This window comes from Dendropsophus ebraccatus, chromosome 2 (assembly GCF_027789765.1).
Source record: "Dendropsophus ebraccatus isolate aDenEbr1 chromosome 2, aDenEbr1.pat, whole genome shotgun sequence".
NCBI classification, from domain to species: Eukaryota; Metazoa; Chordata; class Amphibia; order Anura; family Hylidae; genus Dendropsophus; species Dendropsophus ebraccatus.
This window is the reverse complement of record NC_091455.1, coordinates 28413823-28558001: the sequence shown is the minus strand read 5'-3', so window position 1 is coordinate 28558001 and position 144179 is coordinate 28413823. Positions and strand designations below refer to the sequence as shown.

Below are 144179 nucleotides of genomic sequence, written 5' to 3'. Positions count from 1 at the left end.
GCACAATGTTGGCTGATCCTTGTCTTTCAACTTGTTGCCTCCCTCACCTTCCTGTATCCCCTCTGCTTTTACATGCCCGTGGGGAATGAGGAGCAAGTGAGCGCTGATCTGACAGGTCGGCACTCGCTTATGCCTCCTGATCAGCCTGATCCTGATATAATAGGGCCTTAAGCCTTTTGAGACGTGGAGAAGACAGCTGTATACCCGATGTTGGGGTGACGTTGCAGAGCTATTGGACATCGAAACCACACCTGCCCATGATGACCACCATATACGCTAAGTAAAATACTTAGAGATGGGCGAACCATGAGCACGCTTGGCTTTGTCCAAATCCTAACGTTCTGCATTTGATTATCAGCAAGTGCTGCCAAGGCAAATAAAACCTTAGGATGTATCAAAAGAGGAATAGATGTTCATGGAAAGAACTTTCATCGTTATACCTATCAATACTCAGATGGAGTTTATGTACAGTAAGAAACAATGGTGCCGAATGCCGCTGTGCATCATCAAGTCCCGTTCTTGACATAAGGAATCTGGGTTCTGAGGTGGGTCATCTGAGCACCTCCTTGTAGTAGGAAGGCCTGGGGCAGCAGGGCCAGCCACTGTTAAAAAAACAGGGGGTTAGGGGGAGGTGGACAGGACAAGAGTGCATATTTTTATTGTTTTTTTCCGTGACCGTTTAATTTTGTAAAAACCTTTAAAGAAGCATTCCACATTGAATTGGCAGCATGCGGGCATATATATTTACCAATGATCATCGGTGTCCTGCGTCATGGCTTCATTCCCGTCCTGTGGCGCCTTTCAAATCCTGCACGTGGTGAGGTCACAGCTATTCTGACCCGCTTCGTTCTCCAAGGTAAGGGTACGTGCACACTACGGAATCGTAAAACCTGGAAACCTGTCACGGATTCCGCAGCTCGCACCCGCTTGCAGACTCTAGTGGCCAGGCAAGTCTCCACCTGTGCCATAGACTCCATTCTATGTACGGGCGGATTCCGCTGTGTGTTCAAAGAATGTGTTTGGACGGACGGCAGAATCCACCCGTGCATAGAATGGAGTCCATGACATGGGCGGAGACGCGCACTGCCGCCAGAGTCCGCAAGCGGGTGCGAGCTGTGGAATCAACGACGGGTTTTCCATCGCGATTCTATAGTGTGCACGTACCCTTATTGAAGGCCAGACGCCGGTCTCTATGAGAGCACTCTCATACATTGGAGATGCATAGGAGACCCTAACTTCCAGTCTCCTTAGCTTCAGCCCAATCGGCAAAGAGGTCACATGGGCACCCACCGAATTTGAATGGCGCTGCTGGACTGGAATGAAGCCGCGCCACAAGACACCGATCATCATTGGTAAGTATATGCACCAGCCTGCTAAGGACAAACAAAATAATAATGTGGAATCCTTCTTTAATTCAGTGATAGAGTCTAAAAGGGACCTGGAAGTCTTTCTTGAAAGAGTTAAAGATGAACTGTCATGAAGAATAACTTTTGACGTGTCAAAAGTTATTGATCGCATCAGGTCTCACTGCTGACATACTGCGCAGCAGCATTGCCATTCACCCCCCGTCTACTTGCTCTGTCCATCTAGGTAGTCTCATAGTTATTCAATTACATAGATACAGACGGAGTGAATGGCACAGCTGCTGCTCACTCTTTTCCCATCTACCGTATATCTCCTAATCACAGCCAGTCTCAGTACCGTGAGCCGGGTTGCTAGGTGGTAACAGTAGTGGGCTTGTTGGTGTTTTACTAGGGCACTTGTCAGGGTGGGCAGGAGTAGTGATACCCACCCCCGGACACACTGGCACTGGTCTTTGTAAAGGTATCACAAATGTGTGGGTGCAGATGCAGGTGCATTTCTCTGGATTAACATAGTTTGATTAGCTTGTGCTTCTTTTAACATTCAAATACTGTCAAAGTAGTGCAACTCCCCAGATATATTCTTCCTTCCTTCTCTCATGTATCATGTATACACTTAGATCCCCCCCCCCCCAAGGGACCCCCCCCCCCCCCTAATAGTTTTACCCAGGAGCCTCCACCAGTCTTAAAGCGGTACTATGGGGAACAAAAAAATTCTAATAAACTGGGGTCAGAAAGTTGTAAAGATTTGTAAACTACTTCTATTTAAAAAGTCTTTCAGCTACTGTATGCCCTGCAGGAAGTGATGTATTCTTTCCAGTCTAACATTGTGCTCTCTGCTGCCACCTCTGTCCATGTCAGGAACTTGGACAGAGGTTGCAAGTTCCTGAGAGGTATTTACTCCTGCTCTGGACAGTTCCTGACATGGCCAGAGGTGGCAGCAGAGAGCAGTGTGTCAGACTGGAAAGAATACACCACTTCCTGCAGGACATCCAGCAGCTGCTAAGTACTGGACTTCAGATTTTTTAAATAGACATAATATACAAATCTGTATAACCTTCTGACAGAAGTCGAAACTGGTAAAAAAATTCCCCCTCCGGAATACCCCTTTAATCTGGAATTGCATGCCTCTAAGCCTTCCTATGAAGCAGAAGACAGACAAAGGTACAGCAGGAGACAAAGTATTTCCATAGGCCCCATTGTAGATTTGTACACTTTAGGTGGAGATTTATCAAACATGGTGTAAAGTGAAACTGGCTCAGTTGCCCCTAGCAACCAATCAGATTCCACCTTTTATTTTCCAAAGAGTCTGTGAGGAATGAAAGGTGGAATCTGATTGGTTGCTAGGGGCAACTGAGCCAGTTTCACTTTACACCAGTTTGATAAATCTCCCCTGTACGGTTACGTGCATCAGCCTATGTACTATATATCACAATTGTGTTGTTTTTATAATAAGGAATAAATAATCTTTATTGTTTGTGACTATTGAACCATCTTTGGTCCCTAACGCAGACAAGGCCATAAACAAGCCGTAATATTAATATTATGGGTTAGGGCCTGGAGAGCCATAATAAATGATTGAAACAGAGTTTTCTATACACAGCCCATATATGTCAAAAAAGCAAAACTTTATTAGTTTCTGCATATGAACGATGAAACATGAGCGGGTCAATTGTGGCCATAAGACAGCAGGAGTGGGACGTTGGCCATGAGGATTGTTAATAATAAGGAGAGGGGGGGAGGGGTGTATAGGTGTTTCCCACCTGTTATTTTTCATCCATTTCCCCATCAGGTGATCAATTCACCAGACTAATGCTGCGTTTACACAGAACAATTATCGTTCGAATTTTCGCAATAACAATCGCATTTGAGTAATAATCGTTCCATGTAAACACAGCAAACAATCAAGCGATGAGCGAAAAATCGGTCATTTTGATCTTTCAGCATGTTCTCAAATCGTCGTTCATCGTTCGCTAAAAATTCGCAGATCGCTTCGTGTAAACAGTCTTTTACCGATTTACCTTATGTATGGGCTTAAGCGATGTTAAAAACGATCGCAATAATGATTTTTCTTACGAATTTTCTAACGTTTTTTCTAACGATTTATTCGTCTAAATGCTGATTGTTATAAAAACCAAATCGTTGCTTCAAAATCGTTAAACGATCGATTGGGCGAATTATCGGTTCATGTAAACCCAGCATTAGGTAAAAGCATTGAGTTTCTTATAGCACAAGGAGCCATAAGATGAACTCTTTTCAGCGGGCCGATAAATTAGTCCCCAGCATCTGCGGTAGCTTTACCAAGGGGGAAATATTCTCTCAAATGAAGGTGAGCCCCATGGGCCGCACATCTGTAAGCACTTTCCCAGGCCGCTCTGGACTTATTGCTCTGCTAAAAATGGAATACCTGTAACATCTGTATGGCACATTTTCATATTTGCGGAGGTGAGATTGGCTCCGACGTGTAACGGCCGGCCCCAATTTAGGATTAAAGGCTGCGGGTCATTATAGTTAGGCGTCACCTTTGGAGTCAGGGTAATGAATATATTAGGGGATTGCATTAATATTCATTCCCTGAACATAATGGGGGGTTTGTGAAGGCGGCTGTACGTGACCACATGTGTCTGGTTACAGAGGTGAGCGAGGGCGAGCGAGGAAGCTTTTCTGAACGAACATTTTATAGGGTTAATATTGCAATTTATGACGACACGGGTCTTTAAAGTCACAAGGATGGTAATTAGACAGGAGCAAAATTTTATATTTTTGGTTTGGCAGAATTTGATGAACTTTGTAGAAAAGTTCGGGGTTGAATGAACCGAACCTTAAACGGACCGCACTATGGGTTCACACTGAGCAAAACTAGCAGAATTCCGCCGCGGAATGCCGTTAGCCTCCCTCTCATAATGGGAGTCTATCGGAGGCGCGTACTCCTGCTCTGTCCGCGCTGAAGAATGAACTCCAATAGACTCACATTATGAGCGGGAGGCTAACGGCATTCCGCGGCGGAATTCCGCTAGTTTTGCTCAGTGTGAACCCGGCCTAACAGCTAAATAATTGCAGGTAGAGATGCGCAAAATTACAGTAATATTGAAGTGAAGCGCTGTCCACCTCTGTCCATGTCAGGAACTGTCCAGAGCAGTAGCAAATCACCATAGAAAAACCTCTCCTGCTCTGGACAGTTCCTGACATGGACAGAGGTGGCAGCAGAGCACTGTGTCAGACATGAAAAATAAAACACCATTTCCTGCAGGACACACAGCAGCTGATAAGTATGAGAAGACTTGAGATTTTAAAATAGAAATAAATATAACTTTCTGAAACCAGTTGATCTGAAAGAAAAAGTTTTTAGGGGTAGCACTTTTAGCTGGTTTAGTGCAGTTCAACAAGTTCACTCATAAACTTACCTGTCCCCATTCCTCCTGGTGTCCTCCTTCTCCAGTGTCTCCTGCAGCCACATTCAGCCCACTCAGCTCCACAGGCGGTGATTGGCTGAGCAGATTGTCATTCGCGTCTCAGCAAATCGATTGCCGTGGCGTTGTGCCATCTCAGTCAGTGATTTTTTTTTTTTTATCCCTTTTTTTATCCCTTTTTTTATCCCTTTTGTATACGCCGAAAACCTACTCCAGTCCTCAGCTGGCGTAGGTTTTCGGTGGTGCGCACCAGAGCGCACGGCAGTCCGCCTCTACATAAGTCCCCGTAGCGCCGGAGATACGGGGACATTTATAAGTCCGGCGTAAAAAAAACGCTGGACTTAATAAATGTCCCCCATAGTATACACTCCGGCCGGCATCCCTAGCGACGCTGCAAAAAACTGACATTCAGTGAATAGCGGCCGCAGAGAACCTGTCAGTTCACACAATGGAGCGTGCGTCTCTGGCAGAACACTCCATTGTGTGCAGGGGGGAATTCAGTTGAGGGCACGCACTGATGCAGCAGTAGTGAAGATCGTTGGGATGATCTTCTCTGACACCGGCCGTTCCGTGACCCAGCCGAGGGCACGCACTGATGCAGCAGCAGTGAAGATCATTGGGATGATCTTCTCTGACACCGGCCGTTCCGTGACCCAGCCGGGTCACGGAACGGCCGGTGTCTTACCCATGTCAACATGGCCTTATAGTGTAAATATACTGTGTAATATATATAAATATGTATATTATATCTATATACATACCACCTAGTCCTAGATCACTCCCTTTAGAGCAGAGCGGTGGTTGATAACCTAAACAACAAGCTGTCAACAGAGACCGGAACAGAAGTCAGAACTGCAGACACCGGGGAAAGTGGTAAGGTGGGTTAATACTTTATTATTTTACACTAAATGCAAGGGCTGCACAGACATCACTAACGATGTCCGGGGAGCCCTAAGCGCTTGTTTACAGTTTATTATCGGGCCATCTAATAGGACCCTTAGTCTATGTGTGACTCTATTACTGTAGCCAATAATAATCTTAGCTGTGTCAGTGGTTTTTATAATAAAGAACTGTAGAGTTCAGCAAAGATCCTATAGTCACAGTTAATCTCAAATTGACCAAATTGATAGAATCAAACCTTGTCTCCTTCTCCATTGTACTGCATAGTGATCTCATCATTTTGGAAATATTTCCCCTCCTTATCTTTGCTGAATCCATTTAGATCACCCAAGATTGTCATCGGTGAGTATTAATCGGACATTTCTGCTGCCGAGAATTTTAATAAAGTGTAAAGTATACGGCCTCCTGATAAAAAAAAAAGAGAGAGAGAAAAGCAAGTTCCTTCCAAGCCATCTGCTCCCCACATGTGCAGGGATGACAGGACGCTGCTAACGCGTTTTCACCTATGCCCGTCTTAGGTCATTTTTATCCATTATCCATAATGAAATGACATAATTAAAAAAAGAAAAAGAAAATCCCACACCATACATATGTGAAGCAGAACATAAAGCAGCGCAAAAATCACCAAGTAGGGGAAAAAAAAAACCTTAGTGAATTGTTTGCATTTGGTGCCACAATGTTGCATTTAACGTGTTTCGCATTCTGCGAATCATTCTTGGCCGTCTGATCAGATAAACCTCGAGTAATTTCTTTAATATTGTTCAAATAATAATAAAAGAAGAAAAAAAAAAAGTATGAAAGAAAGAGAGTAAGGTAGAGCGCTATAAATAACCAAAATGAAACACATTACTTGAGATATTCTTTTCACGTGAACTTGTTTAGCTGCCGACTTTAACGTGAAACATCTGGCTGCCCTCGAAAAGCATAAAGGCGACATAAATAATCATACAAATAAATGTATCTATACTGTGTGACCCTGTGTGGACATAAATCAGAATGAGGCAATGATACTAATACAGTAACAATGGTAAAAGTATAATTACATAGCCATAATATACATCAATGAATCATCACAACCATACCATATAATAATAGATTACTGCGCCAAAGACATACTAATGCGTTACATCCTATGAACTGACCCTAACAAAAACTCTCCAAAAGACCACCCCCATATCCAGACCTGGAGTGATGGGACATATCCAGACCTGGAGTGATGACTACGGGCCATGAGAAGCCCACAGTAACGAGTTCACAGCAATCTCCAGCTATGTGGCTTCATTATAAGTTTATGGGGGTCACTGGATGGAGCTGATAGACAGTAGGAAAGTGCTATTGCATGCTTCTCCCTGCCCGTTCCTCTCCGCGTTGGTGGTCTCAGCAGACCCTAACCAACTTTTCCTATATCTCTTGTCAAGTTACATTCAAATACATCCTGATATGCTGCTCCTTCCTTCCTATTGACAGTTGTCTAGGTTACCGACCATCACTCTGCTATTAAAGCAGTGGTCTGCCTGGTGTATATATGGCTATAATGTAGATGTATAGAGATACAGTGTAAATATACTGTGTGATATATATATAGATAGATAGATAGATAGATAGATAGATAGATAGATAGATGCATTATATCTATACATATCTCAGCCAGACCATTGCTTTTATTTAGAGTGGTGGTCTGTAACCTAGACAGCAAGATGTCAATAATATATGTATATTATACAGTCTACAATATGGAGGGATTTATCAATCACACGCCTATCTGCAGAATAGACCATCAGTTTTATAAGACCAGATAAACCCTTTAATGTGTTAAATTTAAAGATGACCGAACTTTTCAAAAGTTCAGTTCGCCAGGTTTGCCAAACTTGTAAGGTTTAGGTTCTTCTGAACCGTAACTTAAATGAACTGCGGTAAAACCGCTAAACGATTTGACTATCTATACTTACCTGTCCACATTCCCTCAGTGTTCTTCTTCTCTGATGCCCAGTGTCCCTTGCAGACGCCAAAATGCCATTTTGCCCATCAGTGACTGAGATGGAACGCGCCACAGCCAGTGATTGGTAGCCCACTCATCCAATCAGAGGCTGCAATGCTGTCCTGTCTCAGTCGGTGATTGGCTGAACGCAGGGGCGTAGCTAGAAATGGCTGGGCCCCATAGCAAACTTTTGATTGCTCCCCCCTCCTTCCTGAATGTCCACTAAGCCATCAAGTGTAGTCATAACTAGAGATGTGCGAACCTGCCGAGGTTCAGGTTTGTATAAACCTGAACTCTCGGCGTCTGATTCCCGCTGTCTGCCCGCTCCGTGAACAGGGTGGATACAGCCGGAGGACCGCCTGGAAAACATTTTTCCAGGCGGTCCTCCGGCTGTATCCACCCTCTTCACGGAGGCTGCAGACAGCGGGAATCAGATGCCGACAGTTCAGGTTCATACGAACCCGAATCTTGGCAGGTTCGCACATCTCTAGTCATAACTGCAAGCGCTGGGCAGGAGTGCTTTAAGATCCTGAGAGGCCACCCGGTGCTGCAAATGATAACAGCTCAGGGGGGCCAGTGTATGTGTAGGGTCCCCATACCAGTCGCTATGGCTGCTACATTGGTAGTTACACCCCTGGCTGAACGGGCTGGAGACATGAAAGAAAACAGTAGGGGAGAACAGATAGGTGAGAAAACTTTTTTTTTGTTTTTTAAATGTGCGTTCATCATCTTTCCAAACTTGTTCCGAACTTTGCAAAAGGTTTGGTTCAGTACCGGACCAATTTTTTTGCAACTTCGCAACGTATCTCACTTCAGTAAATTCGGTTATTCAGTTCACTCATCTCTAGTTAAATTGAACGGAGACAAAATTCAATACCCCACACAACCTATGCACATGTATGGCAATGGAAGAAAAAGTCTAGATTTTTTTTTTTATCTTTCAAATCCCCAATGGTAAATAATTCTACAAATTAAGAAGAATTCACGAATTCTCAATGTCTACCGCGACCCCATTGGGGAACTGCTCGTGAAACCTTATCTGAGTAAGTTATCAAAAGGAACAGGTAAATGACAAATCCAGCTCTGCTACATCTGTATTTGTTTTCCATATTTACCTTCCCATCTAGCCGAGCGCCGCTTATCTCAAGGAGGCTTTGCCAGTCCATACACAATGGAAGCTTTTGTGGCCATCCCTCTAATTTGTAAACATCTAGTAAAGTAATAGGCTGAGAACGCTAAGCTCGTTTCGCTTATGACCTGAGGTGTGCGGTGAATTTGGTCATTGATACTTTGATGGCTATTTACTGGCAGCCTTCATCCATTCCAATTCCTGTAAACATTTTCATCTCGGATATTAGCACGCGCGGTAATGCCAGCGGCCATCTGCGCCCACTTTATGAAAAGATTCATAAGCATAACTTGATCTCTCGCTCGGTGAAAACATTTTTGTGACTCGGAGTAACCCCATGATTTGTTTGATGGAAGAAATTAAAATATGTTTTACTTTCTTGCTTTGATATAGAGTGTGCGTTACAGAAACAACCCAACGAAAGGAATACTAGATCAGCTTTGAACATGGTGAAAATACTGTAGGGCATATAAGAGAGTGGTCTAGTGGAGCCCTCCGCCCAGTTTATGGGGGCGGAGGAGTCGTGCTCCATGGGCATTTTTAGAGTAATTCAATCGGGTCGGAACTTCAAGCTAACATTGCTCGAAATAGCCGAAAACAACAACATACATGTATAAAAACATAAAAACTAGATAATAACAAGTTTCAAAGGGGTAATGCAGAGAAAAAAAAATTGGTTCCAGCAAAAAGTTATATAGATTCTGTTTAAAAATATAAAGTCTTTCTGCTGCTGTATGTCCTGCAGGAAGTGGTGTATTCTTTCCAGTCTGACACAGTGCTCTCTGCTGCCACCTCTGTCCATGTCAGGAACTGTCCAGATTAGTAGCAAATCCCCATAGAAAGCCTCTCCTGCTCTGGACAGTTCCTGACATGGACAGAGGTGGCAGCAGAGAGCACTGTGTCAGACTGGAAAGAGTACACCACTTCCTGCAGGACATACAGCAGCTGATAAGCACTCGAAGGTTTGGGTTTTGTAAACAGAAGTCATTTACAAATCTGTATAACTTACTGGCCCCAGCTGATTTGAAAACTATTTTTTTTTCTCCAGGGGCCCCCTTTCATTAGAGCAATGCTCTGCTGTTTGGGCAGATTTACTATTGCAAATGCACTTAGCACCCAAAGAATCTAACCTGACATGAACCCCATTTAGTACATGTTTTCATTTTTTAGACACATTTAACACATGTACGAAATGGGTGGTGGCCTTGATATGTGTTGCTTTGGTAAAGGGGACATGGTCCAATATACACTTGTAGGCCATGTTCACACAACGTAAGTTCCGTACTAATCATGGCCGTTGTTGCAACGGCCGTGATTAGTACAGAACTTACTTTGTACTGCAAGCCAAGGAAATCCCGGCTGGAGAGTATACACATAGGGGGACATTTATGAAGTCTGGCGTTTTTTACACCGGGCTTACGCAGCTCAGGGGATTTATGCAGAGGCGCATTGGCTCTACATAAATCCCGATCGCACGGAGCCAGTCCGCGCGAAAATTTAGAAACATACGACAGTTCAGAGCCGAACCCCCCCCATAACGCCGCCTCTCCACCCCACTGGCGAAGGTGGTGCAGATGGGGCAGATACGAATAAAATATTTGCAAAAATACCCTTTGCAAATATTTTTACGTCAATCTGCTCCATCTGCGCCAAAAAAAAGGCATTTTCATCTTTTAATACATGTCCCCCATAGTATCATGGGGTCAGTTTTCTGCGACCATTATTCATTGAATAGCGACCGCAGAAATCCTGTCAGTGCATACAATGGAGCGAGCGGCTCTGGGCGCACGCTCCATAGTGTGCAGTGTGGAGTTCTGAAGCGGGCGCGCATGGATGCGCCCGCATCAGAACTCAGCGGCATAAAAGATTATCCGACCGGTACTGCAGTACCAGCCGGGATGATCTTTTCTGAGTCCGGGAGTCTGAGTCATATCAAATGTGAACATAGCCATAACATACATATAGTTTTAGAAGCTAATAGATACAGGTGCCGGCACTGCCTGATCGCCAACCAATGTGTACAAGGCTATCACAGTCCCGGGAGTGGATCTCCGTGACCACACGGATCTATGCAAGGGGTGCTCGGACGGAGCGGAGACAATATAGTGTATCAAATAAGAATAAATCCAAGCACTCACCCCGATAGTAGATCTTCGGTGGGTTTATTTGCACATAACAGGGAGGGAGTCTACTTGACAAAGCGCCGAGGCGCGAAACCGTTGTCTGCTGCGCTCCCGCACCGCTACTATCTCCCTCCCTGTTATGTGCAAATAAACCCACCGAAGATCTACTATCGGGGTGAGTGCTTGGATTTATTCTTTTTTGATATACATATAGTTTTGCCATCAGTATGGGTTGCATGAGGCTCCTCTGACCGTCCTCCGACAAATTAACTTTGTGTTCTCTGAGAGATAAGCCGCAGTGGAAGTAGTCTTGCTGCTGCTTAAGGCCCCCTTCACACGTCCGTGTCAGTTTTTACTGTCAGGAAATCCTGATCAGGAGACCTTAAATGTCATCAGGATAGTATCAGGATTTCCTGACAGTAATCCGTTTTTACCATCAGGAAACCATCAGGAAAAACCTTCAGGATTTCCTGATGAGATAATATTGTCTAGTATGCCAACATAAATCAGGCTGCAGAACTACAACTCCCATCATGGCCTACCAGCAGAGCCATGATGGGAGTTGTACTTCTGCAACCTGGATGGCCACAGGCTGCAGAACTACAACTCCCATCATGGCCTGCCAGCAGAGCCATGATGGGAGTTGTACTTCTGCAACCTGGATGGCCACAGGCTGCAGAACTACAACTCCCATCATGGCCTGCCAGCAGAGCCATGATGGGAGTTGTACTTCTGCAACCTGGATGGCCACAGGCTGCAGAACTACAACTCCCATCATGGCCTGCCAGCAGAGCCATGATGGGAGTTGTACTTCTGCAACCTGGATGGCCACAGGCTGCAGAACTACAACTCCCATCATGGCCTGCCAGCAGAGCCATGATGGGAGTTGTACTTCTGCAACCTGGATGGCCACAGGCTGCAGAACTACAACTCCCATCATGGCCTGCCAGCAGAGCCATGATGGGAGTTGTACTTCTGCAACCTGGATGGCCACAGGCTGCAGAACTACAACTCCCATCATGGCCTGCCAGCAGAGCCATGATGGGAGTTGTACTTCTGCAACCTGGATGGCCACAGGCTGCAGAACTACAACTCCCATCATGGCCTGCCAGCAGAGCCATGATGGGAGTTGTACTTCTGCAACCTGGATGGCCACAGGCTGCAGAACTACAACTCCCATCATGGCCTGCCAGCAGAGCATGGTGGGAGTAGTAGCCCTAATCTCACCTGTCCCGGATCCTGCTCTGTCGGGGCCGCGAGGTTGGGGTCCGGGTCAGAGTGCAGTGCTGAGGTCCGGGCAGCGGCGGCGGTGGTGAGTTCCCGGGGGGGGGGGGGGGGGGGGGGGGGGGGGGGGGGGGGGGGGTCGCGGCGGAGGTACTGGAGCATCCGGCGGCCGGCCCGGTGGTGAGTTCCCGGGGGGTGGGGGGGGGGGGTGGGGGGGGGGGGGTTGAGAGGGTCAGATGCGGCGGCGGCGGCGGCGGGGGGGGGGATCTGTAGTGCCGGGCAGCGTGTGCGGTGCGGTGCGGGGGGGATGGGGGTGTGCGGGTGATCGGACGGCGGCCGGGGCTGGCTCTCTACCAGTCCGGAATCGCGGGCACTTTCCTGATATACATCAGGAAAATGCCCGTGATTCCGGCGCTCCCATAGACTTCTATGGGGGCGTCCGTGCCGGATTTCCGGACGAAAATAGGACAGGATCTAAAAAATCCGGTCCTATTTTCCGGAACGGACACCCTTCCGGAAAAATCCGGAAGGGTGTCCGTGTCTAATGTTAGTCTATGAGTCCGGAAATCCGTCCGGATTTCCTGATAGGAAATCCGGACAGATTTTCCGGACGTGTGAAGGGGGCCTAACCCTTCCCATACACAACACAGTAAGGCTTGGCTGTGCCCAACATTCCTGTATATGGGGAGGACATGGAGAGGATGGATAAGATAACTGATGGTTGAACGATTGTTCGGCCATCAGCTATTAAAGATCTGGGGCCACCTTTAAAGGAGAAGTCTGGTGAAAATTTTTATCAAAGTATTGTATTGCCCTCCAAAAGTTATACAAATCACCAATATACACTTATTACAGGAAATGTTTATAAAGAGCTTTTTTCGCTGCACTTACTACTGCATCAAGGCTTCACTTCCTGGATAACATGGTGATCTCACTTCCTGGATAATATGATGATGTCACTTCCTGGATAAAATGGTGATGTCACGACCTGACTCCCAGAGCTGTGCGGGCTGTGGCTGCTGGAGAGGATGATGGCAGAGGGATGCTCAGTGTCCCTCCAGTGCCCAGTGTCCCTCAGTGTCCCCCTGCCATCATCCTCTCCAGCAGCCACAGCCCGCACAGCTCTGGGAGTAGGGGCGTGATATCGCCTTGTTATCCAGGAAGTGACATCACCATGTTATCCAGGAAGTGACATGTGATGCAGTAGTAAGTCCAGGGAAAAAAGCACTTTATAAGCATTTCCCGTAATAAGACCATTATTCTGGACGCTTGACACTGGTCAGAATTTTAATTTTCATTTACCCAATAGATTGGCATTGGGAAATTTTCACTGAACAAAGCAACGGACTATGTAAGAAAATGGAGAAATCTGAGAAATCATCCGTTATAAACTCTAAGGGGGGCATTTATTAAGTCTGGCGTTTTTTACGCCGGACTTATAAATGCCCCCGCAGCTCCGGCGCTACGGAGATTTATGTAGAGGCGGACTGCCTCTACATAAATCCCGTGCGCGCCGGTGTGCACCGCCGAAAACCTACGCCAGCTGAGGACTGGAGTAGGTTTTCGGCGTACATTTGGGCGGAACGGATGGTAAATCGCACGGACTGAGTCCGCGCCCTCCGTTCCGCCCACTACATGCCCCCTTTCCGCCCCCCTGGCGTACTCGGCGGAAATCGGCCATTTGCGAATAAATAAATACGCAAATCGGCACTTTCCGCCAAAAATCATCCGTTCGCCGGATGATACATGTGGCCCTAAATGTGATTGCAACATCAGAAGAAATGTTTTCCTGGAACATCTGGCTGATATGATATTGCACTTCTACTCAGCAGCCGCAGCCGCAGCTCAGCTCTGTCATTGAATAATCCCTTTACCGGGAAGTTTTTCTCTTTAACATGGGGTCCAATAGGTGGAAACGATGCAAAATAAAAAATAAATAAAAAGAGTACTTTAGAGACAAACAAAAATAGTTTTTAAATAAACTGGTGCCCGAAAGTTAAACAGATTTGTAATTTACTTATATTTAAAAATCTCAAGTCTTCCAGTATTTATCAGCTGCTGTATGTCCCGTAGGAAATGGACAGAGGTGGCATGACTGGAGAGAACACACCATGTCAGGAACTGTCCAGAGCAGGAGAGGTTTGCTATGGGGATTTGCTACTGATCTGGATAGTTCCTTTTTTTTTTTTTTTTTTTTTTTATAAATTGTTTATTTTTGGGGTTTTCTTAATACAAAAAAAATATACATGTGAAATGGTATACATAGGTTTATCACAAAGGCAAGTAACATATTGCATTGGGTGAGCTATTGCATGGTAATAGGGCAGAACCTATCATGGGTTGGCCTCAGTTAAGAAACAACAAAATTAGCTAAGAGAGCAGGAGGCTATCCACACAGCACTTGTATTAGCCATAGTATGAAACAGTATAAAGCTTTCAGCGATATACGAACCCATGGAAAATAAACCATGTACAATGAAACTATAAAACAAGCAACATCAAAACTAGGGGGGGGGGGCAGACAGGGCAAGACAACACAGACACATCAGGGGGACACATGAGCGCGTACAGTAGTTGTAGGGGTCCGACCGGCAGCATGAAACTGTTCATAGTAGGTATCCCATATCCCATAACCAGCTACACAGCAGAAGGAATGAGGGTTTGTTTCCAATATCTGGTCAGTAAACACTTTGCAGCCGTTAACAAGTATAGGAGCAGCCTGGCCGAATGTTTGCGCATAGTTTTGGGGGGTACATTAAGAATGTAGGCAAGCGGATTTAGGGGAATGTCTTGGTGAAAAAACCCTGGACAGTGGGTTTTGAATGCCCGACCAGTAGGGTCTCAGGACAGGGCACTCCCAAAAAATGTGGGGCAACGTCCCTTCGGCCGAACGACATCTCCAGCAAATCGAGGGTGTCGAAGGAAACAGTCGATGGAGGAGGGCAGGGGTGTGGTACCAATGAAATAGAATTTTATATTGGTTTTCACGATAGGTGACACACGAAGAGGACTTGGCTGCCTGGGACCAGATTATCTGCCAGAGGCTATGAGGGATAGGTCTGTTAATGTAAGCTTCCCAATTGGCCATGTAAGGGTGGGGTTGGTCGAGGTCGTCTGGGGGGTATTGAGGATGGATTAGATAGACGAGATAAGTCCCCTGGTGGAGGATGAGTTTCTACACAGTAATTCAAACATTGTGGGCCTTGCAAAAGGTCGGTGCCCAGTAATCACAGAGGCAAACAACGAGATTTGTTCATGGAAGGCAGCTGCACGGAGGGGGAGGTCGAACCGTTCTCTGAGGACCGAGAAAGGCAGGACCCTCCTCGAGAGGGGGCAGGAAACGTCTGCAAAATTAAACAAGCAGGAGGTCTGCCAGGGCCACATAATGTCCCGGTCATAACTCACCTGTAAGAGGTCAGTGTAGAGAAATGGAGTGAGGAGGGGGGGTTTGGATTTGAGAGAAAATAGCTTATCACTGGTAAGCCAAACCTCTCTGGTACAGTATGTCTCATCGGCCCAGGAGCCAGTTCGTCGTGACTGATTAGTCGGGAGACCATATCAGCTCACTAGGATGGATGGGCGCCTTCCAAAGCTTTTCTATCTCGGTCCACTTGTTGAAAGCCTGTAGGGAGGTCCAGGACGGAATCTTTTGCAAATGGACCGCAAGGTAGGGCTGAACTCGTGATGGGGATCGGGAGGGTGACATGGACAGAGCTAGCAGCAGAGAGCACTGTGTCAGACTAGAAAGAATACACCACTTCCTGCACGACATACAGCAGCTGATAAGTACTAAAAGAGGTAAGATTTTTAAATAGTAGTAATTTACGAATTGACCTCCACAACTTTGTAACACCAGTTGATTTGAAAACATTTTTTCTCTAGAGCATCCCTTTAAATATCATAGACAAAACTATTAAAAAAAAAACAATATATGAAAATTCAAAGTCCCTTCCATATATATTGTATCAACAAATTATACCAAGCTGTTTAGCAGATCTACTTTTTTTAAACAAATACGTGATTTCAAAGCCAATTAGAGAAATTTTTAAACATGTATTTTTTATTATGTTCCCCCCTGCCCCTGTCTGAACCAAATTTATTATTCGATTGACTTCTCATTTAACAGCATGGGACGAGACGGCAATCATACTGTTAAGGAAGTAGATGTGTTCTGTCTCCTGAAGAAAAACATATTTTGGTGCTAAAAATACAAATCAATTGAAGAACAAGAGCCAACGACTGTCAGGAACGTGCAGTAGCCTGGTGTGAACTGGGCCTGGTTTTTGCTTTTGTGTGACACGCCCGCTTGCTTCTCAGCTTCCGGCAATGCAAGAGTTACACTTAGCTCTGCTAGACTTGATTGCTGCAGCTGAGCAAGTCTTTTTGATTGACGTTTTCCTCTGCATATCTGGAACCTCGAGGATCAAAGCACCGGTCCAATGGGGATCCGGACCGGGCTCTTCATCCTCATAAAAGAAAGCTGAGACAGTCTCTCAGCGCTGGCTATTAAGGTTCATACCCCGATCCCAGCTCCCCCTGTCTTTTCCTGTGATCCCCGTTCCTAATTCCTCTGCTTGCTCAACCTGTTATCTGACCTCTCGCCTGACCTTTGACTATCCGATTGTTTACTGATTTTGTACTCCGTTGCCCGTTTGGTTTTGACTTTGTCTTGTTGACTATCCTTTGTGTCTGTTTCTCTGTCTTGTTTTGTGTTTCACTTACACCAGAGCAGGGACCGCCTTCGTGGTTGTCCGCGGCTACCTAGGGCCGTGTGAGGCAAGTAGGGACAGTGGGTGGGCTCAGCTGTAGGGCTCACTGTTGTGTCTTGTCCCTACCTCATCTGTCTTGACAACGACCTTGTGAACATACGAGAGGAAATGGGTACAAAGTTATCTAGAAGAACAGTAAATGTGTCAACATGGCCCCTGCTACAAAACCACCCCAAAAATGTATATTTTAATTACATTTGCTTTGGATTCAAAAACATTTGTGAAAGATAAATAATAATTTAAAGGGTGACATACACAGTTACATGAGCACCACAGTCTGTCATTGGATTCCTAAAACTCATAATGGGGTCATGTTGGCTAAAGCTTGTTGTGTCATAAAGCTAAGTTGGTAAATGCCCCCCATGGATCTAATCACTTCCTGGTTTCTTCAATTGCCATGGAACAGTGCACACACTTTCCCACAAAACCCTCGGCTTGCAGGCTCAGTGGAGACCAACTGCCAGTACTTCCTGGAGATTGCAGATGAACTGAGCATGCCTTACCATTCTTAGGCTACGTTCACACAGAGCAAAAGGGTCAGATTACGCGAGGAAATATTTCCGCCTGAAATCAACTGACGCTGAATTTCGAGCAGAATGTAATCAGAATGTAAGCAGAATCCCTGCGTATTCCGCTAGGAAAGTGTTCAGCTCGTAATCAGCTCTTGACAAATTCAGCGCGGAATACTCGAGGAATCCGCGCTGAATCCGCATGCATTCAGCGCTGAAATTCAGCGAGTATTTGGCGAGTAAACTAGACTATACCAGAATATATACTAGAATCCTCCTCCCCCCCTTTTTTCTCCATTTCCGCGCTGATTTAGTGCATAATTTCCGCTTGTATTACGCTTGTATTCCGCGCTGATGACGCGCGCATTCCGCGCTGAAACAGAAAATCAGAGCCCCATTGGTTTGTATAGGCTTCCGCTAGCGGAACGTTCACACAAAGCAAAAGCAGCTGAATTTCTGCGCTGAATCAGCGCTGAAATTTCAGCCGTTAAAATAGGTGCAGAGCTAATTTCCATTTTGTTGAATGGAAATTCTGCTCTGCAGTTCACACAGTGGAATTTCCACACTGAACTAATCCTCTTTCCGCCAGAAGAATGAACATGTTCATTCTTCCGCTAGCGGAAGCTTATACAAACCAATGGGGCTCTGATTTTCTGTTTCAGCGCGGAATACAAGCGGAATACAAGCGGAAATTACGCGCTGAATCAGCGCGGAAATGGGGAAAAAAGGGGGGGAGGAGGATTCTAGTATATATTCTGGTATAGTCTAGTTTACTCGCCAAATACTCGCTGAATTTCAGCACTGAATGCATGCGGATTCAGCGCGGATTCCTCGAGTATTCCGCGCTGAATTTGTCAAGAGCTGATTACGAGCTGAACACTTTCCTAGCGGAATACGCAGGGATTCTGCTTACATTCTGCTTATATTCTGTTTGGAATTCAGCGTCAGTTGATTTCAAGCGGAAATATTTCCTCGCGTAATCCGCCCCTTTTGCTCTGTGTGAACGTAGCCGAAGAATGAACATGTTCATTCTTCTGGCGGAAAGCGGATTAGTTCAGTGCGGAAATTCCACCGTGTGAACTGCAGAGCAGAATTTCCATTCAACACAATGGAAATGAGCTCTGCACCTATTTTAACGGCTGAAATTTCAGCGCTGATTCAGCGCAGAAATTCAGCTGCTTTTGCTCTGTGTGAACGAGCCCTTAGTGGGTCATAACCAAGGACAACCGGTTACCAAAACAATGCAGACACATGGGGCATCAGTCTTTATCACTCAAACAGCACTTAAAGGAGAAGTCCGGTGAAATTTTTTTATTAAAGCATTGTATTGCCCCCCAAAAGTTATACAAACCACCAATATACACTTATTACGGGAAATGCTTATAAAGTGCTTTTTTCCCCCTGCACTTACTACTGTATCAAGGCTTCACTTCCTGGATAACATGGTGATGTCACTTCCTGGATAACATGGAGATGTCAATTCCTGGATAACATGGTGATGTCACTTCCTGGATAACATGGTGATGTCACGACCCGACTCCCAGAGCTGTGCGGGCTGTGGCTGCTGGAGAGCATGATGGCAGGGGGACCCTGAGGGACACAGGGCACTGGAGGGACAGTGAGCATCCCTCATCATCCTCTTCAGCAGCACAACTGCAAGGAATCCAATCCTGCAGGCCCTTCAACTGTGTGCCAATTTCTATGGTGGATTGTAATACATTGGAAATTGAGGGTAAATCAAATGGGTTGCAGAAAATCTGTTTCAGCCATCTAAATGGGGTTTGTATTGGTGGCAAATGTGGCGTATTTCTCTCAGCCCCAGATAAACTATACAGTCAAAGAAACGGAAACAAATCTGTTATATGTGAATGTACCCTAAGAACAATGGCAATATTTAAACCGGTTATGCAGCATTAGAAAAACAAGGCCACTTTCTTCCAGAGACAGCACCACTCTTGTCTCCAGTTTGGGTCAGGTTTTGCAACTCCGTTCTATTGAAGTGAATGAAGCTTAAAGCGAATGTACCATCAGGTACATTCACTTTAATTTGACCCACGGATAGATCGGCGTCAGTCCATTTTTTGAGTTGTGGCCCAGTTCCCGTGTACGGCGCAGTTCTATCCACGGGTATCGGGCCAGGGTTGAAGCACTGGAGGCAGGCCTGCCCCTAGTGGGGGATTCTTCCCACTGGGGGCGGGCCGGCCTGCCTCCAGTGCTTCAGCCCTGGCCCGGTACCCGAGGTTGGAACAGCGCCGTACATGGGAACCTGGCCACTATTCAAAAAATGGAAAGCGGCACTGTTGTCCCTGCGACGATCTATCCGTGGGTCATGTTAAAGCGAATGTACCTGATGGTACATTTGCTTTAAGTGCAAATCACACCTGACCAGAAAACAACAGTGGTGCTGTCTCTGGAAGAAAGTGGCCATGTTTGTCTAACGTTGGATAACCCCTTTAACTTACATACCATATCGGCAGTGACCTCTTTGCCCCCAAGGCCTCAATGGTATACCTGCTCCTGGCAATCTGCATCTGCCTTATTTCCCAACTCTGCTGTAAATCTTACATAGGAACTAGAGATGAGCGAACCTGGAGCATGCTCGAGTCGATCCGAACCTGAACTTTCGGCATTTGATTAGCAGTGGCTGCTGAAGTTGGATAAAGCCCTAAGGCTATGTGGAAATCATGAATATAGTCATTGGCTGTATCCATGTTTTCCAGACAACCTTAGAGCTTTATCGAAGTTCAGCAGCGCCTGCTAAACAAATGCCGAACGTTCGGGTTCAGATAGACTCGAACCCGAACCCGGTTCGCTCATCATTAATAGGAACCTTAATACATCAGGTTAAAGTTTATTTATTCTTCAATAAATCATATAAACAATATTTCTCCAAAAATTTGAGATTTCAGTGACACCTTTTAAAAAGACTAAATGCAACAAAACTTGAGCTCCTGCTTCAATAAACTTATTTAACAGAACACAGAGGGGATATATCTATGTTATTGAGAACAAAGAGTCAAGTCGACACTTCATGAAAGAAAACGTAGCCCCTCATTGGTAGAGTAAGGCTGGCAGGGAGGGATCGTCATGTATGGTTTTCATCAGTCCTGGAAATGTAATGGGTGCACAGAGTCAAGAACACAGCACGAGTACACCCTTTTTGGAAGGACAATTATGTAAATCCTAACAAGTATGTAGTGGAAATTCTTGCAAGTATTTAATGAGACACCTGGTGACGCCGATTTATTAAGGGGCGGAAAACAGAAGATCTGTCCGGATGATGAAGCTTGGACTTGTGAAAGTTTACATAGGCTTAGCAGATCAAAAAAGTAATAATCAATCCTCTCTTGAGCTACAAAATGACTAACAAGAATTCTGTGAAAACATTGGATCAAACATTGTGTAATATTGGAGCGGTAATCCGCACAATACACCCAAAATCGTAATCTGATGGAAGATAACATCCAAGACGGGTTTATAAGCTTGGGCCGCCATCCACAATGTAGATGTCACTAAGAGATTTCAGGGTCTTCCAACAAAGGTTGAGCAGTAGTGTTGAGTGAGCACTAAATGTACGAGTACTTGTTACTCATGTCTAGCATATTTCAATGCTTTAGTGTTCCATTAAACACAATGGTAGATGCGAGCATTTAACCAGGTGCCAACTATTTTGGATTAGGGGCTGTCTGGTTTACCTTCTATATGTCTTCCAGTAAGGTATTGTGTTTTTTTATTCCAATTTTTGTATATTTTATCCCCTGAAGGGATGTATAATAGAAATATACAAAAATTAGAACAAAAACATTCAATATCGTACTGAAAAACGCATTAGAATTCTGGCAGTATGCTGTCAATTGATGTCTTACCGCTGGAGTTCTAATGTGTATTAAGGTGCATGTACCAGCATTAATAGGACCTGGTCAGGGCAATCCAGCAGATTCCGATGGTGCTGTCCATTTTTCAAAATGCTGCCTGTTTGGGTCCTTATTGGTTTTCTATATATGCTATGAAGGTGCTTGTAGTTAAGACACGGATGCCTCAAAAAGTTAACATCCCACAGCCGTGGTTGATGAATACAAAAACATCCTTGATTTAATACTGATTAGCAACAAACACCATGCCGCTGGAGTTCTAATGTGTAAGACAACAAAGGAAACGAACATAATGTCTGATTGTTGATCATTAAAAAAAAATTAAAACCTACCCCGAAAATAAGCCCTAGTACTTTTTTAGGAGAAAAAAATAATGTAAGACCCTGTGTTATTTTTGGCATGCCAACATTTACACTGCATGTACAGAACTTTCATAAAATTTATGTCAGTATTTAAGTCAGTATTTTGATCAGTATTTTTAGCCAAAACCAAGAGTGGATCAAAAATATCTAAAAAGTGAAAATCTTTCCATCAAAACTTTTCTCTCTGGGATCCACCTCTGGTTTTGGCCGAAAATACTGAACAAAATACTATGTGTAAACCCATCCAGACTCTTTATAGAGCAAGATGGTGACTTGAAAAGTGGCCGTGGGTCCCTGACCTATAATAAACCTATTCCCATTAAAATAATGTTTTTACGCAGATATATTTTCGATACTAGTTAAGTTGTATAGAAAATTGGCTGATTTGTCAAGAGGAAGAACTGATATTTTTCTAAATAGCTAAAAATAAATTTGTAAAAATAGGAATAATCCTGTGTGCCAGTGATAATATTCTTTTCTTTAGCCAGGCCAACCATACCAACAACATGCAGAGTCTCAACAGAGAACTCACAATAATAGAGTCTTTGAAAGTCAATAATCAAGTTTGCAGATCTGTGGTTCTATTGCAACAGTGAGACCAAGGTGGCACCACAACTAATTTTTAAAATAAGCTAACAGGCTCGAAAGACTCTCGAGAAATGTAAAAATCTCTTTTCATTTCCTAAGTAAGGGTTTTTGGCCATTGAAATGTTGACAATAGGCATTCTTAGTAAATACCAAGAAAAGGAATGTAGTTTTAAATTCGATTTCGCTCTGTCAATGTAACGCATCCAATATTTTTGCTTATATTAAAGGCTGCAGAAACATAACTTAAAAAATTTCCATAATCACCAAGCCGTAGGTCCTAATTAAGTACAACCTTTTTTTCTTCTTTTTGGCTCTCCACTTTTCTGCAGCAATAACTTTTTTTTGTGTTTTCATTGATGTGGGTGTATGAGGCCTTGGGAGGTAAAATTATTTTTTATTAGCCATTGTTTGGGCGGTAACAAATCACAGGAATAATTGAACTCGGGGAGATCAGTGAAAAAATTCCAATGAAGTACTCAATCAAGAGTCTACATTGATGCCCCCTAAAAATAAAAAAATGCAAAAAAGGAGTCTGTGGAGCCTCGGTTGCGAGTCTCAAAGCACGGGAATAGCCAGATATCCATAGCCTGTTGCCAAGGGGTTCCTCCAGGTGGGGAGAGCCCAAACCACCCTGATAGGTGGCCCCTTAAGTCCCAATTGGTTGTGAGTATTGGAACATAAATAGGGAAACACCAGAGTGGCCCCTTTAGTGTTAAAGTCTAACTCTGTGGCGAGTATTGTGACATGACAAGGGTTTACCAAGGCAGGCATCCCCCACAGACAGCTGTTTCAGGGTATTTACCCCTCATCAGTGCGCAGCAGGATTCTGGCCAGCGGGGGCAATGAAAAAAAGACCAACAAATCACAGTAATCACTGAGCTCAGGGAGATCAGTGAAAAAATTCCAATGAAGTACTCACTCAAGAGCCTCCATTGATGCCCCCTAAAAATTTAAATATGCAAAAAAGGAGTCCGTGAATCATCATCCCTTCTGGAGACTAACAATTTATTCCATACATGTCATTACCTTATCAGTCTCCTTCCCCCAGTTCTGAGTTGCTGATTTTGCTGAAGACACAGAAAACTGTGTGTGAGCTTTTCTGTCCACCTCCCCCTCCTGCCCCCTCCTTTCTGAAATGGCTGATGTAAACAGTGTTCCTATCAGGCTGTTCTTGCGCTGTTTATGCTTTATGTGATACTGGAAGTAACTTGACCTCAGATTAACCGTCCCAGCTTGACTGAGTGCAGAATCAGCCAGCCAGGGATGCAGTTTACATGAGGGAGGAGGGTGAGACGGAGAGAAAATCTCACACACAGTTTTATGTGTCTTCAGCAGCAGCTCAGAACTGGGGGAAAGAAACTGATAAGGTAATGACATGAATGGAATGAAGGAAAGCGATGATTCAGCATGTATTTATCTAACTCGCTAACCCCTTTAAATAGAAGCTGTCATTTCAGGTAACTTATTCTTTACCTTGTATATGACATTGTTCACCATATTTTTCCTCTGCAGGCTTTATTTTTAATTTTCAGTTTTCTTTTAGCTTGGGTGAAGCCTAATGTCCAGTGTCTACAACGGATCACACACGGATCCACGGTCCACACACGGATCTTGCACTACAGAGTCCGAGACAGCTGTTTCGGGGTATTTACCCCTCGTCAGTCTGAAGCAGGATTCTGGCTAGCAGGGGCAATGAAAAATAGACCAACAAATCACAGCAATCACTGAGCTCAGTGAGATCAGTGAAAAAATTCCAATGAAGTACTCACTCAAGAGTCACCATTGATGCCCCCTAAAAATTTAAATATGCAAAAAAGGAGTCCATGGAGCCTCAGTTGCGAGTCTCAAAACATTTGGGGGTACAATAAAATTAGTATGTCAACTATATATACACTAAATAAAGATTCAAGTGCACTTACCGCCATTAGCAAGACTCCACCCCCTCCACCCAGACACCAACACTATAGGACACTATAGAGGTCCCAAACTATACTCAGTGGATACTCAGAGTACAGAAAAGGCCTTCAAGTTATTGTGATACTATAGACTTTCTGTGGAGTACTACTACTTCCAGCTGGCCCTATCCTACTACTAAATTACTACACTACTACTTCCCACTTCGTTGTGAGCACAATAAAGCGAAATACAGCTATCGGTAAAAGGATTTATTCAGGGATAAGAGGGAAGGAGCGGTCATACACAATGCACCTCCAACAAGATGGCGTGATATGTGCACAGATGTCTAGACGAGGCCCTGGAGAGTTGAAGCTGTCACCGCTTAGCTTACATCTGTGTACGCAGGATCTAGGCTGTCTGAACACCGGAGTAGAAGGAAGCCGCAGCCTCACTCACTCTCAGTCCTCCGGCAGCAAGGAGAGGGGATAAGGATGAGCTGCTCGCTTCCACAGAAGGATCTCCGCAGTTCTACAGTGTCCCTGATGTGGAGAAACACTGGAGGTAAGCCGGAAGCTTCTGATCACCGGCAGAGTTGATTAGGTAGCAGTGGGTTAAAATCAGAGGCCTTTCTACCCAGTATGGTATCAGGATGGGGACACAGGAGGGCTCGTATTACCAAATCTTGCTTGTTAAACAGAGTTACAATTTTTAAAAATTATTAGCTCGCCCTTCAAAACGCTCTCAGACCAAGTTACTTTCAGGGTTTTACTGTATATGACTTTTTGATTACTTATTATTCCATTTTATTTGGGAGATGTGGTAAAATATAAATTTTCATGGTGTAACTATTTACTAGTTTTAGAGACCTCCCTGAAGGAGGCTGCCTAAATAAAACATTGCAGAATGTTGTGTGCTTTATGGTAGCTGCAATGAATAGGAGTCATTTGACAGAAAAAATAATAACACTCATTGTTACAGATGCCAAGAAGTAATGGAATATTGTCCTCTACTAATAGAAGACTGGGAAGTAACGCTGCATAAAGACTCTTATGTAGACCTCCAGCATTACAATAAGATAGTAACTAAATCCACTGACCGTGTCCTAGTATTTGCAGCAAAGCCAACAAGTGAGCCTAAATAGGAAATTTTCACTTATTACAATATGTCTCCTCTATTGGCCAACAGTTTGCAAACTGGAATGTTTCTAAAAAAAAAATTAAATCACATAAAAAAAGATAAAATATGTGAATAATAAAAATTTGATCTAAGCAATGTGTCATTTTCTGATGATGTTACCTTTATTATTTATGGACTTCGATATGTACAGCTTCACTTTTATTATCCTTAACGTCTAATCCCATTGCTTTTGGGTGGGTTTGGGTTCTCATGATAAACAATATACAATTAATTTCTTCATTCTGTGGAATTTATGTGGATTTTATATCCAGTCTTGGGGTCAGGGGGTTAGCAGAACAGAGCGTGTGAATAGACCACAATCCTATGAGTGTACAGTAAAAACGCTGTTTGTTATCGTGATGAAATGGTTATAGACGGTTCCTTGGTAGAAGACGCACACTATCTGCTCGTGATTTATATTATATGCCAAAAAGTAATAGAATTGTTATGGGGATGCAAGTGGGATTGATTTAATATAGAGACAAATGTTCCTTATTAATTTGATGCAATGTCCAGATATATGGACTACCCACATGTGTTCTATATTCACTACAAAGGGGATTAAAGTAAAGGTGAGCGTTGGTGGATTAGATACATTTAGCATTAAAGTGTCCCTGTCACTTTAAAAAAAAAAAAATTATTGACATGGCAAAAGTTTTGATTGGTCGAGCCCTGGTTGTTCAGAGCCCCACAGAGCTAGGAGAAGTGTTTCGCTATGCTCTTCACTTCCTTGCTCAATGCCTTTTCTCCCACTCCATTGTACAGTAAGTCTATGGAGACCATCCCTTGAAATGTGAGCAAGGGAGTGAATTGCTCAACCAAGCACTTTTCTTGACAGCATCTAACAATCAGTAGGGGTCCTGAACACCCAGACCCTGGTCAATCATTCTTTTAAAATTGTTAAAGTGGTAGGGACACTTTTAATAGCCAAAGGAAAAAAAGAACTTTGTAATATATAATATGAGACAACAATACTTCTTCTCCTCTTATCAATCTTCTTTTCTCTCCTTTCCCCCTCGGCTATACTGTTTTTCACTCTGAAATAAATTTAAATTTTGTCCGGTGCCCTGCAGCTCACCGAGAAATTAGATTACATGCTGCCTATACAAGTCGCTGTGGAATCTGTTGGCGTGCCGCACAGCGGAATCTGTTGGCGTGCCGCACAGCGGAATCTGTTGGCGTCATACAAATAAATATCATTATTATTATTACAAGTCTAAGGAGAGAGGAGGAGTGAGATGGGAGAACAACAAGAATCTGCAGTGAGACAGAGAGGGAGACAGCAAAGCTCTCACCCCAGTGTTTTATTAACGGTTTACGGCGCTCACTGCTGCTCCATAATGTCCTCCATACTGCTGCTGCTTTTTAGAGTGTGTAGTGATAGAAGTGCAAGATCCCTGTGTGTGAGTGTGTGTGTGTGTGTGTGTGTGCGTTTGCAGACATTAGGCTCCACCCAAGCTAAAGGACAACTCAAAATTAGAAATAAAGCCTGCAGATGAAATATGGTGAACAATGTCATATAAAAGGTAAAAAAAAGTTACCTGAAATGACAGCTACTATTTAAAGGGGTTACCCAGTTTGGCAATTACATGCTGAATCATCCCTTTCCTGGAACCTAACAGTTCATTCCATTCATGTCATTACCGTATCAGTTTCTTTTCCCCAGTTCTGAGCTGCTGCTTTTGCTGAAGACACATAAAACTGTGTGTGAGATTTTTTCTCCGTCTCCCCCTCCTACCTTATGTAAACTGCATCCCTGGCCGGCTGATTCTGCACTCAGTCAAGCTGGGAGGGTTAATCTGAGGTCAAGTTACTTCCGGTATCACATACAGCACAATCAGTGCAAGAACAGCCTGCCAGGGACACTGTTTACATCAGCCATCTTAGAAAGGAGGGGGCAGGAGGGGGAGGTGGAGAGAAAAGCTCACACACAGTTTTCTGTGTCTTCAGCCAGCAAAAGCAGCAGCTCAGAACTGAGGGAAGGAGACTGATAAGGTAATAACATGTATTGAAAAAATTGTTAGTCTCCAGGAGGGATGATGATCCAAATATATATTTTATCTTATCGGTTAACCCCTTTAACCCCTAGACGACCTAGGACGTACTGGTATGTCTTGGAAGTCTGTCTCCAGACGACCCTGGACGTACCAGTACGTCCTGAGTTATGAAGCACGCTCCGGAGCGAAGCGCACATCATAGCAGGTGGGGGCCGGCTGCAATAAGTAGCCGGCACATCACTGTTAATGACAGGCTACAGCGATCACGCTGCAGCGTAACATTCACTCCTTAAACGCTACGATGGTTTAAGTGTAAGTGACAGGGGAAGTCCCCTGTCACTTACCGATCACACTGCGGGGGTCCCGATAAGTAAAACGGACCGCCAGAGGTCTCTCACCTGCCTCCGTGTGGTACGATCGGCGCTCTGGTCACTGAGCCTGCACAGGCAGGCTCAATAAGCAGAGCGCCGATAACACTGATCAATGCCATGCCTATGGCATAGCAGTGATCAGTGTGTAAAATAAAAGTAATCAATGTACAAGTCCCCCAAAGGGACTTAAAATGTATAAAAAAAAGTTATATGTTATAAATAAAACATATAAAAATAAATAAACATATAATATACCGTAGCGTGCGTAATTGTCCGATCTATTAAAATATAACAAGCGTAATTCAGAACGGTGAACGGCGTACACGAAAAGAGGGAAAAAAGTGCGCGGATTACCGATTTTATGTTACATTATATATAAAAAAATTAATAAAAAGTGATCAAAACGTCCGATCTTCACAAATATGGTATTAATAAAAACTAGAGATCATGGCGGAAAAAATTATACCCCATACAGCCCCACAGGTGAAAAAATAAAACTGTTATAAGCGTCACAATAGGCCCATTTTATTAATATTTAATTGCCAAAAAAAAGGATTTCATTAAAAGAAAATATATATATAACATTAGAGAATCTGTGTAACCTGCATATGGTTGTGTTCGGACTGACCTATAGAGTAATAGTATCATGTCGCTTTTACCATATAGTGCATTACGTAGACACAGGAACCCCCCAAACGTTACCATATTGCATTCTTTTTTACGATTTCACCTATTTATATCTTCATAAATTATATATTTCAAATTCCGTCATACATGTTATGGTAAAATGAAAGACGCCATTACACAGTACAACTATTCCTGTAACAAATAAGCCCTTACATGGCCTGTAGATAGAAAACTGAAAGTGCTAAAGCTCTTAGAAGGGGAGGAGGGAAAAACGAAAGCGCAAAGATCAAAATTTGCGCGGTCCACTAGGTCATTTTGGGCCTGGTCCTCAAAGGGTTAACTCATTGAGAGGTGGCCTGGCTTTCACTGCTGCAGTTAGTGAATGTCTGAGCGGCCAATTCCTGTGTGTTAAGGCAGGACATGGAAGCAATGACCAGTAGGGAGATCATGGTGAACATTGGAACAGCAGTGCACCATGAGATCAAACTCTCATTAAAAATGATTTTTTTTTTTTTCATTTTTCTTCATTTATTCTTATTATTTCTTCATTCATTTATTTTTGAGGGGGGAAGAAAAAAGTATAGCTTTCAGGAATTTTAAAAGGGTTAGATGTCCTCTTTCCAGGGTTATTAGGATAATCTTACCTTATTAAGGTTTATAGTAATTGCAAAGCAAAGGTTCCTATCCAAAATGTTGTTATAACCTCTTTCTTTTAAGCTGCACATTCAGATCCTGACCACTTCCTGCCGCCTTCATCTCAAATAAATTTCATGAATCGGATCTTTCCTCTACCCTGACTCAATAAAACTGCTGGTCCATGCTCTCATTATTTCCCGCTTGGACTACTGTAACATCCTCCTCTCCAGCCTTCCATCTAACTCCCTTGCTCCCCTCCAGTCTATCCTTAAAGGGGATCTGTCACCTCGGCTGATGACCTTGTTGGTCATGTTGGATGACCTTGAATATATTGGGCAATGGCGAGACAGTAAAGGGAGTGGCAGAGGGGAGAGGCAAAGTGAGGGGAGAGGTGGATTAGTCAGCCTGCAGAGTTAAAGGGGACCTGTCACGCCAGCTGCCGGGGTGAAGCCCTCGCGACCCCCCAGGTGGAGCCCCTTATACTTCCTCGAAGTCCCAAACTCGGACCCCGTCCTGCCATCGAGAAATCCCCCGTCGGAAGCCAGAGGTGAGTCCAACCCCCATAAAGAATGACTGCTCCAGTCATTCTCTATGGGAGCGGACTTATCTCTGGTGAGTACGCGCACTGCTTCCGACAGGGATTTATGGCGGCGGGACGGGGTCCGGGACCAGGACTTCGAGAGGGGGTTAAGTATAAGGGGCTCCACCGGGGGGTCGGGCGGGCTTCACCCCGGCAGCTGGCGTGACAGGTCCCCTTTAAATCTGCAGGCTGACTAATCCACCTCTCCCCTCACTTTGCCTCTCCCCTCTGCCACTCCCTTTACTGTCTCGCCATTGCCCAATATATTCAAGGTCATCCAACATGTACAAGGCCATCCCCAACCTGTCCCCTCTGTGTATCTCTGACCTGATATCCTGCTATCATCTCTCATGCAACAGCTGGTCCTCCAATGACCTCCATTTGTGCTTTCTCCATGTTCGTATGTCACAAAACTGCCTCCAAGATTGTACCTGAATCTCCACCATACCCTGGAACTCTCTACCTTGACACATCCAGCTCTCATCCACCATCAAGACCTTCAAAAACAATCGGAAAACCCATCTCTTTAATCTAGGCTACAACCTATAATAATTCTGCACCACACTTTGACTGGCTGCCCCCACTGGCCTTTTTAATGTTTCAAGAACCGGAACACAGCCACATGCAGGTGATGTGATACCGTTCTCTCATTCTAGGATTTGGAGGGAATCTTAGCTCTTAACAGAAAACCCCTTTAAGCCGTCTATACATGGTAAAAGTTGCCACTGTTCCAATCAGTCATGCAATATTTTTCACTACCACCATGCTGAAGGGTCATATATTTTCTCATATAGCAATAACTAGGCAACTTAGTCACTAGTAACATAAGAGTCTTTGTGGGGGTATCATGAGCGGCTATCATTACTTGTGTGGGCGCCTTGGTTTAGTGATCATTTGTTTTTTTGTGACATGTTTATTTGGTCGCTACTGTAACTGTTAAATATCATTCATCGTGTACATTAGCGGAGCTGAGGCGCTATGTATGTGTATATAGACTGATGATAGGTTTGTATTCCATAGGGGAAGAGAAATTACTTGTTGTTGTGGCAGGTCATACATACTAATACTGCTCCAATGTGAATTATAATAGAGATAAATGTACACGATTCACGTCAATAGTGGAACCCAGAAACCTCCCACATAGACGGCACTGCTTCATTTAGTAATTGAGGGGATTTTACATTAGAATGAAGTTTTCCTCATGTATTAGTTTCCTTACACTAAGACTGAGTTTACATTGATTTATCCAAAGGAATGACTCCCATTATGTCTCTGTGATGGAAGGCTTCAGCTGGCGCCATATCTGCTATGAAGCAAGAGAAGTATCTCAACCCAGGAGGTAGATTGTAGATTGGTCGTAAAACATACCGGCCCTGATTTACTAGGATTGGTTTTCAAGCACCTCAGGGTTTCCCAAAACTGACAGAAGGGACAGATGACAGACAGATGTGTCCTACTGCCCTTAATAAATCTTGAAGATTTTTTACATGACAAAACTAAAACCAGACCATCTCGCCGCACTAGAAGTGGCTGATATTTAGAGAAAAAAAACAGTGAAAAAAACAAGCTTGTTTAACCTCCTCCCGCTGCTCCACAGTTAATTAACGTCGCTGCAGCCTATTCCTGATGCTGCAGCAACGTTAATTAACGATCCAGGATGACACAGGCACAGGAGCTGCACCTGTGTCATACGCGGCGGGTCCTGGCTATCAGTGATTGCCGGAGCCCGAGTTAACCCTATAGATACTGCGGTCAGCATGACCGCAGCATCTATAGAGCTTCTGACAGAGAATTCTCCCTCTACAGAGGGAGAATTCCCTGCCGGTGTCCATCGGGGCTTTTTCTGGCTACGGAGGTTGGCAGGGGGAGGGAAGGCAGCGTGCACCGGACACACGGCCGTGAGCTCTGTCCCCTCCCCTCTCTCCCTGCCACTGTCACAAGATTGTAACAGCGGCAGGGGTCAGAGGAGAGGGGGCAGACATAGGGACATCAGCTTATGGGATCATTACGATCCCATAAGCTGATGTCCTAAAATGACCTGGGTATTGAGGCATCTATGATCCCAGGTCATGAAAGGGTTAATAAATATGTTGGTTATGTTGGGTTTTAAAGGGACACACCCACTTTTCAGTTTCATAGCATAAAATGATGGGTATGTCCTGTTTCTAGAGTTTTTTTGTGGCGCACAACGTTAGTGGTGAAAAAAAGAAACCAGGGAAAAACTTTTCGTGAATTTTCTTCAATTAGTACACTCTATCGACCCCATGATCTGCAAGTGAAGGATGAACCCCCATGTGGAATACAAGACAGTCAGGACTGGGAATCCAGTAATTTTATTAAGTTAAAGGAGTACTCTGGTTAGGACCACTTTTCTCACAATTGTCGGGGAGGGTGGTGGGTGAAAACAAGTACATCTACTCACCTCCTGTCTCTAGCGCTTTCACCCACATCCAGCTGCTCTGATCCCCAGTATCCAGATGCTTCCTCTTCTGAGACAGGACTTGAGATGTATGAATATGGGTGGCTGCACTGGAGCCGGGAAGGTAAGTAGATGTAATTGTATTCATACACCTCTACATAGGCAAAAAAGGTGAAAAAAGAGTTCCCAGCCGGAACTTTTTTGGACATATTTGATCGGTAAGATGGTCCAATTTTCTTAAACTTGTAAATTTGACAGGCATAGTGGGAGGCATAATTGTAGTGGCTGGAAATAAACACGAATATGGCTGCTGCATTAAGGATGGACTGGAGAGGGGAGTGCTTAGAAAAGGGAAGGTCGATGAGTAAGGGCCTGATATTTAGGAACAAGTGATCGCTGACCTGTCAGATCAGCTCCCGCTTGATCCTTTTCCCCCGCTTGGTGTCGTTGCTATTACACTGAGTGGGGGGCCGTGGGGAGCTGCGGTGGAGAAGGCTACCTGGACAATCAGGAGAGATCGTCGGTCTACTGCCACCCCTTCTAATGCACGGAGTGAAGGCCAGCAGACCGTCGCTATCGTTATCGGAATTTTAGGTTATGTTTTAAATTAACAATCAGCAGCGACTAATATAGCAGCGATCTGCTGCCGTCACTCCGTGGAATAGGTGCGGTAGCAGCAGACCGCTGCTATCCTCTATGGGCTGCCCGGACGATCAAGCAATCACTCGGGCAGCCCCCCTGTACTCACCCACTTGCTTCCGACGCGTGTAATAGCGCCAGCAGCGAGCGGGGAACGAGAAGCAGGTGAACGCTGACAGCACTTGTTTGCGCCTCTGCATCGCCCCGTGTAATAGGGGCTTTACATGAAACAATTATTGGCCAGAACATTCGAAGTTCCGGCAGAGCACAGTACTACTTGGGTTGGGACTCTATCTCGACATCCTCCTCTGTGCTCTTCTGATCCTTTCTTCTACTTCTCAGCACGCAACCCAGTCAGCACGACTGTACCACTCTCCCTACTCTCAGTACAGATCTGAATCCTAAAGTATTAAGTATCTTATCAAGTATTGTATCAAGGCAAAGCTGTATGATCTACTGTCTACCTCAAGTACCTTCAGAGTAAATAAGATTATATTTATGCTAAAGAGACTCTGTGATTTCTCGGCAAGCACCGACACAGTATACACACACTCCTTGGGTCATCTCGCCTTTCTGTGGGTGGCAGTACCAGTAGTCTGGGTGGGTCACTATTCCCCTCCGGACCACCGTGATAAGTGCCCAAGGGACCCCACAACAACCCGGCAAGTCACTGACCACAGGGGAACATATACCCTGCCCCTCAAAATAAAAGCAGGTGTGCCACCGTACCTGTGTGCCCAACCGGCACTGACGTCACGACATAACATCACTGGGCACGGCTATATCTTGGCCAACCACGATTGAACTGGCATCACACCTTACCATCTGGCAAGTGACCGTCCATACCTCCTCCACACCGGGGAAGGTCACCACACATGCGTTATACTTTACTGCATCACACATCAGAAATCATTAAAAACAACAGTATAGTATAATAATAGTATAGTATAACATAGCCTGAATATTATACTCATCTGGGCTTCTGAGAAGTGAACCATTTTGGAGGTTTCGTTCCCCTGATAGTCGCTTGTTATTGGAGAAGATGGGCTCTTATTCTACTTGAGTTTAGTTTAAAAACTTCATAAAGATGGCTGCAACTTGTAAGGAAGCTTCACTGACGTCAACAATCTTGGGATTAGACCCTTCATTGTATTCTTGCTCTTCAGGGATCTTTCACAGGGAGGCAAAGCGTTTGCTTATTTTTTGGTGGTTAGGGGGACTGCTTTGGTTACCAGTAACATCTGATCCCATCCAGACTGACAGTTTTCATCTCTCAGAATGTAAAGTTTGCCGCTTACTGAAGCGTACATGAAAAGAGACCTTACAGAAGCCATTTTATTCTGCAAGTGTAAATTCGGTTCCGTGTTATTTCATTCGGCGCTCGCTATATCTGTTTCCAAGAAGAAGTGAAAAGTGCACTGTCCACTTGAATCAACGTAACCGGCAAAGAGAATAGCTGGGGATGAAGGCCTCAATTGTGCTGTGTGGCATCTGTGTTTATTTTACCTCCGTAATTGCATTAGCGCAAATGACAGTCAGGAAACGTTCTCCTGTTTGGTTATTCTGCGGGCTGAGAAAATAATTTCATTAAGAAGTACGGCTGTCGTATTTATACAGTCGTATATATCGTGTGCTACTGTATGAAGGAGACGGGGGCATGAGGGCCATAATGGATGCTTAACTCTTTCATGGCAGAGATGAGAAAACTCTAAAGCTAGGCCGACGTGTGTTGGATTTGGCATAGGCGAATTTCATGTTTTCAGAGAAATCTGGAGCTGAAACATGGATTGTGTAACTGGATACGCACTGGATTAACCAGACTGTCTAGCGGCTATTCTGTGGCTTTTCTGCATGGAATTGGTGTCAATGTTGAACACATTGGGGTTTTAGATTTGTAGCCCTTTCAACATTTGGGTTTGTCCAAGCCCGAACTCTCGTTTTTGATTACCCTTGGCTGAAGAAGTTGGATGCAGCCCTAAGGCTCTGTTCACACTGCGCAAAACTGGCGGAATTCTCTGCTGCAGAATCTTGCCAGCCTCCCTGTCATAATCAAAGTCTATGGGAGGCTTACGCGCTTCCTGTCTCCACGCTGAAGAATGGACATGTCCATTCTTCAGCGCGGAGAGAGGAGACGCGCGAGCCTCCCATAGACTATCAGGATTCTGGCAGGATTCTGCGGTGGAACGGAGCCTAATAGGCGATCGACTGTATCCATGTTTTCCTGGTCTCCTGAGGATGGCATCTAACTTCTAACAGCCACCGGTAATGCCAATGGTTTGGGTTTGGATGAGCTGGAATGTACTCGAAAGGGGAGATTTATCAAACATGGTGTAAAGTGAAACTGTCTCAGTTGCCCCTAGCAACCAATCAGATTCCACCTTTCATTTTCCAAAGAGTCTGTGAGGAATGAAAGGTGGAACCTGTTTCACATTACACCATGTTTGATATATCTCCCCCGAAGTTTGTTCATCTCTAGTTACATGTGAAATAAGTATAAGATACCCCATTCACTTGCATAAACTACGGATTTAGTCAAAACTTTAGGGGTATTCTAAGCTTAGAAAAAGCACAGTAAAAACAGGAACACCCATGTCCTCAGGTTGTGTGTGGTATTCCATTAAGCACCATTCAATTCATTGAAACTGAGCTGCAAAAACCCCACACCTAAACTGAGGACAAGAGTGGTGCTGTGTCTGGAAGACAGCCGCTATGTTTTTTTTTTTAAAGCCTGGATAATCCCTTTAAGCTGCCCATTAATATAAAGATAACTGTTGTTCTCCCAACAGCCGACTCACCTGGTTCTCCCAACAGCCGACTCACCTGGTTCTCCCAACAGCCGACTCACCTGGTTCTCCCAACAGTCGACTCACCTGGTTCTCCCAACAGTCGACTCACCTGGTTCTCCCAACAGTCGACTCACCTGGTTCTCCCAACAGCCGACTCACCTGAACCCCTGTGTACACACGTGCAAACTGGGATCGTCTGAGCATGCTTACACTCTGAGTAGGAAAGTCTAAGAAAGCCGCTGCCAGACACCTCTGGTGGCGGATTATCGCTCAAAGAACAAATCTTAGCAGCAAATGCTGGAGTATTAAGCACGAGGAACAAAGTGAATGTGTTCTGTGCAATGAGCAGTTGCCCCTCATTTTGCCAAGGATACTGTCACTGGCTACTCCTACCTGGACATGGTAAAGGAAAGGCTTATGCTACAGATGGAGCTGGAGTAACCTAGAGGGGAACATCGATTCACCAATGAGCTGAGCTGTGCCATACATGTTGGTGATGGGAATGTAGTGTCCCACTATGTATCCCTAGAGGACATGTGATTTAGTCATCAGACGTTTGTCTTTACTGCTGTCATGTGCCAGTATTTTGCACTGTTTTATGCCGTGTATGTGTATTTATGCTGTTTTACATTGTTCGGCTGTGAGGTACCCATCCAGCATCCAACAAGCTGTTGCTCGTACCAGGACCACACTTGTGGAGCAACTTGGTGCCCGCTATCTGCAAAAATCCAGCTATTACATCCTGGGGTGCGATAGAGAGTGAGGACCCAGAGGGCACTTAGACTCCCCTACCTGCTGGGGTTCACGCTCACTGTTCATTACATATATGTGTGCTCTTCACCACCAATACTCCCTTGTGGAAAAATCTGAAACTGGGTGCGATATTTAGGTTGGAGGACTTTTCACCGTGGTCTGCTATGTCAAGTATGGCAAGAGGGCTCTGTTGTTATTTTTGAGCAGATCCGTGATGAGCATGCCCTCACTAACACGCAATTTTATCAATATTTACAATTGAGACATGCCTAAGGCTGGGTTCACACTGCATTTTTGCAATCCGTTTTTTCATCCGTTTTCTGCAAAAAATGGATGCATTTGTGTGCATCCGTTTTGTCCGTTGACTTCCATTGTAAAAAAACGGATTAAAACTGATCCTTTTTTTTTTACGGACACAAAAACGTAGCTGACACTACTTTTGTGTCCGTTTAAAAAAACGGATCCATTTTGATCCGTTTTTTTTTTACAATGGAAGTCAACGGAAAAACTGATCAAAACGGGTGCACACAAATGCATCCGTTTTTTCCTCCATTTTTCATCCGTTTTTTGTAAAAAACGGTTGAAAAAAACGGATTGCAAAAACGCAGTGTGAACCAAGCCTTATAAACCCGACATGCACTAACTCCCTTGACCATCTCAACTCATTGCTTAATTCAAGAGCTGGGTGAACAAGGACTTTCCAAAGGGGCAATATCCTTTGCTTACGCACAGTTGTTAAGCACGCACCTAAACACTGTACCTCTAACTGTGCAACAAAAATTGGAGGATGATGTAGGTGTTTTGGAGGAATCCCAATGGGAGGAGGTTCTTGGACTCACTCCCACTCTTTCATTGAGTGAGGCCCAACGACTGTCCCAATTATATTTGATACATAGGGTATATAAAACCCCGACCTTTTTGCATAAGATTGGTGTGCGCTCTGATTCACACTGGCCCAGATGTAACTTACCAGATGCTAATATCATACATATGTTTTGGCCATGTGGGGAACTGGAATCCTATTGGAAGGACGTTGTGGATCTTATAAAACAAGTATTCTTGACTGAAGTCAGGCTGACTCCTAAGCACTGTTTGTTAGGAATTTTAGATGATCTGAGCATTACTGATCATGTAGCTCTGGGAATAGAGCTTGTTCGGTATCAAGCACGAAGAACAATTGCATTTCATTGGAAAAGCCCAATAGCCCCGACCAAGTGTGAATTGATATCTAGACTAAATGCAGTTATACGACTTGAAAGGGGATTGTATATTCAGCAAAAGTGCCCTTGCAAGTTTGACCTCATATGGGGACACAGATATGTAGGCACCCAATGCAGTTACTCCTAAATAGTGTCTAGGTCCTTTATGAGGGGTTGAATGGGGAGAGGGGGGGGGGGTGATATATGTCTCTTTGGGGTAGTGGAGTATATTGGAAATTTTACGGTTACCTTTATGACAGATAACAGTGTTTCCTATCCTTATGACTTCTTTTCCCGCACACGGCTGAATCTGTGAATTGTTATTTTTTCTTCATCTGAAGACAAATAGTTTTTACTGTAATGCTACACAACTGGCACGTTTGTTTTTCTTCGTCATTGTTTTATTGTTTTAAAGCAAGAAAAGTATTTAAAAACGAAAAAACAAATGGACAACTTATCTGTATTGTTATATGTACATTTATTCTTCTTGAAATACGAGAAATGATTATGCCCTGCGAGGCGGCTGATGCCTATTGTCTCTGTTGTTTATTGTCTTCTTTCAATAAAAAAATGATCTGATCTAAAAAACAAATATCTGTGCTCCATAGCTCAGACTGTTGGGTCCCACCTGTCTCCTCTACCCATGTTACTTAAAGGGTACACAAGCAAAAATCTTTTTCTTTCAAATAAACTGGTGCCAGAAAGTTATATAGATTTGGATTTTACTTCTATTTAAAAAATCTCAAGTCTTCCATTGCTTATCAGCTGCTGTATGTCCTGCAGGAAGAGGTGTATTCTTTTTAGTCTGACAGTCAGTGCTCTCTGCTGCCACCTCTGTCCATGTCAAGAAATGTCCAGAGCAGGAGAGGTTTTTCTATGGGGATTTGCTACTGATCCGGACAGTTCCTAACATGGACAGAGGTGGCAGCTGAGAGCACTGTGTCAGACTGGAAAGAATACACCACTTCCTGCAGGACATACAGCAGCTGATAGGTAATGTCAGACTTGAGATTTTTAAATAGAAGTTAATTGCAAATCTATATAACTTTTTGACACCAGTTGAATTGAAAGAAAAAGAGTACCACTTTAAGGTTCAGGTTACTATTAGCCCTAAATATCCCATCAAGATGCCAATATGGCTTCGCCTCTGTCTCAGTCAGGCTACAGTCTCATTTATGCAGCTTTACATTAACAAGCTCTCGCCAAGCCGCCTCTTCACTTACTGTTACTCTAGTGTTTTCTCTCTATTTTGATGCATCCTGGGTAGATAAAATCCTTACATCTGACTACTCCGATCACAGCATCTGTAAGACATTTGATATCTGTGAGAAGATTGTCAATTTTTATTAGGCCGGCTTTGCCAAACAAAGATGCATTATGATGTTTGCTATCATCAAAGTCCTAATTTAATTTATTGTGGCTTCAATGTGCAGACATTCAATATGAGAAATACCGAAATATTGTGTAACTTGTTTTTTTTTAAACTCTGTATATCAAACTAATTGAAATGATATGGCTTCACGGAGTGATGGAGAATGGACGTATAGACAAAGCGGATGTCAGTATGGCGGCTTTTGTGTGTTGGCTGCAGAAGTCAATTAGCTGTGCGGTAATTCGGCCTGCGTACTGCGCTGCTCTGTATCCCCTGTATTCACGCCGCTGCCTACTGATAGGTGCATTTAGGCTTATTGAATGGAAATTTAATGAAGGGTGAGAAGGGTTCCTATAAAGAAGGCCATTCAGGTCATGCTTCAGGGGACACAGACGTTTTGGGGCTCATGTATCAGTCTGTCTACCAGAGAAAAATGGTATGTCTCACAATATTACACTGAAAGTTCCTGCTGTACCTCCGAGGGGGCAATGCTCATATATGTCTGATCTGTTTTAGTGACCCCTTGTATTCCCCACATCATAACTCTTCTGGAGTATTTTTCCTTATAGCTCTGTGTTGTGCCTAGATTAGTACTAGAAATGTACAGTAAGGGTCCTATTACATAGCCGACTACAACCCGTTCATTTTAGTAAAATAGCGCTGATCTGCTAGATCAGCACTTGTTTACTGGACCGCTCAGCCAATCACAGGATGGGACCGTCCGCCACAGCCTGTGATTGGCTGAGTGGCCTGTCAGCTGACAGGCTGCTCAGATACTGCAGCCGCCAGGACTGGGAAGCTGCGCAGCACAGGAGAGAAGACCGGGAGCAGGGAGAGGTAAGGTGTCAGGGGAATCATTAGCCGCTGGCCGCGTAACACTATTACACTTAGAGATGTGCAGTCGGCGCCCAACATTTTAAGGTCGAAACCTAAAACAATGATCAGCTGATGGTTGTCTCTGTTGCACGGAGTGATAATCAGCTGAATAGGACCAATTCGGTCGATTATCGCTCCTTGTAATTGGGCCCTTAGACTAAATAGACAAAGGGGTGTTACCGGTCAGCGGTGTGTCCATGCAAAATCCAATCAAAGCTGCAGACAGGGTCAGTGCAGTGACACGCCCCCAACTGGTAAAACCTAGTCATATTTTTATTTGTGGCTTGTGTGCACTATACTGTACTTTATTAAAGGGGTTCTCAGGGGGAGGCTGATCTCCAGATGGGCCCCCCAGCTCCTTTGTTTTAAAATACAGCTGCAGGTCGGCATGTGACCAGTGGCTCTATTATATCTCTATGGAGCCACTGGAAAGAGCAGAGTGCGGTGAACCCCTTTAAGTAGCCGCTAGTACGTTAAGAGCTGGTGACAATGCTTGCAATGCAATAGGCAGGGCCAAATTTACCACTGGGCACCCGTAGTTGGGTGCCTAGGGCAGCACCTTGCAGTGGGGGGGGGGGGGGCAGCACTAGGGAGCAGGGGGAAGAAAACAACTTTTTTTTTTGTAGTCTTCCCCCTCCGTTTTCGACTTGCCAGTAAATCTGGTGTCTTTGTGGGCACAGGTGGGATTACAGAGTATGCAGTGTATGCAAAGGCTGGGGATCACGTGACCGTGCCCTGTAACCATGGTTCCTCCAATGGCCGTCTAGCTTTGGCCAAGGGCCATGTGACTTCCCCTTGCTGCGCAGTTCCGGCCCCTGCTCCCAAGCAAGGAGGTCGTGGGTGTGTGTCCCTCTTCACCTTCAGAAGAGTGGACTCGGTGCTCTGCTGTTCCTGGCCGTCCGCCTGCTCAAGTGCCTGGAGTATCCTCTCATCTGGGTGTCGTTCCTGTTCTCTATCTCCTCATCAACTCAAGATATTCACCGCAAGTACTCTAATCCACCCAGCCTCTCTATTCCTTTATCACTACTACTCCCATCATCCGGCACGCTTCACCTCAGCCTATGCAGCACCACCTTCGCTCTGTCTGTTTAAACCTGCTATATACCCGGTTGCATCCGGAAGAGACTGTTGCTACCAGTTACCTCAGTTACAATAAACTTGTAACCACCGCTGTTACTGAACCCTGGCATTGGTGTCCCTTATCTGGTGCCCTGACTAGGTACAGCAAAGAATCGCATGCCCAGTATCCCGCATAGTACCACAGACCGGCCTACAGCTGTGCCACCCTCGTGCCAGTACCGTGACAACTCTATACCCTGCAGCTGCCCCGGTTCCTGCCTGCTAGTAACACCTGCACTGCGGAGTGGCCCCCACGGGTCAGGGCATCGCAAGTAGATTAAGGGAGACTGGTATGGCTGTGTTATCCAGTCACAGTATGGTGGTGTTGGTCTGGTGTGGCGGTGTAACATGTAACGCCTGGAGCTATTGGCTACCAATCTACCAATCCTGTGGAGGGGCGTCTGTAAGTTTAGTGCCTAGGGCAGCAGCAGCTGTTTTTACGGCCCTGGCAATAGGTGGTTTCCTGTCAAATGTTTGTTGTTCTGTTCTGAATTAAAGCATAAATACCAGAGATGTGCGAACCTCAAGGCATTTGGTTGCTGGTGGCTGAAGAAGTTGGATGCAGCCCTAAGGATTCCTGGAAAACATAAGACAGCCTATGGCCTATGACTGTATCGATGTTTTCCAGGCCTCCCTAGGGCTGCATCCAACTTCTTCAGCCACCAGCAAGCAAATGCTGCATGACAAAGCTGCATGTTCAGACAAAGCTGAGCGCGCTTGAGGTTTGCTGATCTCTTATAATGATACATTGTAAAGTGACAGCAGTGTTCTTGGCTTGTAATAGAATCCATTGGTCCAGAAGTCTGTGTGCAAGAGATGGCAGTCGGATATTTAGAGCTGGGACGATAGCGGCAAGAGAAAGCTGCAGAGATCAAGTCCCGACCTGTAGGAATACTGTATGGACCATGAGATAAAAATGTACGGTCCCATCAGTGACTCCTACCGGTGTGGAGCAGTAAGTAGTCCACCCCATCCACTACATGAAAGTCTCTGTGCTTGCATTGGTGCTGCCTTCCACCTGGTCACTTATTCATATGACATGTGAAGAATCCCAAGTACTGCACAATTCACAAGATACAATTCTTCTTTATTAAAAATCGATAAAAAAATTGGCAAAATACAACTATGACGTTTTGGCCAATATAGTCCTCTTAATTCTCTTCTTGCTTACTAAAGGCTATACTAGTTTTATTTTTATTTTTTTTGCTTTTACTAGTTTTTAACGCATTTGTAATAAAGATTAATTTTATCTTGTGAACGTCAGTCAGGTGTCTTGGATTCTTTACATACAAAGTGAGGCAGCGGGTGAGACAGCTGAGGCCGGAGGACTCTCAAGAGGCGAACAAATGTGACATTGATCACCATCAGATAGACAGGAAGTGGCACTGGTGAAGAGACAGGGGAGTGTTCAACCTGGAGTGAGGCCTATAGTGGCAAGTGAGAGATAGATTGGGGTGCGCGATAGATTGGGATGGCGATATCACACTCTTGGCTCAGGGGTTAAAGGGGTACTCCAGGGGGGTGGGAGTTTTACAGATTTGTACATATCTTACAAAAAAAATCTCAAGTCTTCTAGTACTTATCAGCTGCTGTATGTCCTGCAGGAAGTGGTGTATTCTTTTTAGTCTGACTCTCTGCTGCCACCTCTGTCCATGTCAAGACCTGTCCAGAGCAGTAGCAAATCCATATAGAAAACCTCTCCTGCTCTGGACAGTTCCTGACAGGGACAGAGGTGGCAGCAGAGAGCACTGTGTCAGACTGGAAAGAATACACCACTTCCTGCAGGACATACAGCAGCTGATAAGCACTGGAAGACTTGAGATTTTTTAATAGAAGCAATTTACAAATCTATAGAACTTTTTGACACCAGTTGATGTGAAAACATTTCTTTTCTCTAGAGTACCCCTTTTAATCTAAGGCTATGTGCCAGTATGCCCCTGCCTTAGGCGGCAAAAGCTGAGCCTGTAATTATAGTCTATACAGCATACAACAGATGTCCTGGCGGGTCAATCCCAGAGCTATTTTTTTTCTTCCTGACATCACCTTCCTGAGAAGTGACTGACAGCCCGGTGACTCCTGTATGAACCATGAGGTCACATTCTGGAGATTTGGAAGATTCTGCAATACTCCTCAGACATTGCACTTTACTATGGCATTTATGACTGTATTTGTATGGCAAACCTCAAATGGGGAAAACTAATATTTATGCCTGAACATATGTTTGGAATCAATGGAATATCAGAGCTGATGGCTATGAATTGTTTCCAGTGAAATCCATAACAATGGCTGCATTCATACACATTGTGGACCTAGAGACAGAACTCTGGCAAGGTGGCCAACTCCATGCAGACTATAAATACAGTAAACCCTTCTAAGTCCATTTACAGTAAGCAGTAACATATGCTCTATACGTGGCTGGAGGACTTTTATAGGCTTTCTTATACAGTCCTGTATAACAAACATGTTATATGGGTAAACGACAATAAATGGAGAATCTGTTATGTGCGGTGTATACTTTCTCCCCTGACGTTGACGGACTTTAGCTCTAGAAATAAGCCATGATTGTTCGGCAGCCTCCTCTCCGTCACAGTAAAACACTCATTGGTACCATATTGCGGTAAAGTTCACTGATGTTTAGTATCATATAGTATTATATGGGTTGCCGCATGTCGTAATAGGACAAATAGGCAGCAAACAGGGGGGAGTTACATAAAAAACACCTGTATGAGCCAGATGATGTTGACATCAGACAGACCTGGGCCGGATTTTAAAAGGGAACTATCAGCAGGTGAGAAGCAACTAACCTGCTGATATCTCCCTATTGAGCATGGGTGCTGAGGATGAAGGTAAGGTTCTGTTTCCGTGGTGTTAGTAGTTTCATCTTTATGCTAATTCTGTGTTTTGGTGCACTGGGGGCGGGACTACCACCACAAGTGCAATGATCTACCTGGCCAGCCTGCCCTCATAATGAATAAACTCCTGATAGCACAGAAACTGTGTAAAGGATTAAGGTGAGAAAATTACCTTCATTAAAGGGAACCAATCAGCCCAATTCGGCTGATATGGTTCCCTAAACTGCTGTGTACGGCTTATGAGCAGCCCGTGGCACATACTGGCCGTGGTTGCATCAGGAGCTGTATATCCGAGAAAAACCCGGCATGTAACAGGCATATGGGCGGCTCCCCACCTGTCACTAGTCTCTGTCTGTCAATCATCCCATGGAGCGTGCTGACAGGCAGAGAGCAGAGACGTGATAAATGACCTCCACAGACCTCTGGACTTCAAGAATGGCAAATAAACTGCATACCCTCTGTGTCCTGATACAGGTCCATCCCAGGTGATCACCGGCTTGGTGGTCAAACACAAGTCAATGCCTGGCTGCAAAGATGCTAGGGCTAAATATGTCTTTGTATTAAAGGGGTTATCCAGCGCTACAAAAACATGGCCACTTTCTTTCAGAGACAACACGACTCTTCCCTCCAGTTCAGGCAGGGCCGTTTTAATACATTGGTGGGCCCAGTGCACAGCCCTCAAGAGTGGGCCCCCCCTTCCCTTTCGGCACATTGTATAATGTACTGAATTTGCCCCCACACTGTATCAAGAGCCCCAATACATACAGTAGTTACCTTATAACACTCCTACCACCATACAGTGATTACATATTACATAAAAACTGCACTGAACAAAACAGAAAGATATCACCAATGATACCATTACATAATACCGCCACACCATGACCCCTAACACTACAACCCTATAACAGAGTGCAGTTATATCCAGTGACTCACCGGGGGCGTCTTCTCCGATCAGAGTCTGTCACCTTTTCTTTTTCTCTCCATCCAGCCTGGGCCACCTTGAAGTCTTCTCCTGGCTGTGAATCTTCTCTCCAGAATCTGCCAGACAAATATTTTAGGCTCCAACACATACAGTAGTTAGGTCCCTTGTACCCCTATACAGTAGTTACACCCCTCTGTACTCCTACATAGTTACACCCCTCTGTGCCTCCATAGTTTTAAGGTGTCCCTGTAGTATATAGCCCCTCATGTGCTCCTCCAGTTATATACAGCCCTCCTGTGTGCTCCCCCATTAGTATATAGCCCCCCTGTGCACTCTGCCAGTAGTATATAGCCCCCCCTGTGCTCTCCCACAATAGTATATAGCCCCCCTGTGCTCTCCCCCAATAGTATATAGCCCCCCTGTGCTCTCCAATAGTATATAGACCCCTATGCTCTCCCACAATAGTATATAGCCCCCCTGTGCTCTCTCCAATAGTATATAGCCCCCCTGTGCTCCCCCCAATAGTATATAGCCCCCCTGTGCTCTCCCCAATAGTATATAACCCCCCTGTGCTCTCCATAATATATAGCCCCCCTGTGCTCTCCCCCATAGTAAATAGACCCCTGTGCTCCCCAATAGTATATAGCTCCCTGTGCTCCCCAATAGTATATAGCTCCCCTGTGCTCCCCAATAGTATATAGCTCCTTTAAGCTCCCCAATAGTATATAGCCCCCTGTGCTCCCCCATAGTATATAGCTCCCCTGTGCTCCCCCATAGTATATAGCTCCCTGTGCTCCCCCATAGTATATAGCCCCCTGTGCTCCCCAGTAGTATATAGCCCCCTGTGCTTCCCAGTAGTATATAGCTCCCCTGTGCTCCCCAGTAGTATATAGCTCCCCTGTGCTCCCCAGTAGTATATAGCTCCCCTGTGCTCCCCATAGTATATAGACCCCTGTGCTCCCCATAGTATATAGACCCCTGTGCTCCCCCATAGTATATAGCTCCCCTGTGCTCCCCCATAGTATATAGCTCCCCTGTGCTCCCCATAGTATATAGACCCCTGTGCTCCCCCATAGTATATAGACCCCTGTGCTCCCCAGTAGTATATAGTCCCCTGTTCTCCCCCATAGTATATAGACCCCTGTGCTCCCCCATAGTATATAGACCCCTGTGCTCCCCCATAGTATATAGACCCCTGTGCTCCCCATAGTATATAGACCCCTGTGCTCCCCAGTAGTATATAGTCCCCTGTTCTCCCCCATAGTATATAGCTCCCCTGTGCTCCCCCATAGTATGTAGCTCCCCTGTGCTCCCCAGTAGTATATAGCCCCCTGTCCTCCCCTATAGTATATAGCCCCCTGTCCTCACCCATAGTATATAGCCCCCTGTGCCCCCCCATAGTATATAGCTCCCCTGTGCCCCCCATAGTATATAGCCCCCTGTGCTCCCCCATAGTATATAGCCCCCTGTGCCCCCCCCATAGTATATAGCTCCCCTGTCCTCCCCCATAGTATATAGCCGCCCCTCCCATAGTTTATAGCTCCCCTGTGCTCCCCCATAGTATATAGCCGCCCCCCCCATAGTATATAGCTCCCCTGTCCTCCCCCATAGTATATAGCTCCCCCTCCCATATAACATTGAAAAAAACAAACACTGTTACTCACCTGGGTCCACGCGTTCCTCTTCTCTTCCCTCTTGTGGCCGCACTTCCTGCGGTCACAAGAGGCTGCACTCCCCTTACCCTCGCGCCGACGCTCCAGTGACGTCGGGCGCTAGAGGGAGAGTGCGGCATCTTGTGACCGCAGGAAGTGCGGCCACAAGAGGGACTGACAGAGAGGGAGCCAATGGCTCTCTCTCTGTCAGTGTCGCTGCTGCTGCAGCGCTGAAGCGCCGCAGCAGCAGCGGGCGGGGGCAGCGGCGGACGGGGGGGCCCTGCAGGGGGTGCCATGGAGGGGTAAGTAGATTACCCATCCATGGCGCTCCCCCCTGACAGGCTGGTGGCTGGAGCCCTGTGCGACCGCACTGGTCGCACATAGCAACGGCCGGCCTGCTCGGGGGGGCCCCTTTAATCAGTGGGCCCGGTGCACGTGCACCATGTGCCCTCTGGTTAAAGCGGCCCTGAGTTCAGGTGCAGCTTCCAATTATGCTCCATTCACTTCAATAGAACTGAGCAGCAAAACCTCGCCCCAATTGAAGAAAGTGGCCATGTTTTTGAAGCGCTGAATAACCCCTTTAGGGTGCCTTGACACCTACCGGATCCACAGCGGATCTCACTTCTGTGGATTCGAAGCGAGAACCGCTGCGGATCCGGTATCAATTCACCCCTATGATAGCACATATTCGCAGCGGGATTGACATCCCGCTGTGAATATCTGCTTTAACTCCCTGGTGCCCGCAGCCCCGCCATCGCATCCCCCATCCTTGGCGGCGGAACATCCCCCCCATCCCGGCCACATCCCCCCATCAGCCCATCTCCGGCCCGCCGCTGCGAGCATACATTACCTGCTCGGCGGCGCGGCTGCAGTGTGGCTCCCAACTCCGGTCGGGCTCAGCTGATCTGACCAGGAACGGAGCCGGCAGCCTCACTGCAGCCGCGCCGCCGAGCAGGTAATGTATGTTCGCGGCGGCGGGATGCGGGCGGCGGCGGGGCTGGGGGGGATGTGGTCGGGATGGGGGGGATGCGCCGCCGCCGGGGATACGGCCGGCTATGGGGGATGCGACGGCGGGGCTGCGGGCAACAGGGAGTTAAAGCACATATTCACTTTAAGCTCCATTAGTTACTAGTGTAGTTGGGCGCAATATAGATGGCAACTTTAACAGGAGACTCTCTTGCTGGCAACTGGACTAGTTCAGGAACCAGATAAGCCTGCGATGTGTTTTGGGGGCCTGTTTAAGAGGCTGCTTTCACACTATCCAAAATGTATGCAAAAATGCCATGAGATTTTTTTTTTTTGAGCAAAAACATGGAATGTTAGGAAATCCCATATATGCTATGGGGGAGATTTATCCAACATGGTGTAAAGTGAAACTGGCTCAGTTGCCCCTAGCAACCAATCAGATTCCACCTTTCATTCCTCACAGACTCTTTGGATAATGAAAGGTGGAATCTGATTGGTTGCTAGGGGCAACTGAGCCAGTTTCACTTTCCACCATGTTTGATAAATCTCCCCCTTGGTGTTTTTTGTGGCACTTTTCTCTCCTCTCTAGTAACTTTTTTTTTTCTGAAAACTGTGGCGATTTCTTCTGTTTGTCTTAAAAACAACAATGGCAAAAAAAAACAATCATACATTCAGTCAAAAACTCTCTATCTCTCCCGCCCCGTGCAGCAGACGCCCCGCTGTTCACACATGACACTGGCAGATGCGGCTCCAGCATTTCAGGAAACAAATTTACAAAATACTAACGTTTCCATGACAACGCTACAAGCTCCGCCCACCTCTGCTCGCTCCAGCTACGATGACGCAGCACGCACAGTACGTGCTCTCGTAGCCGATGCTGAGACCCTAGTGACGTCAGACGTCACGTCCCGGCTTCATCTTCCACCAATCATCCCCGCCCGGCTTGTAGTAAGTACATGGAGACCTTATACCGATACGCCGTCGTATGCCCCGCACTGTCCGGGCACGGTGTGATGTGTGGGGCGGGGGCTCGGGCATTGTATAGAATACAGCGCCGCGCGGTGTGTCGCTTGTGATCGCCGTGTGTTATGGAGCTCGGTCCGGTGTATGGCTGACAGGCAGGCACCACAATGGGCCTCGTGTGTAATCACCCCGGGTCCCCCTCCCATGGACGTAGTAGGAACATACGGAGAACGCGAGAAGTCACGTGACAGCTCTGCGACCTATCGGATTATACGTTTCTAGCAGCCAATCAGATTTTGTCTTATATGTTTCTAAGCTCGGCTGGAATGAATAAGCAGTGATGTGATTGGTTGATACTACAGCAGAAGCTGCCTATAGCAACCAATCAGATTCCTGCTCTTATTTATTAAAGGCTTTTAAAAATGATAGGTGCAATCTGATTGGTTGCTATTAGTAACCCCACTTTCCCTGCTTCTTAGGTGAAGTCCAGTTCTCCCCTGACTGGAGGGTGTAGCCGGTCATGGCTGGGCCTGACTACAGTATTAGAAATTGACTGATGGGGGGGGGGGGGGAGATTTATCAAACATGGTGTAAAGTAAAACTGGCTCAGTTGCCCCTAGCAACCAATCAGATTCCACCTTTCTTTTTCCAAAGAGTATGTGAGGAATGAAAGGTGGAATCTGATTGGTTGCTAGTTTCACTTTACACCATGTATGATAAATCTCCCCCATGGGGTCTAAACACTGGGACCCTCGCTCATCACACGAGTGGAAATCAGCTGGGCCCCAAATGAATGGGGTGGGGGGCATTGTTCATGCTTGACCTCTGCTCCAGTCATGTTGAATGCGACTTCTGACCATATCAGCCATAGAGAATGAATGAAGTGGTGGTGTAGCATGCATGCTGCCATTCCAGTCCTCCATTCCTGTGGTTGCTGGTGGTCCCAGCGTTCAGACCCCCACCAGTCGGCTTGCTATCCCATATCCTGTAGATACTGATAACTATTCAGTATTTACTTTTTTTTCATCTGTTTTTCAGTGTAACTCAGTTTTCTTTCTGTAAGATGCCCATCAGTGATATGAGTGGAACACTGATGAGATTTCATCTGATGCTGCCGCCTCATTGTGCAGATAATGGTCATCACATAATGGTGCGTTTACACCAGGGATGGGGAACCTTCGACCCTCCAGCTGTTGCAAAACTACAATTCCCATCATGCCTGGGCAGCCGAAGCTTTAGCTTCGGCTGCCCAGGCATGATGGGAATTGTAGTTTTGCAACAGCTGGAGGGTCGAAGGTTACCCATCCCTGGTTTACACAGATTGATTATCTGACAGATTATTGAAGCCAAAGCTAGGAATGGATTTCAAAAGAGGAGAAATCTCAGTCTTTCCTTTATGACCTGATCTCTATTCATAGTCTGCGCCTGGCTTGGGCTTCAAAAATCTGTCAGATAAATCGCGATGGCGTAATTTCAAAGCTGCACGGTTGTGTCTGTACACCAGCGCTAACTTGCAAATAGTATCGAAGCTCCAGACGTCATAATTATGATTTGGGGAGCTGTGAGATCCATTCCGCAGGACACTGTCCGTACTAGGGAGAATGTGTGAACGCATCCTAAGGCTGGGTTCACACTACGTATATTTCAGTCAGTATTGTGGTCCTCATATTGCTACCAAAACCAGGAGTGGATTAAAAACACAGAAAGGATCTGTTCACACAAGGGTGAAATTGAGTGGATGGCCGCCATATAACAGTAAATAACGGCCATTATTTCAATATAACAGGCGTTCTAAAATAACAGCAAATATTTGCCATTTAATGGCGGCCATCCACTCAATTTCAACATTGTGTGAACAGATCCTTTCTGTGTTTTTAATCCACTCCTGGTTTTGGTTGCAATATGAGGACCACAATACTGACTGAAGTATACTTAGTGTGAAAATAGCCTAAGGGTGCGTTTACACCTACAGGATCCGCAGCAGATTTGATGCTGTGTTCAGTTATTTAAATGAAATCTGCTGCGGATCCGGTAAGTGTGAACGTACCCTAAGGGTGTTCTTAAACAAAACTATAATGGGCCCTATCCGGCCGATTATCATTCTGTGTGATAAACACAACAATCAGCCGATGACAAGGATCATCGCCTGATCGTTGATTTAGGTTTGGACCTATAATTGTTGGGCACCGACCGCGCATCTCTATGTGTAATGGCTGACGATATGCGAAGTGCATACATTACCTATCCACGGTCAGCCAATCGCAGGCCGGGACCGCTGCGGCCAGTGATTGGCTGAGCGGCCTGTCAGCCAAGACGGGCCGCTCTGAAGCTGAAGCACACGGGACCCGGGGAGAAGCGGACTGCAAGAGGAGCCCTGCAGCAGCAGATAGGTAATGTATAGAGTTTAAAGGGGTTATCCAGCACTACAAAAACATGGCCACTTTTCCCCTACTGTTGTCTCCAGTTCAGGTGCAGTTTGCATTTAAGCTCCATTTACTTCAATGGAACTGAGTTTCAACACACCACCCAATCTGGAGACAACAGCAGGGGGAAAGTGGCCATGTTTTTGTAGCGCTGGATAACCCCTTTACGCAAGGGCTGCAAGGACATCGGTAACGATGTCCATGCAGCCCTTGTTAAACAATTATTGGGCCGTGTAATAGGCCCAGTAAACGAGCGCCGCTCTAGCAGATCAGCGCTTGTTTACAGTTATTATGGGGCCCTGCTCGGCCTGTGTAATAGTACCCTAAGAGTGTGGTTTCACCCACACACAATGAGTGAGACTTACACCTGCAGCCTTTCGGATGGTTTACTTTTGAGGTGTAAGTACAGCGATGTAAGGGTCCTATTCCACGGGCCGAGAAGGGCCCGATCAACGATGTAAACGAGCGGCGATCTGCTAGATCGCTGCTCGTTTACTGGGCCTATTCCACGGCCCGATGATCATTGAGCGAGGGCTGCAAGGACATCGTTACCGATTTCCTTGCAGCATCATACTTTACCCGGCTGCAGGGCTTGTCCTCCGCTCCAGCTCCTCCCCGGGTCCCCCACGCTCTATCTTCTGAATGGCCGGTAAGCTGACAGGCCACACTCAGCCAATCACAGGCCGCGGCGGTCCCGGCCTGTGATTGGCTGAGCCCTCCGTCAGCTGACCGGCCATTCAGAAGATAGAGCGCGCGGGACCCGGGGATGAAGACAGCGCGGAGAAGAAGCCCTGCAGCCAGGTAAAGTATGATGCTGCTGTTCTCAAATCGTCGGTCGCCCGCCGTGCACCGCTATTCAACCGTAGCGATGCGCGGTGGGGGAACGATGATTTTAGGTCTGGCCCTAAATGAACGATCAGCCGATGACACGATCATGGGCTGATCGTTCTCTCTATTTCACCGAACGATAATCGTCCGAATCGGGCCAAATGGGGCCGATCCGGACGATTATCGTTACTGTGGAATAGGGCCCTAAGCGCCAGGGAGGAGAAGACATGAGATGTTTTCTTCTCCCCTCACAACAACTTCAAAGGGAAACTCTCAGCAGGTTTTTAAGGCCCTATTACACCAACAGATCTGACGACAGATTATCTGCCAAAGATTTGAAGCCAAACCCAGGGTCAGACTATAATCAGAGAACAGGACAGATTTTTGAAGCCAAAGCCAGGAGCAGACTATGAATAGAGATCAGGTCATAAAGGAAAGACTGGATTTCTCCTCTTTTCAAATCCACTCCTGGGTTTGGCTTCAAATCTTTGGCAGATAATCTGTTATCAGATCTGTTGGTGGAATATAGAAGCAGGTCCCTAAAGCGCACGGTGAGCTGAGAATTAAGGGGATAAGAGATGAGCTAATTTACAGTAATAACAAAGGGAGCCACTTAGTTATCTCTGCAATCCGCTAATCAGCCGGCTGCTATTTAACTCTGCCACTCCTCCCCAGGTGCTGGGAAAAGCTGGATCCAGTTGTGGGAAACTTTGCTTCATTATTACTGTAAATTCGCTCATCTCTAAAGGTTATTATCCAACCTTTATCCTAGGCTCGGTTTTTGTGATATTAGCAGTTTAAGGGTCAGTTCACACGGAGTACAATTGGCAGAATTCCGCGGTTGAATCCCGCCTGCCTCAGTGTGACACTGTTTCTCTATGGGAAGGCTCTCGTGCCTCTGCGGCTATCTGCTCAAAGTATTGATTCGAGTGGAGAGCGACGGAAGTGGAAGTGCATGAGCTCTGCCATAGAGAATCAGTGTCACACTGAGATAGGCGGCATTTCATGGCGGACAGTTCCACCACGGATTTTACTCTGTGTGAACTGGCTCTAATGCTTATGCTAATAAGGAGTTTTGGTGCACTGGGGGCAGGACTACCACCCCCAGTGCACCAATCTGGCTGGCCCGCATCTGGCCCGAGCAGCTGACCATGGGAAGTTATGCCCCCAGTGCACCAAAACATCTCCTTAGCATACCAGATAAACTGCTAATATCACAGTAATGGCACAGACGATAAAGGTAAGAAACGTCATCCTCAGTGCCCCGTGCGCTATAGGGACATGTCAGCAGGTTAGATTCTTCTATTCTGGTGTCCAGAAAATTGTATATATTGCTGAAAAGAGTGAAAAGAAAAAAAAAGTGATACTTACCTACCCCTGATCCCCTACAGGTCTTAGGGCTCTATTACACGGGACAATTATCGTGTGAAAAATCGTTATATAGTTCGAATTTAAACGATAATTGTCCTGTGTAATTGCAGGCAACAATCGAAAAATCGTTCATGTGTCGTTAACGATCGTAACTAACGGCCATCGTTCTGTGTAATATGGTGAACGATTTCTGGTGAACGATCAGCAGTCTCGTTTGCGATTGTTTATCGTTAGTCGTTAATCGTTAAAAATCCCTCCGTTTAATAGAACCCTTACTCAGCTCCTGGTCGGCCTTTTCTGGTTCCCTGCTGGTTTTGTCTTCAGCTTGATGAGATCAGAGCAGGACCTCTCAACCGATCACTGGCCAACGACTGAGATCACTGGTTGGTTAAGGGGGTTATCCAGCGCTACAAAAACATGGCCACTTTCTTCCAAAGACAGCCCCACTCTTGTCTCCAGCTTAGGTGAGATTTTGCTGCTCAATTCCATTGAAGTGAATGGAGCTTAAAGGGGTTATCCAGCACTACAAAAACATGGCCACTTTTCCCCCTACTGTTGTCTTCAGTTGAGGTGTAGTTTGCGATTAAGCTCCATTTACTTCAATGCAACTGAGTTTTAAAACCCCACCCAAACTGAAGACAAGAGAGGGGAAAAGTGGCCATGTTTTTGGAGTACTGGATAACCCCTTTAAGTGGACAGCTCCTACTCTGACCTCTCTTCTTGGAAGTAGGCGGAAGAGACGAGCATTGGGGCACCAGAAAGAGCTAAAAATTTCGAATTTATGTAAAGAAACGCAGAAATCCAGCATGCTGTGTTGATTTATTCTCCCATAGTTTTATGTAGCAATAGGATTTATTTTATTCTGTTTCTCTTACAGACAATGGCGAAAGTGTCTGACATGTATGATGTGAACTGGGAAGGTAAGCCACCGCTGCTTTTTTTTTTTTTGGTAATATCTTGAACTATACAAGAATTTTTGGATTGCAGGTGTTATAGTCTTGTGATTCTTCTAATGGTTTTCAGGTGAACATACTGATATAAACTGGAAGTGCTCTTATACGGACACATATGGCATGCTGTGCAATATTACAGATGTTTGTTTTACTTAAAGGGGTTGTCCAGCGAAAATCTTTTTCTTTCAATTCAACTGTGAAAGTTATATAGATTTGTAATTTACTTCTATTAAAAAATCTCAAGTCTTCTCATACTTATCAGCTGCTGCATGTCCTGCAGGAACTGTTGTTTTATTTTCAGTCTGACACACTGCTCTCTGCTGACATCTCTGGTCGAGACAGGAACTCTGTCTCGGTTTTTTATGAATCCCTATAGAAAACCTCTACTGCTCTGCGCAGTTCCTGTCTCGGTCAGAGATGTCAGCAGAGAGCAGTGTGTGAGACTGAAAATAAAACAACATTTCCTGCTTGACATACAGCAGATAATACGTATGGGAAGACTTTGGGAGATTTTTCAATAGAAGTAAATTACAAATCTATATAACTTTCTGACACCAGCTGATTTGAAAGAAAAAGATTTTCGCTGAACAACCCTTTTAATCTTTTTGCATCCAAAACCACATCCAGAATGCTATTGTTTCCCCTGAGCTTTCAGGTTGCATGAACCTTGACCTCTCTGTAGCTCCCCACTGTGTCATGGTCACTAGTGGATCAGTGATGCACTGAGGGAGACTGAACCACAACTGCGTCAGAATTTCGATTGCAGCTCTTGCTGTAAGTGAAGGTAGAGCTGTCACCTAACTAAAGTTGCATGCTGCATATAGGACGTTGGTATCATCCAGGCTCCTGATTTATAAAGTGTTACATGAATGGGTCTGTCTCTATGGTTTATAAATGTTCTCTCCTCATTTTGTAGCCCCTTCATGGTATTTGGACAGAGATTGCCCGGACTGGTTATATGTTATAATGCCCCACAAATATCTCACTATCTGCTGTCAAGAGGTGGGCTATATTAGACAGCAAGTGATCAGTCAGTTCTTGATAATAAAATTGGGAATGTAATGTTGTGTTTACTCAGAGAGATTTATCTGACAGAAAGACTATACAGCCAGGAACAGACTACAAACAGGGAACAGGTCATAAAGAAAAGAATGAGATTTCACATCTTTTTCAATCCATTCCTGGCTTTGGCTGCAAAAAAATCTGTCCGATAAACCTTTACTTGTAAACACACCATAAGGATCTGAGATGACGGAGTCAAAGCTTCTCCAAAATGGTATACGGTGGTTAGTACCCACCAAAGTTCTCTAAGGAAGGTCACGTAGTATCCAGCCACAGGATCATTTATATTTATGGCCTAACCAATATATTTAAAGAAAGAAGGTAGAAGAGCTACTAACACACAAATTACCAGTAAGTTGACCCCATAAGGGTGCAGTCACTTTTAAACAGCCTTTAGGTTTAAGCCTCCATTCACACGTACAGAATCCGCCGCAGATATCAGTGTAACTAAATTATTGAACTAGGGCTGGGCGATATGGCCAAAAATAAAATCTCGATTAAAAAAATAATAAAATTTGGACGATTCTCAATTTAAATCTCGTTTTTTTTTCTTTTTGCTAAATAAACAGAACATTTTTGTCCTTGCAGCGTCAGATATTATTTTAATGACGTTTGAGACAACAACTGTATTGCTTCCCACTGTACCAGTGCTCCCCATGTGCCACCATGTAGTAGACAAGCCCCCTCTGTGCCCCATATAGTATAGGACATCTTCTTTGTGCCTCCATCTAGGTAGGGTGTAGTAGTGGAGGTATAGTGAATAAGGGATGTAGTAGTACAGGTAAAGATGAGGGGTGTGGTAGTAGTACAGAAATAGATGGGGGTGACTGGGGCAGGCTAGGAGCGACTGGGGGTGACTAAGGGGGACTGGAGGGATTGGGGGTGAATGGGGTCACTGGGGTAGCTGGGGGTGACTGAGGGGTGAATGGGGCAGCTGGGGGTGACACTGGCAGCTGGGGGAGAATGGGGCAGCTGAGGATGACAGGGGTGAATGAGGCAGCTGGGGGTAACGGGTGAATTGGGCAGCTGAGGGGGACTGGGGCAGACTGGGGGTGACTGAGAGGGACTGGGGGTAACTAAGGCAGGAGTGCACATAGCCCTCCTCCTCCTCTCACCCTGGTACACATGTTTCCCTCCCAGCCACATATGCAGGTTCCCTGTATGTGGAGGAGGCTGCAGGGACTGTAGAATAAAAGCCCTATTCCACGGAACGATTATCGTCCGTATTCTGCCGCTACGGACGATAATCGTCCCTCGGAATAGAGTGCAATGATCAGCCGACATCGTTCATGTCGGCTAATTGTTGCAGTGGCTTGTTTTTCAACAAAAACAAGCGACTGATACAGCAACGATCTGCTGCCGGCTCTCTGTTGAATAGGAGCGTCGGCAGCAGACGCTGCTATATCCTATGGGCTGCCCGGACAATCAGCGATCACCTGGGCAGCCCCCCCGCAGCTCCCTGCTGCCCCTCCCGCACTCACCCGCTCGCTGCTGCTGCGCTGAATAGTCCACCTAGCTATCGTCCACCTAGCTGTATCATTAACTATAACCGGCAGAAGAACCCTATTTACTTTAAAGGGAACCATTCACCCCATGGCCCCCGGCAGAAACTGACCTACAGTGACATAAAGGTCAATATACTTACCACATCGCTCCCGGTCCCGTCCCGGATCCCGTTGTTGACACGGAGAAATCGCCGATTCTTCTTCTACCGCCCATTATGGTAATGAGCTGAGATGAGTCCAACGTCCATAGGAAACGACGGACGAGTCCAACTTATTCATGAGGTCCTCTTCTCGTCGCCGCCCATCCACGCCTCCTGGAACTTGATTGACGTCTTCAGTCTTCTGCCGAATTCCCGCGCAGGCGCCGCTGTGATGGTCTCGTCACCTCTTCTGCGCCTGCGCGGTAAACAGGATACGGTCTTCGAGCAAATCGGCGCACGCGCAGTAAACAGTGAAGCTGCGGAGCGGCTTCAATTGTGAACTGCGCATGCGCCGAAAACGACTGTCACGGCGCCTGCGCGGGATCCGGCGAGAAGAAAGAAGACGAGGAGGAAGAGGACCTGGCGTCAATCAAGTGTCGGAGGCGGGGAGAAGGCTGGACTTCGGACCCGGCGGCGCTCATTACCATAATGGGCGCGAGAAGAAGAATCGTCGATTTCTCTGTGTCAACAACGAGATCCGGGACGGGACCGGGAGCGATATGGTAAGTATATTGAACTTTATGTCACTGTATGTCAGTTTCTGCCGGGGGCCACGGGGTGAATGGTTCCCTTTAATAAGATCTGTTGTTTTTTTGGTAATTATGCATTTTTATTGTATAGAAGAAGTTGCCAATTAGGGTAAGGTATATCCCGGATTTTAACCTTTTAAGGAGGGGGCCAATTTTCGTTTTTGCGTTTTCGTTTTTTCTTCCTTGTGTTTAAAAGACCATAGCACTTGCATTTTTCCACCTAGAAACCCACACAAGCCCTTATTTTTTGCGTCACTAATTGTACTTTGCAATGACAGGCTGAATTTTTGCATAAAGTACACTGCGAAACCAGGAAAAAATTCAGTGTGTGGTGAAATTGAACAAAAAACGCATTTCTTTTATTTGGGGGGTATTTGTTTTTACGCCATTCGCCCTGGGGTAAAACTGACTTGTTATGCATGTTCCTCAAGTCGTTACGATTCCAACAATATGTAACTTGTATAACTTTTCTTTTATCTGATGGCTTGTAAAAATCTCTGCCACTAGACACCAGGGAAGTGCTGCAGAAGGTAATCGGATGCAGCTGTCAACTTTGACAGCTGCATCTGATTACCTGATAAGCGGGCATGGCGATACCCGTGCCAGTTAATAGCCGCGGTCCCGGGCTACGCTCTGAACACCTCTTGCGGACGCATGACGTATGGGTACGTCATGCGTCCTTAAGAGGTTAAAGTGTCACTGTCGTATTTTTTTTTTCTTTTGCAAAAGTAGTCCAAGTGATTTTAAGGAACTTTGTAATTGGTTTTTTTTTAGGCAAATATGCCATCATCTGCATTCAAAATGCCTTTCCCCAGGTCCCTCCCCTCTCTCATTCACTGCTCATTATCAGGAAATCTCAACTCTTTTACATTAGTTGAGCCCTGTGTAACCTATGGAGAGGGGAGGGGGGAGGAGAGAGATTAGTCGCTAGCAGAGAACAAAGGATTACACAGTCTACCTGTGTGAAAGCCAGTATTCAGAGGTCAGAGAGGTCAGTGGTGACATCAGAGGAGATAGCCAGTGATGTAGCTGTAAATTAACTCTTTGTTGTCCTGTTTTGGTGCCTCATCTCCCTCCACCCCTCCCTTCTCCATAGAGAACAATGAAGACAGGGGGGAGAGCTTCAAACTGCTTTTTCATAATAAAAATGCATTTTTCAGCTAATAAACCCAATTACAAAGTTTCTTAAAATTACCCGTACTATTGATTTCTGCAAAAAAAAAAAAATTAAATGACAGTGACATTTAACCCTTAGACGACCCAGGGCGTATAGTTACGCCATGGAAGTCTGTCCCCAGACGACCTAGGGCGTAACTCCGGCTATGAAGCGTGCTCCGGAGCGGAGCGCACTTCACAGCAGGTGGGGGCCGGCTGCAATCAGCCGCCGGGACCTCACCGGTAATGACACGCTGCACGCAGCGTTTAAGTGTAAGTGACAGGGGGAGTCCCCTGTCACTTACCGATCGGGGGTCCCGATCGGTAAAACGGACCGCCGGAGGTCTCTCACCTGCCTCCGTGCGGTCCGATCGGCGCTCTGGTCACTGAGCCTGCACAGGTAGGCTCAATGAGCAGATCGCCGATAACACTGATCAATGCTATGCCTATGGCATAGCAATGATCAGTGTAAAAATTAAAGTAGTGTATGTAGAAGTCCCCCAAAGGGACTTCAAATGTGTAAAAAAAAAAAAGTTAAAAACACTAACACACTACCCCAAAACCCTCCCCCAATAAAAGTTGAAATCACCCCCCTTTCCCATTATATAAATAAAACATATAAAAATAAATAAATAGATAAACATATAATATACCGTAGCGTGTGTAATTGTCCAATCGAAAAAATATAACAAGCGTCATTGCGAACGGTAAACGGCGTACACGGAAGGGAAAAAGTGCGCGGATTACCGATTTTATGTTACATTATATATAAAAAAAAATTAATAAAAAGTGATCAAAACGTCTCATCTTCACAAATATGGTATTAATAAAAACTAGAGATCATGGTGGAAAAAATGACACCCCATACAGCCCCATAGGTGAAAAAATAAAACCGTTATAAGTGTCACAATAGTCCCATTTTATTTATAATTAATTGCCAAAAAAAAGAATTTCATTTAAAAAAATATATATAACATTAGAGAATCTGTGTAACCTGCATATGGTTGTGTTCGGACTGACCTATAGAATAATAGTGTCATGTCGCTTTTACCATGTAGTGCATTACGTAGACACAGGAACCCTCCACTGGGTCATTTTGGGCCTGGTCCTCAAAGGGTTAAAAAAAAAGCACCACCCCTATTCTCAAGTTGTGTGTGGTATTACAATTCACCTTAATTCACTTCAATAAAATTGAGCTGCCAAATCCACTCCCAAACTGAGGGCAAAAATTATGGTAGAGGGTAGCCATGTTTTTCCTAAGCCTGGATATCCCCTTTAAGAACCAATACATACCTAGGTCTTCCTTAATAGAGATTTAGATAGTGTTCAAGGTATAATTCCAGTATGGCAGTAGGGGAGGCTTGCCATCATGATTTCTTTACCTAGCCGATTGCACGCCTTAAAGGGGTTATCCAGTGCTACAAAAACATGGCCACTTTCAGAGACAACATGACTCTTGTCTCCAGTTCAGGTGCGGTTTACATTTAAGCTCCATTCACTTCAATGAAATTGAGCAGGAAAACCCCGTCGAAGCTGAAGACAAGAGTGGGGCTGTCTCTGGAAGAAAGTGGCCATGTTTTTGTAGTGCTGGATAACCCCTTTAAGCAAAGTTGTCCAACAACCCCCGTGGCTCCCATATGGACAGCCCTATTCCTTGTCATCTATAATCTGTTAGAAGAAGAGGGTGCGGCGGGGACTTTTGCTTTCCAGGCAGCTCAGGCTAGTATTACAATGTGAGAGGATAGAACAGGGCCACCTTTGTATCGGGATAACATCTGCTCGCGTCTGCGCTTTTCCATGGCTCAGCATCAGCCCGCCGTCCAGTAACAGGTGATCTGTATTAAGCTGTCACTATAAACATCACAACCAATAAACTTTTATTCATCCTAAAAAATCCCTGAGCCTTTAATTACGGCCGAAAAGACCAGAGAGAAATAAAGCCGTTTTCTTTTCCACAAAAGAGATGGAATATTCATAACCAGATAAAACAAGGCCGGAGCCAGGCTAAATATCTGACGTGAAGCAGCGGTGTCCAAAGGGAAGTCTGCGAGCAGTAAATCTCCGGCGTGGAACATCAGCAGTTACTTGTCTCTGAAAGAGAATACGGTTTAGCAAAGCTTCTAATGCCGTCCTAAGTACTGGCTGCTATTAACATTGTTGTTTTTACTCTAAGTGCTGTTCTAAGGTTAATCTGGGAAACGTATCCACCTTAGAAGAAATATGGTTTTCTTACGGGTGATAACTCAGTACCTAGGCTAGTTGTAAAGGGTCACGTCAGGTAAGAGGGCTGCTAGAACAATAACCGAGCCTTCCTGACCGCAAGTGGGACCCGACGCTTAGTATCCAACTCAAGTCTGCTCATAGCACTTTGTCATGTTGGTCTCAGAGCTGTGCAGGTGGGCACGGCAAATTTTGTTCGTTTTCCGTTTTTAACCCTTTAGTAGCCATTTATGTTTTTTTTTTACTTGTCTTGTAAAAGCCATAATGTTTTTTTATTTTTTTTTATTGTTTTGCAGGACATGATTATGAATTTAGCTGCTTTCTTTGCTCATTTTTAAGTTTTGATTTGATTCAAGTACTTCAGTATTAAAGGAGAAGCCCGGCAATTTTTTTTTAATTAAAGTTAAACAAATACCCAATATACACTTATTCCGGGAAATGTCTATAAAGTGCTTTTTTTCCTGCACTTACTACTGCATCAAGGCTTCACTTCCTGGATAACATGGTGATGTCACTTCCTAGATAACATGGTGATGTCACTTCCTGGATAAAATGATGATGTCACAACCCGACTCCCAGAGCTGTGCGGGCTGTGGCTGCTGGAGAGGATGATGGCAGAGGGATGCTCAGTGTCCCTCCAGTGCCCAGTGTCCCCCTGCCATCCTCCTCTCCAGCAGCCACAGCCCGCACAGCTCTGGGAGTCGGGACGTGACATCACCATGTTATCCAGGAAGTGACATCACCATGTTATCCAGGAAGTGACATCACCATGTTATCCAGGAAGTGACATCACCATGTTATCCAGGAAGTGACATCACCATGTTATCCAGGAAGTGACATCGCCATGTTATCCAGGAAGTGACATCACCATGTTATCCAGGAAGTGAAGCCTCGATGCAGGTAGTGCAGGGAAAAAAGCACTTTATGAGCATTTACCGTAATAAGTGTATATTGGTGATTTCTCCTTTAACCTCTTAAGGACGCATGACGTACCGGTATGTCATGCGTCCGCAAGAGGTGTTCAGAGCGGGGCTGTGTGCAGCCCGGGACCGCGGCTATTAGCGGACACGGTCCGATCGCTGTGCCCGCTAATTCAGTAATCGGATGCAGCTGTCAAAGTTGACAGCTGCAACCGATTACTGTATGCAGCACTTCCCTGGTGTCTAGTGGGGTGGATCGCTCCTCCGGGACAAGAGCGATCCACACGTCTATGCCGGCCGGGTGTCTGCTCCAAAATGGCGCTGATCCCGGCTTGGCACTCGGATCTTATTGATCTTTGCTGTATACTTATACACCAAAGATCTCAATGAGAGATCAGTGTGTATATACTAGAAGTCCCCCAGGGGGAATAACCCTAACCCCAGGGGGGCTTCTAGTATAAGTGTTAAAAAAAAAAAAAAAAAGTGTTGTTATTAGAGATGAGCGAACCGGGTTCGAGTCAATCCAAACCCGAACATTCGGTATTTGATTAGCGGGGGCTGCTAAACTTGGATAAAGCTCTAAGGTTGTCTGGAAAACATGGATACAGCCAATGACTATATCCATGATTTCCACATAGCTTTAGGGCTTTATCCAAGTTCAGCAGCCACCGCTAATCAAATGCCGAACGATCGGGTTCGGATGGACTCCAGCATGCTCCAGGGTCGCTCATCTCTAGTTGTTATCAATAAAAAGCCCCCTCCCCTAATAAAAGTTTGAATCACCCCCCTTTTCCCATGTTTTAAATAAAAGTAAATAAATAAACATGTTTGCTATCGCCGCGTACGTAATCACCCGAACTATTAATTAATCACATTCCTGATCTTGCACGGTAAACGGCGTAATCGACAAAAAAAGTGCAAAAATGCGCATTTTTGGTCGCATCAAATCCAGAGAAATTGAAATAAAAAGCGATCAAAAAGTCGCATATGCGCAATCAAGGTACCGATAGAAAGTAAACATCATGGCGCAAAAAATTACACCTGACACAGCCCCATAGACCAAAGGATAAAAGAACGATAAGCCTGGGAATGGAGCGATTTTAAGGAACATATATTTGTTAACAATGGCCATCACAAGCCATCAGATAAAAGAAAAGTTATACATGTTATATATCGTTGTAATCATAACCACTTGCATAACAAGTCAGTTTTACCCCAGGGCGATTGGCGTAAAAAAAAATACCCCCCAAATAAAAAAAAATGCGTTTTTTTGTTCACTTTTACCACACATTGAATTTTTTTCTGGTTTTGCAGTGTACTTTATGCAAAGATTCAGCCTGTCATTGCAAAGTACATTTAGTAACGTAAAAAATAAGGGCTCATGTGGGTCTCTAGGTGGAAAAATGCAAGTGCTATAGCCTTTTAAGCACAAGAAGGAAAAAACGAAAACGCAAAAACGAAAATTGGCTCCGTCCTTAAGAGGTTAATAGAGATGAGCATGCTAGAATGCCATTGTTCAGCATTTGATTACCAGTGGCTGAAGTTGGATGCAGCCCTAGGCCTATGACTCTATTCATGTTGTTCTGGAATCCCTAGGGCTGTAACCAACTTCTTCCGTCACCGGTTATTAAATGCTGAGAGATCGCACACATCTCTTTTACTGAGAAATTTGTCCCTCGCTGTAGTTAGGGAAGCCCGTACGTGTGGTTCAGGCAGAACAAAGCACCGCATAGGGCTCACTTTAAAGTGTCACTGTTGTTTACATTTTTTTTGCATAAATCAATAGTCCAGGTGATTTTAAGAAACTTTGTAATTGGGTTTATTAGGCAAATATGCTATTATCTGCATTCAAAAAGACTTTCCCCAGGTCCCCCCCCTCCTCCTCTCTCTCTTAAGGTGCGTTTACACATAACGATTATTGTGCGAATTTGCGCGATAACGATCGAATTTGAACGATAATCGTACGTGTAAACGCAGCGAACGATCAAACGACGAACGAGAAATCGTTCATTTTGATCTTTCAACATGTTATCAAATCGTCGTTCGCAAAAAATTCTCAGATCGTTCCGTGTAAACAGTCGTCGCGCGATAGTCCGGCCGCCCGCCGCCTGGCCCCCCTGCTCGCAGCCCGGCCCATCTGCAGCCCCCTGCGCCCATCTGCACCCCAATCGCCACCCCCGCGCTGATCACCCCCTGCTCCTCTTCAGCACTGATTTGCGGAAGAGGAGCCATTTGAAATTCCCGGCTCCCCTCTTCAGCCAATCAAAGCACGGCAGCACTGATTGGCTGAAGAGGGGAGCCGGGAATTTCAAACTGCTCCTCTTCAGCCAATCAGTGCTGAAGAGGAGCACTGATTGGCTAAAGAGGGGCTGTTTGAAATTCCTGGCTCACCACTTCAGCCAATCAATGCACTGAAGAGGGGAGTCGGGGATTTCAAAGACCTGGTACACGGAGCAGGTAACGTATGCTCGCGGATGGGCCGGCGGGGGGGGGGGGAGGGGGTGGCCATTGGAGCTGTGGGGGTGGCGATCGGGGCGGCGCAGGGGGCTGCGATTGACCGTGGGGCCGGGCTGCGGGGGGGGCGGGCTGCGGGCGCGCGATCGCAAAACGATTTTTCCGTACGTTATATAAACGCTGATCGTTATGAAAAAAAATCGTTACTCCGACATCGTTAATCGTACGATCGGGCCAATTATCGTTTCGTGTAAACGCAGCATAATTCAGAGAGACGTATTTTAAATTAGATCATTCTGCTCTATATGGATTTAAAGGGGTAGTCCACCAAAAAAAAAATTTCTTTCAAATCAACTGCTACCATGAAGTGCCAGAGATTTGTAATTTACTTCTATTAAAAAATCTCAAGCCTTCCAGTACTTATCAGCTGCTGTATGCCCAACAGGAAGTTGTATTATTTCCAGTCTGGAGAGCAGGAGAGGTTTTCTATGGGGATTTGCTCCTGCTTTGGACATGGACAGAGGAGGCAACAGAGAGCACTGGGTCAGACAGGAAAGAAAACACCACTTCCTGCTGGACACACAGCAGCTGATAAGTACTGGAAGACTTAAAATGTTTTAATAGAAGTGAATTACAAATCTCTGGCACTTTATGGCACCAGTTGATTTGAAAGAAAAAATATTTTGGTGGACTACCCCTTTAATATCCTCCCCTCCCCATCTTTCCCTGACAGGATAACAGAATGCCCCAAGTACCAGACCCCCCTGACTAATCTTTGGCATGGGGTGTGGACGTGTCCAGCGTCAACATCCTATTGGACTAGGATTATCTCTTACGTTCATACCCATTACAAATTGCAACTATCTCTGAACCCTAAAGAATTGTTGTTTCATCAGCTTAGGCCCCCCCGAGGACACCGATAGGCCCAGGACGGTGGCCCAGCTAGTACATATTACCCTTTTGGTGGCTTTGAGGTGCATGTTTACTAACTAGCTGCTGCCTAACACACCGGATTAAGACATGGTGGTGTCACAGTTAAAGTTTTTCCTGAGGGTGGATAAGGTTAAAACCGAACGACACAAGGACTCTGGTACGACACGTTTCTTGAAGAAATGGAGACCTTTTATTCTCACACATTGTGGCGCTAGTGAAATTAGGACGCTTCTGTAGCTGCTGTCTGGTCTGGCCAAGAGAATTACAGACATGTTTTAGTCTTTTTTTTTTTTTTTTGTTTTTTTTACAGACAGAATACAACGCTATAAAATTACATAAAGAGTAATACTCACCTCATTCCAATTCCTTGCCTCACCCATGTGGAAGATGTATTCCTCTCCTGTCTGACCCATCTAGCTGAACATCAATAAGGATAGCTTATCATTGTACCATTGTGTATAGCAGTGAACTCCTCGTGACTGGCAGCTATACAGTACATGGGGGGGATTTATCAAACATGGTGTAAAGTGAAACTGGCCCAGTTGGACCTAGCAACCAATCAGATTTCACCTTTCATTTTCTAAAGAGTCTGTGAGGAATGAAAGGTGGAATCTGATTGGTTGCTAGGGGCAACTGAGCCAGTTTCACTTTACACCATGTTTGATAAATCTCCCCCATAGTGTCTCCAGAGTACACTGCTATAGATGCCATTTGCCACCTTTTACATTTTGGTGATAAAAGTTGCTTTTCCCTCGGACAAGAACTTTTTGGGTGTTAGTCTTCTGAGCTGTGTATGAATTTCTAACACCTCTTTTTTTTTTTCACCCCTGTCCGGTACAGATGTTTCATAAGACAAGAACTCACAAAGTACACAAGAGCACACTGGCTAATAGAAGGTGTCAGAAAGCTATGTGCAAGGACTATATTTTTCTCTTGCTATTCCTCAGAGAAATAATCCTTCTGTCTCTCGTTTTCCCAGGATTTACCAGAATTGCTAATTCCACATTTGGGTGTCAAACATGTACTAGCATTGAAGCAGAACTGTGTGATAGCACAGCCCGGTGCGGCCATAGTTTATACTGGTGCTGGCGCCAGGGTATCTGTCGGAGGGAATGTTGGCCGACAGAGAACTTACTTTGTGTGTTTGGCCTTTACTAGTGTTGTGATGTATTCACACTCGCTCACATCCATACGGTCATGTTAGATTCCTAGTTCACGCAGCATAGAAGAGACTACCAAAGAACGATTATAACATATTAGTTCAGGGAAGAAAAAGAGTGCTGCACCTCACACCTATGGCTGATACTAGTACCTCTCGGCTGCATAAAAAACATCAGAATTCTGTATGTGAATTGATCAAGCCATACTGCCCCATGTACCGCGTGCAGGTATCTGATACACATGGGTCCCTACACTAAGTCCACACTGTGCCTGTCAGCGACCACCACCCCCGCAGGCGTGCACAGTCAGGGAAGGGAGGCCATGGAACGGCCCTGCAACCCCCATGCCACAGGACCAGACCCAAAAATGCCACACCAAAACCCAGCCAGCACCACCGGTGGAGGAAGCTGCCCCCAAATAGCACAAGTCTGGATAAGGTATTGCACTCACCATAGCTATCAAAGATAGAATGGGACAGACAGGAGGGATTAAAACCATGAGCACTCAGGTGTCTCCTGCTAATTGCGGTCATGTGGGTCTCACCAGGAGGAGTGCAAAACATGGAGAAAAGAGAGACACAAAATACGGTTCAGGGAAGAAAAAGAGTGCTGCACCTCACACCTATGGCTGACACTAGTGCCTCTCGGCTGCATAAAAAACATCAGAATTCTGTATGTGAATTGATCAAGCCATACTGCCCCATGTACCTCGTGCAGGTATCTGATACACATGGGTCCCTACACTGAGTCCACACTGTGCCGGTCAGCGGCCACCACCCCCGCAGGCGTGCACAGTCAGGGAACGGGGGCCATGGGACGGCCCTGCAACCCCATAGATGTATCAGCCATAGATGGGATGTGCAGCCGTTCCATTCTCTCCAGTTCGTGTTTCACAGTTCTCCCTCTCTGAACAGCTCGCACTCCTTTATAAGACCCACATGACCAAAATCAGCAGGATATGCCTGTGCTCACATGTCCGAACCTTATGTCTTCCCCATTCTGTGAGAGCAGCAATGGTAAGTGTAATACCATATCCATACTTGTGTCCTTTGGGGGCAGCCTTCCCCGCCGGTGGGGCTTTTTGGGTCTGGTCCTGTGACATTGGGGTTGCAGGGCCTTTCCATGGCCTCCCTTCCCTGCATGTGATCGCTTTGCGGGGTTGGCGGTCGCTGACCGACACGGTGTGGAGTTAGCATAGGGACCCGTATGGACCAGAGGACCTGCGCGGTGGTACACTGGGAAATATGGCTTGATCAATTCATACGCAGACACTCTGGTGGTGATTTTTAATATAGGCCTAGCGGCATTAGTATGAGCCATAGATGGGATGTGCAGCCGTTCCATTCTCTCCAGTTCGTGTATAACATATTAGTGTAGAACTCTGACCGCTTTATAGGTGATTAGAGATTGCCGCTGGCTGGTGAAACCCTTACCGGTTAGTTCAGGGGTGTCAAGCTTGTGGCTCTCCAGCTTTTTCAGAACTATAATTCCCATCATGCCTGGACAGCCAAAGCTTTAGCTTGATGATGAGAATTGTAGTTTTGCAACAGCTGGAGGACCTACAAGTTTGACACCCGTGGGTTAGGAGACTATTACCCGGGACGATGGGGGCCCGATAATAATTGGAAACGAGTGCCAATCTGCTAGATTTACTGGGCCTATTACACGGCCTGATAATCGTTTATTAAGGACTGCATGTACATTGTTACCGATGTCCTTGCAGCTTTTGCTTAAATTGTATACATTACCTATCCAGGCTGCAGGGCTCCTCTTGCGGTCTGCTTCTCACCGGGTCCCGCGCGCTGCAGCTCCAGAGCGGCCTGTCTCAGCTGACAGGCCGCTCAGCCAATCACTGGCCGCGCAGGAGGAGCCCTGGACCATGGATGGGTAATGTATACAGTTTGGAAATCGTCGGCCGCTCACCTCTATACACGTAGCAATGCACAGTCGGAGCGATAATCGGCCGGATAGGGCTGATTATCATTCCGTATAATAGGGCCCTCAGTTAGTCTGATGTTATAAAGCAGTCTGCATAAGTGGATAGTTGCTGTAATGGTCATCACTCCATGCTCCTAGCACTATTTCTTGTGTGTGAACTAGGGCTGGGCAATTAATCGAATTAATTTGATTAATTCGCCTAGAATTTGAGAATCGATTTGATTTTTTTGTTAAATCGAATTTAAAAAAAAAAATCATTAGATGCGGGCGAGCGGGCGGGCTGCTCGCATCCTCCAGCTACTGAAACAGTGAGAGGAGCGAGAGCGCCTAGCAGTCTATGCAGAGCGGCCAGTAGCGCCCTATGCCCCCGCCCCCATAGCTGGATGTGTACACGCGCTCCCTCCCGGCCGCACATGGAGGTCCTCGGAGGAGGCTGCAGGGACTGAAGCATCGGGTGATAGTGTTGCTGAGGTTACTGGAGCTGTACCACAGCGACACTATCACCCGATGCTTCAGTCCCTGCAGCCTCCTCCGAGGACCTCCATGTGCGGCTGCGAGGTGATATTCATCCCGCTATGGGGGCGGGTCAGCTGCGGGGAGTATGTGCGGGCGGGAGGAGAGCGTAAGTGCCGGTGATGAGCGCCTGGGCAGAGGGGGTACACCAGGTATGTTCCCTCCTGCCCCGGTCTGCCCCATGCTCCCACCGATCTTCCCTGTGCTCCCCCAGGTCTGCCCAATTCACCCCCCGATCTGCTTCATGCTCCCCCAGGTCTGCCCCATGCGTGCCCCATGCATGCTCCCCCTCCCCCCAGTGTGCCTTATGCATGCTCCCCCCCCAGTGTGCCCCATGCATGCTCCCCCCCAGTGTGCCCCATGCATGCTCCCCCAGTGTGCCTTATGCATGCTCCGCCAGTGTGCCCCATGCATGCTCCCCCAGTGTGCCTTATGCATGCTCCCGCCCCAGTGTGCCCCATGCATGCTCCCCCTCCCCCCAGTGTGCCCCATGCATGCTCCCCCTCCCCCCAGTGTGCCCCATGCATGCTCCCCCAGTGTGCCTTATGCATGCTCCCCCCAGTGTGCCTCATGCATGCTCCCCCTCCCCCGTGTGCCTCATGCATTCTCCCCCCAGTGTGCCTCATGCATGCTCCCCCTCCCGTGTGCCTCATGCATTCTCCGCCTCCCCCCAGTGTGCCTCATGCATGCTCCCCCTCCCCACTGTGCCTCATGCATGCTCCCCCTCCCCCAGTGTGCCCCATGCATGCTCCCCCTCCCCCAGTGTGCCTCATGCATGCTTCCCCTCCCCCAGTGTGCCTCATGCATGCTCCCCCTCCCCAGTGTGCCCCATGCATGCTCCCCCAGTGTGCCCCATGCATGCTCCCCCTCCCCCCAGTGTGCCTTATGCATGCTCCCCCCCCCAGTGTGCCCCATGCATGCTCCCCCTCCCCCCAGTGTGCCCCATGCATGCTCCCCCTCCCCACAGTGTGCCCCATGCATGCTCCCCCAGTGTGCCTTATGCATGCTCCCCCCAGTGTGCCTCATGCATGCTCCCCCTCCCCCGTGTGCCTCATGCATTCTCCCCCCAGTGTGCCTCATGCATGCTCCCCCTCCCGTGTGCCTCATGCATTCTCCGCCTCCCCCCAGTGTGCCTCATGCATGCTCCCCCTCCCCCACTGTGCCTCATGCATGCTCCCCCTCCCCCAGTGTGCCCCATGCATGCTCCCCCTCCCCCAGTGTGCCTCATGCATGCTCCCCCTCCCCCAGTGTGCCTCATGCATGCTCCCCCCCCCAGTGTGCCCCATGCATGCTCCCCCCCCAGTGTGCCTCATGCATTCTCCCCCTCCCCCAGTGTGCCTCATGCATGCTCCCCCTCCCCTCAGTGTGCCCCATGCATGCTACCCCCCAGTTTGTTCCATGCATGCTCTCCCCCACCCAGTCTGCCCCATGCTCTCCCCCACCCAGTCTGCCTCATGCTCTCCCCCACCCAGTCTGCCTCCTGCTCCCCCCCACCCAGTGTGCCCCATGCTCCCCCCAGTGTGCCCCATGCTCCCCCCAGTGTGCCCCATGCTCCCCCCCAGTGTGCCCCATGCTCCCCCCCCAGTGTGCCCTATGCTCCCCCCAGTGTGCCCCATGCTTCCCCCCCAGTGTGCCCCATGCTTCCCCCCCAGTGTGCCCCATGCTTCCCCCCCAGTGTGCCCCATGCTTCCCCCCCAGTGTGCCCCATGCTTCCCCCCCAGTGTGCCCCATGCTTCCCCCCCAGTGTGCCCCATGCTTCCCCCCCAGTGTGCCCCATGCTTCCCCCCCAGTGTGCCCCATGCTTCCCCCCCAGTGTGCCCCATGCTTCCCCCCCAGTGTGCCCCATGCTTCCCCCCCAGTGTGCCCCATGCTTCCCCCCCAGTGTGCCCCATGCTTCCCCCCCAGTGTGCCCCATGCTTCCCCCCCAGTGTGCCCCATGCTCCCCCTCCAGTGTGCCCCATGCTCCCCCTCCAGTGTGCCCCATGCTCCCCCCCAGTGTGCCCCATGCTCCCCCCCCAGTGTGCCCCATGCTCCCCCCCCCCAGTGTGCCCCATGCTCCCCCCCCAGTGTGCCCCATGCTCCCCCCCCAGTGTGCCCCATGCTCCCCCCCCAGTGTGCCCCATGCTCCCCCCCCAGTGTGCCCCATGCTCCCCCCCCAGTGTGCCCCATGCTCCCCCCCCAGTGTGCCCCATGCTCCCCCCCCCAGTGTGCCCCATGCTCCCCCCCAGTGTGCCCCATGCTCCCCCCCAGTGTGCCCCATGCTCCCCCCCAGTGTGCCCCATGCTCCCCCCCAGTGTGCCCCATGCTTCGCCATCCCCCTCCCCCTTTGTCTGCCCCATGCTCTCCCCCACCCAGTCTGCCCCATGCCCCTCCTAGTGTGCCCCATGCCCCCCCCCAGTGTGCCCCATGCTTCGCCATCCCCCTCCCCCCAGTCTGCCCCATGCTCTTAGCTATGTCCCTGACCCTCATCTGTACCTGTACTACTACTACTGCACCCCTCATCTGTACTACTACTAATACACCCCTCATCTGTTCCTGTACTACTACACCCCTTATCCACTATACCTCCACTACTACTCCCTGCCTAGATGGAGGCACAAAGATGATCTCCTATACCATATGGGGCACAGAGTACATAGGGCACATATTTGGGAAAACTACTTATATGGGGCACAGAGTGGCGCAGAGAGGGCTTGTCTACTACATGGGGGCACATTAGGAGCACTGGTACACTGGGAAGCAATATAGTTGTCTCTAACATCACTAAAATAGTATCTGATACTGCAGGGAGAAAAATGTTCGAGAATCGTCCAAAAAATTTTAAAAATCGAGATTTTCATTTTTGGCCATATCGCCCAGCCCTAGTGTGAACATGTGGAATAAGAGGAGAATGATATTACTGTATCTGTATAGGAAAACAGTATGTTCGCCATTGTTAAGGGGGTATTCCGATATAAAAGTTATTTATATACTGGCTTCAGCGTGTTGTTTTTTTTTTGCTTGAAATCTCTTGTTCAGAAGTTGGGCGGTCTGCTCATTTTAGTGTGGTGTTGTCTCCGCAGCTTTGCGGCTCAATGTATAATCTTCAGCTGTGTATGGAGGCTTGCCTGGATCTAGTCTCTGATGTCACCACCGCTGACCACCCCCTCAAGCCTGCATCCCTCTCCCTCTGTCATAGACAAATATATTTACTGTGACATTTAGGGGAGAGTTAGGAGTTTTTACAGCATGCTAAAATACAAGAGGAGCACACGGAATGAATGCAGCAGGTGCTGCAAATTTACAAATTGAAGAGTAATGCTGCGTTTACGTATAAACGATCGCATTTGAGCGATAATCGTACCGCGTAAACACAGCAAACGATCAAACAACAAGCGAGAAACCGTTCATTTTGATATTTCAACTTCAACTAATATTTCATGTTCTTAAATTGTCATTTGTCGTTCGCTGAAAATTCGCATATCGCTTCGTGCAAACAGTCTTTCACCGATTTACCCTATGTAAAAGATGGGCTTAAGCGATCTTAAAAGCCATCACAATAACTATTTTTCTTACGAATTTTCAAACGATTTTTCTAACGATTTATTCGTCTAAATCCTGATTGGTATAAAATCCAAATGGTTGCTTCAAAATCGTTAAACGATCGATTGGGCGAATTATCGCTCTGTGTAAACGTAGCAAAAGGGCCCTGTTACACCAACAGATTATCTGACAGATTTTTTTGAGCCAAAGCCAGGAATGGACTATAAACAGAGAACAAGTAATAAAGGAAAGACTGAGATTTCTCCTCTTTTCAAATCCTTTTTCTGGCTTTGGTTTTAAAAAATCTGTCAGATAATCTGTTGGTGTAATAGGGCCCTAAGGGCGCCCTTACACACAGAGATTTATCTGACATATTTTTGAAGCCAAAGCCAGGAATGGATTTAAAAAGAGGAGAAATCTCTGCCTTTCCTTTATGACCTGTTTTTTTTTTTTAAATAGTCTTTTCCTGGCTTTGGCTTCAGAAATCTGTCAGATAATTCTGTCTGTGTAAAGGCAGTCTGCTGTGTGTTGAAATGTTCTGCAGTGATTTCCAGTGGGGATCTGGCAGGAGTGCTGGGGAAGGAAGGTAGGCAAGATGGGAGGGCTGATGGGAGAGTAATGCATTGTGGGAATTGCGGTGCTTGGCAAGCAGGAAGTAGAGAGAGGACATGGTAGAAGAGAGAATTACATACCCACTAAGCAAATAGATTTTTGGTGATTTCAGAACTGGGACAAATAGTTTCCGGGGTGGGTGGTATCGAGGCTAGCTGCTGTAAGGTTGAGGAAGAACCTGAACGCTCTGTATTTGCCTCCCGGAGGCTGAAGAAGTTTGATACTGCTCTAGGGCTGTCAGGAAACCATGGATACAGTCTATAGCCCATGGCTGTATCCATGTTTTCCAGGACTCCTTAGAGGGTTATCCAACTTCTCCAGCCATCGGGCAGTCAGATACGGACCGCTCTACACTAGTGGTGGTGGTGGAGTTTCGAGCATTCACCCCTTATTCCTCTTGCTGTCTGATCATAACATGAACGTTGCAGAATATATCTGCTCTTTCTTTATTAGTAACGAAACGCAGCCATTTACGCTCTTTATTTTTCTTATATTTCTTTTCGTTGAGACGGCTTTTAGGCCGGTGGCCACATTTCTTGCAGATCAGGCCGCTTGCTGAAAGACACTTTGGGCAGGACCATGATAGCAGTTCTCTGCAGCTGGTGCTGGCTCCGTCTTTGGCACCTCTATGATGTGTGTATATATAAGTAATCCAGTATAAATACATATATAGGTCCATGTCAGGACCTGCATTGCTATCAGCAGCTTCCTGTATTTGGCAGGGCTGGGGTGATGGTGCAACGTGGCCTTGCGTAAATCTAAAGTAGGCCCTGAGGCATGTAATGTAGGCCTCAGTACGGAGATTGTAAGCCTATGTAAGTGTATTGCGTCAGGCTATGTGCTCCCACCCGCTGTAGAAGAGTCTGGACTATCGGGCAATGTTCCGGATACTTCTCCGGTGCGGGATCATTGGCCTTTCCCAGTCTGCCGTTTGCTGATGTAATCTCTGTTGTCAGAAAGCAGACCTTTTCTAATATACTCAACATTTGACATTTCCTTTTTGCAGACATGCGTGACAAGATGAAAACCTGGCGCGAGGAGAACTACAGGAACAGCGAGCACATCATTGAAGTCGGTGAAGAGTTGATAAATGAGCATGCGTCCAAGCTGGGAGACGATAGTAAGTTTATTACATACATCGGTTCCAGTTCAGTAAGATGCTCGCTGGTGTTGGGAACACCTGCTCGGCTCTAATATTCCACAGGGGACTCCGTTTTTTTTTTTCCGATTGGTGTCAGGAGTAGTTTATATAGGAACGGAGCTGCCCAGAGCTTTACATGCGGTAATAAAAAGTGTGTTTCTCATTACCTTCTATGGCTGTGTATCTTTCCAACTACTTTCAAAAAGGATAAATTTTGCTGTTTTTTTTTTAAAATAATGAAAATCTGAGCTTTTATTGTTGGCTGTTCCTAACCAGAGTATGGGAGGACTAAGCTAACGGAGCGTCTAACAGTTCACCTCCAGCCATTCAAAGTCAGTGAACCCAGAAATGAGGCCCCTGCCGTCTGCAAGGTAATGACCTGGAGGGAGTCACCAGTTTTAACTTAAGTCCCCAGACAGTCGGACTGTGATGATCCAGAACAGAACTGCAGGTCTGCCTGGAATTACAATCCTCCAGGTGCAGCCCCGGTGCAAGAGGGGCTTATTATGTCACCCATGCGGATTTCTGAAATGCAAGAAAGTTATGTCTGTAAAAACATGATGAATTGAGTACAGGCTTAAAGCCGCTCGCCTCTGCTACATAATGTCTCCCTCAGGCTTCCCTCCGTACAGACAACACATATAATAGCTTACAAGATTTCTCGTGGCTACGCCTCCTCTCTCCTTTGTGTTTTTTGCCTCTCGTGTTATCTTCTGGTTGCCTGAGTGGGAGTGGCCTAAGCACCTTGTATAGCCTAGAATAGGTGCCATATAATGTTGCATTTTCCCTGAACTCTGCAAAAGAATTTTTGGACTTTTTTAGTCATATTCTTAAAGGGAATGTGTGACCTAAATTCTGTTTTACTGATTAAAATCAGATACTAAAACTTGTTCTTTTGTTCTAATCAGTTTTTTTATCCTGACTTAATTATTTTTTTTTTTTATTTTACTTTTTGTACGTTGTTATGGGGGCCGTTCTTAACAGCATTTACTGACAGCAAAGCTCATGGACATAGACAACAATAGACAGCGTCTATCTACTTGAGATGACTAAAACATTACAGAGCGTGCTCTGTGACCTGTGAAGAGGTCCTTCCACAGGGAACTGCTATTTTCTCCTCTATCTACTGTGTCGCATGTCGCTGCAATGCTGTACAGATCACTTTACAGCAGCCTCCTCTTATCACAGACACTACAGGGAGTCTCAGCTTAGTTTTTGCCCCAGTGGTGAGAATGGAAACCGCAAGGTGTGGCTGGCAGAATTACATTATCCCCTATCAAATCCCTTCTTACAGCCCAGACCCCTCCCGACCAAGCCTAATATGTATGTCCTCCTTGACATACAGTTTTTAGGCAAATATGCCATTATCTGCATTCAAAAAGCCTTTTCCCAGGTCACCCCCCCTTCCCTCTCTCATTCACTGCTCATTATCAGGAAATCTCTACTCTTTTACATCAGTCGAGCCCTGTCTGTTCTATAGAGAGGGGAGGGGGGAGGAGGGAGATTAGTCGCCAGCCGAGAGCAGAGAACAAAGGATTACACAGCAGGAACTGTGTGAAAGCCTCTATTCTGAGGTCAAAGAGGTCAGTGCTGATGTCAGAGGAGATACCCGGTGATGTAGCTGTAAATTAACTCTTTGTTGTCCTGTTTTGGTGCCTCATCTCCCTCCACCCCTCCCCTCTCCATAGAGAACAATGAAGACAGGGGGGAGAGCTTCAAACTGCTTTTTCATGATAAAAATGCATTTTTCGGTTAATAAACCCAAATACAAAGTTGCTTAAAATCGCCTGTACTATTGATTTCTGCAAAAAAAATCTAAACGACAGTGACACTTTAAGATGTATCTGAATGAAATATACGAAAGCTCCTGCATCATTTGGCAATAGCCTAAAGCATAACCAAAGTACTACTTTAAGGGGCAACCCCTTGGTTAACCATGAGATCGTCATGTAGCCAGCCCCAAGACATGGAGTACTAAAAGCTGAATATACAATTGTCGTTACTTCTCGTTCTTTTCTTTCCTTTACAAACCTATTTTAACCAGCGGACGTGACTAGCGGAGCACGTATCCCTCACGTTGTAAATTCTCATATTATAGACATTTTAGCAAGGTCCCGTGCACACAGTGAATATCGGACCCCATGCTGTCCTGCGAATTGCGATATGTTTGCTGTTAAAGATGTGTAAAATATCTGCTTGGCAGAGAAGTCAGCTTTGTATTGGCTCGCGGCGCTGTCATCACTCAGTGGGTCATCTAAGCCGGTTCTTATATTCCATCTCTCGCCCGCGTACCCCTTGCTCGGTCTCGACAGGATTGCGTTCTGCTGATAATTAGGTCTCTCGTGAGCCGGGAGCTTTCCAAGAATAACATATTCCAGGAAATGGTCACCTAACATATAGGAAATCCGACCCACTCTGGCACCGCTCTTATATTTGGTACCTTTAAACAATATTAAACAGAGTTCCAATAGTAAAAGCTCATTTATCTTTCGAAGCTGTGAACTTTGGCAGTACAAGAGCTTTTCTTCTTTTTTTTTTTTTTTCTTAAGCAAAACCAAAGAAGAAAAAAAAAAGTTGCTTTGCTGTTTGGTTTGGGATGCTTCTTGAAATGTTGTTTTCTATATATAAGACCGATCCTGGAGTTTCAGCAAGGGTTGGGGGCGGGGGGGTGTTCACGTTTGGTCGCAGTTCACCGTCATCTGTGTTTCCAGACGCACAATCCAATGTTCTCTAATCCGTCACAATCAGGTAATCAGACTTGCTGGTTCTTGGTTATAGGTTATTAAAAAAAGCATTGGCAGATGTGCTGCGTTCATTGCGATCCAAATGGCTACTATAAAAATCCATGTACCGGTAATTCAGCGACGAAGGAATTGGACTGTGTGTCCTGTCTGAAGCCAGGCAGCTGTAAAGCACAACATGTTAAATGCTCACTATCAGCTCAAACAACTTCCCTCTGTTTGATAGCCTGTTTGATTCCTAATAGAGACAAGCGTTCTTGGAGCACCTTCAGGTTTGTCCGAACCCGAACTCTCCGCATTTGATTACCAGTTGCTGAAGACATTGGATGCAACCCTAAGGAGTCCTAGAAAACATGCCTATGGCCTATGACTGTATCCATGCTTTCCAGGATACAGGGCTGCCTTTCACCTCTAAATGATGGCACGTCCCCGTTCCCATAGTGGGGACATTTAAAAGTCTTGGCCACTAGATGTCTCCTTTCTTTGCAATCTGCTGTTGACTGCCTGTTGTCAGGGGATTTCTGTCTCTAGTAAGAGAGAGAGAAGGACAACTTACAGTAGGAAGTTGGGGAGGGATGTTACATGGGCAGTGTACCTGGAAGCTTAGCTGCTAAAAGGTAAATCACAGCTTTCCTCATCTCTCACCACCCATATATAGCTCAGGGCAGCTGTTCTTGTGTAAATATGAGTGCACCTACTGTTGTAAGTCCACTGTGCTGCAGTGTAATACCCTACCCCCGCCCCTTAAGCTTCTCAGCTTTCTTTCATTGCTGCCCAAAAAACCCTTTGAAAACCTAGTGCATCAGTAACCTCTTCTCCTCCCCAGATGCCATTATCAGCCCTTTTGGTGTACTTTCAGGCCCGAGGTTTGCACCATGCTCTGATTGGCTAAGAAACTGAGAAGGGAAATGCTTATGTGTTTGCTACAGGCAAACAGCCCAGCTCTGGTCCCATCCCCTTAAATGGATAGAATGAGAAATAGCTGCAGAGGACCCTTTGGCTCAATAACAGCAGAGGGGGCACTAAAATCACAAGCATGTTTGTTTCAGCTTCCTTCATTGGCTTCTTTAACCGATGTGTAGCCATCATCACCTGGGGAGGCACATGATGGGTGCCGGGGTGCCTCTACCGCGCATTCAGGATCCCTTTCGTACAAAGAGGATCTTTCTTGAGCGCTGAGCGCTGTCCTGTAGAAGCCATCCATTGCTGCTTCACATAACTCGTGTCTCTCGCAGTGAATTCGGGAGTTTGCGTGTGCTTCTCGCATTTTCTATAGACGTAAAGTCTTTCTTAAACCTTCTCTTTCATGTCGGGTAAGACATGGAAGCACAGCAAGTCCTTTGGAAGGCGGCATGAACCACCGCCGTTGTTTTTCTCGAACATTGTAGTCATTCCTGAATATATACATAGATGTGCCTGACAGATAAGGACTCTCTCGCCGGCCTCGGCCGCATACTTTCTTAACTTGCTTTAACACCGTAGATCCTACTTGATCTTGGGTTTGATCTCATTGTTTCTATGCAGCTTTTCCAGCATTGATTGTTACCTTCTTTTTCCTTTCCCGGTTACTTTTAGTTTTCCATGTTGACAGTCTCTTTTACAATCACAAAGTATTTGTTCTTACGTTTTCAAAGGATATGTTTTGGCCCCTTAGTCCAATCCTTACCCAAAAATACCTGGCAAGGCATTGTCCAAGCCATTGAGATGGATAAATAACACATGGATGGAGCTTAGACTGCATGTTCTAGATTATAGTTAGTTTTTTTTCCCATTGATGGGTTAGTGGGTTTTTTTGTTGTTGTACAGGGGGTTTCCTACTTGCATATATTGTGCAGATCATGAAGAAGTAACAATATTTGCTGTTAAAATACATAAAAGTTCTCCCTTTGAAAAGCTATTACGTTTACTTCTATGGTATGGCACCACCTGCTGTTGTAAGTGTATAGATGGGTGCACGTCCGCCTTCTAAATTGCTGGTGGACACACATGCTCAGTAACTCTCCCCACTGCTAGATCCTGAGAACAATCAGACAGTCTGAAAAGACCGATTTGAAAGGTTTTGTTTTCATGAACACAGTAGAAACAGTCCTAACATTTCTCCCCCAATAGCTACTTGATGTTGCTGATAATCCTGGCAATGTGGGAGAAATAGGGGCATGGTTTCCAGTGCACTTTAGGGTGCCTTTACACAGAGAGATTTAGCTGACAGATCTTTGAAGCCAAAGCCAGGAACAGACTATAAACAGGGAACAGGTCATAAAGGAAAGACTGGGATCTATACTCTTTTTCAAATCCATTCCTGGCTTTGGCTTCAAAAATCTGTCAGATAAATCTCTCTATGTAAAGGCACCCTTAGGGAAACTGAAAAGGAAACTTTTTTTTTTTTTACAGCTGCCAGAGGGGGAAGGAGGCTTATTAGTGAATGTACTGGGGACTATATATACAGCTGCCAGAGGGGGAGGAATGGAGGCTGGTTAGTGTATGTACTGGGGACTATATATACAGCAGCCAGAGGGGGAGGAATGGAGGCTGATTAGTGAATGTACTGGGGACTATATATACAGCTGCCAGAGGGGGGTGGAGGCTGATTAGTGAATGTACTGGGGACTATATATACAGCTGCCAGAGGGGGGTGGAGGCTGATTAGTGTATGTACTGGGGACTATATCTACAGCTGCCAGAGGGGGGTGGAGGCTGATTAGTGTATGTACTGGGGACTATATATACAGCTGCCAGAGGGGGGTGGAGGCTGATTAGTGTATGTACTGGGGACTATATATACAGCAGCCAGAGGGGGAGGAATGGAGGCTGATTAGTGAATGTACTGGGGACTATATATACAGCTGCCAGAGGGGGAATGAGGCTGGTTAGTGTATGTACTGGGGACTATATATACAGCTGCCAGAGGGGGAGGAATGGAGGCTGATTAGTGTATGTACTGGGGACTATATATACAGCTGCCAGAGGGGGAAGGAGGCTGATTAGTGAATGTACTAAGGACTATATATACAGCTGCCAGAGGGGGAATGAGGCTTATTAGTGAATGTACTAAGGACTATATATACAGCTGCCAGAGGGGGAATGAGGCTGGTTAGTGTATGTACTGGGGACTATATGTACAGCAGCCAGAGGAGGAGGAATGGAGGCTGATTAGTGTATCTACTGGGGACTATATATACAGCTGCCAGAGGGGGGTGGAGGCTGATTAGTGAATGTACTAAGGACTATATATACAGCTGCCAGAGGAGGAAGAAGGCTGGTTAGTGAATGTACTAGGGACTATATATATACACAGCTGCAGGAGGGATAGAGGCTGATTAGTGAATGTACTGGGGACTATATATACAGCTGCCAGAGGAGGAAGAAGGCTGGTTAGTGAATGTACTGGGGACTATATATACAGCTGCCAGAGGAGAAAGGAGGCTGATTAGTGTATGTACTGGGGACTATATATACAGCTGCCAGAGGGGGTAGGATGGAGGCTGATTAGTGAATGTACTGGGGGCTATATATACAGCTGCCAGAGGAGGAAGGAGGCTGATTAGTGAATGTACTAGGGACTATATACACAGCTGCAGGGGGGATAGAGGCTGATTAGTGAATGTACTGGGGACTATATATACAGCTGCCAGAGGGGGAAGGAGGTTGATTAGTGTATGTACTGGGGACTATATATACAGCTGCCAGAGGGGGTAGGATGGAGGCTGATTAGTGAATGTACTGGGGGCTATATATACAGCTGCCAGAGGAGGAAGGAGGCTGATTAGTGAATGTACTAGGGACTATATATATATATATATATATATATATATATATATATATATATATATATATATATATATATATATATATATACACAGCTGCAGGGGGGATAGAGGCTGATTAGTGAATGTACTGGGGACTATATATACAGCTGCCAGAGGGGGAAGGAGGTTGATTAGTGTATGTACCGGGGACTATATATACAGCTGCCAGAGGGGGAGGAATGGAGGCTGATTAGTGAATGTACTAAGGACTATATATACAGCTACAAGAGGGGGATGGACCCTGATCTTTTGTATCCTCTTATATGCTATGTAATGCAAATACACACTACTTGTCTTTATTCCTTGATGAGCTTGTACTAAGCTAATTGAAACAGGCAGAGCTGCAGTGTAAAGCATGAGGGGGGGACAGAGAAGCATTATAGCCTGAGCCTATGATGAAATTAGAGATTTTCACACTTCCCAAATTTCCATTAGACATTGCGCCTAGGCCGGAGTCACTGCTCACACTTCTGTTCCGCTCCTCCTCCTAACATACCCCATAGTTTTACATTTCCAGTATGTAAGAATTGAGTCCGTCATCCCCTCCTATCATTGCTGTGTGGGGAAATATATATGTACTCATTGTCTTCATTTCTATTTTTCTGGACAGTATGGATAATACATGAACAGGTGTTGGTTGCCGCCTTGGATTGTGGCCGTGATGACATAGCAATGGTAGGTACTATATACATCTTGTCCCCATGATATCGTTTATGTCTTCATGTGCCATCCAGTATCACTCTGAAAGTCTCTTAAAGTGACATTGTCCTCTCAGCCATACTGTCATTTCCAGACGTGTCAAAAATTTTATATATAATATATATACACACACGTATAGATGGACGTGTGTGTATATATATGTTCTATATAAACCCTGTTGACAAATGACTTTTCTGTTGAGTGATTTTCTTGCCCCCATCCTCACTCCCTATAGATCTCCTTTCTCCTCTCCGTCCTCTATAGTCTTGCCAGCAGCACCATATTTTTATGATTTTCGCTCCGCGCGGAGTCTCTCCCTTTGATATGAAGCTGCGGTGTAGATTTTCTCACTGTGTATCAGTCACAGAGTGAAACATTGCAGCACATGTTCTCGGACATGTTCCTCGGCCTGTGCCGCGCCGTGTTTAGGTTGGTGCGGTTATGTCATGCATATTTATCATATTTTTTCATCATCGCACACTAAGTTTTTCTGTTCTCGTGCCAAGCGAGTCCCAGATTTGTTTTACTTAAAAACTATCCAAGCGTTTCCAAGTAGTTGCAAATCAGGAACATTTTCGGCATCTCAAGTGTCAACAGAAAAGCAGGAGCCCAGTTTTAAAGTGACAGGGCGCAAAATGCCACCAGAAGTGTGAGATCCAGCGGATGGCCCAGGAACTACTACTGTGTATGTATATATGCTGTACATACACGTATATACAAGGGCTGGACAGTCTGATGGGGTTTATAGATGGGAGTGAGGACTGTATGGGCAATGTGTGGACAGATTAGCCCAGGTACGTACTGTGAACAAATAACCCCTAGTCTCAGTACCAGTGTCTACCATAGGAACTGCTTTTCATTACTACTGCTTACTGCAGGATCCCCTCCCCAGTAACAGTGCTTACCACAGGAACTTCTTCCCAGTAACAGTGCTTACAACAGGAACTTCTTCCCAGTAACAGTGCCTACCACAGGGACTGCTCCCCAGTAACAGTGCTTACCACAGGAACTTCTCCCCAGTAACAGTGCTTGCCTCAGGAACTTCTCCCCAGTAACAGTGCTTACCACAGGAACTTCTTCCCAGTAACAGTGCCTACCACAGGAACTTCTCCCCAGTAACAGTGCCTACCACAGAGACTTCTCCCCAGTAACAGTGCTTACCACAGGAACTTCTCCCCAGTAACAGTGCCTACCACAGAGACTGCTCCCCAGTAACAGTGCCTACCACAGGGACTGCTCCCCAGTATCAGTGCCTACCGCAAGGAGTGCTCCCCAGTAACAGTGCCTACCACAGGGACTGCTCCCCAGTAACAGTGCCTACCACAGGGACTGCTCCCCAGTAACAGTGCCTACCACAGGGACTGCTCCCCAGTTACAGTGCCTACCCGAAGGAGTGCTCCTCAGTAACAGTGCCTACCGCAGGGACTTCTCCCCAGTAACAGTGCCTACCACAGGAACTGCTCCCCAGTAACAGTGCCTACCACAGGAACTTCTCCCCAGTAACAGTGCCTACCACAGGGACTTCTCCCCAGTAACAGTGCCTACCTCAGGGACTTCTCCCCAGTAACAGTGCCTACCATAGGAACTTCTCCCCAGTAACAGTGCCTACCTCAGCGACTTCTCCCCAGTAACAGTGCCTACCACAGGGACTTCTCCCCAGTAACAGTGCCTACCACGGGGACTTCTCCCCAGTAACAGTGCCTACCACGGGGACTTCTCCCCAGTAACAGTGCCTACCACAGGGACTTCTCCCCAGTAACAGTGCCTACCGCAAGGAGTGCTCCTCAGTAACAGTGCCTACAGCAGGGACTGCTCCCCAGTAACAGTGCCTACCGCAGGGACTGTTCCCCTGTAACTGTGCCTACCGCAGGGACTGTTCCCCTGTAACTGTGCCTACCGCAGGGACTGCTCCCCAGTAACAGTGTCTACCGCAGGGACTGCTCCCCAGTAAGTGCCTACACCAGGGACTGCTCCCCAGTAACAGTGCCTACACCAGGGACTGCTCCCCAGTAACAGTGCCTACACCAGGGACTGCTCCCTAGTAACAGTGTCTACACCAGGGACTGCTCCCCAGTAACAGTGCCTACCACAGGGACTGCTCCCCAGTAACAGTGCCTACCGCGAGGAGTGCTCCTCAGTAACCGTGCCTACAGCAGGGAGTGCTCCCCAGTAACAGTGCCTACCACAGGGACTTCTCCCCAGTAACAGTGCCTACCACAGGGACTTTTCCCCAGTAACAGTGCCTACCACAGGCACTTCTCCCCAGTAACAGTGCCTACCGCAAGGACTTCTCCCCATTAACAGTGCCTACCGCAAGGAGTGCTCCCCAGTAACAGTGCCTACCGCAGGGAGTGCTCCTCAGTATCGGTGCCTACCACAGGGACTGCTCCCCAGTAATAGTGCCTACTGCAAGGAGTGCTCCTCAGTAACAATGCCTACCGCAGGGAGTTCTCCTCAGTAACAGTGCCTACAGCAGGGAGTTCTCCTCAGTAACAGTGCCTACAGCAGGGAGTTCTCCTCAGTAACAGTGCCTACAGCAGGAAGTTCTCCTCAGTAACAGTGCCTACCGCAGATACTGCTCCCCAGTAACAGTGCCTACAGCAGGGAGTGCTCCCCAGTAACAGTGCCTACAGCAGGGAGTGCTCCCCAGTAACAGTGCCTACAGCAGGGAGTGCTCCCCAGTAACAGTGCCTACAGCAGGGAGTGCTCCCCAGTAACAGTGCCTACAGCAGGGAGTGCTCCCCAGTAACAGTGCCTACCGCAGGGAGTGCTCCTCAGTATCAGTGCCTACCGCAGGGAGTTCTCCTCAGTAACAGTGCCTACAGCAGGGAGTGCTCCCCAGAAACAGTGCCTACACCAGGGACTGCTCCCCAGTAACAGTGCCTACAGCAGGGAGTGCTCCCCAGTAGCAATTGTTATTTCATGAACTACTCCCCAGTAACAACACCTACCATAACACTCTCTTGGTAAATACCCACCACAGGAAACCAACCTCCTTCTGCAGACACTCCTCCATGCCCTGTGACTGTGCCTAGTACAGGAACATGCCAGTATCAGTGGCTAAAGTGACACTTTTCCACCATGTTAGATTGCCTGGTACAGGAACCACTCCCCAGTAACTTCACCAGCCACAACACCCCTATAACGTTGCCTGCTGTAGGAAGCCTTCCCTTCAACAGTACCCTGCACAAAACCACATAATGCTGCCTGCCGTGGTATCTCTTATTACAGTACCATAGTGCCGGCCTCAATGCTCCCACAAATGAAAACCGCACATTTTAAGATGTAATTCACTACCTGCACTTAGCATCCAGTGGGCCGCACGTCCTCACAGTGTCATACAAGTCGTGTCCTGGCGGGTTACCACGAGATACATCGAGGAAGGATAGTGATTTGCGTATTGTAAAACTTTACCAACCATGTTATTGTTGTAATTTTAAAAAAATTCAAAATGATACCTGTAATTTCGGGTAAGTCGTCAGAGGTCTGCAGGGTTTTTTGTTTGCTTTTTACCTTTATAGTAAAATAGATTGTTAGGGTGATTTGGGAGACGTCTGTTTCTAATGCTGACCACTGATCTGTGCCCACTCTGCTTGTTTCTTGTTTGAAGTCTTGTCTACAAGAACTACGAAGGCAGTTTCCTGGCAGCCACAGGGTAAGGAAACTCACTGGCATGAGATTCGAGGCCTTGGAAAGGTAAAATAATGGATACCATGTATACTGCACATGTTGGCGTTTCTCTTTCTTTCTTTCTTTGGTGTTTTTGTTGCTACTATATGTGTTTGGATTGTTTCCTAAAATGTATTCCCTGATATCGACTTTTACAGCAAGACCTAACGGTTGTGAAATCCATGTTCCAGCTTCCTTCATATAGATTGTACTCTATAGGCAGGAAAATACCAGAAGAGTAAGACCTCTTTCTCACAGTCGTAAAGGGATATTCTGGTCAAACATAACTTTTTATATGTTGCTGCCCAAGGTGAGCCTAACAATTTCTTCCATACTTGTTGTTATCTATTCTGTCTCCGTCCCCAGTTCTGAGCTGCTGTTTTTTGCTAATGACCCAAAATCTGTGTGTGAGCTTTTCTCTCTGTCTTCCCCCTTCCCCCCCTTTCTGAGATGATTAATGTAAACAAGTCCCTATCTGCAGCTTTGTAGCAACTTAATGCTGGGGGTAGAGATGTTAATTACAGTGAGTTCATCAGAAACTTGACCTCAGACTAACCCTCTCAGCATTACAAAGATGCTACAAAGTTGCAGATACAGCCTGCCAGAGACATTTACACCAGCTGTCTCAGAAGGGATTGGAAGACAGCTGACACGCTGTTTTGTGTGTCTTCAGCAGAAAGCAGCAGCTCAGAACTGTGGGGAGGAGACTGAATAGATAATAAGTATGGAAGGAATTGTTAGTCTCATTATGGGCGGCAACATATAAAAAGTTATTTTACAGTGGAATACCTTGCTAATCCTGTCCACAATCCGTAACTGTCTGCAATTTGCACTGATCCATTGACTATCCATGGCTCCATCACTGATGTGTAACAACTACAGATGTATATATAGGGCTATAGAAGTCAATGGGTCTGCAATCAGACAGTATGTACGGCTGTGTGACTCACTATTCTGCTGGTATAAGCCTATATAGTGAATAGCAAAGTACAGATACAGTTCAAATGGTTAAAGCAAGGCTGGGTTCACATCACAAATGTGATGTTGATTATCCCTGCGCGAACTACGTTAACTTTACCGACCTGAACATAGTGGGCCGAGTATATATGTCTTTTGTCTTGGATTACTGCACTTTTAAATACAAGGCAAAACACGTAAATGCTCACAAAATGACCCAAACGTAGTCACCAGCTGGCCACGTGCGGTCCATCTAAATCAGTGTGGCCAGTGCCCGCCTGGGCACAGGTACAGTGACGTTCTGTTCATGTGTCAGCGCTATGGAAGGCAAAAACTGAATAAGAATGAGCCCGAATAGAGGCGTGAATCTTGGAATAGCACTTTGGTGGTATATCCTGGGAAAGAACCAGCACCTTCATACAGCATATACACATATAGTATATGAGGTCAATAGATGTTTGTAACACTATTGTTTGTTTGTAAAAACTATAAATTTTTTTCTGTCTGATCTTTTTATTTGTCTACCCTCAACCATAAGCCATCAATATGAGATAGGTAGGGTTCCAAACTTATAGGGGCGTCCTTTACTCTGGTTACCAGGCATGGCTGTATATTTTTTTAGTGGCTGTGTCCAATATTGCAGCATAGTCCTATTCACTGGAATACAATTGACGACAGTAAAAAATTCACAGAACTATGCCTAAGTATCAATGAAGGGGATAGGAGCACCGCAATCCATTCACTCAGCTGATCTGTAGAAGTACCAGGAGTGCAACCCCCTCAATCTGTTGTTGATGCCCTATGTTAAAGAATACCTGTCACGAAATGTAACTTTTGACATGTCATACTTTATTGATCACAGCAGCTTTCACTGCTGAAATCATGAGATACAGCCAGGGAGAGGCAGCAGCCGTGCCATTACGCCTTGGCCATATCTGTTTTACAGCTGACTCCATCAATGATAGTGGAGGCTACCTAGATTACAGAGAAGCCGGAGAAACAACATGAGAAAATATTACGTTACTGAAAAAGTAGTTGTAGTAGTAGTAGTAGAAGTGGTTTGTAAATCAATGGTAACTAAGCCTAAACCTGCCTTGAATAAGCATATATGTATCCTAAGATTAATAAGGAAGGGAATACTAAAAGGGCAGACTAGATGGACCCAGTGGTCCTTTTCTGCCCACAATCTTCTGTTTCTGTGCCTAGTCTATATGGGGTCTCCCAACAGCCCTGATGTGAATGGTGTATTGCATGGAAGAATTCGGCCGATTATCGCTCGGTGGAATAGAGAAAACGATCAGCCGATGATCATTTATTTAGGGCCAGACCTAAAATCATCGGTCCCCCACCACGAGCGACGGGCGACCGACGATTTGAGAAGTGCAGCATCCATTACCTGGCAGGACTTCTCCTTTGCTCCGTCTTCCTCCCCGGGTCCCGGGGCACAGCATCAGCAACTCCGGAGCGGCCTGACTGAGCTGTCAGACCCCTCAACCAATCACAGGCCAGGACCTCCACGGCCAGTGATTGGCTGAGCTGTCTGACAGCTCAGTCAGGCCGCTCCGGAGCTGTTGATGCGCCGCAGGACCCTGGGAGGAAGACGGAGCAGAGGAGAAGTCCTGCCAGGTAATGTATGGTGCAAGGGCTGCAAGGACGTTCACAGAACGATCATCGGGCCGTGGAATAGGCCCATTAACGAGCGCCGATCTAGCAGATCAGCGATCGTTTACATTGTTGATCGGGCCCCCAGTGGCCTGTGAAATAGGACCCGTAGTTTGGCTGACAGCTATTGAAGGCATATGGTCACCTTTATTCTGCTTGTACTTCCTCTCATCATAACTAGTAAGAGTATGTGCACACTATGGAATCCCGACAGAATGCCCATCACGGATTCCACAGCTCGCACGCCCGTTCGCTTACTGAGAGCGGAGTCTATGGCAGGGGCGGAAATGCCCCTGGACGCCAGATTTCGCGAGCGGATGTGAGCTACAGAATCCGCATCGGGTTTTCCGCCGGGATTCCCTAGTGTGCACGTACCCTTATACCTGCTAATACATAACCTATGTAGTCTATATCAGTTGTCTCCCAGACCAATATGTAAGAATAAAATCCCCTTTCTCGCCTTATGTTCTGATAAACATTCCGGCACATAGAGTGCTCCTTGTTTTCCTCCTCCGCACACTCCGGCACATTGTATATCCTCTCCTGATTGCAATTTACATGGAAACCTGAACTGTTTAGAAGTCTCTTTCTGGGGGAGCTGAATCTCTCTTTTTTTACGCTGACTCGTTGAGTTGTTTCTTTCTATGTATGTTTTCTGAAACTGGTTTTCCATAAGCGGTTTTCACTTTCCTTTTTGGAACAGGTATGATGATGCTCTCCAGATATATGACAGGATATTACAAGAAGATCCAACCAACACAGTAAGTTAAATATTGTGACTGTTATAGGTAATTTGAGAGAAGCCGGCTGAGTGCATAGTCTTGGCTAACAAAATATTGCTCCAATTCGTTCTCGCCCTCCCGCAGGGAAATATATTTCTTTTAATTATTTTTTTTTATTAACTTGGACGTATTGTTTTGCTTGCACTCTAAATACCAGAGAAGCGCAGAAATTAATAATATAATAGCTCGTCTTCCTAGAAGGACAGGCTTTGGCAACGCTTTATTGCTGAGTGTCCCGCTCTCGAAATAGATCTTCCATTTTGGGTTTAACTTGAATTTAATATTAAGACTGACAATGACTTCACTTAGTCTGACCTCCCAGAATCACAGTAGTCCATTAGGAGAATGACTGGGACACTGTTCCCCAAACCTGTGGCTCTCCAGCTGTTGTCAAAGTACAACTCCCATCATTCCTGGACAACCTGCGCTTGGGATTTTGCACTAGCTGGAGAGCTATAGGTTCTTCTCTTTATCAAGTTTTATCCTCCTTTGGGGTAGTCCAGGCAAGATGGTGGTGAAAACATAATAAACAAGTAATACTCACCTGTTCTGAACTGGCGCCTATGTGGCGTCGGGTGGGTAATGGTGCGTTTACACAGAGAAATTTATCTGACAGGTTTTTGAAACCATAGGGTGGGTTCATACTGAGAAATTCTCGCGGATAATGAACGCGGAATTCTGCTGTCTGTCCGCGCGCCTTTCCGTTGGCTCCATAGACACCATTCTATGGGCCAGCGTATTCCGCTATTCGCTGAAAGAAGTGACATGTCAGTTCTTTTGGCGGATACCGGAATACACCGGCCAATAGAATGGTGTCCATGGAGCCGGCGGAAAGGCGCACGGACAGACAGCGGAATTCCGCGGATATTATCCGCGAAAATTTTTCAGTATGAACCCGCCCATAGCCAGGAATGGATTTGAAAAGAGGAGAGATCTCAGTTTTTTCTTTATAACCGTTCCCTGTTTATATTATAGCTTCAATGTCGACACTCCGTCACATGGTGCCCATGGATACTATCACAGTATATAAGCAAAAAAGTCCCAGCACTTCACCACAGCTTACTTGCAAATGTGCGTTTATTCACACGACATAGTGCACACATACAACAGCGTTCCCTGTTTACAGTCTGTTCCTGGCTTTGGCTTCAAAAATCTGACAGATAAATCTCTGTGTAAAGGCACCTTAAGTATAACTTTTTTGTTATGTTATCACTGCCTCCTTTGCCAGCCCAAGGGAGTCCTGGAAAACATGGCTGTATCCAATTTCTTCAACCACCGGTAATCAAATACCGCAAGCTCTGGCTTGAAGTTTACTAAACTTTAATACAGAGGGATACTGGCTCCAAGATGCTAGCAGCAGATCCTTTATGTCCTGTAAGTTGAGAGATGCGGCCTCCATGGATGGGACTTGTTCCTCCAGCACATCCCACAAATGCTTAAAGAGGATGTACTATCAGGTACATCCTCTTTATTATGACCCACAGATAGAACAGCGCCGTCACAGGAAGCCGGTGCAGCAGTCCGTTTTTTGAACCGTGGCCCGGTTCCCGTTTACGGCGCCGTACTATCCACGGGTATCGGGCCGGAGCTGAAGCACTGGAGGCGGGCCGGGCAGCCCCCAGTGGGAGGGAACTCCCTCCCCTCTATGACGCCGCTCCTTTAAAATTAATGGAGCCCCGGCCCGGAACCCGTGGATAGAACGGAGCCGTACACTGGGACCGGTTCAAAAACGGACCACGGCACCGGCTTCCCTGTGACGGCGCCGTTCTATCTGTGGGTCATATAAAAGAGGATGTACCTGATGGTACATCCTCTTTAATCACATTTACATTTGGACAATATGAAGGCCAAGTTATCACTCTGAACTCTTTATGTTCCTTATAGCTGAAATTTTCTTTGCAATGAGGCTGTGGCCTTATCACGTTCATGTACGGAAGACCGCTTCCATAAGGGGACTTGGTGTGTACAATGGTTAGGTAGGTAACATCTACGTGACACCAGGACACAAGGTTTCCAGCAAAGCATTGACCATTTCACTGCCCCTCTCTGCATTTCCCAGCCCCATTCCCTTCAGCGCAGCCCTGATGTACAGGTGTGATGCTGTCTCTGAAAGCAAGCGGCCATTTTTCCTGTAGCCATATTGCACTGATAAAATTTCTATGTTTTTTATTTTATACCATAATCTTAGCAACTCCATGTGTCAGCACACACACAAGAAAAAGTGATAGTCTGTTTTGGACGCCAAGATAAACTTAGAGAAAGCTGCGCCTTGAATCCAAAGCCCTCGACCCCCTCCCCCACAGCAGCCGCATATCCACATGGAAGCCATTAGCAGGTAGATGATATATAAACAATTTCAATACCTGACAATCTATCAGAGCGTTTCCATTCAGCATTTACCCCAGCAAAAGCCTCAGCGCAGGCCAAGGATATTTCTGACCATCCTTGGGAGAACCTCGTCCTGTAAACTGATGTGGAGGCGTCTAAAGTGCTGAACCTGGTATTGTCTGCAAAATAATGCGCCCAGTGTGAATAGGAGCTGGTATTTAATTTAAAATGGCAAAATGAGATGAAAAGCTGCCAAAAAAGCCTAATTGCCAACGTTTTACAAGAGCGGTCAGTGCCAGACGTGCCACTGGAAACATTTACTGTGCCCGTACATACCCCGGCCCGAATCGTGCTTAGTAAGGGGATAACATAGTAAAATGTCTATTCCCCGGTGGAATAACAAATAGCTGCAATATTCTGCCTGTCTGCTAAAATGTCGCCCCAAGCTGCAAGATCTGATCCATAAACCTGCAGCCTAGTCCTGTCTCCCCCCCATGGGTGTAATATAGTATCACCCAAGACTCTGACATCCTAGTAGTGGACATCATAGCTGTCCTGGAATTAATAGGGCCCATAGCAAAGGATATGGGCCGCCATTATAAATGTACAGACGTGTATAAATTATTATAGGTCCTTAAATCAAATTGTATTCGAACAGCTGAACAATGCTGGAGACCGAAGACCTCCTTCCCTCGTACAATGCTGGAGACTGCAGACCCCCCCTCCTTCGAGCAATGCTGGAGACCGCAGACCCCCCTCCCTCGAACAATGCTGGAGACCGCAGACCTCCCTCCTCGGAACAATGCTGGAGACCGCAGACCCCCCTCTGCCAAACAATGCTGGAGACTGCAGACCCCCCTCTGCCAAACAATGCTTTAGACCGCAGACCTCCCTCCCCCAAACAATGCTGGAGACCGCAGACCCCCCCTCCCCCGAACAATGCTGGAGACCGCAGATCTCCCCTGAACAATGCTGGAGACCGCAGACCCCCCTCCCTCGAACAATGCTTCTCAATTCCCCCCCTCCACACACACACAAAAAAGTAAAGTTGTTTTTATACAGTGGTCTCTAAATTAAGACCCTCCATCTGTTAAATAGCTACAATTCCCATCATGCCTTGGCAACCTTTAGCTATAGGGATATGGCTGTAACCAGTGTTCCCCTACTTATGACTTTCCTGCTTTGACAAAACTACAATTTTCATCATGCCTTGGCAGCCGAGGCCTTTAGCCATAGGGATATACAGTAGCTGTAAGGCAGTGTTCCCTGATGAGTGTTGCAAAAATACATTTCCCATCATTCACCAAACAGCAAACAGATTGTATGGAGCTGATGATTGAGTTACTGCCCAAGCTCTGCCTGTAGATGTGTCAGTCTGCACTGGGGCCCTAGCATTCTGTTCCCAGCTCCAGGGGGTTCAGGAGAATAGGTTCTGCTCAGAAAGGAGAACATTGACAACGTGGCTGCGGCTTGTGCCTCTATGGTCAGACAGACATGTACATACTCTATCAGCAATGTGTGCTTAATCTCTGCATCTCCAACCTGGGAGTGAGTCAGGGAGGGTATGATGGTGCCTGTGGCCTCATCAGCTGCTAATGCTTTATTAAGCTCACCTAATAGCTGTGTACATAGGCAGCGTTCTCCACTATATCCCCTTTTACTATAATTTAGGATGACAGATTGTTAGTCTTGGAATGCTGGCAAGTGGAATCACAATGCCTTACAGCCAGTAATAGAGCGGTTACGGGAACCTTAAATTGATTCTGACAATGTATCTAGATCCCCGACCGCTTCCAACTATTCGCAAGTCCCACATCTTTATACAGCCGAATACTCCGGAGCAGGTACCAGCAGGCATAGGTATCATTGGGCGATATTGTAGTTTTTACACTGGCTATTGAGCCCCCATGGTGAGCTGACACTTCTTGTACTGTGCACATTGGGAGCAGGGCGAGCAGTCATCTCACTCTCATCAGTGGGCAGGATTTCACACGGATGCTGGGCTCGTAAGGGTATGTTAACACTGGACGGATTTCCCTGTGGAGAAGGGATTCACATCAGAGGCTGGTGCTGGTTTTCTGCCACTGATGTACTGTGAGGTCTTGATACAAAGCCATATTCACGAGTGCTGCATATATGGACCTGGTGAAGAGAACACCAAGATTCTTGAAATGCGTTGTGTTAGTGACCCGATAAAGAAGCCATTGAGATCCTCGAAACATGAATGAGTTGGAATTGCTTTTCATCCACCTTGGCCACATGACTGGTGATTATACCATGTAGGTCTTTGAAGAAACGGTTAAGCTTGTGACTGCTGTCCTGGCCACTAGGTGTCTCCCTTCTCTGCAATCTGCTGTTCACTGACAGCTGCTAGGCAAAATCCGTCTCTAGTAATAGCAAGATGCATCACAGGAAGTTGGGGCAGTGTTTTAGCATGTGCTCTATCCAGGTGGGGGGAGAAAAGGAGAGTGACCCTGGGCTGATGTTACCTTCCATAGGATTTGCACTGTCCTTGAAAGGAAGATCAAGGCTTCTTGCTCTAGGTTAGTGCTTAGTGTAATCTTTCCCTTTCTACTCACATAGCACCTTGCAAAGCCAGTCCATCAATGGCCCACTCTCCCTCCTTATGCTATCTATAGTACTGTACTGTAAGTCCTGCACCAGCACAGCCTGTCCAATCCATGTGCTTTTTCACAAGCACTATGCCACAGCAGGGAAGAGTAAGTGCTGCCCTGTGATTGGCCATAGAAGTGAGAGAAGAAGTAACTGTACGTGTACTACTGGCAAATAACTATCCCAGCTCTTGTCCTGCCCCCTAACATGTAGAGAATGAGAAATAGCTGAGCGCCATGGGGTGGGGGGGAGGGTCAGAGAATCATCACACTGAAGGGTTAATCTAACAAGACCATGCAGGTTTCCTAAAAAAAAAAAAAAAATGTTGAATCTTCATGTCAATCATTACATCACACTGAAGCTCTGTTTTTCTAACATACAAAATATAAAATCCTTATTGCCTACAGTGCCCACTAGAGGGAGCTAACTGTATATAGTTTATTACTGAGTACAAATTAAAGGAGAAGTCCGGTGATCTAAAAAAATGGTGGAACATAATAAACAATGACTACTCACCTCTCCCCTCTCCAGCCCTGGATTGCCGCTGTGGGATCCCCATCGGGCTTTGGGATCTCTTGCTGCTCAAACGTCACAAACAGGCTAATGGACTGACTGCTCAGCCAGTCAAGTGACTAGGGCGGAACACCGCTGAGCGGCAATTCATCACCAGGGTCATGTGTTTTCCTCCCCAAGTCGTGATGACATCAGAACTGGGGGGGGGGGGGAAATACCTTCCTGTGATTCAGCGCTTTGGGGGTACAGGGAGAGGTAAGTAGTGGTTGTTTATTATGTATTATGTATTTATTTCGATTAGCTGTGGTTAATTAAAGTGCCTGTACAATAGTACAATAGTACATGTGATTTTAAGAAACTTTGTAATTGGGTTTATTAGCCGAAAAATGGATTATGTATCATGAAAAAGCAGTTTGAAGCTCTCCCCCCTGTCTTCATGGTTCTCTTATGGAGAGGAGAGGGGAGGAGGCACCAAAACAGGACAACAAAGAGTTAATTTACAGCTACATCATTGGACTATCTCCTCTGAAGTTAGCACTGACCTCTTTGACCCCAGAATACTGGCTTTCACACAGCTCCCACTGTGTAATCCTTTGTTCTCCGCTGGCGACTAATCTCCCTCCTCCATAGGTTAAACAGGGCTCGACTGATGTGAAAGCAGTGAATGAGAGAGAGGAGGAGGGAGGGGGGACCTGGAGAAAGTCTTTTTGAATGCAGATTATGGCATATTTGCCTAATAAATCCAATTACAAAGTTTCCTAAAATTGCCTGGACTATTGATTTGATTTGTGCAAAAAAATGAAACAACAGTGACACTTTAAGTTGATCAGGATAATATCTGTATTGTTAGTAAATTTACTATTATTGCAAACCCAACTCTGCTAGGTGGGAGATGTAGCAGAGCTGTATTTGTTCCCTATGGCTGTGTTATAGCTCTTAGATTGCTTGTTGGCCTGCCGTCCTATGTAAAACCACAAACAGATTGTGATATCACAATGACAGACTCGGGCCCCCTGCATCTGACAGCCCCAGCTCTGCTACTTGTAGAACCCACATGATCTCCAAATAAAGATTTATTTATACCAATTTTTTTTTGTTTTCTTTGTTAGGCGTCAAATTAGGATAAACGATGTTCTCAGCGTTTCCTTTACCATTGAGCTGCAGGCGTTTGGGCAGACTGCACGGGTAACACTGATTCTGGCAGGAGAGCCGGAGAGCAATCCTACATTATGTGTTACTGGACCGGCCTCAAAACCTTCCCGTCCAGTCTCCCCGACAAGCCCTGTAAATCAGCCGAGATCCTGATACATTACTGGAAATATCACTTAACCGCACCACCAGTGAAATCCTCGGCACAGCCAGTCTGAGGGATGGGGCTCTGTGATAAATCCACATGGCCAAGATGTCTGCAGCCTTGCAGAAAGGAAAACCTGATCCCATCCAATTTGTTTAGCCTGATGACATTCCCGGCTATTCTTACATCTCTGTAGTTACATCCAGGCTTGTATTCTCGAGGCGGTTTACAGCAGTTTTCTCTGGAAAAATGTGTCTTCTTCACAGCATTGGCATGTGGCATCTGTGACACCAAGTATACTAAGCTACATTATAGGAAGAGCTTTTTTGTCTGCATTATTGATGATATTGAGCAGCAATACCAGACCTAGCCCAAGGACAAGAGTGGCGCTGTTTCTACACTGTCATACTGCTAGACATGGTTGATCAGTTCTCTCCCCAGCTCGCTGCAGAAGGTGGTCTCCATAGACTTACTATAGAGTTCCGCTTCTAATGTGGGAGAGAAGCGCTCAGCAGAATACTCCTCCTGCCTCGTTCTAACCAGTAATGGGGTCTGAACACCCAAACCTTAAGGCCCGATTACACGGGGAGATTATCGTGCGAACAATCGTTACATTGTTCGAATTTAAACAATAATTGTTCTGTGTAATTGCAGGCAATAATCGAAAAATCGTTCGAATGTCGTTGATCGTTGATTTAGATCTGAACCTAAAATTATTGTTAAAGGAGACCTGTCACCCCCCGTGCCGGGGTGACAGGCTCCCGACCCCCAGCTAGATCCCCTTATACCTACCTGATCCCGCCAAGTCCCGCTGCCGGAGCTGATCCCGGTCAGAAGCTGGCCATCAGAGATGAGTCCGGCTCCATTCATTCTCTATGGACGCCTGGACCTATCTCCAGAGCGCGAGCGCCGGTTTCTGACCGAGATATCTCCGTCCCGGGACCGGCTCCGGGAGCGGGACTCAGCGGGATCAGGTAAGTATAAGGGGAGGTGACAGGGGTGACAGGTCCTCTTTAATCATTCGCTGTAATTCCACATTCGTTCGCAAAAGTTCCACATTTTTTCACTGATCGTTCAGTGTAATTGCACATTGTCCATTGTTTTGCTGGGATCAGAAGGAGTAAATGATCGTAGTAACAATCACATTGTTCTGTGTAATATGTTGATCGATTTCAGCTTACCGATAAACAATCTCACTTGCGATCATTTATAGTTAGTCATTAATCGTTAAAAATCGGACCCTTGGGGGTACTTGTACACAAAGCGATTTTTCAAAGATCAACCATTAACGATAAACGATCTCAAACGACCACTATGGCAAACGACCTGAAATCGTTCACCCTATTACACGGAATGATGATCGTTACTTATGATCGTTCTTGCGGCCATCTTGTTGTCGATATTGCGTTCATGGCTACTGCGAACGACGTCTTATTCCATGCGAACGATTTGTGAATGATCAACTATAAAAATAGGTCCAAATTCTATAAAACTACCAACGATTCCTCGTTGTCTGCTATTACACTAAACGATTTGAACGATAACCATCCCGTGTAATAGGGCCCTTAGCCAATCAAAACTGTTGACATGTCAAAAGTTTTGTTAAATGAAAGGCAATGGATAGGCAGCCTAACCTTGTCTTCCCCCACAACCCATATACCCGTCGGCCGTGTGCCCTGCCGCTCACAGATGGGATTGCAGAAACCCTTCAAGCTGCAGTTACTCTGATCCTGGATATTTAGAGAGCTGGAAGTGGTAGAACAAGGTTGGTGATTGGCGGCAGCATTACAGACCATTGTAGGCCAGGTGGGTGGTGGGGATTCATGAATGTGTAAAGTGTCCCCATATTTTATTATGTTTCCAGCTGTTAGACAGCGTTTCAGAAATCCCGGGTAAACCAACACACTGAAAAAATTTTTTTTTTTATCTTTCAAATTAACAGGGGTAGGTAAGTTATGTAGAATAGCCATTTACTTCTACTTAAAAATCTCCAGTCTTCCAGTACTTATCAGCTGCTGTATGCCCTGCAGGAAGTGGTGTATTCTTTCCAGTCTTACACAGTGCTCTCTGCTGCCACCTCTGTCCATGTCAGGAACTGTCCAGAGCAGGAAAGGTTTTCTCTGGGGATTTGCTGCTGCTCTGGACAGTTCCTGGTGACAGCAGAGAGCACTATACCAGACTGGAGAGAATACACCACTTCCTGCAGGACATACAGCAGCTGATAAGTATGGGGAAATTTGAGATTTTTGAATAGAAGTAAATTACAAATCTTTAGAACTTTCTGACACAAGTTAATGCCCTAAAATCATTTGCAGAAAGTTTGCAGTGTGTGAATGTACCCTTCTGATTCTGTCAGTGTTGGCTGTGTCTGGTACCGCATCTAACAATGCCCTGGTACCAGCAGCTAGTGTGGTGATACTTCTGAAGGTGCCAGCTCTTCTATCAGTGAGTCCATGTATACTAGACATTATAGCAGAGCTGAAGAAACCCCACACAGCTAACACTTCTGGACATGTTTTCTATTGGCATCAAACTTTTTGGTTTGTTCTCCATTGATATCTCATGGCTGATCCAGTGAGGGGGTCAGCCGGCTCTTAGTCTACGGTATTATGTCCATCGCTGGCTTAGCGCTATTACAAGCCCCTTAAATTTCCTTTGGGGCCAGTCAAACCTTTATCCCCCCTCCAGAGATTATCGCAGTGACAGGAAGGAGAGATACAACCCTGAATGGGATCCCGGGATTAGCCTTCCCCGCTGCTTTGTAATTACTACATTCTGACGGGACACTTCTTTGGATGAAGCCATGCATAGTGCTGCTATCAATAGGCGGGCATACGTAATGTGAGCGCTGGATAAGTTTAGCATTGTGTCGCTGGAACAGCATAGCGTGTGTTTATATACTCCAGCCAAACACTGGAATTCCTGGCATTGAGATAATAATTTGCACAGTTAAATTGCCTTCTTCTAATCCGTTCTTAATGTCAACCTATAGGCGACAAGAAAGAGGAAGATTGCCATTCGCAAAGCCCAGGGGAGAAACACGGAGGCAATCCGGGAGCTGAATGAGTATCTGGAACAGTGAGTGTTTTACAAGGGGATTTTGTTTTGCTCTTCTGCTGTATATATATATTTTTTAATTAAAATGGAATTTGCATTTGATTTAGCCCCTTTTTTTTTTTTTTTCTCCCAATCTTTCTTTCCCACCCTTCCCATATTCCTCAAGCATCTGGTTTTCTCGTTACAGATTTGTAGGTGACCAAGAAGCTTGGCACGAACTGGCGGAACTTTATATCAGTGAACTCGAGTAAGTCACCGGGCAGGTTTCTGATCTGCAGAGGAACGTAACAGCGTCCCTGTCGTTTAGAAAAAAAACTTCTGACTTGTCAAAACTTTTAATCTCTTGGGGTCTGAAGGTATTACACGGCCTGATATTAAAGGAGCAAGCGAGCGCTGACTTGTCAGGTCAGCGCTCGCTTGCTTCTCGGTCCCCGCTCTCTGTGCTATTACACACACAGACATTGAGCAGACCACCGCTATGGTCAACATGCTGAAATCATGCATGTTGGCTGATCGTTGCCTTTTAACACTACCTATTACACCAAACCAGATACGGCTGACAATCACTTGGTTTAATAGAGCCTTAAAGGGAATCTGTCAGCTCCTATGGAGGGGGAGTGGTGATGGCTTCGTGCCGCACTTTGGCCCGCCTCACCACTCCCCCTCCCAGCTTGTATTAAATATTCATTGCGCTCACCCGGTCAGTGTAGTGCGTGCACGCTCCCGCGGCAAATGCGCATGCGCCGTAGTGCGTCAGAGCGGCGCAGGTGCACTGAGGACCGAAGCCTATGCCCTCAATGGCTTCGCTCAGTGCCGTTCCGACGCACTATGGCGCATGCGTGAATCGCCACGGGAGCGTGCGCGCACTACACAGACCGGATGAGCACAATAAATATTCAATACGAGCTGGGAGGGGGAGTGGTGAGGCGGGCCAAAGTGTGGCACAAAGCCATCACCACACCCCCTCCATAGGAGCTGACAGATTCCCTGTAAGTTTTCAGATCCTGTCTGATCTCTAGGTATTCTGTCCAGTGCAGCCATGTGTCATCTAGATATCGCTGGGGTAGGGAACCTTGGCTCTCCAGCTGTGGCAAAACTACTACTCCCATCATGCCTGGACAGCCAAGCTTTAGCTTTGGCTGTCCTGGCATGGTGGGAATTGTAGTTTTGCCACAGCTGGAGAGCCAAGGTTCCCTACCCCTGCGCTGAGGGAAGTATAGAGTAGCGCAGTAGACAGGATACCTCGAGACCAGTCATAGTCTGCAGACTCCAAGACCCAAAGCCATCAAAACTTTTAACACGTCATTCAGGCGCATCAAAGGCTTTGATTTCTCCTGTTCGTGTCTTTTAGAAAGACTTTAGATTTTTTTTTCTTCTAGACAACAGGGGCACCTTTAACATGAGGGATATGTATAGAATCTATATATAGCTTTGTCTTTTCTCCCATGTGCAGCACATTAGTTATTGAAATTCATTCATGTTATTAAACGGAATACATTTCCTTCTTCAGACAAAAGTCTTTATATATAAAACAAGGTCAAGGTGCTGAGGTCAGAAGCCGGGGACAATAGGGTATTGTCTCTGTTATGTGAACCTACTTATTGGCTGTGTAATGTTTGGCTTTTATAGCCGTATTGACAGGAGGATATAGTGACATGAAGGATTAGCCAGTAGCTTTGCGCACCCCTTCCAGCATGGCCGCCGCATGTATTCTGTCCACTCTTTGGAGACTAGCACATGTCTTGAGTCTGTCCTGCATAATCCTTTTGTCATATTGTTTTCTTCCCTAGTAAGCAGTGGAGGGGTCAGCGTCTGCGGAAAGTTTTTTTTTTTTTTAATACTTTTTTTTTTCTCTTCTGAAATTGTATAAATCACTAAATGTAAATGTTGCCTGAACAAGCTTTACAATCCTGAAACGACAGCGTATTTAAGACGATATTACAGACTGTTCTTTTTTATCAGTGGTCTGTTTGTAATATAGTGACTGCCAGCACATGGGAAGAAAGTCCTCGAATAGGTGGCACTGAGTCCAGGGAAGCTTGTGACATGATAGTTTGGCTCATAAAATTGCCGCCCCTCACTTTTGAAATTTTTTTTTTTTTTTAACGTACATTGCACAAGGGTTTGGATGCATTATTATCCAGCGTTAGGAAAACATTGCCACTTTCTTCCACAGACAGCACCACTCTTGTCTCCAGTTTGGGTGGAGTTTTGCTACCCTCTTCCATTGTAGTGAATAGAGCTTAAAGGGGTACTCCAGGCTATGTGTATTTTCTGTGTATGGCCGGGGAGAGGGTGGATATAGAGGCCGCCGGTCACTAACCTCCCCGGGCTCCAGCGCCAGGTCCCGGATCGCACCTCCCCGTTCTCCCGTCCGGCCGCCGCTTCCTGGTCTGAGCTGCGGCTTGAGACGTGACGTCTCAAGGCAGCTCAGCCACTTAGCGGTCATAGCGGAGTCCCGTCTTGGCCTCTTAATCACTGAGCTGCCTTGAGATGTGACGTCTCAAGCTGCAGCTCAGACCAGGAAGCGGCGGCCGGACGGGAGAACGGAGCTGCACAATCCGGGACCCGGCGCTAGAACCGGGGAGGTAAGTGACCTCTATATCCACCCCCTCCCCGGCCATACACTGAAAATACACCTAGTCCGGAGTACCTCTTTAATAACAAACCACTCCTGAACTGGAGATAAGAGTTGTGCTGTCTCTGGAAGAAAGTGGCCTTTACTTTCTAACGCTGGATAAACCCTTTAAAGAAAAATCACCATTTCAGGTTTTGGTGCAGTCTTTTTAAAGGGATTCTGTCAGCACTCGGACCAGTGTTATATAGATGACAGCACCCTAGTGGACGTGGTACCTCTGGGTTATCTGTCCATGAAGCAAAAACCTTGGAATCCATGTTTTCTTGCTGTAATCAAGTGTCAAGGAGTAGTAGTGCAAAAGAGGAGCCCGTGGAGCCTCATTGAAGAGTCTCAAAACACAGGACTAGCCAGATATCCCTCCGGGAAGGACCCAGCCAAGGGGCAGCTCCTGTTAGGAAACCACCAAAACCACCATATTAAGTGGCCCTATAAGTCAATGTAATGACAAGGGATAAACCAAGGCCAGGTAACCATCCACAGACAGCTGTTTCGGGGTGTTGCCCCTCATCAGTGTGAAGCAGGACTCTTCAATGAGGCTCCACGGGCTCCTCTTTTGCATATTCATGTTTCCCTGGGGGCAATGCACCTAGGACTTCACTGCATTGAGGGCTTTCACTAGCAGCCGGCAGTGTTGTCATTTGGCTGGTCTCCCTGAGTTTAGCAATCTGTTTCTCTTAAGGAGTAGTAGTGGCTCTGCGGCCGTTCTGCGCTGTTACTCTTGGTTCCTCCTGTCCCTTATGTTTAAATAATTTCTGTCGGCCTCCTGCTCGCACTGTTTAAATTTGCGTACCTGTCAATGGTGTAAAGGGTCGTGCACATCCCAAATCCTAAACTCATGCACGCCCCATAGCCATCATTTCTACCAGTGCATGTGCGCCCCGCTCTTTTTGGCTACAGCGCCTGCACGAGTTTAGGATGCAGGAAGCGCACAACCCTTAACATCCGTAGTACGCGTACTGGAGGCTTAAAATAAAATATTATTCTAATGGCAGACGGAGGGTGAACCAGGAATAGGTGTCCCAGACTGCGGCATGGTACAGTAAGAACAACTGGGTCGCACTGTTTCTGTTACATGGACAGATAAACCAGGGTGCTGTCACCTAAAGTGTGTACAGTTCATGATCCGGCCCAGCCAGTAACGGAGAAACGAAATCAATGACATAAACATATAGGCTACCAGTGGCCACGTTTCGGTCGGCATCCAACCGTTTTGAAGCCTTTGTAGCTTTAGAGCAAGGATGGGGAGCCTTCGGCCCTCCAGCTGTTGCAAAGCTACAATTCCCATCATGCCTGGACAGCCAAAGCTTTGGGGATTGTAGTTTTGCAACAGCTGGAGGGCTGAAGGTTCCCCAGCCTTGCTCTTGAGAATACGGATGGCGGACGGCACACCATATGCATTCTCTAGAGCAGGGGTAGGGAACTTTGGCTTTTCAGCCGTTGCAAAACTACAACTCCCATCATGCCTGGACAGCAAGAGCTTCAACTTTGGCTGTCCAGGCATGATGGGAGTTGTAGTTTTGCAACAGCTGGAGAGCCAAGGTTCCCAAGGAGCTGAATGCCGACTGAATTGTGGCCACTGGTAGCCTATATGTTTATGTCATTGATTTCATTTGTCCATTACTTACTGGGCTGGATCATGAACTTCACAGACTTCGAATAAACTTTTCCTAATTGACTTTAAACTTGAGTGCCATGTTCCTTGGATATTGTGGAATCCCTAACTACTGGCACCGGCATCCTTACGAGAGGTTTTGTAAATACCTATATAACACTGTCCGCAGTGCTGACAGATTATCTTGAAGCCAAAGCCAGGAGTAGATGTCGCATCCACTTCTAACTTGGGTTAAAAAACTGTCAGTGTGTGACGCCTGCCTTAGGGTCCATTTACACAGAAAGATTATCTGACAGATTATCTGGCAAAAATTTGAAGCCAAAGCAGGAATGGATTTGAAAAGGGGAAAAATCTCAGGCTTTCCTTTATGACCTGATCTCTGTTTATAGTCTTTCTGGCTTTGGCTTCAAATCTTTGCCAGATAATCTGTCAGATAATCTTTCTGTGTAAATAGACCCTAAGTGATAGGTCACCCCTCATGTATAAAGCAGCTTGTAATGTGCATTTTTTTTGTTTTCTTTCTAAACTCTACAGCTATGCCAAAGCCGCCTTTTGCCTGGAGGAACTCATATTGACAAATCCGCACAATCACTTTTACTACCAGCAGTTTGCTGAGGTCAGTATATACAGCGGAGCATCTGTAAACTCCAGTGAAGGTTATGTACCTTATAAGATTGGCAGCATTAGTCTCACTGGCCCATGAATGGATAGTATAGCACACAGGGCGCTGAGGATGAAGGTAAGTGTCTTAGTATCTTCATCCTCGGTGCTGTTTCTCTGATATTAGGACAGTGTTTCTCAACTCCAGTCTTCAGGACCCACCAACAGGTCATGATTTCACAGGTGATATAATTATAGTCAGTGCACCAGTAACTGCCACAGCTGTTTGTTATATGGGATATCCGCAACACATGACCTGTTGGTGGTCTTGATACACTTGATACCCTTTTACACAGAAAGATTATCTGACAGATTATCTGCCAAAGATTTGAAGCCAAAGCCAGGACTGGATTTGAAAAGAGGAGAAATCTCAGGCTTTCATGTATGACCTGTTCTCTGTTTATAGTCTGTTCCTGGTTTTGGCTTCAAATCTTTGGCAGATAATCTGTCAGATAATCTTTCTGTGTAAAAGGGACCTTATGGTGTGTTCACACAGACAGATTTATCTGACAGATTTTGGAAGCCAAAGCCAGGAATGGATTTGAAAAGAGGAGAAATCTCAGTCTTTCCTTTATGATCTTTACCCTGTTTGTAGTCTGTTCCTGGCTTTGGCTTCAAAAATCTGTCAAATAAATCTATCTGTGTAAACTCAGCATGAGGAGTGTAATCCTTATGCTAATTAGGTATTTTGGTGCACCTGGGTGGGACTACGAGCCCCCACCCCCATTCCATCGCTCTGCTGGTGGTATTCATTAGAAGGGGCAAGCCAGACGGATGTCACATCCATAGACCTCATGAATGCAGACCATAGTGTATGAGTAAAGGGAATTTTGTGACATGAGAAATAGTACAGAGGAATATTAGACATATTAGTAGTGGGTAAAAAAAAAACACATCAAATATGGTAAAATATATATTTATTATAAAATAAGTCAATATTTAGTTTAAAAAATTAGATTTTTGTGAAGGGATCAGAATACGGTTGATGGTGTCTCTATGAAGAGGTAGGTGATTGTCTCCTAACCCAGGGTCTTCTCTCTGGATGAGGGCTCATTCACACTACGGAATCGGCACCGAATCCTGCCTTCTATCTCTTTGACCGGGAGGGCTTGCGGGCCTTCGGCTTTGGCTGTCCAGGCATGATGGGAGTTGTAGTTTTGCAACAGCTGGAGGGCCTGAGTTTAACACCTGTGTTATAGATGGTGTCCTCTCTGTTGGAGTCTTCAGGAGCCTCAGATGTTGTAGATGGTCTCCTCTCTGTTGGAGTCTTCAGGAGCCTCAGATGTTATAGATGGTCTCCTCTCTGTTGGAGTCTTCAGGAGCCTCAGATGTTATAGAGGATATTGGGAAACTGCAAAGAAATCAGAGAAATAAATAAATGACTGAGGAAACTTTTTGTCTTTGCACAATTGTAGAACAGTCAGAGATGAAAGGGTTGTCACTGTCAGGCTCTTACCTCTAGATGAGTCCCAATAGATGTTATTAGATGTTCCATCTTCCGCGCCTTGCCATCAGTCAACCTCCATGTCCTCCACTGGCGGCAGGTGCTTTTTGGAAATCTTCCTCCTCTTCTTCTTCCTCTCCACATCCACCATCTCCACATCATCTGGAAATTGACGTCCGCCAACCTCCATGGGCTCACAGATTCTCCTGTAAGCCCTCTTCAGTAGACGAGATGGTCTCGCAACTGGAGCACGATGTGGTGGGGCAGGGTTGGATGGGGCAGGGTTTGGTGGTGGGGCAGGGTTGGATGGGGCAGGGTTTGTTGGTGGGGCAGGGTTGGATGGGGCAGGGTTTGGTGGTGGGGCAGGGTGTGGTGGTGGGGCAGGGTAGGATGGGGCAGGGCGTGGTGGTGGGGCGGGGATGGACGGGGCAGGGTTTTGTGGCTGGGCCACATTAGCCTGCCAAAATTGCTTGAAATAGTTTCTCTTCATCCTGAGACAGTCAGAAGAAAGCTCCTACTCCAAGGGAAGCTAGCCGAGACTAACTGTGTTGTCAGGGTGCAGCTTGGTTTTATTGTCACAGCCAGGTTCTATTGTGACATCATTCTCATACGTGACATGATGACATCACAAGCAGTGGGTGTGGCCAGAGCACACAGAGATAAATACTAATACTAAAGTGTAACTGGCCCAGTTGCCCCTAGCAACCAATCAGATTCCACCTTTCATTCCTCACAGACTCTTTGGAAAATGAAAGGTGGAATCTGATTGGTTGCTAGGGGCAACTGAGCCAGTTACACTTTACACCATGTGTGATAAATCTCCCCCTATATGTACCTGCACTGGTCTCCTACATTATAACATTACAGGATTTGTTCTCCACTTTTAGTCCCAATAGTAAATAATAGTAATAACCAGTGTTCTCTCTGCCTGGTGGTGCAGGACGGGGTCTATAGAGGGGCTTTATTACGGGTGATAATTTATCAGGAATACACCCCCTCCCCAGGTTGGATACAAGTTCCTCTTGCAATTGACATAGGGGGAGATTTATCAATCATGGTGTAAAGTGAAACTGGCTCAGTTGCCCCTAGCAACCAATCACATTCCACCTTTCATTCCTTACAGACTCACTTTACACCATGTTTGATAAATCTCCCCATAATGCTTTATGGGATATGCTGAGTGTTGTCCTACCCTGACGGCTCCATCATGAATGAGCTCCAATATATCTGTTAGATGGCTCCTATGTTATGGATGGTAGATGCCGCTGTTAGGCGTCTCACAACCTCCCCAGCGTATATTTACATGGAAGCTACCATCATTACCCTGCTTTCTAATTCTCTGCACCTCTATATGATGGGGCTCTGCTGCCTTTAGGTAGGGCAGAATAAATCACATGGCAGATTCACTTTTAGGGTATAAACACACACACACCGTATACGCAGCGTATTTACTGCTGCGATACGCAGCAAATACGCAACAAATACGCAGCAGGTTAGATCTAAATAACTCAACACAGCATCAAATCTGCTGCGTATCTGCTGAGTATACGGTGTGTGTGTGTTTGTACCCTTAGGGTAGGTTCACACACAACGGAATCGCAGCGGATCTCACACTGTAAGTTCGCAACAAAATCCGCTGCAATCCCCCTCCTGTCAGTTACAGTAGTATTACATATTACATACTGAGCAATTGTCATCTTGCTGTGAATATGTAAGCGGCAGCCCCCTTAACCCCCCGCGGCCCGGTGCATACATTACTGAGTCTGCGCTCCGGCTTGTTCTGTGGCTCCCGGTATCTGGACGTCCTGTTAGCCAATTGGTAGCTGCGGTGGGGCAGCGCACTGATGGCTGAGCGGGACGTCCAGACGCCAGGAGCCACAGAACAAGCTGGAGTGCAGACCAGGTAATGTATGCACCGGGCCATGGGAGGTTAAGGGGGCTGCCGCTTACATACTTGCAGCAGGATGATCCTATTGAAACTGACTGGAGGGGAATCGCAGCGGATTTCACTGCAAACTCGCAGCGTGAAATCCGCTGCAATTCTGTTACCTTTGAAGCTACCCTTAGACTATGTACACACAGTAATTTTGTTTAGTTTTTTATTTTAAGACTTAAAGGGGTACCTAAGTGAGAAAAAAATGTTTTTATGTTAGCTGGTGTCAGAAAGTTATATAGATTTGTAATTTACTTCTATTTAAAAATGTCAAGTCTTCCAGTACTTATCAGCTGCTGTATGTCCTGCAGTGGTGTATTCTTTCTAGTCTGACACAGTGCTCTCTGCTGCCATCTTTGTCCATGTCAGGAATTGTCCAGAGCAGTAACAAATCGCCATAGAAAACCTCTCCTGCTCTGGACAGTTCCTTAGTTTCATAGTTAGTTCGATTGAAAAAAGGCACGTCCATCAAGTTCAACCAAGGAGGGAATGGGGAGGGATGATGGGTAGGTTCTATACATATGCATTAATATTATGTTTGTCCTGACATGGACAGAGGTGGCAGCAGAGAGCACTGTGTCAGACTGGAAAGAATACACCACTTCATGCAGGACATACAGCAGCTGATAAGTACTGAAAGACTTAAGATTTTTAAACAGAAGTAATTTACACATCGGTGTAACTTTCTTACAGTTAATTGGAATTTCTTTCCCCACTGGAGTACCCCTTTTAAAGGGGGCCAATGTTATCCCCATCCACAAGAAAGGGAGTAGAGAGGAGCCCAGTAACTACAGGCCGGTTAGTAGTAAAAATAATGGAGACACTTAATAGTGGATCACCTAAGAATCAGTAATTTGATGCATCCAGACCAGCCTGGCTTTACTGCTGGCCGATCATGTCAGACTAATCTCATTGATATATATGTGACTGTGATAAATGTGGTGGATGGAGGCGGTGCAGTAGATATCCCCTATCTGGACTTCAGAAAAGTCTATGATACAGTTCCCCATAAAGTTAGAGAAGTTAGTGACAATAAGATTTAATCCCTGGATAGTTCAGTGGGCACAATTTGGTTGCAGCAAATGTATTGCATAATTCCTGGGTATTACGTGCAGATTTACTCCTGAAATATACATCAACCCTACATCCAAATCCATATATATATATATATATATATATATATATATATATATATATACACACAGTGGTGCCTTGGATTACGAGCATAATTTGTTCCGGGACCGTGCTTGTAATCCAAATCACCTCTGAAACCAAAACAAATTTTCCCATAAGAAATCATAGAAATGCAGACAATTGGTTCCACACCCCAAAAATAATCATTTATTATTCTGAATAACATGTAAAACAGATGTAACAAACATTTATCAACAGCAGAATATGTGATATTATAAGTTACTGTATAGCAATGGAGAGGATGGGAAACACAAGGGCGGACAGAGACTGCAGGGAGTATGAAGGAATGAGCAGGACAGATGGGGGCACATACATGCAGCACTCTCTGTCCGGGGAGAGAGGGGTTACAGCTATGGAGAGATTACCTCCACAGTCCTGTCCCCTGATGCACGCCCCAGCCTGAAGTGGATCTGCTATGATTTGGAGGGTTAGGGAGACTTCCTGGGTCAGAGTATAGGGCTGTAGACCCCGCTATACAGACAATGCGTTCCTACCCAGTACAGGGAGCTCTTAAACCAAGTCACAATTTTGAAAAACTGTGAGCTCTTAAACCAAAACACTCTTAAACCAAGTTACTCTTAAACCAAGGTACCACTGTGTGTGTATATATATATATATATATATATATATATATATATGTGTGTATATATATATATATATATATATATATATATCACATCTTATGGTTGGTTTGCTGTGTTGGGTTAATGTGTGTCTCTCCCCTTAAAGGGAAACTGTTTGCAGGTTAGAAGCATCTAACCTGCCGATATGTTCCTATAAGACAGGGATGGGGAACCTTCGGCCCTCCAGCTGTTGCAAAACTACAATTCCCATCATGCCTGGACAGCCGAAGCTATTAGACCTCATTTTCAATTTATTTCCTTATGCATGCATATAGTTCTATGGAATAAATATACAGATAGGTTGGACTGTGTGACTTTTGGTGTAAACGTTGCTGTTTGTGCATGTGTCCTTGTTATACGTTATAGGGCATCTTACCTTTCTTTTGCGCTCACTAATGTTTGTATCATCATTATTTTGCAGGTGAAATACACTCAGGGCGGACTTGAAAACCTTGAACTGGCTAGAAAATATTTTTCCCAGTCTCTGAAGCTGAACAACCACAATATGAGAGCTCTGTTTGGTCTTTATATAGTAAGTTATCAGGAGGCAGGTGTGAAGGGTTAGTGGATGCATGAGCTTTGAGCTATATACATATATGACCTGTGCTTTATAGGGTTTCTCTCCACTCCTAAAGGGTATAAAATGTATCACCTGCTTACAGGGTGAAGCCTAAGTATGTGATTGGTGGAGGTCTGACCACTGCCGGACCCCATCTATCCGGAGCACAGGGGTCTTTTGCCCCCTGACTGAATGGTGTGAACACTCAGTGCCTCTCCTTTCACTTATGGGACTTCGGATGATAGAGGGGTACAGCACTAGGATATCTTGGGAAGTTCAGTAGAGTGAAAGAAGTGGAATTGCTGCCCCATTCACTCAATGGAGACAAGGTACCGTGTGATCCCAGCGGTCAGTGCCCACCAATTAGCTGGTTATCCCCTACAGGATACCCCTTTAACCATTTTTGAAATGTAAATATTCTGATACCTGCACATTTTTCAAAATTTAACTCCTTACTGACCGCCAGTGCACTTTTTATCGCGAACATAATCGGGGATGAGTTCTTACAGTACTGTAGTGTACGTGGTGCAAAGGTGTCCAATACCACCGTAGAGCAGGTGTATTACCTGTTGTAATGGTGTAGGGTGGGTTCAGACTATAAATTCCGTCGCTCGTACACGCTCGCGTTCGCGGGCCTCTCTGCCCATGCCATAGACACCATTCTTTGCACAGGCGGATTCCACATTCCGCCGAAATAATTGACATGTCAATTCTTTTGCCAGATAGCGTAATTGGCCGGCCCATAGAATAGTGTCTTTGGAGCCGGCGGAGCGGCCGTGAGCGTGTACTAGCAACAGAATCCGAAATTTATCTGCGCGGATTCCGTAATGTGAACCCACCCTCACACCTCTGTCCCAAGCCATTTAACCCTTTGATTGCTATAGTTAGTAGTGACTATGGCATGATCAGAAACCCTTTGTCTATTTGAATGGGTTTCGCGATGGTCTAGCCAAAGATAGCGGAACCCTTGTGCAGTCAGCTCCAGGGGCCAGGAAAGGACCCTAGGGCCGTGTGTATATTCTGCTGGTAGTTGGGGTACACAGTTGCCTGTGTCCCAGTATTGCAGAGGGTAATGTATTAGAGGGGTGACCTACCACAACTTAACATAAGTGTGCAGAACTTTAATCCATTGATGGCTTAAAAAATATATATTTTTTTAAATTATTTTTAAGAGTGCATTCACATGTACAGCAGATCCGCAGCAGATTTGATGTCAGGATTAGATTAAAAGCAAATCTGCGCCATCAAATCTGCTGCGGATCCTGTACGCGTGAACGCACCCTTAAAAATCATTTTTAAAAAATTACACAAGAAGCATAGAGGAAACTAGTCTGAGGAACAGTGCAACGTAATGCTTTTGAAACATTAACAAAATTGTGTGTTATGCCTTCTCCAGAGATCCATAGAGCTCCTCAGAGAATGAGTGGTCCCTTTTCTTGAGATCATGGGGAGTCCCAGTGGTCAGACCCCCATGCAATCTCTTAGATAGGACATAACTACCCCTTTAACCCCATTAACTATTGATGTAATTACTTGTCCTAAACTCTCACATGTAGCAAAAACCCCACACATTGCAGTAGATCCTATGTTATAGAAGGGGTCTCTGGATTGGAGGTGCTGGGTTTCCTTTGCCAGTTTACATGGAGCATATCATTGTGAACACAGTGTGCATGGTGTGTTACCTATAATATGTATGACATCGCTTGTATGTGACCCCTATGAGCAGGTCTCTGGGCCCAGCTGACTACATAGAGATTGCAGTGGTTTTTATAGTGTACTGGAGAAGTAATTATTAGGCCTTTCCTATTAATCCTCATTTATGAATCCTCTGGCCGCCAAATCCGTGATTCACAGTCCGCCTTTTATAACTTAGGCGAAAAACTGCTTTTGTGTTGTATTTACAAAAAGATGGCAGACAGGGAATCATTGGATACGGGTGGAGCTGTGGCAGAGTTCTAGACACGGCCGCTAGGGAGTCCTGACTAGTAATGAAAAGGACGTTTTGGAATGGAGTTCGGGATACAATGCCTGAATATGTCTGTGCTGTAGCCTAGCAGCAGACATCACAGCCAGCGGGTGTCTGCCTTGGATCTGTTGCCTTCTGGCACCAGCCTGGTCACTATTCTTCATGCACTGCAAGTTAGGTTTCCTCCAGAAGGAAGAAAACTGTATCTAGCGCCATCCATTGAAGAAGTCATTTTTTTACCCATTAATGGAATTATCCCTCTAATAAGCTGCAATAAGTTGTCTCCCATTGATCACTAGTAGTGATGAGTGAACTTGACAAACATTCGGGTTCGGCCAAACCCTCGGCATTTGACTCGGGGCAGCTGTAGAAGTTGGATGCAGCCTTAGGAATGCAAGGAGAATGTGGATACACCCTACGGCTGTATCTATATTTTTCAGGACTACCTAAGGCTGCATCCATCTTCTCCAGTTGACAGGAGTCAAATGTCGAGGGTTTTAGCTGAGCGCGAATCACTTGGCATCTAACCGATGGGATATCTATAAAGTAGCAGTCATACATGTGAAGTGCCACTCCATTTATTGTCAGCAGTCCCATAGACAATGATAGGAGCAGCTGGGACTCACAGGTGACCACTGTTGCATTCAAACAGGAGACTAGAGACCCCCTACGGTCAAGATTGCTGGGTGATCATACATTTAGGGTAGCTTCACACGTACCGACTCGCAGCGTTAATAACGCTGCGAGTCGGCTAGTTCCTGGCAGATCACTTTCACTACATACACATAGCGGTCTGAACGACCGATTTGTGTATGTAATTCTGCCGGCCGCTTAACCCCTTAAGCTGCCGCCCGACTCCGAGTGCGAGTCGGTACGTGTGAAGTGTGTGTGTTCCTAGGCACTCCTTCTCCTCTCCATAGTCTTACATATCTTTTGATCTGATCCCTGCGCTGCTACAAGTCATAACTGTACATGAGCGAATCGCTGATCAAAATGAAGCAAAGAGCTTTGTTTGATCTGTGCTCCGCTCCTCAAGCCGCCAGCCTTTCAGAGCTGCTCTGCTCCCTGCCACTCTACGCCCGGTGCCGGGGAAAAGCTGGATCCAGTCCTGGTAAACTTGGAGAAGTTTTCCAGGATTGGATTCAGCTTTTCCCAGCATCCTAGGAGGAGGAGTGGCAGGGAGCGGAGCAGCACTGAAAGGCCAGTGGCTTGATGACCAGAGCACAGACCAAACAAAGTGCTTCCCTTCTTTTAGATCAGCGATTTGCTCATCTCTAGTCATAACCAGTAAAGGACACCTCCGGCCAAAACATTTTTTTTAATATGTTATTACTTTGGAAAGTTTGATAAATTCCTAATGTACATTAATAATGGGAAATGCACATATACTGCTATTTCCCTTAATTTAGTAAATCAGGCAGGCTTCAGTTTCACTAAAAAAAAAAAAACCGTAATGTCACGAATCAGGTGTAATCCCTATGAAGTGTTCAGTAGGGGGTGCAGTATATGTAGAAGTCTATGGAACTGTATGTAATTGTCTATGGAGCTGTATGTAATGTGTTAGATGGGGTTACTGTACACTGTGCTTTATTGATTGCATACACTTTTGGAATACTTTGGGGAGCAAGAACACTTGCTCCCCAAATGGACGGCACCAAGCAGGGAGAGAGAGAGAGGTGCCTGTGCATCTAACTACCTCCCCTCTCCCTCCCTGCTTAGTGCTGTGGGACACATGCACACTGTACTACCCCTCCCATCATGTACATACATAGTATGAGCAGATAATGGAGGAATATGAGCAAATGATGGGGGAGTAGTACCAGGGCCATCCCTAGCGCCACCGCTGCAGAACACATACTATGAGCACATGATGGGTGGAGTAGTACAGTGTGTATGTGGTGGCGGCGCTGGTGGGGGAGTGATGGGGATGGCTCTGGTACTACTCCCCCATCATCTGCTCATACAATGAGCACATGATGCGAGGAGTAGTAAAGTGTGTATGTGTCCCACAGCACCGAGCAGGGAGGGAGAGGGGAGGTAGCACAGGCACCTCTCTACCTCCCTGCCTGGTGCCGTCCATTTAGGGAGCAAGTGCTCTTGCTCCCCAAAGTATTCCGTAACCGTATTCCATCAATAAAGCATAGTGTACTGTAACCACTCTAACACTACATTACATACAGCTCCATAGACAATACAATTCCATAGACTTCTACATATAGTGTGCCCCCTGCTGGACACTCCATAGGAATTACACCTGATTTGTGATGTCACAGTTTTTTAGGGAATCTGAAGCCTGCCTGATCTACTAAATTAAGGGAAATAGCAGTATATGTGCATTTCCCATAATTAATGTACATTAGGAATTTGTCTAACTTTCCATAAGTTATAACATATTAAAAAATACTTTTGGCCGGACTTCTCCTTTAAACAAAAGTTGTTGCTGTTTAGTGGATGACAGTTTAGTGAAAAGATGCTTCATAACAGAAGATGGAAGCATTGTTGTCTAATAAGATATTGTACACAGTTTATTATATTCACTAGTACTATTGATTTTTTTTTTTTTTTTTTTTGCAAACATTTATTTTATTTACAAAATTTTCCATATAGCATATGATATTTTTGTTCAAGTGACCACTGCATCCAAAAGGTGTCCACTCAGTTATAACATAGTCACAGTAGTGATATAGTTTTCCCTTTCAGATTCATTGTCTTGAAGTGAGTTTTCAAGTTAAATTGCTAATCCCCTATCCACAGTGTAGAGGGGTAATGTCAGATCTCAGGGGTTTGGTTGCTAGGACCTCCCCGTCAGTCTCGAAAGCAGAGACCTAAGTATTTGTTTTGAATGGAGAGGTACGTCGTGTGCTGCCACTTCATTCATTGTCAATGGCACTGCTGGATATTGATGAGTCGGCTATATCCAGTAACTTCTATACAGAATGAATGGAACAGCTCCATTCAAAACAAACCTTAGGTCTCCGTTGTTGACATTGCAGAGGGTCCGGTCCCAGAGGTCAACCCCCCCACAATCTGACACACATCCTGTATCCTAAGGGCTTTGGTGACTCAGCTTGGAATACCCCTTTAAATACTGATTGGGAGGGAATGTAAAATGTTGGAAATGAGCAAGAATCCAGTTTTAGAAGAATGTTCCCCCATCACTACTCAAAGCTCAGGTTTCATTTACTCTGTTTTATTTTACAGCAATTTAGTTCATTTCATTTGTTATTACACATTCCTGGCATAGTGCGATCTCACATTCTTGTTAACGTGTGCACTGCGGATTGTGAGCGATACCAACGCCGCCGGACCATGGAAACGCTCAGCGCTAATGTTATTTGTGCAAAGTGACACTAGAAGATTAGGAGGTGGAATTGCTCATAATTTGTCTTTATAAGTATTCAGGCAAATCCTAAAATGCAGAAACCAGTCACTCGCATGTGTTCTGTGCTGACGCTTTTCCTGCTCTCGTCTCATTCCAGTCATCAATCCACATTGCAGCTAACCCCAAAGCTAGTGCAAAGATGAAGAAGGACAATGTGAAGTTTGCCACATGGGCTGCCAGTCAGATCAAAAAAGCTTACCAGGTACATAACCAATATCATAAATGGAATTGTATGTGTATATTAATTTTTACTCTGCTGTTCCCGTTTTTTCTTACTAGAAATAATATGACTACATAGCCAACTGGGTGTTACCAGTTGGGGGCGTATCCCTGCACCATTTCATATTATCCAATCAGAGCTCACAGTGTCAGAAAGTGCAGGGACACGCCCCCAGTTGGTAACACCCAGTTGGTTATTGAGTCATAGATTTCTAGTTAGAATAACAGAGGAACAGCACATCACAGAGATATAGGAGAAAATGTTCCAGAATTGTTATTTCATGGGGAATATAAACATTTACTAAGACCAGTCAGGAGGGATTCAGGTCCTCTTTTATTTATTGCATCTAAGCTGCAGTAATGGTATGACTAGATATTAGGGATGGTCCGAACGTACAAACCCGGACTCTCGGCAATGATTCCCGCTGTCTTCCACCTCCGTGGAGAGGGTGGATAAAGCGGGAGGACCTATGGCTGTGCCTGTATACCGGTTTTCCAGGCGGTCCTCCTGCTGTATCCACCCTCTCCACGGAGGTTTAAGACAGCGGGAATCATTGCCGAGAGTCCGGGTTCGTACGAACCCGAACCTCGGCAGGTTCGGACCATCCCTACTAGATACACATTACATGGTATAATAGCAAGAAAAGGTGGAAGGTACACTGGTTCCTTTAAGATCAGTGCCAGACAGCAGCTGCGAAAGCAGATACAACATAAGTTACAGTAAGATGTGGACAACAAGATTATTTAAAGGGGCGGGGGTATCTCTCATATCAATCTTTAGCTTGTCAAAAGCAATTGGTATTGAGAGTTTGGGTGAGTTGGGTCATGTTACATTGATCCAGAGAAATTATCCAATTACCCCTTGTAAGGTAAGGAAGGAGTTTTTTCCCTCAAACAAGTCAAAATTGGCTCACTTTCTTATGCAGTCCTGTGGATCAAAGAGCTGGGGGTGAGAAAGGTTAAATTTGATGGACATGTCAGTAACTAAAGGCCGGTCACTGCAGACCATTTGGGATTACCAATTAGGTCACCCATTTCCACTAGGGCCGGATAATGCTACCTTCCCCTTTTGTTCTCTGTCAGGAAGTTAAGAGACTCAAAATCTAGCTGTGGAAGTTACAGCTTACGCCTTTGGGGTCGAATCGGTAAACATTTACACCGCTGCCTAAATTGTCCTAAATGTACAACACCAGGAAGGTGTGGGCACAGGAGCTGCTCTTGTATCCTGAGTGGCCCGATCACTTGTGTATTACAAGCTTTATATGAGTCAGAGATTATAAGTTAAAACCGATTACATGTGTTCTATATTCAGTATTAAATATGTGAGGACAGCTGTTTGAAGGGGTCACAGCCTCTTCTTTTCCCCACTCTTAGAACCATACTTTTGTTAGTGGTGGTGCAAGAACTGCAGCATTGCCCCTTTTTCTTGGTGCCAATAAAAATACAGCTAACCAAAGTAACCAAACCAAATAATAAACAAGTGAACTCACCGATTCCGGGTCATGTCACAGCAGCCAGCTTTCATCCTCTGCTGGAAACCAGGTACGTCGCATACCCGGCTCTTCTAGCAGTGACTGGGGCAGTGTCCCTCCTCAGTTACTGATTGGCTGAGCGGGTGATCAGGGGATGTGACGTTTCAGCTAGCAGAGCGGTAGGACCCCGGCTGTGGTGAATGTTTTCAGCACTGCCCCACCCCCAGAGCACTGACCCGGCTGGAGGCTGACCGGCACTCTGGGGTTGGGCGCTGTTCTAAACTGCCTTATGGGACTTAGCTCCACATTAAAACTGCACAGGAACTGTTCCAAAGATGAAGGTAGCATACATACCTTCATCCTCAGCACCCTGTGCACTATAGGAAGCTGTCAGCATGTTGGATTCGTCTAATCTGCTGATAGTTCCCCTTTAAAAGTTGCCTGTTATCACATGCCTGCAACACACAACATACAAAAGCAAGTTCCATTTGGTGTCCTACAATGGCAGTGTTGGTGGGTGGAGTCTCTAATGATGGTAAACAATAAATACTGTCCTTGTCACCATCCGAATATTACGGTGTTTGTATATTGGCCTCGCTTATGTATTTTGGAAAGCGCTAATGATTTGCTCATTCCGAGAAGTCGTCCTGGTCTAATAAAGTGCTTGTTTTTTAAGTTCTTGGTGAGTGGTTTTACACGCCTTAGAGCAGGGGGAATCTTGGCGCTGGGAGACGCAGTATATTATTGCTTCCACAGGGCATTAATGAGATCCCATTCACTTTTATTTTTTCAGTCAAACACTTTTTTTTTTGGAGCTGTTATTGAATTTTAATATGCCTGACCCTCGCTCCTAATTGTAGATGGGCCGAGCCGCAGCCATCTCGGTGTAACCGCTTCAGGTTGCTCCTCGTGATTAATGTAGACAGACTAATTGCTTGTCAGAGAAAATGACCTCCGTCAGCTTGTTGGGAGCCAGTGATTGGAATCGTGTTTGACATCCACATATATAAGGATTCCTAGAAAAGCAACACGTCCAAGTACAACTAAGTCCAGGCAGACGGATTTTATTAGAATCTCGGGTTTTGCCGCTCCTAATGTAAATATTTTTTATGTAAATATATCTTTTCAATCAACTAGAGTATTGACCCCTTAATACTGACATTTTTACTATGTTTTGCATTAAAACATATGACTCCAATTTGTTATTAAGATTAGATGACCAAAAGCGATGCAACATGGCCAGATCATCACATCCGTATGAGCCATTAATATGCGGACCTCTTCTTGGAAGGCGTTCTACATGTTGGAACATATACGGGATTTGCATTAGTATTGTTGGGTAATTTGTTCTGGTTGGTATCCGATGCCACAGTTTATTCCATACCTACAGAGGGGTTGAGATCAGGGCTCTCTGATATAAAGCTTGGACATACGCTATACGCTGTCAGCCACCAATCATTGTTCATGTACTTCCCATACCTTTTGTATCCTCTGTATTTCTTAACACCCCTCAGCTCTCTTTTGGTGACGTTCCTCGGACAGTAATTGGCTAAGCAGGCATTAACTAGCCGGATGATACGTCACAGGAAGAAAGACCATTGGTTGATGTCAATGTGGCAGCTGAGCCGCACAAACAATTCTTGTATCGTTTGTGAGGCAATGGAAGTTCACAGCACAGATATTCATATATCCGTGCTGTCAGTTTCCAGTTCACATATGCAGTGTATACATACCTTCTGCGCTGCTGTATGATCTGGCATCCTGCTTTCCAGCTGTAAGATTTATATTTAGGCTGCCCTGCCTCCTCCAGCTGTCAATCACTCTGGAGGAGGTGGCGGTCTGAAGATACAGCGGTGGCCAGAGCTTGAGGGGAGAGCGTGAGCTTAAACTAAGTTGAGACTTCCTGTGGTAATGAGAGGAAGGTGCTGTAAAGTGATCTGTACAGCATTGCAGCGGCCAATAGGTGTGTATCAATACATAGTATTAGATAGTATCAATACACGACTATAGCAGCTCCCTGTGGACCTTTTAAAAGGTCAAAGAGCCTGCTCAATTATGTTTTACATTCATCTCAAGGGGACAGAGTATGTTGTCGTCTATGTCTGTGAGTCTTGCTGTAAAGCATGTCACTTAATGCTGTTAAAAACAGCTCAGGCAATATGGCCGCCCTCATAACAGTGTACAAATAGTGAAATAAATAAAAATTAAAGTCAGAAAATAGAAACAGATTAGAATTAAAGAACAAGATTTAGTACCTGACTCTAATCAGTAAAAGAAAATTTAGGTGACACATTCACTTTAATTTAGTAGACACAATAGTTTTTTTCTCATACAGCAGCAAACCTTTGCCCACCCCCAGTCATCTTTTAGCACATAGCCTTTTTGTTAATATTTGTAGCATATTTCTAATTTTTTCAGTATTTATGCAGCACTCAGAAATCCGACCTTATTTCATCAAACATCTCAGCGATTTTATCAAAAGATTCCCAAGCATTACTGCCGCTCTTTGTATCAAAGCCGCCTCTGGAAGGAATTGAAACTCCCGTAGCAGCAGATTAGGACCATTCCTGTTTGCCTGGGAATGGAAGGCGAGTGTCAGAAGAAAAGACGTTCTGTTCTCCTTCAGGCCGGGCGTGCTCGACTTTTATCAGCGAGCAGAGTGGAAATAAAGAGTAACCCGTGTCGCCGGACAAAGCTTTTTATCTTCGCCGGCAGCTATGGGAATTTCTGTAGGTGCATTACACCTGGAGCATTCAGCGCAGACACATCTGATATGTTATTATTAAGCCACGGGCAGCAGATGCTCTGAATGGAACAGATGCTCAATCGGTCCCATGTGCGGCCTGTGTTATGCTGCTTTTTATGGGTTCTGCTCTGTAACATGACTTTCATTTATCTAAAGTGCATTAAAATCCTCAAGTCACGTATAAATACTAAGACTTTACGCTTTCTAAAGAAAGCTGGGTACCCACTATGTGTGAGGGGGGCTGTACAGTGATTGGTGGATATGGGTGACAAGGCCAGTGTTCATGCAAGCTAAATTTAAACACACAAACCTCTTAAAGGGGCTGTCCAATAGAAGAATATATGTAGTAAAATAAAAAAAAATAGAAAATTGTGCCATTGTTTTTCACCAGTATCTGTTTGATTGACACCATTTGCGCATTCAGCCAAAAAATTTGGAATAACTAATGGCCATAAATCTTTCATGTTTGTTTCATGTAGCTGTTTGAGGATTTATTTAGATAAATTGTATGGGATTCTGTTCTGGCCAAGACTTTGTTTCAGGAACCTGCAGGAAACCTTAAGGGTGCGTTCACACCTACAGGATCCGCAGCAGATGTGATCGTGCAGATTTGTTACTGTGTTCAGTTATTTAAATGAAATCTGCTGCGGATCCGCAGCGGAAAATACGCTGCGGATCCGGTAAGTGTGAACGTACCCTTTAGGGGTTATCCAGCACTACAAAGACATGGCCACTGTTCCCGCTCTCTTGTCTCCAGTTCAGGTGTGGTTTACAATTAAGCTCCATTTACTTCAATGGAACTGAGTTTTGAAACCCCACCGAATCTGAAGACAAGAGAGGGGGAAAAGTGGCCATGTTTTTGTAGCGCTGGATAACCCCTTTAAAAACTGACAAATATCAGTCTCTGTGTATGTAATCAGATGCAACTCGGCAGTGAGTTCCTGTTTCTAAGAGCTGACAGGGGGAAACCTATTTTAATGAGACTGGCTGAAGCTGCATCTTATAGGAATACATAGAGACTATTGTGTTTGGGAACAGAAGTTGTCACTGATCTATCACTTGACAATGAGCAAGTGCAGTGATAAAAATCCACCCCCTTAGTCTATGCAAAGTCACATAAAATGATGGCTATATTAGGGAACCATATCAGAAAGGGAGGACTCAAAATAGCATAAACAGCGCATCAAATAAAACAGTTATACACAGCACACACACAAGAGCGTCTTTGTTTCTCCTTAATAACAACCTGCCCTACTCTATATGTTAAAGTGTACCTATCATTTAAAAATAAAGACATGCCAGAAGTTTGCATCGGTTGGGGTCTGGGTGCTGAGACTTCCGCCGATTGCTCGAGTGAAGGGGCAGATGAGCTCAGCACCGTGTGCTCTGCCCCTTCATCTCTGCTGTAACTGCTAATACGAGCAGTCTATGGAATTATAATGGAAGCCTATGGAACTTCCGGTATTTCTGTATACCAGAAGTTCCATAGGCTCCCATTATAACGCAGATTGCTCGGATTACAAGTTTAAAGCAGAGAAGAAGGGACAGAGTGAGCGCTGCTGAACACATCTGCTCCTTGGGGTCTCGGCACCCGGACCCCCACCGATGCAAACTCATACATGTTGCTACGTTTTTTTTTAAAATGATAATTACAATTTAAGTTCCTATCTCGTCATATACTGCCAGTCCATAGAATATTTTATATTTCTCGCACTGCCAGCATTATAAGGAGAAAAAAAAACTACTAATACTGTCTTATGAGTTATGACTTGCAGCCAGGTTTTATGCAGGACCCCGTGGATGTACGATGCAGCCATAACGTCTGCAGTACAATTACAAAGAAACACATAAAGCCTTGCCAGGACCGAAACCAAATCTTGCAATACAATAAAACAAGATATGTGTTGTAGCCAAGAAGAAAACAAATAACCTGTAGCGTAATAAAGTGCGATACGTGGTGTAACCAGGATATCGCCTCCAGCAGATGCTTTTTCTACGCCCGTCCAAATTTTTTTAATTTTTTTTTTACATTATTAAGTGATGGCGAATACATCAGCCGTACTTACCTTATCAAGCCGTGAGCGTGTAATAAAATGAAAAAGCTGTTCCCCACCAGTGATTGATCGGGTCGCTTTGCTAAAGGTCAGAAACAGGTTAACGGCGACTCCCAGCTCCTCGGTGGAACTGTTTCTTGATCACATAATCCTTCCACACACATCATACCAGACTTACCAAATGAATGTAAGTATAGGAGGGGGGTCATAAATCACAGCCGTAATATGCAGCTTTTCAGAGGATATACCATTATATCGAAAATTTATTAAGTGTTTAAATGTTCACATTAGACCGAGAAACTTTTTTCCCCCATTCCTTTACCGATAGCAAATTGCCCAAGTGTTCTCAAGAGAAAATGGCGCTTTATTGCAAACTACGCCTCTCGCTGACAAAAGCCAGCCGGTCAGCCTGCTTGGTATGTGTAGTGCGGCCAGGCCGATGAGTGATGGAGGTTGTCAGGGCTGTTAGAAAACTCATTTTGAAAGCAGCATGAAGCACTCAGCAGCTCTCCATTCAAAGGGGCTTCAGTCACTAACAGCGCGGCCTGGTATACAATTATAGGAAGATGTAATTGGCCCGGCTTAATTTCTTCCTGAGTAAATGCTCCGGAGTGGAAATGAAACCTCAGTTTAATGATAGACTGGATTGTTAATCTTTTCTAAGGCTGCTGGGCTATCCAGCGGAAGACAATGGCCACTCTTTGGGCTCTTTTCTTGCAAAAGAAAGTCACTTTTCTGAACATCGGTGATGGCATCCACATACAAATGTTTTAGGGAAGAAAGGGATTTGTTGACAAGGTGAGACGAGCTTAGTGCCCCCCCACCGATCGGCTAGTAATGTGTCTTGTAGATGGAACATAACTTTTAGTCTTGGTATAAGTACATGAAGGTGTCTATTGATTGAAAGAAGAAGCGTCAGGTGCTCTTTACTGTGTTGCCAAGTGATAGCTCGGTGCTACCTGTCTGTACTCAATCTGTAAAGAGCAGAGATGGGTTGGTCTTATTTTCGACTACTTCTGCAGGGAGTGATTGCAGAACGTGCAGGAGATAAGATGAGCATGCTTTTTTATGTGCAGTGATGCTTCAAGGGGAGGGGGAGTACTGCTAACAGAGTGCAAATAGACTTAAAGCGACTCTATACCCACAATCTGAGCCCCCCCCCCCCCCCCCCCCAACCACTAGTACCTTCGGATAGCTGCTTTTAATCCAAGATCTGTCCTGCGGTCTGTTTAGCAGGTGATGCAGTTGATGCAACTGCCCTACGGGAGTATCTGTGCCCTAACTTTGCACCACCCCTCCGTCCCTCCTCCCCATCCTCTTCATCATTAGGAATGCCACTGGAACATTCTCTCCTTGCTGAACATTGCACAGTTCCTTAACTAACCAGCCCATGTGCTGGGCTAAACAGGTGGGGAATAGGAGGCAATCGGCATTCCTAATGAAGAAGAGGGAGGGGAGGGCGGGGTTGCACGGGGCTGCCAGTTTAAAAATAAATTTTTAGCACAATAACTGCAAAAACGGACCGCAGGACAGATCTTGGATTAAAAGCAGCTATCCGAAGGTACAAGTGGTTTCGGGGGTCAGATTGTGGGTACAGAGTCGCTTTAAGCTGATAATACACATTAGGTAGGTGTTCTCCGAACCAGCTAGGAAGGACAATCCTCTGATATGGTAGCTTTCAGACTTCCCTTAAAGGAGAAGTCCGGCGATAATTTTTATTAAAGTATTGTATTGCCCCCCAAAAGTTATACAAATCACCAATATACACTTATTACGGGAAATGCTTAAAAAGTGCTTTGTTTTCCCTGCACTTACTACTGCATCAAGGCTTCACTTCCTGGATAACATGGAGATGTCACTTCCTGGATAACATGGAGATGTCACTTCCTGGATAACATGGTGATGTCACTTCCTGGATAACATGGTGATGTCACTTCCTGGATAACATGGTGATGTCATGACCCGACTCCCAGAGCTGTGCGGGCTGTGGCTGCTGGAGAGGATGATGGCAGAGGGATGCTCAGTGTCCCCCTGCCATCATCCTCTCCAGCAGCCACAGCCTGTACAGCTCCCGGAATCGGGTTGTGATATCACCATGTTATCCAGGAAGTGACATCACCATGTTCGCCAGACTTCTCCTTTAAGCTGATAATACACATTAGGTAGGTGTTCACCGAACCAGCTAGGAAGGACAATCCTCTGATATGGTGGCTTCCTGACTTCCCTTAAGAGCAGACAATGGGAGAGAGAAAAGCATTAGGCGTGTTTGGTTTCAACATGCCAAAAGCTTTTGTTCTCGGGGAGATAAGCTGCCACCCAAAATCTGATAGCAGATTCCTTCCTTCGCTCGACTAAGCCAATTGTGCATGTGCATGGTGATGATCGTAAGACATAGCTTTTAGCCATGTTTGGTCCATACACTTTAGATCCCTCCAATAATTTCCTCCAATCCCTCCAATAAAATCCCTCCATTCATACTCAGCTCTTACCAATCATGCATGCGTTCTGATTGGGGAGAAGGGAGGACGATGCTGCCAAACACTCCCAGAGTGAACCGTGAGTCGGAAAGCCACCTTAAGCATTAGTAGATCAACAAAAATGGGCAGTTTTGGCTGACATTAATCTAGTGTGTGATGCTGAGAACCTGACGAACTTAAAGGGGTTTTCCACTTTGGACATTCCCTACTTCTTAGATAAGTCCAACCAACCAAGATTATGCTTTAAAATTTTATTCCCATCTGAGCTTGTTATCCCCTACATACAATGAGGATAAACAAAATGATGACTTGGTCTGACCAGTAGGACCCCAACTAAACAAGAGAAGAGGTACGCAATGGCCCTGCAATGAATTTAGGCACTCCATTCATTCTCTATTGGGTCTGCACTTGGAAGCACTTGTTGGCCCCATAGAGAATGAAGTGAGCGGTAGCTATGCAGGTGTGCTTAGTATCCTTTTTACTGTGTGGTGATTGTGTCCCTGTTTTCGGAATTGGTGGGGATCCTAGCGGTCGGACCCTCAGGGATCAGCCTGTTATCCATAGTAGGGGGATAACCAGCTCAGATAAGAAAATCCTTTAAAAATAACTTTAATGAGAGTTTCTGCTATGCCTATGCATAAGAGAGTAAATAAGTACAGTAAATCCAGTAATGTTTCATCTCCTCCTCAGATTGCAGGCCGAACCATGACGGACTCACAAATGTCTCTGAAGGCAGTAGAGAACATGCTGGAAACTTTACAGATAACTCAGTCCTAAATTATCACCACCTAGCAATTTTTCCCCCATGAATGAACCGGTTCATCATCCAATGTACAGAGCGGAGCGCACCCATAGGCCGTACACAGTGGAAGCAGACGGCTTCTGAGACATGCGACCAATCGGATCACCTGGAGCCAATGACATCCCTGCGACTTGAAGATGACCTGCATTAGCATCCTTTTCTTTTTTTTTTTTTTTTTTATAAATTATTTTCCTCGATTTTACCTAAGACAGACTGTATACTTACAAGAAAGTGACTGCGAAGCACAGAGCCACGTTACCTAGAGCCGTCATCAGCATTCGCCCTCATACCACCGCACTATGGAGAGGGTGGAAGCAGCGCACTATCATTTTAGACAAATTGTGGTAAATTACATGTAACCCTACTTTATTTAATTGACACAAATTTGATTAAATTTTGTTTGCACCCCCAATAATGCTTTTTCTTCATTGCCTTATATCACTAGGCTCTATTTTAAAACTCAATGACAGTTTAGCAAAAAGGGTGGAAAGGGAAGACACTTAATAACACGCAAAGGAAACATTTATGTCTGATAAGATTATTGAAGTGTACCTGTCATTTAACCCTTTGAGGACCAGGCCCAAAATGACCCAGTGGACCGCGCAAATTTTCATCTTAGTGTTTTCGTTTTTCCCTCCTCCCTTTCTAAGAGCTCTAGCACTCTCAGTTTTCTATCTACAAGCCATGTAAGTGCTTGTTTTTTACAGGAATAGTTGTACTGTGTAATGGCGTCTTTCATTTTACTATAACATGTATGACGGAATCCGAAATATATTATTTATGAAGATATAAATAGGTGAAATCGTAAGAAAGAATGCAGTATGGTAACGTTTGGGGGGTTCCTGTGTCTACGTAATGCACTATATGGTAACAGCGACATGACACTATTATTCTATAGGTCAGTCCGAACACAACCATATGCAGGTTACACAGATTCTCTAATGTTATATATATTTTTTTATGAAATCCTTTTTTTTGGCAATTAAATATTAATAAAATGGGCTTATTGTGACGCTTATAACAGTTTTATTTTTTCACCTACAGGGCTGTATGGGGTGTCATTTTTTCCGCCATGATCTCTAGTTTTTATTAATACCATATTTGTGAGGATCGGACGTTTTGATCACTTTTTATAGATTTTTTTTTTATATATATAATGTAACATAAAATCGCTTGTTATATTTTAATAGATCGGACAATTACGCACGCTACGGTATATTATATGTTTATCTATTTATTTATTTTTATATGTTTTATTTATATAATGGGATAGGGGGGTGATTTCAACTTTTATTGGGGGAGGGGTTTTGGGGTAGTGTAAAAGTGTTTTGAACTTTTTTTTTTTTTTTTTTTTTTTACACATTTGAAGTCCCTTTGGGGGACTTTTACATACACTAGTTAGATTTTTACACTGATCATTGCTATGCCATAGGCATCAGTGTTATCGGCGTTTAAGGGGTTAATGACACGCGGCAGCGCGATCGCTGCAGCGTGTCATTACCGGTGAGGTCCCGGCTGCTGATTGCAGCCGGCCCCCACCTGCTATGAAGCGCGCTCCGCTCCGGAGCGCGCTTCATAGCGGGAGAACCACCCAGGACGTACAGTTACGTCCAGGGTCGTCTGGTGACAGACTTCCATGACGTAACTCTACGTCCTGGGTCGTCTAGGGGTTAATTATTATTATTTTATTTTTTTTGCAGAAATCAATAGTACAGGCGATTTTAAGAAACTTTGTAATTGGATTTATTAGCCGAAAAATGCATTTTTGTCATGAGAAAGCACATTGAAGCTCTCCCCCCTGTCTTCATTGTTCTCTATAGTGAGGGGAAGGGTGGAGGGAGATGAGGCACCAAAACAGTACAACAAAGAGTTAATTTACAGCTACATGACCGGGCTATCTCCTCTGAAGTCAGCACTGACCTCTCTGACCTCTGAATACCGGCTTTCACACAGGTCCCACTGTGTAATCCTTTGTTCTCTGCTGGCCACTAATCTCCCTCCTCCCCCCTCCCCTCTCCATAGAACAGACATAGAACTGATGAAACAAGACGTGATTTCCTGATAATGAGCAGTGAATGAGAGAGAGGAGGGGGGGGGACCTGGGGAAAGTCTTTTTGAATGGAGATATTGGCATATTTGCCTAATAAACCCAATTACAAAGTTTCTTAAAATCATCTGTACTATTGTTTTCTTCAAAAAAATAAATAAAATACGAAAAAATTTCTTCTATTTGCTTGCATTATTGATCAATGCAACATTTACTCAAAGGACAATGTCTATTTAAAGTGTACGTGTTGTTTTTTTTAAGTGATGCTTTACAATAAGCTGCCACTGTGTGTGTAGAAGAGCATTAATACTATGTCTGGCCATCATATATCTTTTATTGCATTTCTGCTCTGCAGGTTACTGTAAACCTATATTTTTATAGAGCTGGTTAGAGCGATTATCTTTTGTCTTGATGCCTGTCGTTTTAAAAGAAAAAATCCTCACTTGTTCACTAAACAGGCGATTAAGCAATTTATCTGTACGGTAAAAGGACCCAAACCCCATGTGATCCCAGCAAACGAAGGAACCATGTGCTATTACACTGAACGACTAGTGAATGAATGCGGAATTACAGCGACCAATTATCGAAAGATTTACAATGATTTTGGTGTCAGCACCAAACAATCTCCTCCCCCCCTCAACCCCCCCACCAGGAAGTAAAGTAACCTCGTTCTTACCTAATGACTGTTGACCCCAGGCTTTTCTGTAGCAGCCATTTTGTGACAATGACATCATCAAGAGGGAGGCGGGTCAAGCCCTGTTAGGCCGGCCTCCCTTTGTCATTTGACTCAGGTTGCTCAGCTCTGATTGGCTGAATAAGATTTAAGTCATCTAACAGTTCTACAGAGTCAGTTAGACATCACAGGAAACAGTGCATCATGGGAAACCCCAAACCAGGAAGTGAAGAAATAATGATGTCACCAACTGGAGCTTCAGGGACCTGCAAACAGCGGGAAATTCAAACGGAGACAGACGCAGGAGGATGGTAAATGTAAAAACTGTTTATGATTGTTTTTTTTTGTTTTTTTTTTTTAGTTCCGGAGTACCCCTTTAAATGAGGCCTCGTCCCCTTTTTCCCGGCCGGATTCACTAGTGAATCCGTCCGGGCACCCGACCCTGCACTTGGCGTACCAAATCTACTCAACGACTCCTCTCTGCCTTGCTGCAAGTGGGGGATACGGCGAGTGTACGCCAGGGAGAAGGAGCGAATCTACGCCTTCTCCCTGGTGTACGTCCCTGCCATAAGCTTCATAAATATCCTCCATAGTGTCTGTCAAGGCTCTGGGATAAAAATTTCTCTGCCATTCCTCCTCTTATCTCCCTCCTCCATTGATTATATGGTCCCCAGGCAAGGTACGTATCTCATAATAAATGGAGAAGAGCAGATACTACACTTGATCTCAATCAAAAGACCAAGAAGCTTTGCCCACCATCTTTTTGTTTTGCTCTGTGGCTTTCTTAGCAAGTCTGCACCTGAGCCAGGAAACAAGAATTACAACTTATCATTTATTAATCCTTATCTCATTGTCTGTTTCTCTGCTGGACACAGTGTACTACTGATATAGGGTATTTCCATTACTGCTTAGTAATCGTGGTAGCGATGTGCTTGTATTGGGGCCAAGATAAAGCCATTTGCTTTTCCATTTTCTTGTGTGTGGGGGGGGGGGGGGGGGGAGGTATTTGTTATGTAATGGAAGTTTTTGTGAGGTTTCAGTGTAGACCTGTCACAAGCACATTAAGCCCAGATAGGAAATGACAATCTAGAGATGATAAATGATACTGGTTGGTCAGAGTTCAGGTATTCCGCAGTATGTTATTCTTATCTGACGGTAGAATCTTGGCAGGTTTCTTAGTCACAAGAAGGATCTGTGGGATGGACAGCACGTGGGGTCCCATAGACTGCTTGTAGGATAAGCTTCAGGGGGGCCCTAGGAAAAGAGATATAGGACCAAAGCCTGAATCCAATTACTTTAGAATTTAGTAGCACATATAGAAGAGCAGGGGCCCCACAAGCTGTCACTTTAAGTCACCAGACACCTGCAGTTGGGCCGAGACTTGGAGCCCTATAGAGTGGAGGATTCTTCTGTGACTTGCATTGACCTGAATGGAAAGAGCTGTATACAGGTGCCGCAGCCTCCCTGTTCATTCTTCTCCTACTTCAGCGGCCAGACCGGGGGGGGGGGGGGGGGGGTTCTTCCCCCAACCTGCAGGGAAATTAGGAACAGAAAATTGACAGCAGGAAAAGACCACCTAGGAAAAGTCCATCTAGTCTTCCCCATTTAGTATTCCCCTTATTATCTTAGATAGATATGTGTGTCCCAGGCAGGTTTGCATTCCGTTACATATCATCTACTACTCTTTAGGTAAATAATATTTTCTTGTGTTGTTTCTGATCTTTCCCCCAACTAAGCTCAATCGTGTGAATGTTTTTTTTTTTGTTTTTTGTTTTTTTATTAAAAGCTTAATCCTTTAATAAATACTGTATTTACTGTAATAAAAAACTGTATTTTACATACCACATAATAAACTCCCCACCCACCCATTCCCTCCCTGGACACAGTATTCCGGATGTGATGTCACTAGATTGCTCATATATATAATAAAATATATATATATATATATATATATATATATATATATATATATATATAGATATATATAGATATATATATATATATATATATATATATATATATATATATACAGTCCAGCATACCATTGTGTGTGTATATATATATATATATATATATATATATATATAGATATAGATATATATATAGATATAGATATAGATACAGGAAAAAGCCGCATGTCCAGAGCTTGATGAAGCGGGTGCTGTACAAAGTCAGTCCCCCGGCCTGGGGATCCCCAATAATACGTAAAGATGTTCCGCACCACACCAGCATAGGTGAATAAGGTGATTATTTATTGCAAGTAGTACAAAAATACAGAGAGATGCGACGTTTCGACCCTCTCACAGGGTCTTTATCAAGCGTGTGCTGCGGAACATCTTTACGTATATATATATATATATATATACACATACACACACACAGCCCAGCATACCACTATATATATACAGCCCAGCACACCATTATATATATATGTATATATATATATATATATATATACAGCCCAGCATACCATTATATATACAGTTCAGCATACCTATATATATGTAGAGAGAGAGAGAGAGACCAGCATACGAATATATATATATATATATATATATATACTGCCCGGCATACCATTATATATACAGCTCAGCATACCATTATATATATATATATATATATGTACAGCCCAGCATACTATTATATATACAGCTCAGCATACCACTAGCTTTCCCTGCCACCTGGTTGGACTGGTGACTCATTTTAAAGCAACACTGTACCCACAATCTGACCCCCCCCCCCAAACCACTTGTACCTTCGGATAGCTGCTTTTAAGATCGGCAGGTGATGCAGTTATTGTCCTAAAAAACTACTTTTAAACTTGCAGCCCTGTGTCAAACGGGAGTATCTGTGCCCTAACTTTGCACCACCCCTCTGTCCCTCTTCTCCACCCTCTTCATCATTAGGAATGCCACTGGAACATTTTCTCCATTCTGAACATTGCACAGGTGCCTTAACGATCCAGTCCATATGACGTGCTGACACAGGTGAGGAATATGAGGCAATCTGCCTGGAGCATTCCCAATGATGAGGAGGGACAGAGAGGGTATGCCAGCATAATGCATAAACAATCTAGGCCACAGCCGTTGAACACGGGGCTGCCAGTTTAAAAGTTGTTTTTTAAGACAATAACTGCATCACCTGCCGAACGGACCCCAGGACAGATCTTGGAGTAAAAGCAGCTATCCGAAGGTACAAGCGGTTTGGGGGGGTCAGATTGTGGGTACAGACTCGCTTTAAGGCTGTCAGAAATCACTACCCCTAAATCCTTTTCTTCTGAAGTCTTTGGCTAACACAGAACTACCTATATGATCCGCGGATAGAGGACTCCTTCTCCCCAAGTGCATTATTTTAAATTTGGAAACATTGAGAGATTTGGAAACAATTAGAGATAGGATCCTCACAAATCAGATACAATGTATCGTGTAAAAACAAAACTTAGAGCTAAAACCAGTCCTTTATTAGTAACTCTAGATGAACAAACCACCAGTGTAATACACCTATGAAGCCGACGTGTTTCGAGCATCTATAAATCCTGTAGATATCCCATAAATGTCTTCACCCCCTCCCCACTCACTCATCATTCTCACCTCTCTATTCCACAGCCCTCCTGGACATACAGGCCAGATCTCCTGGGTAAAATATATAAGAATTCTAAAATCTGGTTTGATGTTTTTTGATTATTTTTAATATATGTATTTTTCCTGTTTAAAGCTGTTAATAAAAACTATAGAATCAAACACAATACGAAATGATAATGTACGATGAGAACTACCTACAACAAAGACATGGCAGCTAAATCTAAGGTCCCGACCAGATGTTTCAGCACACAACCAAGTTCTCTGGAAACCTTTCAGCCTGTGCTTCAGCAGCGTCAGGCATCTAGAATATCAGCAACATCTGCTAGAACAATCGGTATCTTTTAACCATACGTCTCCCCTGCCCTAGGTGTAAAGGTAGGTTTAATAGGCTTCAAAGGGAACATAAAGCGCACAATTTCTCCTCCACTTAAACACGATTTACTGCCATCTTAGTGTTTCCTCTCCAATCGCATTGCATCAAGTAGGATATTAAAATGGTCTCTCGCAGGTTCAATGGAACAGTGGAAGGGTAGACACATTATGAAATTGGATCCGTCGCATCGGGCCCTCTGCGCTTCACATAAATACCCTTTTAAAGTCACTATTTAAAGAACAGCTCCTTGGAGAGAGTCGGTGCTGTGCTATGGAGGCAGATGTGCTCGCACTGTTCACACGGAGTTGCAGCATAGGACTGCGTAGCTCCAAAACTTTTTTTTGGATTGCCTGGTTTTGAAAAAACATCCTCCGATATAGATATCCTATTAGATCACAGCTAACAGCCCTGATGAAGAGCAACTACAAGGAGAGTGTCTCGTTGGAGGACTTGTCATGTCTGTGGGTTACACTTGTAGAGCATTGATGTCAGTGGTAATGCAATGCATCATTTCTCCTGTGGGGGTGCTGTAGACAGAAATGAAACACTTGCTACTTGGTTCCAATATACAGTAGATCTATAATAGAAGTCTAGTAGAGATGAGCGAACCGGGTCTGGGTTAGAGTCGATCCGAACCCGAACGTTCAGTATTTGATTAGCTGGGGCTGCTGAACTTGGATAAAGCTCTAAGGTTGTCTGGAAAACATGGATACAGCCAATGACTATATACATGATTTCCACATAGCCTTAAGGCTTTATCCAAGTTCAGCAGCCACCGCTAATCAAATGCCGAAAGTTTGGGTTTGGATCGACTCCAGCATGCTCCAGGTTCGCTCATCTCTAAAGTCTAGTAATGAATATTCTATTATGAGCCTGTTGGCATATCTAACAAAAGAAATACAATTGTCTAAAGCAGTGTTTCTCAACTCCAGTACTCACATACCCCAACACGTCATGTTTTGAGGATTTCCTTAGTATTGTACAGGTGATATAATTGGTACATCATGTATCGCTACATGTGTTACCCGAGGACAACACTGGTGTAATGTATTTTAAACACAATCTACAAAGGGATGTATGTGGACTTAAGCGATGTACCTAGTGGTACATTAACTTTTTTTTTTTTTAACATGAACAGACCGGGTAGCACAGTCCTTTCTTCGAACTGCCATCTGATTCCTGTGCACGGCGCTAGTCTATCCCCAAGAAGATCACAAGCAGCACGGATGGAAGTATACACTTTAAACTGACACCGAAGATATACACAGTTTTCATTATAATTTTTGGCCACACATAATCCGCACAGGAAGATGTGCGGCCGACAGTGATAAATTTGAAAGTCCGCTCTAAAGACCAGGTGAGGATCGGTCGTTTTTCTGGTAATTGGCTGACCTCTGTCACTTTCACATGGGATGATTATTGGCACAAGAATTGTTAGTATCACCATAGACAGCAACATATGAAAAGTTACATTTGAGCAGAATACCCCTTTAGGCTATGTTCACACTACGTAAAACTACGGGCGTAGTTCTCACCGGAGAACTACGGCCGTAGTTTTGAGGGGTAGAACATAGCCTTATTTTCAATGGGATCCTGGCCGGAGCGTACACACATCGTATGCGCTCCGGCCGGGATCCCATGCGGCGCCGGAAAAAACTGACATGTCAGATTTTTGCGGCCGGAATTCATTGAATTCCGGCCACAGAAAGACCTGTCAGTGCACACAGTGAAGCGAGCGGCTCCGGCCGCTTGCTTCACTGTGGGCTATGGGAAGCTCTGATGCGGGCGCGCGCTGATGCGCCCGCATCAGAGCTTCGCATCCGGAAAGATCACCCGGCCGATACTTAAGTACCGGCCATGATGATCCGGGCTGAGACCGGCCGTTCCGTGACCTTGCGGGGATCACGGAACGACCCGGTGTTCACGTTGTGTGAACATAGCCTTAAAGTCTTACCACCATTAGCGTTGACATGTCACCGAAATATGTCAAAAGTTTCGATTGGTTAGAGATGGATTCTGTAGGAAGTCTATGGGCCTGCGAGGAGGAAGACGAGGATAGAAGTCTTGTCATTTGTTTTAGTGATCAGTGAGAGTTATTCTCTCAAGTTTCTTGGCTCACCTATGTCGTCCTGTTCGATGAAGCAGAAAACATGACTCATTAGAGAAGGCCACCCTTTGCCGATCAGTGGAGATCCTATTCCGATACCGCCATGAAAACTGAAGCCTTTTCTGCCAATGCAACTTTGTTGTGCCTTAACCATCTGTATGTTTCGGGTTCGCTGAACTGTTGTTGTAGACACGACTGGTAGCCTCCTAGATCATTTTGAGGTTAAAGAAACTCTGTACCGTTACCTTGCCGGCACCATGTTATAGAGGTACCCATACCGTTTAAGGGTCAGTGGACAGCCTGTCTCCCAGTGCTGGTATTTAGAAGAAAAAAGACTTTTTATCAATGTGGTGCGGGCAGTCAAACTGGCGTGGCCTAGAGAATGAGTGCCCTAGACCTGAGGCGCCTCTCTCCCCACCTTCATTCACTTTCAGAACGCCCCTGGGCTGGATAGAGGAGGGTTAGAGGCACCGCAGGCCTAGGGCACTGATGCTATAGGCCATGCCAGTTTGCCCAAACCACATTGATAAAAGTTGTTTTTCTTTTAAATACCGGCATTGGGAGACAGGCGGATCCCCGAAGCAGGTATGGTGTGAGGAGCTCTACAACGTAGTGCCGCCGATTCACCACTCACATCAATGACATGTGGTGCTCCACAGTTTGCAATTTGCAATGGCGCCATTTGTCCACTAACCATGCACTTTCACCACCGCACCATAACAACAGTTCACAAACTTCAGAACGTGATTTTCCTGGCACAAAACAACAATTATATTTTCACCTACAAAAAAATTTACATAATAAAAGACCCATTGGGAACATTTCCTATAATGTTGAATGCGAATCACCACTGGATGTATAAGAAATAGGTAAGTGCCTCCTTATTTGAAGCATTATAAGTCTCCATGGCTCGGTAAAGAGCATTGCACAGGGAACCGCATTCAGTCCCCAGGCGACAAGCCAACTTCAGTGTAGGTCCTCTGAAGGAGGTAATCGGTGATCAAGGAACGCGGCCAGAACAATTAAAACAAACACTGCACTAGGACTGGCCAAGAAAATCATGCAGCATCTTCAGACACTTCGTACGATTTAAGATTTTACTCACAAGAACATTATCAAATAAAACTGCATCATAAATGTAATAACTGGCCCCTGAGCCCTGACTACTAACATGAGGTCACTGCGGGCCCCGGGCCAGAGGACACCTGGGAAAATCCACTTTACAAATAAGGAATCATCCTAGTAGCTTCTCACCTCTAGATTATATTTTGGCAAATATTTATTCAAATTTATATTTTGAAAATTTCAGTCTGTTGAGAAAGAAGTAAATAGCCCCCCCCCCCCAAAAAAAAAAAAAAGCTAGAAAAGAAGACAGGTCCTCCTTGAAGGGAAGGTCACCAAGACAATGCTATCTAATCTATGACCATTATGCTATAAAGTAGAAAGAACTGAGCAGCTTCATATGTAACTTTGTGTAAAAAGATTCAGTATTAGGGTATGTTGCCACTATGGAACACACGCAGAGATTTCAAGCGGCAGCCTCCACTTGAAGTTCCGCCTGTCCCATTGACTCATTGATATTCTAAAGCTGTGTGTTCCGTGGTGGGAACATACTCTAACTTGTAATTTGTTGATTAAAATTCCTGCAAATTCTGTGATAAGGAGTCCAGTGGGCGGTGTCACTCAATGGACTGGACTCTTTAGCAATTAAAAGTTATACTAAATGTTCTCCCATAAAGATATATATCAAACTGTTCAGGTCTTTCTGCTCTATAACATGATGCAGATAGCTTAGGCAGCATTTTCATGGTGGTGGATTCCCTTTAAGAGTAGGTTCACACTATGCAATCTGCGTGGCTAAGTTCCAGCAGATTCCAATGCTCGTACATGTTTACGGCGGCTCCATAGACACCATTATATGGCTGGGCCGATTCCACTGTCCGCCGAAAGAATAGACATGTCAATTCTTCCAGCGGAACGTGGAATTGGCCCGGCCATAGAATGGTGTCTATGGCACAGGTGGATATGCGCACCGGCATAAACATGTACGAGCCACAGAATCAGCCGGAACCTATCTGCGTGGATTCCATAGTGTGAACCTACGCTTATGCACATAATGGAGCTGTATGTAGAGAGCACAAGGCACTGATAGGGTGAAGTAGCAATCACTACAATCCCTAAAATCTGGTGGCAGCAAAACCCCCATATAAAAAATAAGATTAAAATCAATTACACATGGGCACATGCACTAGTTGAATATTATGGCATACCTCTGGTGGCACATGGAGTCTCAGTTGCTCCGTACTCTCTGTGCCTTTGTTTCTTCTATGGTTCTGTTCAAAGAAACAACATATTACAGAGATATTGTCCCTACTAGGCACAAATATAATAAATGGCTCCTAGTATATGGGCATGCCCACTGGTTGAACATTGTTCCTTTAGTGCAGGCATGTCCAAACTTTTTTCGAAGAGTGCCAAATTTGATGAAGTGAACATGTGCGAGGGCCGACCATTTTACATGCTACATGCTTTATAACACAGGCAGATAATAGCAAGCTGGATACCTGGGGGGCCGTAAAAGTTCGGAACGCGGGCCGCAAATGGCCCTCCGGACGGACTTTGGACATGCCTGCTTTAGTGGTACATCGAGTCTCTAAAGCTCTGTACTTCCTGTGCCCCTAGATCAGGGGTAGGGAACCTTGGCTCTCCAGCTGTTGCAAGACTACAACTCCCATCATGCATGGACATGCTTTCACTGTCCAGGCATGATGGGAGTTGTAGTTTTGCAACAGCTGGAGAGCCAAGGTTTCCTACCCCTGCCCTAGATACACCCACTTCCGCATAAAAAGACACTATTGTAATTAATGGACCGTAGTATATAGTAACACCCATAAGTTGCATGTTTTGTCTATGACAGTTTCTGTGATTTCCATACAAATGTCAGATCTAAAGAAGTTATGGGCCTATAGACTTCTATGGGTGCTGTATAAGGGATCCATAGAGCTTGAAGCTTGCACACTGGCCTTTTGTAGAACGCCTAAAGGGAAGTGATGTATAAATAAATGGCAGATATGATCCAAACTGGTCTCACTGTCACCATCACCTCCCCGCCTGTCACTCCCCGATCTACAATGACAGATTCATTTGTTTTTCCAGACCACATAGATGCAATGTAGTTCCTTGTGGGTTCTGTTACCCAGAATTCCTACTGGCGTTCCGTCGGCGATGTGTCATAATCCTTCAAAAACAGGTAGGGAAAAACAAAAACAAAACTTCTATTTATTCCTGACATTTTGGTCAACTTTTTCTAACACCTTGATGATATTTCCCGCCAACTTGAAAAAGTTTCCAAAAAAAAATTCGACTTATGGAAGAAAATATTTTGTAAGCGCGATCTCATCACTCGCAAAAAGATTTCACTTTTTTTTAACAAATAAACATACGCCATGTTTGTACGCCACCTAGCGTAAGGAAGCAGAATTGCATCACCTTATTTACAATACAATAGAAATGTTTAACTCTGTACTTTCTCATATAACACGTATATTGCTGAATATTAATAGTGCGATATGGTGTTTGTGTGTTTTTTAAGCAGATAAAAATTCTATGGAGATCAAACTATTTTCTTATGCAAAAAAAGGTCCTAACTGTAAAGCATTTTTTATAGTATCGGACCGCTCACTCAGGCGACATTTCACCTCTATTTTCATGGTCGGTTCCAGGAGTTAAATCTCCACTCATCAACTATGGGATTCCTTACTCCCCCACTCATCCTGAGAACGGAGACAAAATTGTCCCTGGGAATGAATGGTGCGCACTGGGCATGTGGTTAGCGATCCATTCCCTCTCTATTGGGCTCTATTCACTATTTCAGTTAGAAGACAGCCATGTTTTTCTAATCCTGTGCAAACCCTTTAAATTTACTCCATTTATTCCTCCAATGATCAACTACTGTAGTAATAACCTAGCTAAATAAGGTACAACGTCTCGCGATAACCTCTTTGATAAAAAAAAATTTCCACACTCTTAAATGATCAACATTGTTTTTTTGTAAATCACTTCATTTGCCAAATGATTCTTTACTGCAGAAGAACGGCTATAAAGTCTTGGCCACTAGGTGTCTCCCTTGTCTGCAATCTGCTGTCCACTGCCCAGTTGCTAGGGGAATTCCGCCCCTAGTAACAGCCTCACCAAGACGGAACACCCAAAGTGGGCGGTGGGGCATACCATGAGCTCTGTGCAGGAGAAGGAGAACAACTGGGTTGTGTACCTGCAAGCTGTGGACATTTCATATCTTACCGTATAAAGGATATCTTGGTGGTCTCTCCCTTCAAAAATGCATGTTATTGTTGGTGGACAGTGCCGTATGGGCTGGGCTTCACGGCTGTAGTGCCACATATGCCCGCACACTAGAGGAACAGGAGCTGGTAAGCATGGGGTCTTTGCTATTTTTACTGGCCCAGCATAGAAGTAGTTAAAGAAAGTTGCCGCTACATTCTTGCAGTGGAATGAAAATCTGCAGCGGGAATGCAGAGCCATAGGCCATAACATTATGGAGTATTGCAGCAGATGGGGATAACGTCATTAGGTGGGAATACCCCTTTAATGGACTAAGCTGTGATACCAGACACTAACCACAGACAGGTGTGGCGCTATTTTGGGAAGACCATATTTCAGACAGCCATGTTCTTTTTTTGTAATCCTGTGCAACCCCTTTAAATTAGGGGGTGCAAAGCAATGCATTGTTCCTGGTTTACCGTCAGTCAACATTACACGGGATGACATCATCATGTAGCTCTACCATAACTAAATCAAAGCAGCAATTTCCTATGGTTTCAGTTTTCTCGCTGTCTGGTTCCTAACACGAGGCACTGTAGTTAGTGGGGCTGCTGGGACGTATGAGGTTTCAGCCTGCGCAGCACATTATCGTGTCCCTAGTTGGGGGCTGAAGTTCTACGATTCCTACAAGTAAAAACAACTGTCCATTTTGGATAGAGAGCCTAGCCCTTCTCCTGTTTTCTAGTGGAAATGATTTTTGTCAATGTATGGTTTTCACTTGGCCCGCGCAGTGTTTATGATGGCACCTACGCTCGCTTTTCACTGCCTGTTGTGTGAGCTTTGACTTTAGCCTTTAGTCGTGGAATGGAAAGAAGCTAATTAAGCCTGACTTGTTGGCAAATCGGCCGAATCTTCTCATTCCTTACACTTCCATGGTCCAAGAATACCAAAGACCTGTTCAGTTTGTCTGAGGTTACCGAGTCTTCACTCAGCTTATATAAACTTGTCTACCTAGGAAGAATTAGATAAGTGGAGAAAAGTTTTTGCACCCTGTAGTATTAGACAAGCCCTGCTGATCAGAGCTTATAACGCAAACCCTAAGAGGGTGTTGTACTAATGTACTAGTTTAGTAGAGGACAATGTAAGGTGGCATATAGGAAGTGTCAATTGCTCTGGTATATTGTATCAGAGATTACCCTCTATTTCATGGGGATCATATCATATGGATATTAGAACTTATATCAACGATCAGCCGATGACAACGATCAGGTAATGTATAAAGTTTAAACAAGGGCTGCAAGGACATCGGTAACGATGTCCCTGCAGTCCTTGTTAAACGATTATCGGGCTGTGTAATAGGTCCAGTAAACAAGCGGCGATCTAGCAGATCGGCGCTTGTTTACAGGTATTATCAGGCCCCTATCAACCCTGGCTAAAGTAAAATGTCTTGGTCCTGTTGCCCTTGTTTCTCATAATTGCTCCCCTGCTCTCAAACACGGTAAAATTTCTTGGTCTTCCAACCCCCCTCCCCCCCCCCAGGTCTTGTTGCCTTTGTTTCTCATAGCTGCTCCCCTGCTCCCAAACATGGTGGCTTGTTGCCCTTGCCCCAGGCACCCAGTTGGTTGGCACTTACCTTGCCACCTGCCTTAGCTACGTCATTGGGTTGGACAGCCATAAAACACATTGACAAAGCTTTTATCGAATTTTTGTAATCTTGGATCAAACATTTAGATTTTTGCTTTCATACTAAATAACGTCTCACAGTGAATTGCCATGGCTTATAAGGCCCCGTTCCCACTGAGCAAAGGTAGCGGAATTCCGCGACGGGATTGTCCGCCGCGAAATGCCGTTAGCCTCCCGCTCATAATGGGAGTCTATGGGAGGCGCGCGCTCCTGCCCTGTCCGCGCTGAAGAATGAACATGTTCATTCTTCAGCGCGTACAGAGCAGGAGCGCGCGCCTCCCATAGACTCCCATTATGAGCGGGAGGCTAACGGCATTCCGCGGTGGACAATTCCGTCACGGAATTCCGCTACCTTTGCTCAGTGGGAACGGGGCCTAAGAGTCCAACTTTTTTATATTATGGCTTTTTTCTTTACTTATGTTAAAAGATAAAAATAAGTATAATTATTTAGCCTCAAGAAGAGAGGTCTAGTGGGAAAAGATACAGGAAAAAGTCATCCCAGTCATCTCCAAGTGGAGTAAAAAGTTCAATATTCAGAGGTAAAAAAGCTCCTTTATTTTAAGGCCCCTAAAGCTTTTCGGCTGTCCTACATTTACGTGCATATTTCATGTGACATCTAAAGATGAGCAAACTTGCCAAAAGTTTGAGTTTGCACGAACCTGAATGATTGGCATTCGAATCCCTCGGGCTGCGGGATTTGAATGGTGATCGTTCGGGTTTGTGCAAACTAGTGAACATGCCCTGGTTGCCTATGGCTGTATCCATGTTTTCATTCAGTCCTCGGGCTGCATCCACTTTCTCCAGGGAGTGGGATTTGAATGCTGATCGTTCGGGTTCGTGTGAACTTGGTGACATGCCCTGGTATCCATGTCTTCCAGGCAGTCCACGGGCTGCATCCAGGGAGCGGGATTCGAATGCTGACCATTCAGGTTTGTGCGAACCTGAACCTTCAGCAAGTTCACTTGTCTCCAGTCACATGATTTGGAACAGAGTTACAATGTGGAGTTTGTTCACCTTGTAGGTGTTAGAGGGTGGTATCGACATTATGGATGCAAAGATGGGGGTTCAGGCTGAAATATTCTTCTTTTAAACTCTGTCACAAAATTCTCCCCCAAAAACATAACAGAAGACTGTGGGGGGGGGGGGGGGGCATTTATGAAGGTTCCGCCCGAGGTGTATGCCAGGGAGAAGGTGCAGATCCGCCTCTTCTCCCTGGTGTACGCCTGCCGTATCCCCCGCTTGCCCGATGGGTGGGTGCGGCAAGGCGGGGAGCAGGCTTGGCCTCCTCCTGCTCCTCATTTATCATGACTTACGCCTGCGAGCAGACATTAATTATGATCCAAATCTACACACGCTGGAAGCAGGATCGGGCACTCGGCCAGCTGAATTTACTAAGCGGTGTTCGCCTCTTAATGAATCTGGTAGAAAAAAAGGGTGTGGGGCCTAACCTAAGATGGGCGTATGAGAACGCCGGTCATGATAATCGCCCCCCCCCCCCCCCCCCCCCCCCCCCCCGGGTGTGAATCAAGCTTTTGAGTATGTCTACATATGGTGGATATTTTTGTGTCCCTCCTTTATATAGTCATAGAAAGTGACAGTATAATCTTCTTTCCTGCAGTGTAAGCTGGAGACTTCATGACATTGGTTTTATGGTCCTGTATAACAAACGTCCTCCGGTTTCCTGATCTCATTTGCCAACACCTGACCCACATTCTTTGTATGTTTGTACAACTACTGTAGGAATCTATGAGGCTATCGCTGAGGTTTATAAACCATTGACACAACTGCAGAGCACATAAGGCGTTATGAATGACACTTCTATTCTTTAATAGGACTTCTGTCTTTGATTTTTCGTAAGGTTTGCCTGGTGGATGCCAGGGTAGCTGTTGGTATTTGGTACAGCAAATATACAAATGAAGTCATTTGTCAGATATTGGAACACATATTATACTGTGTGGAGCTGGGCTGAGAAATTCATGGTGTAAAAATAACAAATTATATTAAAGTCTATGTCTATGTCATCTAAAAATTCTTCTAATTGTTCTAAAGATTCCGAAATAAAAAATAGAATAACTTAACTGTCACCAAACATTTCCTATTATCTTGTGAATAATGCCTCTATACAGACCCAAGATCTCCATGGTAACAGACTACAATCCTCTGTAGTCATATCCTGAAAATAGTATTCTTTTCAGACTTTTCATACATCTAATAGTAATAAATATATATATATACTTTTGTTTCGGCCACATGTGATGATTGTGAGATAGCCCTGTCTTCTGCTCGCCGGACAACCCCTTTAACCTGGTCCGACCTGAGGGCAGAGAAGGAAGAGAATAGAAAGGAGAATGCAAAGATTTGGGGATAAGCTGTGCAAGGGGCCTAAATTAAGACTGTCATACAAGTAGTAATTTTTATTGGCACCAGTTTAATGTAGAAACAAACATGGTGTGTATGTTTGTTTTACTGCACAAGCCTGGAGAACACAAATGGCTGCACATCGCAGCCATGGATGATACAGAAGCTTGTTCAGCTACATTAAAAACCAACATCAGAAGTTAGCATATAATTTGATCAAACCATATTGCCTCATGTACCATGTGAAGGTCATCTAATACTCATCTGATACTCCCTACGCTAAACGACACTGTGCTGGTCAGCGACCACCAACTCCGCAAAGCGTGCGCAAGCAGGGAAGGGAGGCCATAGAATGGCCCTGCAACCCCAATGTCACAGGACCAAACCCCTAGGGCTCCCCCCAAACCCCGCAGGTAAACAAGCTGTTACTACTCATCAAACCACCAGCAGGTAGAATGGGAGAAAGAGGAGGTACTTACCATATGTACACAGGTGCTTCCTGCTAATTTGGATCACATGGGTCTTACAAGAGAGGAGTGCCAGCCGCAATGAAAAAAGGGACAGAATACATAAAATATGCACAAGCCTGGAGAACAGAAATGGCTGCACATCGCACCCATGGTCGATACGATGTTTCTTTTACTGCATAGATTTTTTTCAGTTTTTGTACTTTCTATGGCTAGGAGCTAAAGAGTTAAATACCCTTTCATCCAGTGAGAAGTTTCCAGAGAGATGGGAGGAGTTTGTGCTGAGCCCACCTCTTCATTGAGAGGAACAGGAAGTTGTCAGTATTGTAGTGTAGAATGTGAAGGAGATGAATACTTTAGCCTCGCTCTCTAAGGGTTTGTCAGAGACCCAGGATAGCATGGGGCAATACCTGCTTTTGCCGTGAATGAGGTCCTTTCCATCACCCTAAAAGGGTTGTCCAGCAAACAGAAGACAGCTAAAGCCTTCTGCTTACCGGTGATCACTTTCTGAAATTCCCCATCTAAGAAGTAAGCCTTTCAAGACATGGGGAAGCGGGGCTAAGTCACAATCCAATATTGCAAAGACACTGTGCAGCTACTGGATCACGTTTTTCCTCCATACGCGATGATCACGAGGTAACCCTGTCTTCTGCTCACTGGACAACCCCTTTAACCTGGGGCCACCTGAGGGCAGGGAAGAAGAGCAGAAAGGAGAAGACAAGGCTTTGGGGATAAGCGGTGCAAGGGCTCCAGGACAATAGGGGGTATTTTATCATTGTTGCGTCAGTGGCATATGCCAAAGAGAAGGCACAGATTCTTACCTTCTCTGTGGTGTACACCAGCCACAACCCATTGGCACAGGGTGGGAAGGAGGCGTTCTAGCAGGTGTAAGTCATGGCAGAAAAGCTACACCTGCATTTCTGTGCCCACCGTGTAGCAAGTGCAGGTCCAACTGAATTTACTTAAGCCAAAGCCAGTATACAGTATATATTTACCGGTATGTCCTAACAGGCATTTATGACAGACAACAGTTGGGGGGGGGGGGTAGTACTATCTGGTCCCCCGATTGTTTGCTACCTTCTTGTACAGTGGGGCTATCAGGCTTTATTGCAGCACTAGAACAGGTTAACTGTCAGGATCGGAGTTTATCATCTTTGATCTTTGCATACCATCATGTGTTCTGGAATCTACTGGATTTATGTTATTGTGCACATGTTTTTCTTAGTATAACTTGTGCTTTATAATTTATGCTTTATACTTTTATGCTCTATATTACAAAAATGTGATGTCTCAGATGCACCCACGTGTACGCTAATAAAAAAAAAAACGATAAATTTCTAGTTTATTTGTTAAGGCTACTCCTACCCTGTTTTGGGATGGAGCACAGATTTAGACCAGATGCAATGTGACCTGGAGGTGCCAGGAGGAATAGGAAAAGTAAACTATTGCAATGATTTTTTTGGCCCAGAAAGGGGGTTGTCAAACCCATTCAGCAGTCGACATCTTAATCTGAATATTCTACTACTATAAATCTATCCCCCGTAGACACAAACACGACTTTCTCCACATTGATGTAACAAACAGCACAATACAAATATTCCAATCATACAAACTGTTACAAATTCATGGAACCAAACAAACAGCTTAGCAACCCAATGGAACACTTGTATAAATACCGAAAAAGGACCACAGATGGTCGAAAACTAAGACGTCTCAGCCTATGCCAAGCGGCTCTGCTCATCTCAAGAAACCGCAGATCTTAAGTCAACTTTATTTTCAAAGCAAGAACACACGTTATTGGTACGGAATACTTTTCTAGACACTGAATACTTTTTACAAGCCCAAAAAGACTGTGGTGCAAATCAGTCTGTTCCAGGACAAACGGCTCTTCAGGAAATGAGAGTTACCACCAGCTGCTGTACTCCGTCCACAGGAACCACCTGGCAGTGGGCAACAACCACAATGACATGGTGCCGTAAATATGTAGCAGGAGTTATTGCTCATCTTTTATATGGATCACTAAATCATGTAATGTTTCCTATTAATCTCCCTGACACAGCAGGGCTCAAATGTACCAACTCTTCATCAGAAAAGTTCCAGTCGCTGACCCTTTCCTAATGATCTAACTCTGACCAGAATTCCTATATGGGTCATAAATAGGCTACAATGACTCTCTTAAAGCCACTGTTTATCTGGGGTGGATCTGTCTTGGAATGACCATTATAGTTAATGCCAAATAAATAGTTGACAGTGTAGGAGAAGGAGTCATAGCTTTGATTTCCTTATCGTTGGCCAATGATTCTGTTTGCTGCCCCTGCTCCTCTATCTAAACACCTTCACAAAGCAAAGGCAATGCAAAATGGCTTTTTGCCTCCTAGTACCTGGAACCCCGCACATGCCACCATCTCTTACTCACAGTGATAGCAAGTATTTTTATATATGACTATAGATGAGCACAGCTTGAGCATGCTTAGCTCAGCATTTGGATACCGGTGGCTGAAGAAATTGGATTCAGCCCTAGGGAGTCCGGGAAAACATGGATACAGCCTATGGCTCTAGGGCTGCACCCAACTTCTTCAGCCACCGGTATTCAAATGTCAAATGATTAGACTCAAGAATGCTTGAGGTGCACTTATCTCTAGCTATGACGTCTTGAGGACAGATAAGTTGGGATCTCCACATAAGGACTAAGAGCTCAATATGGAGGAAGACTTTTTAGTGACTTACTGAATCTATAAAATAGGAAACTTTGCACAATTTTCAGAACTCAACAATCAACTCCTTTTACTGACTTTTTCCCTCCTTATCGTAAATTGTACCTGTCATGAGGGTCACTGCCGGATCTGCGATGTAGTCCACTCTTCGGGTTGGAAGTTCAGGTCTCTATGCCTGCGAACACACGTTACCATAATACGCATGGCCCCCACTGGATCAGAATAGGGATCGAATGCATTATGGTATCCTGCATGTTCATAGCTATGAAAACCAGAACTTCCATCGCTGATGCGGTGGACTTCATTGCTGATCGGGCAGCAGCCCTCATGACTGGTACACCTAAAACAATTTCCGATAAGGTGGAAAGGAGTTAGTAGAAGGGATTATTTGTTGAGTTTTGTTTGGTCAGGGTGTTTAGACCCCCACTAATCTCTAAAATAAGCCAAAGGAAACGTGTAGTTATGTGCTTCACCCCTCGGCTGGCTCCAGTCTCTGTCTCACTTCACAAGATAATTATAAGTCTATG

The 144179-nt window shown here is 45.4% G+C and overlaps 1 protein-coding gene and 1 pseudogene across 1 annotated transcript; one reads left to right on the top strand and one right to left on the bottom strand.

Moving 5' to 3' along the window:
- Nucleotides 1-47779: 47779 nt before the first annotated feature.
- Nucleotides 47780-123786, top strand: EMC2 (ER membrane protein complex subunit 2). The gene is made up of 12 exons (XM_069959855.1): nt 47780-48014; nt 53529-53571; nt 73335-73448; nt 80627-80691; nt 84326-84411; nt 87707-87764; nt 97526-97611; nt 97778-97837; nt 102375-102456; nt 108116-108226; nt 113699-113803; nt 123260-123786. The coding sequence occupies exons 1-12, from the start codon at nt 47796-47798 to the stop codon at nt 123344-123346; spliced, it is 1116 nt and encodes a 371-aa protein (XP_069815956.1). The 5' UTR covers nt 47780-47795; the 3' UTR covers nt 123347-123786.
- Nucleotides 123787-126705: 2919 nt separating this feature from the next.
- LOC138785014 (U2 spliceosomal RNA) lies at nt 126706-126841 on the bottom strand (annotated as a pseudogene).
- Nucleotides 126842-144179: the final 17338 nt, after the last annotated feature.

Coding starts and splice junctions, on each gene's coding strand:
- EMC2 (XM_069959855.1), top strand. CDS start 47,796: ATGACACTGGCAGATGCGGCTCCAGCATTTCAGGAAACAAATTTACAA. Junction 80,692..84,325: donor GCCGTGATGACATAGCAATG/GTAGGTACTATA, acceptor TCTTGTTTGAAG/TCTTGTCTACAAGAACTACG. Junction 97,612..97,777: donor CTGAATGAGTATCTGGAACA/GTGAGTGTTTTA, acceptor TTCTCGTTACAG/ATTTGTAGGTGACCAAGAAG.